This window comes from Calonectris borealis, chromosome 11 (genome assembly GCF_964195595.1).
Source record: "Calonectris borealis chromosome 11, bCalBor7.hap1.2, whole genome shotgun sequence".
NCBI classification, from domain to species: Eukaryota; Metazoa; Chordata; class Aves; order Procellariiformes; family Procellariidae; genus Calonectris; species Calonectris borealis.
The window spans coordinates 15373753-15517378 of record NC_134322.1 but is presented as its reverse complement, the minus strand read 5'-3'; the positions used below and the strand labels follow the sequence as shown (position 1 = coordinate 15517378).

Here is a 143626-nt window from a genome sequence, read left to right as displayed (position 1 = left end):
GTCTGAGAAATTCAAAATAAGCAAACCACTTGGAAATGTTTGGAAAACAAACTATTTGGAACCATTTGTGGGATTTGGGATGCCTTGTGTCACATTTTTGCTCCCTGAACTGGAGGATTCAGATGCCAGTTCACTAGGTGAATTCAGGTGTGCTGCCCCTGAAAGCACCTCCCTCGTGCTGTGTTCCAGATACCTTCTCTGACTGTGCAATATTGCCAGCCCCAATAACTGTAAAAATCTTAGCAGAGATTTTCAATGTGAAGAAAGAGAGAGGATGCTCATTTAATCAGTTGTGATAAAGCTGTTCCAGGTATAAAATTTATTTGCTTAGTCCCCAAACTGCAGGTTTGCCAGAACGATAAAGAAAGAAAGAAGAAAAAAAAAAAGGCATGAATGAGAGAGACTTTTGTAGCTAACAATCACACTTCTGGGTAGAAACCTTCTGAAAGAAATGTTTGCTGTGTCTATGTGGCAGTACTTTTGGTTTCATACTCGCTTTGAGTTATTCTTTGCAATACTATAGCAATTGGGTTTCAGAAGCAGCAGCGCTTACGTACTTGCAACGAAAAAGAAACAGTCAGAGCATGCACTTGCCTCGCTCCGATGCCCCTGCTAAAGCAGTGGGCCTGCTCCTATCGCACTAAAAGCCCCCACTTCTGGTGTGAGAAATGATATTTATGCTGAAATATCTATCAATATCCACGTTTGATCCCCAGTAAGTCAGAACTATGAAGCTGTAATGCCAGTGAGATGGAAAAGCAATCCGATAGTTTTTAAACTGCTCTTTCTTCCAGACGGTGCCTGGGGCACCAGCTGTTGTAGCTGGGAGTTTGCAAGCCCCAATTCTCTCCTTTCTCAAAAGGATCTCCTTAGACCTCTAAAAAGTGGTATCAAAAACCCACAGATGAGCAGCAGAGTTTAAAATGGACCTGACATAACTATGTCTTAGCTGCATCTTTATTTGAACAGAAGTATAAATCAAATTAAAGTTTTACAGTCAGTGTCTGAGGAAGTTGCAAATGCACCCACAGGCCTTCTCATTGCTGCACATAGCTGCTCAACTCACTAGTTGGAGTCTGGTTGCCCGTTTTTTTTCTTTTCTTTAGGGTTTTTTTTCATGCTATTATATCCTGACCTCTCATTCAGCAATTATTTTGAATCATGCTGAGGACACTTTTCCGCACTCCCTTTGGATTTTCACTTGCTAATGCAAATGCATCTCCAAATAACATCTTCCCAGGTTATTAGATCCAGGGCTTGATGATGCATACCGGGTTTAGTTGAAGTATCAAACCAGCAAAGAAAGACCAAGAAACAAAAGAGCACCATGTAAATATTGACAGATTGTTTTTATGACTAAGCTATGATTATTCTTTGTTAATTTGTCTATGCTTTCAGAAAGGAAGGGAGGAAATTTGAAAAGCAGGATAGTATTTTTTTACAACAGGCAACTATGTGCTGTGATTGTAGAATTTTCTATTCAAGAAATCTCTCAAAATGAAAAAAATTCAGAACAAAAAAAAAGAAAATATCTTACAGTGAGGCAAGTCTGGTATGTTTAAAAGTAACATCAGTGTGTTCTATGTCTGCATCTGTAATTTGAGATTAAATACACTGTGGATAAGGTTAAAGCCATAATCTTTTCTAACCACCTACCAGGCATTTCTGCAGTATATTGTTTCCTTTTTGACAGTTAAATTACTAGTAATAAAGCTCTGTATCTTTGCCATGACAGTGTTTGTCCTCTAACATGGTTGTGCAACTGCATCATCTGCTATAAGCTGCACCAGTACGGGGGCAGAATCTGGACCTGTAGCATTTAGTTAATCATTCTGCACACCACTAGCAGAGCTGACACCTTTCTGCCTCCTCCCCTACCTCAGTGCTGGAGGAATAAAGCGACTCAAACTAGTCAATTGCTGCAATTCTGAAAACAGATTTTCTGTGCAAGAAGTTGCCATCTGCACAATCATCCTTTTCCTCTTCGAGTAGCGAACAGCCAGAAGGTACCGAGCCCCCTCCGTGCGTTGCAGAGGGAAGAGTCTCAGACATGGCTTTGGTAACTCTGCCCTGCTGGTTTTTTAACCCATTGAGGTATTTTCTAAAGATGCTCTTATTTCCGTGCGCTTGGCTGGTGTTATGGTGACCATGAGTGAGTATATCAAGTTACTGGTATGGGAGTAGCCCTGCCAGGAAGCCAGAGGGCATGTTCAGTGCGAACTGTTTTTAGAAGTCTAAATAGGCACAGCTCTAAGTTGGGTGCCTGCTATGTTAATAAAAGGACTAAACATTACTTCTCCCACCTCCTGAACATGGACAGAACACAGCCTGTATCTGAGAAAAGGCTTACTCCTGGGTTGATGTCACACTTGGTTAATTGGCCCTTACAGCATTGTGTAAATAGCAATATTCTTCAACTGGGGTTAGACAGCCGGCTTTTTGAGCTTGGGATCTGCTAGAATTCAGGGGGAGGACTTTTTAAAATGGAAAAGGGAGAAATTAAGAAAAGAAGCAAACAAACAAACCAAACAAATGCCCCATCCCCCCCAACATGGGGAATTTTAATGAACAAAATGCGATCAACTCATTCTAGGGGTTAAAGCGAAAATGAAGAGCAGAGGGAAAGCTGCCCCTACTTCTTTTCTTCCTGATGTTGAAAGAGATCTGCTCCTTCCTTTGTGAAAGAAAGAAAATGATCTGCCTCAGGAAAATCAAGTTAGGAAGGTGACCTACTGATTTATTTATTTTACTCTTCTCATGGTGGTATAAAACATCCAGCTGCAAAGTGCACTGGTTTGTAAACTGAGCTGCTCCACTAGAGGTTGTTCAGATTAAAACTGCTGAAAAACTCTGAGCAGCATCCCAAACAGTAAAAAGTCCAGGATTTTATCAATTATAATCCCCACGCTTTCCTTCTATCCCCAGCTGGTATCAGTTGTAAAATGGCAGCTTTTATCTAAATTTCCATAATTTCACACATAATATTTATTAAAAAGCTATTTAAATACATCAATCATCTCTCAGGTTCACTTAAAAATAGCAGAGGACATGAAGTGCTCTCTTATACTGAAGTTTATACCTTAGTCTGGTTTTTTTTGAATCGTTAGAGAAATGTTAGAAGCCTGGTCATAAGGGAACAGCTGTTTTCTGGCTGTATGCGGTATTGATTTGTAAGAGTAGCGATATTGTAACTAATTTAAGTTTAACTAACTCAACTAATTAAGACATTGATAAAGCATCTTGATAAAGGATGCCATTCTTCTATCTGAACTGATTTGCTGTTGGGTTTTTTGCTAGGTTGAGCATCCAACCCAAACACGTTGGTTAAGACCACAAAGATCCCTGTGGGTACTGAGAAGACTACAACCACCACTGCTGACTCATTCACTGCCACACTCATCTGACATGGGAACCGCTACCCAGCCTTTCCCTCCCACCCCTGTTCACGTGTTGTTATCTGCCCACGGTCCGGGTTCCCTCAACAGTTCTCTGGCTTCATCCCCATCTCAGTGGTACCTTTCCTGATAGGCTAATTTTGGCTCTGAGCTAGATCCAGTGCCTAGATAGGATAAGTATAAGGTTTCAGTCAGATGGATTATGAACAACATTTTCTTTTCAATGTTCTTGGCTCCAACCCCACCAAAGATTGCTTCAGCCCAACAGAATAAAATCCCGTCCTGTAGGCAGCTGAGCCAGTTGCCTTACTTTAGCATGCAATGTAATTATCCTATATGTTTCTTATAACAGGTATTCCACTCAGAGCTTCTGTTTTGCACCTGAAATCTGGATATGCTGCTGACTTCAGGACCACACAGTCCAAACTTCCTTACAAAGGTAGATGAAGGCATTAAGAATCTGGATCTCTGTATAGTATCATAAATAAACAGTCTTTCATTTCTTACATTTCACCCTGATAAGAAAAAATGATGTCCATGCTCCACTGAGCTCTATGCCGGTAAGAAAAACTCCCTGTGAAGCTTATAACCTATTCAATGCAAATAGATAATATGACTTTTTTTCCCGACTTGATTCAGGTTATAAATGAATGAGATTTAGTCCACCAGTCCTTACCGAGTAATTCTGCAATCACATATTCATGCTGAGGAAGACCTTTCAGTGGGATTCTTTGCAGGACAAGTCTTCACCAGCTACGGGAAGTAGGATCATTGCAGAGATACTAACATTTTCCTGTTACTTATCAAGTGCAGCACAAATCTGCCTGGCATCTTTATTAATTATCTAGAGCATAGCAGACAAAGATAATATTCTTAGAATTATTATTGGAAGAATTTATGATCTATTATGAAGTGAAAGTGATTTTGATACATGAGCAGTATTGAGAGGAACTGCCGGTGTGAAAACTCAAACCGGATCTGTGTGCATAATATTCTTGTCTCACGGGAAGTAGTGGGAGTAAGATGTGAAAAAGAGTTGTTCACAAATCAGTATCCTTGGGAGCTCTCTAGATGACTCTTCCTGCATGTTGTGATATTCTGCGAAAAGAAAGATCCTTTTTCCCCTTCTGGAGCCTTTTAATGTCACAAACTGTGCACACAAAGCCACATGTGTAACAGCTCACACTGGTTCTTCAGCAAAGGATGCAGAGTAGGATCAGGTACAAAACATAGGTTCCAGTCCATGATGGTGGTTACAACTACAGATCTCAGTGCAAAATAATGTTAATCATTAAAACAAAGGTGTTCTTAAAAGTGTCTCCATTATTAAAGGCTGATTTATCTTTCCACATTATGGTGGGAGGAATACCGGAGAAGCCTTTGCCTTGCCTTTGCTCACAGCTTAACTGGAATCACGAACAGTTTTCATAATGAAGTCCACAGCCTGCAAAAGATTTGTATTCCAAGTGTATGCGTAGACCCTGTTGTTCCAGATTGTACTTCTTTCCTGAAGCATGCACTGACAAGCTCTTCAGTATGTTTATTACTGTACAAGATTGTAAGCCAACTAATGTTTATTACTGGCTGCACGTTAGGTCAATCCAGAGTTTCACCACAACAAGGTACATTTTAAATGGGTTGTGCCTGAAGGGCACTATCCCTTATGGATCAGCTCAGTGGGGAGAAGAACCTGCATCTTGATAAGGATGTGCTGAGCTCCCACCTCAGCCTCAGGGGAGAGTAGGTAGAGTGACAAGTCCTGTCCTTCTATTTCCCAAGCAGAGCCACTCTTGATTTGTACCTGGCCTTTTTCCAGGGCTCTGGGATGGAGGAAATCCTCCTCATGTCCTGCCTTACTCCATATAGCTGCACTAAGGCCAGCCGCAATTACTGGTATGTGTATTATGTTGAATAATTAAGTCTACGTAACATCATAAATACATGTGTATTACACCTAAGTTATGTTCATAGAGCAAAGATGCATCCATAAGTATATGTACCAGACTGCTCCGTACACAGAAGACAGATGGTATTTATTCTGTATTAATTAATATTGCATGCAGAATTTCCTCCCTCTTTAAATATCTTGAACATCCTTTTTTAGAATCTAAATGTACACATACAGATTCTTTTTGCTTTGACAGCTGACCATTGTATTTTATCTCCATTCAACATAGGTGGCCTTGGTTTGTTCTTAAAAGTACTATCTTGTGTATCTTCAATCTAAATGTCATTATTGTAATTCTACTTTCTACTCAAATCAAGTTAATCCATTGATTTAAAGATGGAAAGCAAACAATGGTGCTAGCCCTCCTGAAATTTGGAGAGTTAATAGGTCAAGTTTCACAGGATTTGGGTCTGCAAGTGTTGGCTTCACTGGCCATCACCTTTTTTTATAGTTTGTTTTTTTTTCAGTCACTTGTTTCAGAATAACACTACACATAAGGATGAAATGCGGCCACTGCTGAGATTTTACTGTTCAGTGTAACTTGTTCAGAAATACTGCTTGAGGCACGTGGTCTTTGCCATTGTAGTCTTACGCTGGAACATTTCTGCCTTACAACTAGAGCCACACATAGAAGTGGCTAAAAACAAAAAAGCAATGACACTACCATGGATATTCAAACCCCATTGCTTTAAGGGACACTCTAAAGGAAACTAGGCCAAAAACTTGACCTATTTTAAAAGACATGGCAATCTGTCCTTTTAAAAAATCATTCACACTTCATTGAGTCCTTCTCTCTCTCCTATACCATGAAAAATCCCGTACGGTAGCAAGATTCAGAGTTCTCTCTCTGTACAGTTTCCCATACCAATACTGCAAGCTGAAGTCTCCAGTTTGACGATTTAATTCTTCTCCATCACTGATCTTGAGAAAGAAATCATCCTAAAAATTAGCAAATGTGTAAATTGAACTAATTAGGTGTAGCTGACAAAATGGCTACGTCACTGCACTTTCTCCCTAGCGTTAGCTGCAGTGGACCCATTTGGCAACCAAAAGGTCTTAGGATCCATAGAGGATTTGTGCTTCTAGGGACTTCCATGTTTTGAATTTGAAAACCAGGAGCAGTGAGCCATATTTCTCCGTTATTTTGTTGTTTGGAATCTGGCTGTGAAACTCTATTTACTTTGCGTTGGACTCCCGCCAGAGGAGGCCTGGTTTTAGCAGATGGTCGCGGAGCGGAGGCCAGACGTTTCCTGCTGCGTCCTGACGAGGCACTGATAGCACCGCTCCCAGGCCCAGGCAGCGCTGCCTTCAGCAGCCGCCGACGCTGGAGGTGCAGTGACTGATGGCGGAAAGGTTGTGAAGAGTCCATGAAGCAGCCTGTGGGGCAAAAGCCTTCATGGACAAGAGGGTCCTGACGTGGTGCTCAGAGGTGGTGGAGCTGCCGGCCAGAAGATGAGCAGGGGGAGGGCTGGAGTTTTGACCAAGAAGAACTGAAGTGTTAAAACCAGATGGACATAAACCAGTGGCGATGAGATGTGATTGCTTTGATCTTTGACAGGACACCCCACTGTCTTGTCAGGGATAAAGAACTGAAAGAAGTACGACAAAATGGGAGGCTATGGCATCGTACTGTTGTGGGGGTTTGCCTGTCTGCTCTACAGGCACAATGTGCAGGTAGCATTTTCCTTTCTCCCCATTTCTGGGGGGCAACCTCTCTGAAAACAAAAATCCTTAAAGTGTCCTCAGGCTGGTGTTTGATCTTTCAAGACACTGCCTGCTTGCAAGATGGGGAATCAAAGGGCAATGCCATAATCGCACGCGCTTGTGTATCGCTGGATCACTGCCTTGCCGATTTGCATACAGGAGAAAATGCAAACAAATTTCTCAGGAGGCCGTAGGACTTGGAAATCCTCCAGGATTCCTTCAGGCAGCAGTAAGATTGAGGACATCCATAGTTTATCTGGGGATTCAGAGCTTGGACCAACGTAGCTGAAACTCATGGTTCCTCTGCCACGTGGCTCTGCGTTTCAGGATTTGGTGCTCTCCCATCCTCTGCTGTCAGATACCTGGAGCCGCTGTATTACCGTGTAAGGCTTATTTGGGTCATGATTTTGTGCAGGTGGCCCTCTCCTTGCACTCAAGCCGTTCTGCAGGTAGGCAATATTTAGTGCTGAATGCTTGTGCCTTTCCAGTTTACTACTGGATCTCAAAAGAAAAGAAACAAGGAAACGCTGAAGTATTGATTGTTTTGTTGCATGAAACTTGCATATATTTCTCTCTCCTTGGCCTTGATTCTGTCAGAATCTCCCTAAAACTGAGCCCCTGGGTCATCACGAGAGTCAACTGACAAGGTCAGGCATCTGCGTAGGGGTCTGACTGAAAATATTTTTCCCCTAACTTCTACCTGCAGAAGCATCAAATATTCAACAACACTAAAAATGGAAGGATGTCTCTGTTTAAAACCTCATTCAGTCAAGTATCAAACTTTGGTATTTCTTTCAGTGACAGCCCTTCCTTCCTACTCGTCAGCCTTGTACAGGACAGTCTAATCACCACTTTCATGACCCACTGTCCCCTCCTAAGTAGTTTTCTTAGGCTGTGGTAGTTGGTGCCTTTTTCTTCCTTACTGACTTCTTCCAGCTTGAAGACAAGCATGCAGTATATAGGAACACCATACTCGTAACTTTTTCAAGCTCAGCAGCTGAGCCCATTTCACATTACATTGAGACAAAAATTTATTGTACTGTACAGAGGAGGCAGTCTACAGAAATTAAAAGTTTCAAACTATCTGTATCATGAAAGAACCTGGATGGACCCTGGGAATTGAATCTGGTTATCATGACTTACAGGATGCAAGTGATCTGTGTATTACCCCAGCAAAATGCCATGCTCCTCATCTGACCGGCCACGGCAAGCTACAGCCAGGCTTGTGTGAGCCTGGGCCATCGCTGTCTTGTACCTGATGATCATCCACATCTGCACAGGGTAAGGGATGCATACACATTTCATCAGTGCCTTAAAATTGCCTTGCAGAGATGTAAATGACTAAACGGATGGCAAAGCAGAGAACTGGAGCTGTGGTTGCCAAGAACACTGTTTCCATAACTAGTCAGAGTGGTAGCTAATACTCTTTCTTTGCTGGAGAAGGACTCGTGATCACGGGGACTACCTCAGACTTCCCTAGCATTTTTTAATGTTTCCCGTTATTTGCCAGGTTGCGATACTGCCCACCACACACCACTTGCACCCGCTCCAAACAGATGCTGCAAGACCCAGCAAAGCTTGGCAAACTTCTGGTCAAGCAGGCTTTCATTATAATTAAAATAGCCCCGTTTTCACTGCCAGGTTTGAATACAGCCCAGTTTCTCCTGTCAGTTGGTATGATACGCGTTTGAAGGTTTCCTAGGTAAACTGGCTATTTTTTTTTTTTAAATAATTGAAACCATAAAAGCTGAAGTATTCATTAAAATTGGTTAGGTGAATTACTGGTTATTACACTTTCATTTTACAGGTGCTACACGTGAACAGAGATAAAAAAACAAAGAGAACCAGAGGGAGATGTCTTGGGCATAGCTCAGGATACACGGAGACAGACATCCCTAGGGAAGGAGAGTTGCAAAAAGGCATCAAAATTGAGTTCATTGAACCAGCCTTTAAAGCTGGAAAGTGTCTTTTTTTAGCAAGCCTTTAAAGTCAATTATCCTCACAGAATATGTTTTATATTTGTCTTGAGGATAAAGATAGCGAGATTGCATTATTTATCTGCCTCATGCCTCAGGTTAGTCTCTGAGCGTGCAGGTCCCTGGCCCTGTGCTAGACAAGAAGTGGCAGATCCCTCTCTGTTGACAGGAGAGCGGGAAAAGCGCCTTCCCCTCAGTGCTGGCTGCTAGCTGGAGAAAGGGCAGCGGGGCGCTCCTCCTTGAAAGCATGAGATGCTATGTTCCCCGACTGTCAGAGACAATTCGTAACAGGGAAGAAAAAACAAAACAAAGCCATGCTAAAGTACAGTAGAGTAAATCCTGGAAAGTAGGTTAGACAGTATTTAAGCACAACTTTTCCCTGCAGAGAGGGCTTGTGTTAGATCCTAAGCTCCAGAAACGGAGGAAAAATAAACACGGTTTTTGGAATTAACCTGGCAAAATGGAGTTAGCTCCTGCCTGTCACAGGGCCGCACGGTGGAAATGGTCTTTGTGCAGACGGCCGGCTCGCTCTTTCCCCAAAATGGCTCTTTCATTCTCTTTTGAAGGCCATCCTCTAACAAATATATCCGTCTGGCGCAGCAGGCTTCCAGCACTTTTGAGTTAGAAAACACAGGAATTTTAGCACTAATACAACAACATCAGTTTCTAGACGAGCAAAATCTGTCTGCAGAAAGGGAGAGGAGGACAGAAAGCCCCCAGCCTACCTGCTGCTGGGCTTAGACATTTGGAAAATGGGAAGGAACAAGTAAGATCCCGGTCCTGCAAATACTGGTCAGGTTTCTGACATGCTTGAACTTTCACACATGCCTTCGTCTACAGTAATAGTTAAAATTAACCCCTTTGTATTACTTTTTGTGTGTTTTTTATACAGAGCTGACCAGGAGCTCAACCTCTGCGTCAAACGAAGGTGTTTGGGGCCATTAGGTACAAGAACTCCAGCAGATGGTTGTAGTGGTCCTCGGTGGATATTCCCTGGAGGTCTCCAGTCAGTCCATCTGAGTTCAGGTTTGTGTCTTAGCTGTTAAATAATTCCCCTCAGTGTCTTCAAGTTAATTCGGTCAGCACAAGCTCTTTGTTTACACAATTATTCGGGATCTATTTGTTCTTTGCTTTAGTTGTATATAATCATGTAAACTGTGTATAAGATGCCACCATTTTTCTTTCACCCATTTTGCACAGGTGCAGAGACTGTACAAAACACAAGGCAAGTTCAGCTGGTTGTGTAGGAGTCAGCTAAAATGGCCTCCGTTTTTGGGCCTACCTACTGCGTAAAGGGAAAAATTCCTCACTCGGTATTAAAACAGGCTTAATTTTTGTGTTTCTGATGAGAGGTTCTATAAGGAGAAGAAAATCACCATCATTGTCGTAGCTATTAATGTTCTGATTTTGGAGCAGTGGAAACGTAAGCGAAGATTTATTTTTGAAAAGTCTCGCTTTGGTTGATGACATAGTAATTTACAAATACTCATCTCCTAAATTTAGCAATGCCATGTCTCCATGTGTGTATTTACATTATTAGTCGTCTTTAGGCCCACATTTTCTGTGACCAGCATTGGCTAGGAAGTCACCCCTTTATCCTTGCCTACCACCGTCAGAAAGGGTACCTGTGTGTCTGTGCCCCTGCCACATCCTGCCCCGGCCGGCTGAGTGCGAAAATCGTGAATTCCCGTCAGAACACTGCCAGAATTGGAGTAATTGGGAAAAGAGGGGCAGCACAGGGGCAGCTTGAGCAGTCTTTGCTGTTCACAGAAAGCTGGGGGTATAGGCCATGGGACTAATCTAACGGCCCCACGGCCCCACGTACGTCCAGGGGACACACGAGAAGGCTGAGGACAAGGGACGGCCCGGCCTGCCACCGCCCCGTGTCGACGGCTGGCTTCCTCGGGGAGGTGTGAGCAGTGAGGAATTTAATTTTTTTTTTAACAAACGAGCATTCCAGGAGCGCTGGCGGCGTTGGGAGGCAGGGAAGATGCAGGGAGCACCCCGAGCGGCCGTGGTGCAGCCAGCTGATGTAATGCTGCCGCCGCCGCAGGAGCGGGGTTCACGTGTCTCCAGTGCGCAGCTATGCGCTCGCTGCACCCTATATAAATCATGCACATCTACGTGTATTACATATATATCTCTATCTATAAAAAACGTACACACACGCATATGTGTTATTTCGCCGCCGGCGCGCGGTGGGGGCTGCCCCCGCAGAGCCGGGCCGCTGCCGGAGGAGCCCACCACCCCGCGGCGGGGGCCCGCAGGCCCCGGCCCGGGGCTATCGGAGCGGCCGCGCCCCCGCCCCGACTCGGGCTCGCCGCCGCCGGCCGCGCCCCCGGCCCCGGCCCCCTCCCCGGCGGCGGCGGCGGCGCGGGGCGGCCCGTCTGCTCGGGCAGCGCCGAGCCTGCGCACTCGGCGCCCGGGCGGGCACGGCGGCCGCGGGGCGAGGAGCGGCGGCGCGGGGCGGGCCGGGCCAGGTGCTGCGAGGCGGGGGAGCGCGGAGCGACCCTGCGCGGGGGTGGCGGCGGAGGCCGGGCCGCCATGCGCCGTGCCGCGGGCCGGGCTCGCCATCCTGCGGCGTAGCGGCGGGACGCGGCTCGGCTTTCCGCCCGTGATGTCCCCCGGGCAACAGGGGAAGGCAACTCACTCGAGGGCTGCGGCAGAGGCCTAGTGCGGCCAGCGCCGCTCCGCGTCCCCGCCGCCGCGCCCCCATGGCCGAGGAGCAGCAGCCGGAGGGGCAGCCGCCGCGGCGGCTCGCCGGCACCCCCGCGCCCGGCGGGGCCCTGCCGGCCCTGGTGCCGGGGCTGCAGGGCGGCGAGGCCAGCGCGCTGCAGCACAAGATCCGCAGCTCCATCTGGTAAGGGCCCGGCCCCGCCGCCGCCGCGCCGCCCGGGTCGGCTGCGCCCCAGGCCGGCGCTCGGGTGTGTGGGGGGGAGAGCGGGGGGCGCTGCGCGGGCGCGGGGGGGGGCGCGGCCCCTTTGTGCCAGGAAGCGCGGAGCCGCGCGCGGAGCCGCCTGCCGCCCCCCCGGCGCCCCCTCCCCCCCCCGGGGCTGCGCCCCCGGGCGCGCACGGCGGGCGGCCGTGCGGAAAACACGCGTGGTCGCGGGCAGGTGTGCCGGTCGGGCGGCTGGCGGCTGAGGCCGTGCCCGGTACTTGTTATTTTCCAGGAATGAGGCAGCCTCCCGCGTGCCGGGGTGGGTTGTGGTGCTGCCCGCTTCTGCTCAGCGGTAGCGGTCGTTACGGAGCGGCTCTGTGCGGGCGGACGGGTGCAGTCTCACCTGCTGAAGGCATTTTAGTCAGTCGGCACCTCATACGGCCCTCTGTTTTTACGGCTGTCTCTTTTAACGTTCACATGAGACCCCCAGCACAGAGCGTTGATGCCGCGGGGAACGCAGAGCGTTGCAGTAAGGGTGCATTTTTCCAGCCTCCCTGTAAACCTCTGTTCTTCTGAGTTTCCAGTCTGGCAATTGAAATGCAATTTTGGCTGAAACTTGTGATGATGGTTTGCAAGTTCCTGCACAGGAATCCAGGTGGTCTTTTCCTAAAAATTAAAACAAAAGTCGTAGTAAACCACCATTTTACTTAAGAATATTTATTTGGTGTGCATTTGGGGGGAAGAGATAAATTGAATTTAGCTTGCCCTGCAAATAAAATATTCTGCTTTTTAAAAAAAATATCCGCAAGAAGCTGTCACTTGCAGCATTTATATTTCGTGTATGTTTTTAAAAGCTGCTTTTGGCTGAGGGGGCTGATAAAGTATTGTGAAAGTTGGGACTTGTAAATATAGGTTACTCATATATAATATTTTCCTTTATATATACACACCATATATATTTATATATTTATATACATGTACTCATCCTAATAAAACCATACTGATCTATCTTGCATATTACTTCATATTACAGTTAGATTTTGTGGTTTGAATTGATGTAACTGGAAAAGAAAAAGAATCTAAATACAATTTTTCCTTCAGATTCTTTTATTGAATGGCATACTGAAATGGTATTTATTGTCTGCTTGTTGGTTGTTGTTTTTTTTTTTTTAATTTAAACAGTAGATAATAATTCAGTGTCCTTAATCCACACTTGCTACCTTTTGTTTTGGTTTTCTCTGCAATGTGACCTAGAGAAGGAATACGAACTGCAGAATTTCCTGTCTGCTTAGATCACAAAATCTTCACACCCTTCTAATTTATTATGGTATTTAGTGATGGCCTTTTTATATTTTCTTCTCTTTCCATGAACGTGCTGTTTGGAAATGAGCCTCAGAGAGCATGTTTACATTGCGTTCAGATTAGGTATCATGTCCAAGTTGAAGACAAAATGGCTACTAAGTAAAACCTCTGCTTTTATTATGGGTTTTCTTTTCAATGAAAAAGAGCGCATGTGTTAGCCTTTTAAATGAAAGCTGCTTATTTGATTCAGGTAAACTTGATGAATAGCCCGAGCCCACGTTTGGTACAAAGGAATGCAGCGTTTTGCCTGGTGTAAGTGGCTCGCCTGGTGCCAAGTGCCTGTGACCAGCAGAGGTTTTGCCAGCACCTTGCAGCCCTGTCTCCTGGTACTTTGACAGACGTTCCTCACCTCCGCGGGAGCCTTCCTCCCTGGCTACCTGCTTCCTGCTCCGGAGTGGGGCTTCCCTGCTGCTTTCAGGCAGTGTCCATGCCCTGCGGGTTGTACTGTGGAAATGCAGTATTTGAAGATAAGGTTATTTTTTATAATAAAACCTTTTCTTTGATATCTTCAAATCTTTTGTCTGGGACCACTAGAAATTCTGTGTTTCTGTATTGCAGTCAAGCAGTCTGAGGCTGGAGTTTAATGTTAATTTGCATCTTCATGTAGATGCGGTGGTTGTTTTTGAGCAGCAAGGATGAGGAGCATTGCCAGGGAGGTCGTGCACACCGCGCTCAGAGTAAACAGTGGAAAGTCTCCTCCTGTAGTTGCAGTCTGGGATCCGCTCTTCTGTTCAGCGGGTGCTGTGTGCTGGTGATGGATAAACAGTGGGAGAGGTTGTAGAGGGCTGCTTGTGAAAAAGGCAGTGCTCTGTTGTTAACAGGACTAGTGTAACGTGCAGAAGAGAGCTGCCTCTTTTCTGCCTTCCCTCCTCTTCCTCCCCTCTTCCCCTGCTGTGCCAGTGGTGTGTGCTGGCAGGTTGGCGTGTTCAATTCCTCCTTTGCTTCCCAAAGGGTTTAGCACACCTAGATTAGTTCTCTTCTGTATTGTTCCCCCCCGCGTCTTTTCTCCTACACACGTTTGTGCATAGTGGATGTTTTTCGTTGGTGGTTTGTTGTTTTTTTAAAAAAATAAAAAGGGTTTCAGTCTTCAAATTGTATTGTCAATGAAAATAGTAGTATAGCAAAATATAGCAGCTACTGAAATACTGGACTTGAGGATCACAAACAAGTCTGTGCTTGTCCTTCCACTGTACAGACAAATATAAATATAGTGTGTGATGTAGGCCTTGAGCGGGACAATGAGTTATTCATTATCTCAATTCATACTTAATTTATTCTGTTTATTAAATTAGAATGTTTGACAAAAGTAGCTCAAGTAATTGTGAACATGTGGAGTCCCTTAAAATGAAACAATAGGTTAAGTCCTGCTGGTTAAAATTGCAGACATGGTCAACATATGTACTGAAGACTTAAAAATGTGCTTTCTAGGAGTCCAGTCTGGGTTTTGGGGGTTTTTGGGTGGGTTTTTTTGTTGTTTTTTTGCGTGTAAAGTGACCATTAGTTTGGATTGAGGAGGGGAAGATAAGAGTTACTTAGCTGTGCTTAAAAACAAATCAGGAAGTATTTATTTGCATTACAACATCACATACAGGTATTTAACTGCTGTTTGGTTACAATAATTAAAGTTTATCACTGTCTAACTGTATTTTTTTTTTCCTGTCTGCCCCACTTGAACACATCCAGCAAAGCGGTGTCCGTTTTTGTTTCATGTTGCGTATGTGAGTTGCTGAGGCAGTCGGATGTATTCTTACGGCGTTGCTGAAATGGGCAGAAATAATATTAGGTGTCTTTTCCCATTGACGGATTAGAAGTCTAGACGGGGAGAACACGTCTTCGGGAGCCCAGCCTGGCTGATTAGTGTCAGGTTGGGCGGGTTGGTAAATTGCCCTGGTCTTCGCTGGACACTGGGCCTTAATCTGCCTGGTTTTGTTTCCCTTTAGATTCATTAAAGCTTTCATATTTATTAATAGCTTTTTGTCCAGACGTTAGAGCCCGCGGCGGGAAAACCTCCCTAGTCAGCTGTCTGAGCATATAGACTAATGGGGTTTCAGTTATTTTCTTCGAGTGAGGATACTGTATTACCAAATATGTGTTATTTGTATATGATGTTTCTGTACCCAAACATACGGTGGTGAAGATAGAGTCTACTCAATATTACATTAAGTTGCCAAAGAATATCCTATAGCTGGAGACAGCCAGCAATGTACGTATGGAAAAGCAGCGTGGCACGAGGATTGAGATGCGGAGATGACCGAGGGAGGAAGGTGTCGGCTGAGGGTCTGCTCTCGCTGCTGTGAAAGAAAAAGACCAACTGTTTTGGGCAATTTAATCCCTCCACTCACTGTATTAATCTAAAATCCGGTCCGTAGCTGCGAACGTTGGAGGAACGGACGGGTTTGTTTTCTTGTTCACTGTTGCGAATAACTGGTGATGATTCCTCAATGAGTACTTGTTTACTGTTGTAAATAGTAATCTGGTGCTTGCATCTGTGCATGGGTTGGCCCCAGCTTCTTTCACCTTGCCTGCATCTCGGCTCTTCTTGTCCTGAAGGCATCTGTTAGGATTTGAATATAATAATTCTGCTCGAGAGATTAATTTCTCTCCTCCCCCTCCCCAATACCTTGTGTGTGAACTGAGCTGAGGACCAGGCGGCGTGCCGTGGCGAACACAAAGCATTGCTTTTGCAGCCATTTCAGTTGGACGTGGGTGTGGGTTTCAGATCCATAATTTTTGTCCTAAAATCGCTCTTCTAGCTAGAAGTTGTATTGGAAAACCACATGAGCTAGGCTGGGCAGTGCCAAAATTATATGTCCTAAGGCCCAGTTTGTCTCATGTTGAAGGGGGAGTAGGAGTGAATTGTGCCCTTGTTAGTTTTGGGCTCCTGGTATCGTGCTAGAATACCAGATTAGCTGATCGGAACACCGATATTTTCTAATCTTTGGAAGGCTCCGTTCTTTCTTATGACTTATATCATTCCTGCTCCCTCCTGCAGTTGCATCCATCACTCCTCATTAGGCATTGTCAGCAAGTGTGGATCGTCACTTAGCTGTTGGCAGAGCAAATGTTCTGCAATTTGGGAAATGCCATTGAGATTTTTGATGATAGGAATTGCTACTTATTTGTATGGTTAGGTCAGCAGAAAAAATGATTGACGGTCTTGATATTTTTAATAAAATACCTGGCAATGAAGAGGGAAACTCAAGGGGTATGTGTTTCAGGCTCTTTGCGAATGCAGGTGCAAACACCTTTTTGGTAGTTTTCCTCTGCAGTTGAAATTCCTGTTACACCCTTTATGTATTTTTTTTTTTTAAACATGGATTTCTTGAGTCAGGTTGGATTAATCTGTAGACCAATCCATCTGCATTTACTCTTTTTACTCTTTTTTCAATTTTCTGTAGCTTGGGAGAGGGAGGCAGGGATTAAGAGGAAAAAAAAAAACAACCCTCTCTATTTTGTTAAATGGTCTGTCAAAATTGAGTGGAGAACTTTAAAATTTCCTGTAACTGGTTACAGACTCTTTGTGGTTATTCTGTGCCCCCAGCCCAAAATGCATCAGCCACCATTCCCTCCTTCGTCCTGGTTAATTCATTGTTGGAGGTGGGAAACAAAACTTACAATTCTTCAATGGAAGATTACTAACTATTGTGAGGAGGAGCTAATAATTATCGCTGACAGGCATACAGGCTGCACACATTTCACCAAATCTGTGTAACATCGCAAGTGTGTTCACCTCCTTTGAAAAAGTGCTTTGAGCCCCTCAGCTAAGAGATGCGGTGTAAAACTGCAAAAATTTCTTGTCGCTAACCCAGTTTTCCCTGGCTTTATGGTTCTGTTGTTTCCAGGTGATGGTGAGACCTTCCTATCCTGAATGTATTTCCCCATCTGGTGTATAAGCAGTCACAAATACATAGGTAAAAATTGAGCTGTGGACCATATTTTAGAGTGGTTCTTGATGATTTGAGGGAAGGTCAGCCTTCCTTGGGCAAAGCATTTAGCAGCATGTCATTCTCCTTCACACTCTGCTTCCCCAAATGGATCGGAACAGAAAGTGGAATTTGTTTCATTAGACTCCATCTGTTTCTGTACGAGTTGGTCCAGGTAGCTCCCTTGTAGCCGTTGTGGAGAAAAACGCACTTCTGAGGTGAGGGCCATCTCCTAGGGAAGACGTTTCCATAAAACAATCCATCTGATCACTTTATGTGCCTATTTCTCTTTGACTGTAAACAAATTTCAAACTGTGTGCCAGGGTGTAACCATCTGTGGTGCAGATCTCTTGAATTGGGCGAAATAAATCCTACACCATTTGTCACTTTTGCAACTCTACTTCTTTTCCTGGCGGATGGCCGCTCCATCCCCTCCGTGGGTTGTTTTGGAGATCTTCCATTCTCTTGAACAAGGTCCAGGTACACCCTTTATCTATTACTACACATTCCTCTAGGGACGAAGCCCTCCTTTTGGGGGGAAGTCCCCCTGGAAAAATTCCTTCTCACCAAAGCAGCTTAAAAAAGCATTTATGATTTTCTGCTGAAATGCATCCCCTTGCTGTTGGGAAAGCCTTCTTCCATGCTGCCGACCGCCGGGAGCGGGCAGGTCAGCAGCACGCAGCAGTCAGTGCCAGATCGGCGTGGGAGGAGAAGCAACTTTCCAAAACGGGGCACGGCCACCACGGTGGTGGAGTTTCTAGGTCAGCAGGTGTGGAAGCCAATTTGGTCTGCAGGCATTTTTACTAGGTTAGAAAATAAACCTGAATAAAATGAGTGCTGACCTTTACGTAACCTTTTGAGAATGGAGTTGAGGTTTTATTGAATATCCTGGCTCCGAGTTGGACGGAATAGCTTTGCAGAAAAAAGATCTTTGTAAATCTGCTTTTACGAAGAGTGGATTTTTCACTCTTGCTCGTGGGTTTTTTTGTCTTTGTTTCTTGAAACAATAGGATCTAATAAAGTATATGGGGGAAAAACAATATTCAAGTAATAAAATATCTGGCTAAGTTTTACTGCTGTTCATTTAAAATGCATAGGAGTGCATTAAATTGTTGACTTCACAGCATCAAACATATGCAATTCCTTGTTTCATAAACATTTTACTTTCCACCACAGGAGTTCCCTTCGTTGAAGCAAGTCAGATGGTGTGACACTGTGATTCAGAGCAGCATTTCTAATGAGTTCTTAATAAGCACAGAATTGCAGGATTGTCATCCCAGGCCTCTGTAGCTGGGTTGCTTGCCATTTGGGGCGGTTCGGTTTGATTTGCATGTGTCTGTATGCCGATGGTGAGTAGGAACCCAAATCTCTATCTGAAAAGAACACTTAGAACCCCCCCTAAAATTTTCTGGATGCCACATAAATTAATCAGAAAGAAATACTGTAACGGGGTGAGATGACAGTACTGCTCAGGTTTGGGTGATCAGATTTATACCGAAGCACTGATTAATCTTTTAATTAATTGGGGCTTGGAGTGCTTATGTTAGGTTTTTTTTGTGTGTGTTTGTGTAGTTTTGAGAGCAGGGGTTGAGCTTAATGTTTTTATACAGATCCCATAACTTATGTATGTTGCCTTCTCTTGTTACTCCACTCTGCCGCTTGCCAAACAGAAGTATTTGGAGAAGGGCCAGAGCTGCAAAATTCAGAGCAGGATCCAAACTTGGATTTTTGGTTCAAGCCTTTCTAATATCTAATATTACAAAGCCTCATATATAAATAAGAAACTCCTTATTTTTAAACTGCGAAGATGAGGAGATGGAGGTAGCTTTCTAGCTCGCCTCTGGAGCAGTCCAGGTAGAATGCTGGACTCTGAAAAGTTACCAGCAAGGTGCTTCAAAAGGTAAACTGAATAGATGAAAATGCAGTGCTCGGTCACCCAGAAAAAGCCCAACCAGAAGGCCAGCACAAATGGGTACTTTCACGCCAGCGAGAAGAGTCCCCTAAATACATCATAAGAATTCTGAAAGTGCTGGGGTGTTTTGTTGTGTTCCCTCAGATCTTTGGGAATTTTGAGGGTTTGTTTTGTTTAGTTCTAAATGGAGTTAGCCAGTATCTCAATTTTAATGCTTTCTTGATTTAATGGAAAAAGGATTATCTGTCATCAAGTAGGATGCTCGTTATCGGCTGCTGTGCCATCAACAGGCTTTCAGTAAGCTGCCAAGTGTTTTCTGTTGTTGAATGTTTAATCATTAAGAGAGTGGAAAAAACATTCAAAACTTCCCGAATATTTTCCCTGTTGCTTGTTTTTAATTGCTTGTGGTTGCTGCAGTGACATTGTACCAGTCAAAGGGTGGGGAGGCCGGGTGTTGCCGCAGGCGGACCGGGGATGGTCTCTCTGGGTGGGACCTGCACCCTGGGGGTCCTGGCGGAGGGGCCTCCCGTGGGTGGCAGACCTGCCAGGCTCTCCTTTTGGACCTGCTCCGTGCCGCACCCAGAGAGTGGTCTTGTCTTTACCTATTGCTCAGGCTACGTGAGCTGTTACCTTTTTCTAACATAACCTATAAACGCCGCATGGCGCAGCGCGGGGCGGTTGCGGAGGTGGGGGATGTGTCTACGGACATGGGTTTCTTGGGGCGTACCTGCGCTCCTCCAGAATGACGGGTGCTGCTTAGCTTTTCCCTGGAGCTGGCTGGGGATGGTATCGCCTACCGATTGTCAGGTACTTCAAGTTTGGGAAGAAAATCTTGTTCCTGGGAAGAACTCGTTTATCAAATGAGGCATATTCGTATCTCCCCCCGAGAGGAAATTTGTGGTTAAATGTCAAGGTCCGTGATTTATGGCTGTCCTTTTTGATGGATGGTCTCACAGGCGTGGAGGCAATCCGTATTTCTTAGTCAAAGATTCCTAAGTGCCATTATAAGGTTGTTGGGACTCCTGCCAGTGAAAAAGTTGGATTGCACTGGACAGCAGGAATTACAGTTCATTACTTTGGTTGCCTATAAAACAGTGAATTAAATTATTTTTAAAGCTGTCAGCAACACAGACTGTTGGAACTTTTTCTTAGTATGAGGTAGCCTGGAAGCCTCTGCCTCGAGCACTCCTCGGACAAACAAGAATTAGCTTGTGAGCAAAGTGTGCTGGATGGTAGGATGGGCAATTTGTTCTGCTGCATTTTCCTCCCCTTCTTCTTGCCCTTGTTTAGAAATCACCTGAAAATACTTGGAGTAGTCTTTGTGACTTCAGAGAAAATACTCCTGTGTGCTTTCTCCCTTCCTCTTCAGAACCATTGCCATATTAAAGTACAGACTTAAAAGACAGTTATTCAGTACCACAAGTGGTAACTGTTTGAAGGCCTGTAAATTGAAAAGTTTTAATGTTTATTTAATATTTTTTGTGGATGGAATTTTAAGTCCTTTTTTAATCTGCTTTGAAAAATACTGACAACTCCTTCCTCTAGAACCATGCTAGTTTTATTGCTAATTCAGTGGAGAAAAGTACTCGAGAGGCTTGGATGCTTATTAAGCCGGGGGAAGAACTGGGCGAGGTGGTTTTGGATGCCGTGTGAGTGCTGTGTCTGGAGGCAATCTGAAATTGGGACTCGAGGCTGCTACTTCGGGGCTGGACATCCTCTGGCAGGACTGGTTTTTGCTGGTGGTGCGCAGGCAGTGGTGTCTCCGGAAGAGCGCGCAGGCGGCAGGTGCCTGCCGGTGTCCCTGCCGTGCCCGCCAGGGAGGCTCCCTTGCAGGACGGGTGCCCCGCCGAAGCGAGCTGCGCTTGCTGGTACGTGCGCAGCATCGCCTGCCTACGACTACCATCTCCCACACTGTTCAGATTCAGGTGCTTTGTGCTTCTCCCCGTGTTTCTCAATGAAAGGTAAATGATCGCTCCGTGATCCGTGTGCTGGTGATGTGGAAGTCGGTAGCTGCAGGAGGGGCACCTGTGAGGCCGGCCGGCGCTCAGCCCTTGCGTGAAAGCTGCAGCTCTTTCTGCTGTGATGGGACTCTCTGGAGCAAAGGCCAAAAATTGTTTGGAAGTAATCTTGCAGGAGTCAGAGACTCTGCCACAGGAACCTTTTATCCGAGCTCTGACAAAGTATGGTGTTTCTTTCATTAAGGGTACGTAAAAAGTTTGCCTATTTTCTTTACGGTGTAATTTTTTTTTTTTTTATTGAGCCTGTTAGCGTTGTAAGTGATGAGCTGTGTTAGGGCCTACAGTTGCTATTAGTGGTCATGTAAACTAAATAAATTAGTTGATATTTAAAAGACAGTCAAATTACTCACTGGCAGTAATCGCAAGCTGCACACCTGGAACCACAGTGTGCTGAAGAGCTAAGCCAGCTTTTGGCTCCAGGAGCCTGCTCTGCAGAATTACCTTCATTATGCTTGATTCCAGCGGTATAGTTCAATGATTAACTCATAAAAAGTTGAGAAATGAATTGGCAGCTGAGAGAAAAGTGTATTTGCCTCTTCCATTCAACAAGTGAATGTAGTAGGATTGACAGATCTAGTTTAAAGAATATGGGAAGGGATATTTTGAATGGAAACCATCAGTTGTATTTAACAACTAGAGATAGCTTACTGAGTCAAATAAAAAAATCCCAAGTAATCGACAAATGAAGACGTAAGAAAAAGCACTTCTTATTCTTTTTACAGCAATTTGGAAATGCTGGTTTGTGTGTGTTTAATTACATCAGAAAAAAGTTTGTCTAAATGCAGTTTATAGTGACATTTCAGTTAAAAATTAATCTTGTAAATTATCATTTTATCGTGCAAAAATGCTGACCCTGAAGATCTGGTAACTTACATAATGAAGTCCCTGATCCATGAAGGTACTCAGACAACTGTCTCTTACTGATTACTTCCGAGTAGAAGCAAGGTGTCTGATTACCCTGTAAATGTATGCCTGAATGTGCACTATGAGTAGCCAATTTTCCTGGTTAATAACAGCTAAAAAAATGGTAATACTCTTGATCTCTCAGGTTGAGAATAAAAATGAAAACCAAGATAATTTTTTTCTTTTGTTTAGTACCAATAAGTTTAAGCAGTCCCCAGTTAGCTTTCACTGTACATATCCCCATGGACTGTATCTTTTTCTTGCTCGAAGCTTACTTCTCTTGGAGGGATTGAGAACGTGAGGTTCATGTGCCATCATGGTTTGTACGTTCAAGTTGGTGAAACCTGTAGTTTAATTGAAAAACAAAGTTTAGATTGTGTGTATAGTGGTTCAGTGTGCAGAAGCCCTCTCTCTGTGAACACTTAGACACGCATGTATGTACTGGGGTGTTGCCAATCAATAGCTCCAGATGTTCAGGGTGAAAATATTTATATTGGGTAAGTGTTTGCAGTGCAGAACCTAACAATTGTTATTTGTCACTTCACAGTGATTCTTGTCACTTTAGAAGAGTTCTTAGTTACCACTGAATACTTTAAATACCAGTAGCTTTGTGGCAAATTAGGCCCAATGTAGGATCAGGAGATGGCTCGAGTACATTGTATTCTTCTGGAGGAGGTGGTCCTTCCTAAATTCATCAGACTCAGAAGGGTGAGCTGCAGTTTTGGCTTGATTAGTTCAGCTGCTCAGTAAGGGAGTGGCAAAGCAGCATATAGTTCACCTTAAAAATTGAAATCAAGCGGTGTTAATAATCGGGAAAAGACCTTTTCATTCCCTTAATGCAGACATCTGCTCTCCCACTGGCATGTTTACACATGATGTGGTTCACAGGAATGAAAATCCATCAATTCTGTAGTGCTCTTGGACAGTATCTCCTTCTGCAAGGACCCATCAGACAAGTAATTGTGGGTAACATTAGTGTGAGACTTTTATGCAAGCATAGTTCAGTAAATTGTTAGATGCTGAAAGATGTTAGCCAGTTAGGTGCTGCAGCCTACAGGTGAATTTCAACAGTGCGGTTATCTCAGTGAATGTTGCTTTAGTAGCTTTCTGTCTACATCCGTCTTAAATATAATTCTCTGGTGCTATGATTTTTGGAAATGTTTAATGCAGCTTTTCTGAAATCTGTTCTAGGTTTAATGAAGGACACCCTTTTCTGTTTCTGACTATTTTACTAAGTAAGTTGTGGTGTAACTTTGCAGTTTCCTGGGATCTTGGAGATGGACATATTATGAATAATGAATCCATGCAGGTGTTCTGCAAATTGTCTTAATAGACTGCTAAAATCAGTGACCTGCATGGCTGTGGCTTCAGTACTTTCTACTAGGACAGGTCACATGCCCTCTGCTATGTTTTTAAAAGAAAACCATGACAATATGAAAACTTTTAAAATAGATATCAAAATGCTTATGGACAATGCTGTGCCTGCAAAGCAGCTGTGTTACTTGAGAAGAAAATGGCTAAGTTCTCAGTTTTTTGGGTCCCATCCCCTCCCAGTCGCCTACAGAAGTAGGACGGGGTGGCAGAGCTAGGCATAGCACAGTCTGCCTGCAACGAACTGGCTGCATACATCGTCCTCTGTTCCGAGGAGACAGAGTACTGAACCTTAAGGTTGTGGGGTATTAAGTACTGGTCAGATGCCTGCTGTTCATAATTTCCATTCATAAATTAGGTTTTAAAAGAAAGAAATAATCTAATAGAGTTGCTCGTTCATTCATCACGGCTGCAGAGGCAGCCTAGCAGTGAAGGAGGCAGTGGGTGGAGTGAAGGTGACTGAGTGAATGATGCTCGTCTGCCCTGCGCTTGTAGTTTATGCAGCGCTGGCAGTGGAGTTGTCTGTTCTGGCTGCTGTGAAGCTGTACAGGCCTGATGGATGCCTCAGCCCGAGAGCTGGTAAACACGACCTTGGCTTGGAGCAACCCGTCCTGCAGTGCAGGCTCAGGTAAGATGCTCGTTTGAGCTACCACCTAGGAGTGAGTGCAGTTGTGCTCAAACCCAGCTTTGTAGGCGCAGGCTGAAATAGATGCGTACAGGTATGAACTTACACTTTAACTTAATTAAATTTTGCGCAGCTTTAATTTTAAGCAAGTGCAGCTTACAGGTTTAGACAAGCTCGAGTCTGCAAGTAAACTAAAGTTCACCTGGGTTGCAGGCTAGGGGAACTCAAACTTTCCAAACTAAACCCTTGAGGACTGGAGTAGTAAGTGTTTGTAACTTTTCTGAAGATTCTAGTTTAGGGATTAAAACCATTTTAAAAGATGCTGTTAGGACTATTTTTTTTACCCCCAGAAATGGAGGGTGGAAAACTGATGGGTTATACTGCTTCAGTATTCGGTGAACTGACCTTTGAGGTAGGCAAGAGACTTTTGGCTACTTGGAACTTTTTATATGCAAAGACCAGACAGTTTCTGTGCTTGGAGTGGGTCGAAGCCGGTGAGCAGAGGTGAGTGAGAAATGCCCCAGGGTGCAAGTGCAAGGCTGAAGGATGGAGGCCTGAAAGAACCTGTGGCAGCTGAACAAAAAGGAGGGATTTTTTGAGATGGGAGGTTGTATGGCTGTCACCATCAGGCAGCAGCGCCATGTTCATTCTATGTACGTTCAGCTTTTAAATTTTCACCTCTACAAAAAAGACAAGGACGGGAGTAGGGTTATGGGATGTGCCAGTGAGCAGTGTGGCACAGGTCAGGGAGAGAAGTTGCCTTTGCTGTGTCAGCGAAGCCATGCCCACTTAGCACGAAAGAAGTGACCCTTTTAGTAGGCAGATGCTTGGAGAGTGTTGGTAGATACTCGGGGCATTACTCAGCAGAGGGAAACCTAAGAGGTTGCAAGGATTGCATTCCCTGGGAGTTACCAAGGTCAGCACTTGGGTACAGGTTCCTCAAGTGGAAAAAAGGGTGCAGAGGAGCTGTGTGGTGGACAGCCATGAGAGGAGAGGGAGTGAGGAGGAGGAGGAATGCGGACGTCCAGAGATCGGGGTGGAAGCGGAGGTAATAAGATATTGCAAGCAGCATCGGGAGGAGGGGGCTAGATAAAAGCTGGATTTGTTTGCAGAAAGGCGGGTTGATACCTATGGGTGAGCTGTTCAACGTGGAGGGGAGAGATGAATGTCTGCGGCACGGAGCGGGGACAAAGCATGTGTCAGACAAGCCCTGTGGGTCAAGCTGAACCTCCCCAGTGCAGTGTCTGTGAAGGGGTAACCAGCCCCACTGCAGCCCTCGAAATGCTTTTCTGCTTCCTAGCGTGTGTCAGGCCCCAGGCAGCACTGAGATGGTAGCGTGGTGTGAAGGCTGGCGCTCCGTTCCGGGCTGACAGCGGGGCACGTGCAGGTTTTGGAGAGGGGACGGCTGCGTGGGGTGTCTGAGTACTGGCTTGTCTTGGGACTTGGGCAGCGTGTGGGGCGCAGCGCTGGGCTTGGCAGTGCAGGAGGGTCTGGTCCGCTCCGCGGGCTGGCGTTCGCTCAGGGTAAAGCCACAAAAGAGCTTGGGTAGGACTGGGTTATGGCACTGCTAACTAGCTGATACCTCCCTGGGTACCAAACGAATCGGGTAATGAAGAGGTAAAACCGGTAGCAAACTGTTTGTTAACAGAAAGTAACTAGGGTAGCTGTGGATCATGGCAATGTTGAAAGAAATAACGAGAAATAAAGAAGAAACACGCCTTTTATCAGCAGGCTTAAATCTGCCATCCAGGCACCTGCGCCAGCGTTGGGAAATGCGTATGGTAGGAAAGCATTGCTGCTAACACTGGAAGCTTTTATATGGGATTCAGCTGAGCTTTGTGTTAACTATGTGCAATAAACATAGCCCTATACAGATTTGTGCATTTATGGGTGTGCATTAAATGTGAGCAGAGTGTAGAACCATTCCTGTTTTCTCGTGAGCATGTGTATTGTTTCACTTTGCCGTCAGCTGTCTGTAGCCACCATCTCTCAAGGGAGAGGCAGGGGAGGACCAGGTCTGTGCCCTGTGGCAGGCTGCGATGCACAGCGAGGCGCTGCCTTCCTCCTCCTCGTCTTGTTGGCTCTGCAGGCATGGAAGTGAAACAATTTTGTGGACATGTATTTTGTAGGTGTGCTTTTTTTTTCCTGTTTTTTTTCTTTTTTTTTTGTTTTTTTTTTTGTTCTTTTAAGTGCTGCTAAGGAGTATCACCCCTTTAGTTTCACTAGGCATCCTTTCTTAGAGCCATGTGGGACAAAGGCTTGAGAAAAATCTCATCATGCGTCATAGGATCTCCCGTTCAGACCCCTTAGAAATACTAGCCGTAAGGAACAATGTTGTGATTGACCATGGCTGAATATACCACAGCATGACCATGCTGACCATGGCTGAATATACCACAGCAGATTTTTTAGCTATCTATAGACTGAATTCAGAAGCAACCAAAGATTGTTTTTTCATAATTAGTTTTAAAAACAGAAGTTTTCATTGTGAAATATGTGAGCTGTTGCGGTGGATGATTTGCCATTTAGCCACAAACCTGCCTTTCTGGCGACTGTATCCATTCTTTCTGCTTTTAGTGGGACATACTTTAGATTAAGTTCCTACTCAAGTGGTCTTTTTTCATGTCGCTTTATTGAGATCACCTTTCTAGGCAATTGCAGACTGATCTTAGAACAACGCTCTGCAGTGCCCCATGTAGATTGTTAGTAATAAATATAGGATACAGCTCCTCTGAAGTCCTGTTACCTTCCCATATAAAGTACAGAGGGCATCGCATCCTTGGAAGAGTCCTGCCTGAATATAACAATATGCACTGATTTTAATTTAGAGCAATGCTGAAAGAACCAGGGTGAGAGCTATGTAAAAGCATTTTCTTTGTCTCTTCTAAGAGTTCATTAAAGTAACTTGTGGCAAAATACTGTATTTAAATAAATGTAAAAAAAACCCCAGGAACTTAAATGACTGTCTTGTTGCTGGAACCGAGCACCTGGCAGTGTGTGGTTGTTGCAAGTTCTTCCCAGTTATTTTAAGAATTGTGGAACAAGCCTTTAGCGTTGAATACAGCTAGATCTCTTCAGGGAGCTAAAAGAGATGTTTATAGGCCTAAATTTCAGACATAGGTATTCTGTCGGCTAATTATTTCTTGGTAGTTCATTACAATGGGCTACATTTGAGACTGGAGTGTTTCATCAGCAGCCTTATCTTCCTTCTTTGTTCAGCTGTTTGTATAGTTGGCATTATTTAATATTCATAAAATCACCATAGTGTCAGAAGTGGTGAAGGGATTACATTTTTACTCTGTATGAAATATTTTAATTGCATTTATTTTAATAACAAGTATTCAAGTCATGCGTTTGACCAATTTCAACCTGCACTAACTTAAAATGTCGTGGCATGCTGAACTACTACTTTTTTCAGCTGTGATGCAGCATTGCTCCTTCTTGTGTCTGGTGGAAAACCGGTCTTGCTTATTCTCTTCGGCAGTGGAAGGGGGTAGATTAGGTTATAGAGAAGATGAAATGGTTGCAGCTCGCCCTTGTTGCACTCTCTTATCGGCTTGTGCTGTGCTTGTTGCTTCCTTGTTTTGCTGAGAAGAGTGGTTTGACTTGGATTGAGGAGGAGTCTGCCTTCAAGCTGAAAGAGCCAATATTTACAAATTGCTGAATACTTGCTTTGTTTACTTTTTGAGGCGTGAGAGTTGGACACTTTTCTATGTTTCCAGTGGACACAACTCTGTGGCTATTTATATGCTTTAGGGAAATAACACCACTTCATGTGCTTCCAAGATGCAGTTACGGTCCCTGTAGCTTCTATCTGGAGTAAGAATGTATCTGCATTTGAATACTGGCAGATGTAATTTGTCTTGTATTAAATGTTTTGCTTCTGCTTGCTTGTGTTTGTGCTGGGTTCAAGTGCCCTGTCTCTAAGGCGTGACACTGGTTCTCCCCCGGGAGAGGGACGTGCAGGCAGGCAGGGAGCCCCTAGGTGGCATCAGAAGCCACCTGATTTTGGCTGCTGCGTGCCGGAGGGCGAGGGGTGCGGGTGGGAGGGGAGCCCTGCGCCCTGGGGTGCTGGGCCTGGCTTGCGGGCCTGCCCGGCCTGGGTGTGCTTTCCTTCCTCAGTAACCTGTGCTAGCAAAAGCTCTCCCTCCATTAGCTGAGCAGTGTACATAGTTGTCACTTCGCTAATTCAAACATGTTTCAACTTTTTGCAGCTCTGCTTTCTAAATATTTAATTGAAATGCTTTTACAGCCATTTTACTTCTTTATCAACGTGAGCCAAGCCAGACAATATAACATGGCATATGTTAAGATGTTAATTGAGTAGCAGCACACATAGGCGGCTGTTTCATAATTTTCTCCTTAGATGATCCTTGGCTCCAGTTTAACGTTTCTTTGTGCTTCTGAATGGAAGGTTATATAAAGATATATTTAGAGCTGTTAGTCTAAGAAAGAGAAGCATTAATTCAGTAAGATTAAGAATTAAGGGCTGAATCCTGCAGGCACTGCTGGGACACAGTGCTTGTTGTGGTAAGGATGTGATAATAGTACCTTTCTGATAGTACCACTTACTGTAATAGGGTTGGTAATCCTTTTATTGAGTGGTTCCTCACAGCGTGCAGAGTAAATAGGTATTTTTTTTAAAATGTCACCTGATGTCGCCAGAGTTGTGGAAGAGAGATCGAATCTTTCCAAAAGGATGTGTGGTCAGTTTAATAATGACCCTCTCTACTTTAACATGGCTTTCAGAAAGATGACTTTGGCAAAACTGTCACTGTTGGTATTTAGTAGTGAAGTCTAACTTGCTTTCCTTGGGAGCTAAGGGGCAAAGAGGCAGCAGGACACTGCACAGGAACAAGAGCTCCTGGGTGCTATCAACACCCAAATACCTCCTGTGCCTGGGGAGACGCAGCCCTGGCAAACGCTGCTCATGTGGTATGGCTCCCCGTAGAAGCAGCCTTTCAAGACTACCCGTAGACCCTCTTGTGAGATAGTTTGACAAACAGCCTTCGGAGATTGTGTGGGGGAATGACTGATGCAGTGGAAAATGGAGGCTTTTCAGAGCCGAGTAATTTTTAAAAGGCCATGTGGCAAAAATAATTCTTCCTTGGCAGACAGCTCTAACTGCTGTCTTGTTCTTCTCATACGGAAAGCTTGTTTTCAGATATCTGAGTAAAAATACTGGGCCAGCAGCGTGCCGCCATACAGCGTTAGGTCGTATGCGTGGGCTACGAGTGAGCAGTTGGGGGGTTTCGTGTGGCCCCGAACAGCCCCTGCTCCTGTTCCTCCGCTGGAGCTGCGCCGAGTTGTTGCTGGTCTTTGTGCTGAACTCTGAAGAGAAAAAACTTATGGGTTTTTTGGTTTGGTTTTGGTTTTTCCCCTTCTCCAAAGAAAGCTTATTTTAGAACTTTATAAACCTCCTCTTTCTCCTCCTTGATTGTCTGAGAGGGTAGGTGGTTTACCATCTGAGATGATAACTAGTTAACAGTGCCGATGATAAGTAACTATACACCGGGGTTTTCCTTTCTAGTTGCAACTTTTCTTACTGCGTCCTGTATATGGGGTAATAATGTAACGTAACGCATGAGTACTGGAAACTGGGAGCCCTGCAGTGGGGAACCCTCGCTGTCGGGTCAGGAGTCGAATCCTGTCTTCGTGATGTATGGCACAGCTATTAGCAGTGATGGAAAGTGGTTCCTTTTCATAAATTGCATTAGGGTTTGGCAGAAATAATGTTTTCCCTAGGCTGTCCAAAATGTACCAAGCACACGAAACACAGCTATAGAGGCTGTTTTTGGGAGTTCAAGTTTATGCAAATATTTGCAGTCTTGGGCTGAAGGGGATACAGAGTATCTGTGACAAATTCACTGATGGTATGAACCTTACAATGAAAAAATCACACTGGGCTTCCTGGGTTTGACCGCCTAGTCAAACCATTACGATATTTTGCACAATAAATTGTGGCTTCATTGTCCCCCGAATTTTGCTGAACTGGACTTGTTGCTGTTACTGATATCTTCCTCCATTCGAGCATTGAGTCCGCTGCTGGTGCCTGAGTGGTGAGAGATGCGTCCCGTGTCACTTTTGGGGCTGGGAGGTCCCCTGCCCGAGCAGAACCGCAGTGTCCTGGGGGTGCTGCTGTCCCACCCCTGCCGGGGGCACAACCGGGAACCCCTTCGCCAGCACCCTCCTCTGCACCGTGTGTCCCAGGACAGGAGTTGCGCTTCAGCGGTGGGCGTTCATACAGCGCGTCACTGCGCACGTGCTCCCCCGGTATTTGTTATGCTGCTGGCTTTCATAGGGGGTGAGTGGTCTGCAGTTGGGAAGCTGGTAAGGGTTAGTTTCAGTGGCTGTGCAGGCTTTGAGAAGGCTTAGAGTTAACAAGGCAGTTGCTAATAAGTTTGAGGGCTTTCTTTTACTCCTCCCAACCACCTTCCTCTTTCTGGTCTCACAGGCATAAGGCTTCTCATATCCCTGGTGGTTATATGGCTTCTGCTCTTTGCAGCACTAAGGAAATACTCGGTGTGCTCAGAGCAACTGAGTTCTGCCACCTCTGTAACACGATAGTCCCATATTGCTCAGCGTAGCTCAGCTACCTATTCCTGCAAGTAAAGTATAGCTTAATTAGAGGAAGGTTGGCAGCATCTGGTTTTATGCCACTTCGAAAAAAATTACGTCTCCTCGCCTTCTCCCCTTGCTTTTTCCCCTCCATCTCTCCCTTAGTGCAAAGTAAACCCCGCTGCACACCTGGGGAGAGAACACACTCCTCATTCTGCCCGTGCCAAGTCGGGGCTGTTAAAATGGGTCTGTTTTGAGTAGAAATACATAAATAGGTCAGGGAAAGCAGACATGCATACTTTGGCATAAGACAGAAGAGCAGTTTGAGGAAATGCTTTAGTCTGATTTCCCCCCGCCCCGTCCTCCCCAAGATGCTTTCAGGAGTTTGTCAACGTGGCTTCAGCATTTAGGAGCTTAAATTACTGCAGCCTTCGAAAGTTACCTTCAAGATTCTCTCAAAGGTCTTGGGCCTAAAGGTTAAGTCAAAAGCTGAGGCTGTTAAGATGAGCTGGAGGCTTTCCAGTAAGGTTGTCTGCTGCAGACCCAAAGCAGCCAACGCGTGTTCCCTGGCAGGACGTAGGACTGGGGATCTCCATGAAACCGTGGCTTTTGCAGGGAGCCACCCTGCTATGCTTCTCTAAACCACAGGCTAAGAAACCCCCTTTTCTCTGCTGTTTTACTAATTAGTAGAAGCTGGGCTCTTGTTTTTTGGTAGCTGATGGTAGTTCTTCAGAGGTGAGCCGGTTGATCCAGACTGGCGGTGTTTGGCGCAGAGTTGGCGTTTTTGAGGAGCATTGCTGTAGACGGTAGAACAGGACTACGTCCCACTTGAGTCGCTCAGTATGCCTTAACTTTCTAACCGTCTGCTCGGTGGTATCCACCGAGCAAAAGTTTCATCGTTGGTTGTGATAGTGTCACTGATTTTTTTTTTTTTGGGGGGGCAAAGTTTTGATATATAGTTTTATGCTCCCATAAAACTATATGTGGTGTGTCAGTATCTGGTGCAAGCTGATAAATCTAAGGCAGCTGTAAAGCAGCCACCTTTGTCATCACTCGTAAGAGACGGCTACCCCAGAATCGGAAAAGACACCTTCTTGTCCTGGATGAAACTGCTTGAAGTAGCCTGAATTAAGTTTTAGATCAAGTAAATGAACTAGTTTACCTTCAGGGAGACTGTCAGCATGAAGAGCTACGAAAGAGAGAGTAACGTCAACTCTGCTTCTAGGTGGGGGTGAGTCACAGTGACCCCCCGCGGCAGCTCTCCGGGAGGAGCAACGCTGGCTGTTGGCTTATGGTGCGGTTTCTAAGTTTAGCTTTCCGATGGGCTCAGGTCCCTAACAGATTCAAATGGTTATTTTCATTAGCAGGAACATCTATCACTCCCGCTGCTCTCCTGCAGCTGTTCCTAGATGAGTAGCAAAGCGTGTGGGTAGCAGCCTCCAAACGTTAGAGACGGCTCTGTGTAGGGCCCGATTCAGCCTTGCCCTTGGGAGTGCTGGTTGCAGTTAGTGTAATTGCAGTAGTAATTAGGTAAGGGATGCAGTTGACAGAGACAGAAGCAGACTTATTTATTTGTAACCAAATTTCAGCTTTCAAAACACATCTGTTCTGTTAGTGAAGAAAGAAGTGGGGTAAAAAAACCAAAAGTGGCAAATAGATTGTAACTGGGATGGCTGTTCCTTTGCCACCTTTGTCACTTGTCCTTTTATCTCCTGACGCGATGGAGATGTGTCCTGCAGTGTCACCAGATGGAGCTTTTCTGTGCGGTGCTCAGGACCATGAGAAGATCACTGTCCCAGCACCTTCCCAGTGAAAGGGCTGGTTCCTCAGGGTTGCTGTTGCTTGACTTTGACATGGATCAACTCCGCTGGAAGGTAAATAAGAAACATTTATGTCGTTAGGCGCAGGCTTTATAGAATCAGGCCATGTTAGCCTGTGCTTTGATTAGGGTGAAAGAAGCCTTAGTTTACCACTAACAAATTTTAATGATGTTCTCCTAATATCTAGGGAGCATGGAGCAGGAGATGAAAAAATTTGCTATTAAAATAGACATCACGCTTATCCCTGCTGAAGCCATAGGACCTTTGCCTTTAAAAAAGACCCTTGCCTTAAAAAATTGGCTTGCAGATTGGAACATGAACTTGACTGTCCTTTTTGTGCCACCAGTTGATGAAAAGGAAACACAGCGAAAGTGTATTTGCTGGCCTTATTGTTGCTGTAATGCTGCGTCTTCTCGACACTGTTGATCGGTGCTGTGGGAGCAGAGGTCACACTGGAAGAGCCTGAACTAAATTTGAGAGGTTACGTTTACTGACTCAGACTGTTATTTGGAGATAAAAGGACAGCTCTAGGGATCTCCCACCCAGCTGCCTCCTGGCAACTTGCCTCTTTCTCTTTGCAAGAAGAAAATATTAATGCAAATGGGCGTGCTTATGCGCAGTTTGGCAGAACCTAGCAGGACGGGAAACCGTGCTGGCTGAAGCATGTTCTCCTGAAAAGCCTCGTGCGCAACGTCATCTGCAAGTCTATAGAGTAGAGGCTGTATTTGGACTAAGTTTGATCTGCCTGTACCCTGCATCCCTTTATCCTCCATGTTCTGTTTCTGCATTAAGCTATCATGTGAAGCCATAGAAGAGGTTTAGGTACAAAAACGGGCACATGTGCTTGAGCCCTGTTGCCTCCTGCCACAAGCGCTGCTTTGTCGGAGAGGCTGTGGATCTGTAGCAGCAGAAGGATTGTGAGACCCTGCTAGGGGCAGGAGGCCGTGGGGCAAGGTGGAGTCCAGGGTGAAAGAAGTGCTGCTGGAGCAGCCATCTGTTTCAGCCTGGCTTTGGTCAGCTTTGGGTCAGATGCGGTGATAACTCTTAGCAGCAGCAGCAGGTTTCCATGCTTGGTGTCCTTTGACTTTTCTAGGAAGACGGTGGTTTTTGAAGAGTGAGACGACATTTGGGTTCCCTTCTTCAGTTGATATGGTACATATAAGCGCCTTCCCCAAGGCAAGCAAAAGCTCCCATTTTACTGTCCTTAGCATTCCCGTTCTCACAAATCCCCATCTGCTTTACTCCCGCCTTGGTGTTCCCGAGTGTCCACCCGTCTGGTTGCCTTCTCTTAGACAAAGTCAGCTGAAGTGGATGTCTGCTGATGTATCTACTTCAGTGGACTTGTCATATATTCTTATCTGTTGAAATTTTTTATTGTATTCTGTCACTATAGCATATGCAGTTCATGTATGGGAAGGGGCATCGGTGTTAGCAGCTCCTACAGAACAGATTTTCAGACCGTCTGGTTTCAAAATGAGGTGTTGTAACAAGATGCTCTTCGAGCATCTGATACAACAGTAGATGCTGGTTCAGTAGCTTTGGTTCCTATCCCCACCAGACACTAGAGCCGTTTGTTTTCCTTGTTTCTTACTTATGATTTTAGTATATCCATCAGAGACCTTACTTGGTCTTTCTTTGTATGTGGTAGCACCTGTACAAAAGTAAAATAACTGGAAATGAGATGTTTTGTTGTGTTAACAGGGGATTGAATTATGTTTTATTCTACTAGGAAAAGAATCGCTTCCTAAACTCCAAAAATGGTTGTTTAGTGCTTGTTCAGTAGGTGTCCAGCAGTAAAGACTATTGTTTTTTGCATGTTAAAGCTCCTGCTCCTTTTCAGAGCAATGATGAAAATGCCTTCAACTAATGCAGTCAGACCAAGCAAGTGAAACACGGCACCCTTAAGAAACACAAAAGCTGCTTATGGGTGTGTTTATATGAAGTATAATAAGTTCCATACTGTTTGCACTCCTTGGCACATGTACTGAGGTCATTTATGGCATACTTTAATTCAGTCCCCACCCAATGTCGTCTTAATAAGCCAACTGGGAGGTAGTGAGACTAACGTGGAAAACTCCTAAGTTGCCAGTGGGATACCAATTGTCTGCTTTGTAGCAGCTCTTTGGAAAGCTAGAAATAAATGCCTTGAAGTGATGGGATTTACTGAAGCGTGGGGAAAGGGGGGGTGTTAATTGTGTTTACAGATGAACAAGTAAAATGCATCTGAACTGTGGAAGAGCTTACAATAAAAGTAGTGACATCTATCCTGGCTGCTTTGCAACTTGGGATAATAGCTCCCAGTTGTAATGATACTTCATTAAAAAAAATACAGTTCTTACATATAAGAGCCAAACAGCAAGAATTCTAACAGTTAAGTTTGGGGTGACTTTCTACAAAAAAATGGCCGGATGAGTGTTCTTCCATAGACTAGCAGGATATTTCATAGCAAGAGATTAAGCCTGTAGTACAGTGATAGAAATTCTAATATGTAATATTTTTGTCATTGCTGTTTAGATTAATTCAAGATTTCTATTCTCTCTTTCTTCCCTCACGTCTAGCAAAACTGTACAATCTAAAGTGGACTGCATTTTGGTAAGTACACTCCAGAATGCTTTTTAATATTTAATAAACTGCAAGACCAAAATAGATGGCTCTGGAGACTGACAGCTATTATGAAGCCTTTCCTTAGCAGCGTGTGCTGGTTTTGGCTGGGATAGAGTTAATTTTCTTCACAGTAGCTGGTATGGGGCTGTGTTTTGGATTGTGCTGGAAACAGTGTTGATAACACAGGGATGTTTTAGTTCCTGCTGAGCAGGGCTTACACAGAGCCAAGGCCTTTTCTGCTCCTCACCCCACCCCACCAGCGAGTGGGCTGGGGGTGCACAAGAAGCTGGGAGGGGACAGGGCTGGGACAGCTGACCCCAGCTGACCAAAGGGATGCTCCATACCATATGACGTCATGCTCAGCATATAAAGCCAGGGGAAGAAGGAGGAGGGAGGGACGTTCGGAGTGATGGCATTTGTCTTCCCAAGTAGCAGGCGTGATGGAGCCCTGCTTCCCTGGAGATGGCTGAACACCTGCCTGCCGATGGGAAGCAGTGAATGAATTCCTTGTTTTGCTTTGCTTGCGTGCGCGGCTTTTGCTTTCCCTATTAAACTGTCTTTATCTCAACCCACGAGTTTTCTCACTTTTACCCTTCTGATTCTCCCCTCATCCCACTGGGGCGGGGAGTGAGCGAGCGGCTGTGTGGGGCTTAGTTGCCAGCTGGGGTTAAACCATGACATAGTGCTTTAAGGTACTACCGCTAAATATGATCAAAATTAGTTCCCATTGCCAAAAAAATACATGATTTGGGTTTTCCGTGGAATTACTGACTTCTCATTGCCGGCAGCAAGTGGCTATGATTGCCACTTGTAGAACTGTCAGTATAGATACAGCACAGTAAGGTGACTTACTGCTTTTGTAAGCATGATTTTATTAAATGCAAGATTATGTATTGCACAGATCAGAGTATGCAAGAAGCTAATTGTGCCTTCAAGTTCCATTGCTCTTCAGGCCTTTAATGACAATGATTATTGCTTTTGTTGTTGTTTCCTTGAAACAGTTAATTCGTGGCCGGTACTACATTTTAAGGAAGGAACTAGATTGATCTGCATGTTTGCACAAAACCTGGCAGACTAATGTCCTGGTCTGTGAAAATCTTGCAGGTGTCATAATTATCAGATTTTTGGTTTGTTTTTTTTTAAATCTTGCTGACTTCAAAAGTTGCACACCATCTCAGGTACCTTCCCAGAAACTGCAACACTACAGGTCCTGTTAGCTCTGCTGTACTACTTAGGACAGAGAGAGAATATTTTTTGAAGAAGAAAAGCCCTTGAAATGCATAAACATCATCTTCCTTTGTGCCTTAAAATAACATGATCTAGACAGTGATAAGAGATTATTTCTAGGAAGCAAATATCTAGCACTAACTCAGAAAGAGGTTTTATTTGTTTGGTTTTAATAGTGAGCAGGTTGTGAGTTTCTTTAAATCAGAGTCTGAGTTCATGAATCTTAAGACCGGAAGGGACAGCTTATTCTGACTTTCTACCTTTGGCATTTCATCCAGAAGTACCAGTGGGCAAGATAAAAAGATGACATAGACAACCATCTGGATACTATCAAATAGAATCTGTTCAGCTGTATGGCTGAGCTAAATAAGAATACTCCTTAAAGTCACATTATGAAAGGCTAATTCAGATGGCACCGAATTCTCTGCCCTTAAAATGTTGTCTTAATTTATTGTGGTAATAGTTTTAAAGTAAGCTGTATTGATGTATTGCAAACAAACTTTGGACCCAATTTTGCCTATGCTTAAATATTCTTGGATGCATCCAACTAAAATAGCAATGCAAAATGTCATTTTTGTCCACTTTATTCCTCATTGATGTTTGTGGACACAAAGCAGGTGTCTTAAGATCTTAATTTTTTTGCGTGAGTCTTCAGTGGCAAAAGGGCAAATTGCACTTGTAAAACTCTTTCAACATCAGGTTTTTCTGTGGTGAAAAATGGGAAGTGGGGTAGGTGTTCCTAAGTAGCATCGGAGAGGGAATAAATAAGTAGGAAGTTAACCGGTCATCTGCTCCTTGGAAATCCGTTTTAAGAAAAAGGAATTACACTAGGACTATTCTTACATTAAATTCCGCAGATTTGCAGATCTAGGGTAACGAGGTAGGGATTATCAGTTTGTATGAGCCCATTCATTTGTGTAGGTCTCATCCCTTGGATGGACAAGCTATTTTTCTGAATAGTGCTCTTGGACGCAAAGCAGGCTCCATAGCTTGGCTCGGAACCGAGCAGCAGTGTCCTGATGGTCTGATTTTCTGTTCCAGATGCCTCCTTGTCTGTCCTGCTGATGAGTTCAGAGGGGTCCTGTCAACAGCGGAAAGGCCACTCTAGGTTAGCAAAGGTAGATCTAATGCTGTTCAGGTAGTTTAAAAAAGAAAAATCCAAGATCAGAATAGTTTCAGGAAATAAAAATTATGCTGAATTCTGGCAAAATGGTTTCTGCATTTTTACATGCTTTTGGAAAGCTGTGAGCTGCAAGACAGAATCTAAAAGTATGTTAAACTAAAAGGCCGTGACTATATAGCTCTAAATAACTTGTTTGGAGCTTCCTTGCAGGCCTGTCTGGTTTGTCCTGCAGAAGGTAGATGAGCGGGTTGCCTCTTCCGTGGAGTGTGTGTGGGTTTGTCAGAGTGGTCCTGTCGTTGCGGTACCAGCTGCCTGCAGAGCCTCCGGCTCCAAGCTTATGGGCAGGTCAGAGCATTTCCTTTAAGTGCACGTTCTTACGTGTTTGGTTCGGATAGGAACCTTCTCAGGGCCTTTGAGTCAGTCTCGTGAAGCATAAAGGGACAACGTCTGTCCCTTGTTTCGCTTCTTACTGTAAGGAGGAGGTTTGGGACTAGCTTTCAGTTACGTTGGGAGGTGCTGATGATACCTTAAAGCATTTAAACTTGATCAGTTTGCTAGCAATCTTAAAAGAAAGAACACCCGTAGAGAAAAATCAGGCTATGCCTGTTGCCATTTGTGTTTGGTAGCGCCAGTCACAGCCGCAGTGCGCAGAGCCACGCACAAATGCTCTTCAGCGCATAGACTGCCTAGTTCAACCCAGGATAGCGAGAAAGGGAGAAATAGGAAGAGGAAGCGGAGGTGAGGCAATAGTCTCTGTTGTGGGTGTCGCTAGCAGCTGAGGACTGTGGAAAACAGCTAGTCTAAGGGCACTGGGTCTGCAGTTACTCAAACGAGACCAAAGTTACCTGCCTTTGACTTGTTATACTGCACCACTTAAGTTCTGACATACTGTCAGCTTCTGGAAGATCATAAGAAAATCGTTGTATGCTGTGCAACCAAAAAAAGATAATTAGCAAGAATTGTGGTGTAAACAGCCATTAAAAATTCATTATAACATCTTTTTAACTGTAGTAAACATGTCTAGCAGTAGATTCTCTTATGACTTTGCTTGTTATATTTGTTGCCGCATACTAAGTGAACTCTTGAACCTGATTTTTAAAACGGTATGCTCCATATAATCGCTCAGCAAGAAGCTTAAGGTTTCTTTCCTTAGTCCTATGAAAAGAGGTGGGTGCTGGTGAGAGAGTGCTGCATCGATGGTCATGAAAACCAAAGCTGCTGATGGCTGGAGCAGTTGCAGCGTGGGCTGCAGCAGTGGGCAAGGTCTGTTGAAGCGATGGGCCTCGGTCCTGCTGCGGAGAAGGTGGTAGGCTTGTCACTTGTCTTTTTGGCCCTAGAGGAGACAGGCAGAAGCTCTATGGAGCTTTGGCAGCTGTGCTTGGACACTGCCAGTACAAAGCTGCCCTTGGTTTTGGGGCTTGTTTGGAATATTTAGCACCTGAAATATGTTTCTGCTTCTGTTCAGATAAAGCATATCAAATGTATTTATTAGCAGCTTTTTAGAATAATAGGCTCTGTTTCAAGTATTAGCTATTTCCTGTCTTGATCATATTTCCAACAAACCATCTGACCTTGAACAAATTATTTTAACCTTTGCTTCTTGTTTCTCTATTCACAAAGTGGGGAGATGATTGCTTGACTACTTTGCTATTCTTAGTCTAGTTCTTAAATAATAGATGTTTGTTCTGCTGAAGTATGACAAGTTTTAGAACCAGTCTGCCAGGAGGTGCAAGTTACATTGGCATTGGCATAGCCTTTTTTGCTTCGATTATAGTTACCTATAAATACTCAAAATGTGGAAAGAAATATTAAGATCAGTCCATGCTCTCTAAAATAGTAGTCTTGCAAAAAGCTTGCAGCAGTGTCCCTGGCCTTCAACTCCTCTTCACCAGAACTCGAGGACAGAAATAACCTGTAATTCTGCCTTCCTTGTGGAAATATAAAATAGTTCAAATCTGAATGCCGTTTTTCACTGTGTTCATTAGAGAAGTTGTAACTCTGTTAATTGTTCCTTAGATTATTCTTCCTCTATCTTACTTAATGTTTGGCCTCACTAAATATTTCCTTCTTCAAAACAATCCAGAAAAAGCACTTTCCCTGGAGTTTTCCCATTTGACAACTTTAGGATGAAACTTCACCAACGTTTGTGACCTGACAGTAGATCAGCAATCAGAGAAAACCAGATAGAGAGGATCAATCCACCAAGATCAGGAAACCTGAAATGATACTCTGTGATTCTGGAGACTCACGTTCAAATCTCTAGGTCTCTGGTTCAAGCAGGAACGTGAATAAACTCATGTTTCCTATAACACAGATTAAGTTTTTAACCACATGCTGTGTTGAGCTGATCTTTGTCTCTTTGTGCTGTGAAAAGTTTCAGTGTCTAGTTAGTGTCTCTCAGAATGGAACCAGATGTCAAAACCTGCTATTTTCTTTAAAAAAAAACAACCCACAACATTTTGGCCGTTCTGGTTTATTTGACAGCTGTTTATTTGCTCAATCAAAATGCCTGTTAGAATGAAAAAGAAAGTTGCTTCTGTTCCTAAGAGATCCTTGTTCTGTGTCTTTCTTAGGCAGCAAAAGGACAGATTGCTCTGGAGCAGATCTATGTGGCTATTGATAACGCAAATATAAATGGATCTCTGGTTTAATTTGTTTGCTACATATTTTGTGCATTCCTTTAGTGAACTATCTATATTTGGTAACTGTCAAAACAAAAATATCAGAGATTTGTGCTCCTTTATATGTTACTGAAAGTCTTTGCTTAGTTGTGACTTGAGGTTTCTAATTCTTTGTCCTTAGTTTTTCTGTCTCACAATATAAGATCACTGAGATATTTTGAGTACTTGATATATTTTTTGGCTAAATTGAAGCCAAGTCGTGAAAATAAGTATGAACACTGCTTGCTCCCCTTCTTCACTGAATCTTCCTTTATTTAATGTGGTTCCGATTACAGGAGATAAATATAACGTGTGAAAACCGAGAGTAATAGAGGTGGTGCTTTGTGATGGCTTTACACCTCAGTCCTGCGAGCAGTTTAGCATGCTTATGCATTTTTCTAATGCAGCTTCAAGAAATACGGTTTATAAATAGCCTTTGGAGAATTACACAGTCTTCATCTGATTTGATAGAACCAGTCACTCAAGGTCAGGAAACTTCAAGCAAAATTTTTACTTAGATCCTTTTAAGTAGCGCAGAAGGATTCCCTTTAAAATGTTCCCAGACACTTTACATTCTGTATGGGTTGTAAAACTACTGTGGCATAAGCTTTAATGGGCTACACAAAGGGGAATTTGTCCAAGATGATGCCGGCATCAGACTCTTCCTTTTGATGCTGTGACTCTTTTCCACTCTATTGACTTATTTTTTCCACACTATTGACCTATTTGGGGGGTGGTGGTGGAGAAAATTTGTAGTATATTTTGTGTTCTTGTTTCTTTTCATTCATTTCCAGATGCATCCAACTTAGCACAAAGAAAAACTCAGGGTGAATGATCTCTTTCTACTGAGCTGGTCAGTAGTCAGTAGGCCAGCTAAAATGTTCCTCCACTTTCCCGAATTCTTTTCTGATTGCATTAAGAAATTTGAAAGTTTTGATACTTTGAACAGTTGCAGTAACAGAGTTATTACTGAATTCACCAGACCTTTAGCTCTGAGAACTGGTGGATGTCAGCTGAGGTTGAAGAAGAGGTTGTACTTACCGAGGTTGTAAACCAAGTTTTGAGAGTTTTCGAAACATTTAGAGAAAACAGCCTAAACAAAACATAATGTTTAACAATTTTTTAAACTAAACAAAACATGATGTTTCCTGAATCTCCTTGCACTGACTGTCACACTCCATCCCTTTGCTGCCACTTCTTCAGCGTTAAGATGATTTTCTCTAAATAGATTCAGTCGCATCTAATAAGCTTAGGTTTATCTAATTATCACCCAGGTAGGATTACCTCCGTGAACTGGCTGTGACTCCTGGCTGCCTGTTAAGTCTCCTGTTCCGAGGAGGTCCTGCCTCCCCGGGCTTCCCCGCAGCCCTCGCTGGAAGCTGGAGGAGTTGGGCAGAAAGTGCTGCCTGGGGCCAGGCGGGGAGGGGAGCGCGTCTTGAGTGAAAACAGTGGGATAACATCCCTGTCCAGCTGCTTCTGCTGAGGATGTGAGAAAACCGTAGTCCTCAGCTGCCTCAGCTCTAGGGATGCAGTTTTGCTGACGAGAGAGTCGCTGGCTCGCTTGCATCCTTTGGAAAGGCTCTGCTACATAATCCCAGTCAAATTTTTTCTCTACATATACATCGTTGGGTTTTTTTGTTGTGGTTTTTTTTTTTTAATGAGGGGGTTTGGCAAACAGGGCCTGTGTAGCAGAGCCTCCACGGCTCAGGCAGGGCCCTTCCACCCAGCCCCTTCCTTCTGCCAGGACACAGCAGAAGTTGCTTCAGCTGGAGTGGGCACTGAGACTACTTCAGTGTTTTTTGATGAAAGGTTTAATGTTTCTTCTAAAACCTTGCCCTTTATGTTGCACTCTGGCACATTAGATTTGGAAGTGAGAGGTTGTCTTCCGCCTCAGTGTCAGTGTCATCGGCAGTTTTTTTGTTTTGTTCTGCCTGGGACACTTTTGCCACATGGATTAGCGCTTACCACGCAAGGTAATCTCACCCAGACCGTGTCCTTTGGTGTGCTGCTTTGGCATTTGCCGTTTAAAACAAAAAACAGCTAAGTTCCTCGAAGAAAAGGAGGTCTAATAAATAAGCGCAAATTTTCTGGCAGCTGTTAAACTTCAATCTTTTCATAAGTAAATGATTAATTTTCCATAAACTCTTTCTTTGAAGAACATTGATCTTTTCAGTAATGGGTTTGTTAAAGGAAAACCCACCAGTCCAAATGCTGTGATTTATGCAGGAAAGGAAGGACAGAGAATTTGACAAAATGCACCCATTAAGAAATACCTCTTTGGATGTTTGGTGGTCTGAGCACCACTGCTGTGTAAGCTGCTGTAGGGCCACGCAGAAATCGGTGTCAGCAAATTTCAGGAGTTTGTGAGAGGAAAAAAAAACCTAAATGTTGTGGTTTGCTGCAGCTTATAAAAGCAACAAATCCAGTGTCTGTTACCTGGCTGCTGCTGGAAGTGTTTCTCTTGGCTCTGAGAGCGTCTGTCGCATCGCTGGTGGCCCAGTTCTGTGGGGCGGTTTTGCGGCGGGGATTAGCGAGCCCCCGCGCTCTCCCAGCACCCTTCCCCGGATGGCACGTCCCGCCGGTCCTCGCCCAGCGTCTGGGGTCAGGGAGGGGACCCCTGCCTTGGGTGCAAAGCCAGCGGAAGGGAGGTGGGAGCTCACCTCTCCCTAGTACTGCTGTTAATTTTGTGCCAGCTGAAGCGAGGTGGATCTGGACGTGACTGGGGCAGGTAGGGAGCTGGTTTGAAGTGAAGTTTAGGTTTTTAGTTTCCCCCTCTGTATTCTGCTCATTGCTGAAGTGAACAGCCAGGTCTCACTACCTGTCGGTCGCTCTCTCTTATTTTCTCTTCCTTTTGGAAAAGGTTACATTGGCAGTAAGACACCAGTAAAGGAGAAGAGAACCAACTGTAATCCAAAAGCTGTATTCTAACTTAAAAAGGGATCTGGGAGTCTTTGACTCGGTACTGGTGGTGCACCACCTCATGCATTGTTCTGCAGCACCTTGCAGAAGGAGAACCTGTTTGCTCCTTGCTGTGTGGCTTTACTCCTGCTGCTGCTGAGCAGCCTGAGCGTATTACCGCAACTGATTTTCCCAGTGTTTCTAAGTCTGTGTAGCTGGTTTCAGGTGACCAAAAGCTAGTTCGCATGTAGCAATCACTGTTTGCATACACCAGGTAAAACTCCCCCTGTGTCTGATCCTCAGGTGGTATCCCTTGGAGGAGGAGTCCGGCATCACTGAGATTCATGTTAACTGAATGGCTTGTCTTCAGTACCTGTTCAATAACTGATTTCCAAAGGAAACAAAAAAATACATGTGTATGTAGATAGATTTTAAAACGTCTTCATTGAAGTCTGTGACATTTAACTATTAATATATAGTGGATCACAGGATCAGGTCTGACATCCTGCATTACTACAGCATAGCTGTTTTTTGATGCTGCCTTCTCAGAGGTGCTTCATGTGTGCTCTGAGGAGATAAAGTTTTCATGTTACGCATCTGGTTACAGAAGTGATCTGTTACTGACATTTTTCCAGATTCTGCTTTTGTTGCGTGTGAATTTTGTAATGGTGACCAGTGCTTTCTAGTGTGTGGTGATGTGCAAATAAAATAGAAAATCATGTTTCTAGTCCCAGAGTGCTCACAGTCACATTCTTTCACATAAGTAAATACTGTCTTGTTTAAAATTATATTATTTAGGAATACACTGTCAGATGACAGTTTTTAGCTGTCAAGCTCAACTCTTACTGTTTGCTTTTTGTCCCCCTGCCTCTCCCCACCCTTTTTTTTTAACCAAAACACCTTTGTTATCTAGCAAGAAGTTGAGAAGTTTACAGACCTAGAGAAACTCTACCTCTACCTTCAGCTGCCTTCGGGTCCCAACAATGGAGACAAAAGGTATGTGTGTAAGCGTGTAAACGTGAGCAACTAGTACCGAAAACTTACTTTACTTCCCGTGGCACTTATCTGCTGAGGAACCATTCACATGATGTGTTTGGTAGCAGAAGCAGCCTTTATTAAATGTTAAGGACTCTTCTTTCCCTGCAGATTGGGGTTTTTTAACTTCTTAATCTTTAGTGCATGAATAACTTGTAAATATAAACCTCCTAAAATGCAAGAGTCATCAGAGAAAGTGTTTTGCATCCTAAGTGTGATTGTTCCTTCGCTTTTTATGTAGGAAGTGATAATATAGCAACACAAATGTGATGGTGGGGGAAAGAAGGAACTGCTGGTATTTCTAGTAACGTTTGTTTGACTAAAGGAAGATCTAGAAAACCAACCTGCAGATCACAACGTGACAAAATTAGTATATGTTCCCAGTAGGGTGGTTATAGGCAGACAGGTGCCTCTGAGCATCTGCTGGGAAAGTTGGGTGTTTCCAAAGGGCAGCTGGCAAACGGAGTGGGCAAAACTTAGAGGTGGTCAGTAAGGAACAATAAATTTAAGAGGGGAAGTAGGTGAACTCTCACCCGTCACTGTCTACTCGCTGCTGTATATCAGTCAGGAACTGGAGTGTGGAGTCCCTTTGTTAAACTGTAAATGAAAGAGGGAGATAACTGCTGCTCATGCCTCAAGGAATAGCTAAATGTGTGAGGTACTGGCCCTCGTTGTCTCTGGTGTCTCTCCACCTGTGTAGGCGGACAATTGCTAAGTCTTGTAACTCAGGAGGAGGTATGGAGCAAAGTCTTCATCAGCACTGCTTCTTCTTTCACTAGCGATCAGATCTCCATGTCGTCCAGCCGTGCCCAGCAGATGCACGCCTTCTCGTGGATACGGAACACCTTGGAAGAGCACCCTGAGACTTCCCTTCCCAAGCAGGAGGTTTATGACGAATACAAGTGAGTGCTCCCAAACTGGATCCATACATACGGCTTTAGCGAGTGTAGATGGTTCTGTGACGCTGGCTCTACAGGTACTCCACTGATGTACATGTACAAGTGCATATAGCAGAACAAGGCCTTATGTACTAATGTACCTGAGAATGTTCTAGCTACAGTGAGGCAAACTGTATGCATTATTTCTGCCACTGACGGTAAGACTGTGATGTTGAAATTGTGCATTACATATCCTGAAGGAAAGGTACAAGTATCTCTGAACAAGTAAATATCTGTATGAATATTGGTTTTGTTTTGTGGACAGAGCAGCACAGGTAAAAAGCACCAGTTGCTATCTTACACTACGTTTTGGTCTGCTTGTATGTACGTACGTATATGACTGCCTTAACAAGGATGAGGGGTTGAATTGTTCGTCCTGGAAATGCAGCTATTTTGCACATAAGATCTAGCCCATCACACCTTTCTTTCCAGAATAATGCATAAATATGGGACCTTCCTGCAGCAAACCTGATTTCTACAGAGGCACAATGTATCTGAATATGTATGAAACCAGTAACCAAGGCCACTGTGAGTCTGTGTTGTCAAGTCTCAAAGCTACCATGTCACGAGAAAGCGATTAGAAGCAAGGGAGAGGGAGCTGTCTGATGGAAGTTGGATTTGAATTCATTTACAGAACATTCCCCACGGGGTGGGGGGGAAATCATCCTTAGCCCAGTTGCCTGAAGATGAATAACAGATTTGTGATCTAGTATGAATATTTCCATAATCTGAACGATTACAGTAATTTGCAGAGAGCTGAGTCCCTTCACCTCCTAAGTGCCTTCAGGATTCAGCCCTTAGTAATTGTTATTGCAGGGGTGCCTTCTGCGAATACCTCCTTTTAATTAACTCTCTCTGGTCAAGTTTTTTACTGTGACTGAGCTGAAACATGATGGCATTCGCTTGCCTGGGGTTGATAAACATGCACACACCTATTTCTGAATTCTCGCCATCGACTGGAGCGGTGACGCAGCCTGGAAATAGAGCCAATGGCACAGACGTGCTGGGGTGGCCAATCCCCGAGCAGCAGCCGCTCGCGCAGACACAGCAACAGCGGCAGCTGCTGTGCGGGAGAGAGATGGGAGCGTTATTCTTAAATATATTTCTTATTTAATAATTTATGGCCTGCTTCAGCAACAAATCTGCTTGGCTTCCATGCTGTGCCAAGCTGCAGATGCCCAGAAAAATCATCATCTACAGATTGTGGAGTGTGAAATTTGGATGGCTTTTGTATGTAGCTGCATCAAGTATTTGTGTATTGTATTTTTTTTTCTAACAAAATAAGGGTGGTAAGCAAATATTCAGGAAAATATCAAATGTTTGGAATCTGTTCTCCTTTGAAAGCATCTGTTCTGTTTTTAAAACATTCAGTTTCTTTGAATATTTTCATGAGTTATTCTTGCACACCAAAGGAAGAGTAGTCTTGGAGTGGGAGGTGGGGAACAGGCATATAAATAGATAAGAGAGTTAGTTTTGATAAGTCAGTTTTCTTTACCTAAGGGTGTTAAGGCCTCTCAAAACTCATGTCTGCCATATTAGCAAGTTACCATTTCTCTCCTCTGTGTGCAAAGATAGATGTTGCATGAGCTCACAAGTACTGTGAGCAAGCTTAGGTACTCTGCACGTATAAATCAAAGTCACAAGGCACAGAAGAGTGCCGCATCATACCAGCATCTCAATTCCTGCTGTAAATTTTGGTCAATATAAATCTTGCAAAACTACTGGGCTTCTGCATCACCTTTCATGTGTGGGGTGTTTTTTTTTCTACGAAGAGGGAAAGACAGAAGCTTGCACTCCACACAAGTCCACCATTGGCGAGTGTTGATAGTGTTTCCAGCTCCTCCACGTTTCAGTAGCCTTTTCTCACTAAGCTTATTCAACACAGTGACTCTTCTTTCTGTTTTCTTACTCTTCCATTTAATTGTGAATTCATGTCTCTAACTGGATAAAAGTGAATGGATTCATCTCCCTTTCGAAAGGGATAAAATAAATGAAAAATGCATCATAATATAAGGCAGTAGCACTTGGGAAGGTTGAGAGCTTGCAGCTGAATTTCAGAAAGGAGGTAGGTGGGAGCTAGTAGGTGAACCTCTCTTTTTGATGCTGTGATGCCGCTTGCACTGACAGAATACGTTGGGCTGTAAGAAGCTGTCTTTCTGTTGGGCACACACGGTTCTTCTGCCAGCTTCCTCTGGGAGTTACGGGGGAATACAGTCTGGAAAATATGGGAACTCATGGGGAGCTGCCTAACATGTTGTCTAGCCTCCAGAGAATAGATGCTGCTTCCCATCAAATCCTTTCAGTGTTTTCTTGTAAGTCAGTTTTACTTGCGTATCTTCTCCCCATTAGTAAACACCCTTCTGGAGGCAGCCAGGTGAAGATTTAGCTGAGTTTAGAGAATTGGGAGTTCGAGTCTAAGTGCAGTCCTGCAATACTTAGGCAGACAAAATCCCTATTTGCCCACAAAATGATTTGTTGAGCCTTCAGTAAACACTTGGGTCCTCTTATCTTGCTTCTACTACAGTGACGCAAGGAAAGAAAGTCATTTAAGTTTGGTGCCCTGAAGATTCACTTGATACGCTTGATATAGATAAGGAGGTCTTTGAGTCAGCCCGTATCTCTTTCCTCTAGTCTGTAAATCATTAATCCTTGCTTTACTGGCTGCTGGGCCACTTGATGCCACCTGATGCATAGATTATGTGCACTAAGTGTTAAGGATATTAACCAACAAGTTAGAAGAAGAATATTCAGAAGCTAGCACAGAAGAGGGCAGTAGGTATAGCAATACCATGTCTGTTAAACAAGTAAAAGACACAAGATACATACTAATCTTGTTTGATAGCACTTAACCAGTACTTTTATATAAAACTACCTGATAGGAACAGGATGAGTCGTATTGTGTTGTAAAGTCCAGTCCTCTGTCATAAGCAACTACCTATATATTCCTTTTAAAAGCCGATCAAGCTCCATCTAAAGCAGTGTTTTCCCACCTCTGCTTCTGCTCTTGGGAGTCTGACATGCAATTTCATTTCTCTGATGGTTTTCAGACATCTGGTTTCCATCCTACCTGATTTTTAGGACTCATGTCTGGGCCAGCATTGCTCATCATCTTAATGAGAGCCTACCTTTTCCTAAGGTTCTTTGTTCTAAACTGGTCTCTATTTTTAGAGACCAGTTGTTTTGCTGGATTGGGTAAGCCAAAATCTTTGTGTCCTTCCATGCAATAGATTCTTTATCATAATGGTTTTTCTGCCCAGGAAGCTGTGTAAACTGGGCTGCATAGCCTGACCGTCTTCATTGGCTTTTTGGTTAATCTTTTTTGTGGTTTAATTCAGATGCGCTCCCAGCGTATTTTATGGCTCGAGTACATTTAATTCGAAGATCTTACCCCCCCAAAAAAAGGCTTTTTCTCCTTATCATGTAGGGGAGCTCTATACAAAGGAATGTAACCAACCGCGTGTCCATTGTCATTCCTGTCTCTGCGTAGACCTTCCCTCCCCCCATCTATTTCCCACCCACCCTTCAAATAAGCAAAACGGCTCCTGGGCTCAGCGATGTGCCAAGAGTGCAAGTAGCAGAGAGAAGAGCTTCAGGGAGGAGACTCCTGGTATGTGTTGTCAAGTCAATGAGAGACCGCAGATGGACATGGAGGGTTCTCGGCCGAGCCAGGAGGAGGAGGGGCCATATGGGATGATCTGTCTGGAAAACTGAAATTACGTGATAATAATAATAGCTCAGAAATCACAAGCTTGCAGGAGCTGCCAGCATGGATACGAAGGGACCATGTAACTCTGTGTTTTGCTGCTAGCAAGTAATTGTCTTGAAACAGATGTGCTAGACTTAAGGAACTGAATTTTTTTTTTTTCCTTCTTTCTTTATTTATTTTCTCCTAGAAGGGGGAATAATTTTTAACTTTAAAGTTTATTGATTGGTAGGTCCCTAATCCTGTTGTTGCTGGGTTATTTTTTTTATTTTGCTTTGCTGACGTTGTTGAGTTTCAGTCAAAGATACTGCTGACTGTGGCAGAGAAATTCAGAGCGCCCTCCTCTGCGTGGTAGTTGAGACTTAAAGTCCTGTAATCAGCATCAGTAAGTGACAAAGACCCACCTTTTAGGAACTTTCAGGGTAGAGTTAAAATCCATTGGAGCCTGGCAAGACGCAAGGGAAAAAAATGGCACAGAGATCTATTACACGTAAAGCAATGTCTGATTCCTAAGAGGGTGGAGCAAGGCAGGAGAAGCATTCCTTTGTATTAACTTCAAAGGGACATATCCAAAATCCAGATTGTGTGACTGACGTGCATTGAAATGAAATATGTTGGTATATAAATTGGATAAAAACCTTCTTGCTGTCCCATACAGAAGCTAGACTAATGGCTGACTGTATACCAGGTTGTAGGCGACGTCTCCTGGTTTGGACAGAGTGGCCCGGTAGCTGGGGGAAGTGGGTGCACACAAGCTCTGCAGGGAGATGTCAGAACCAAATAGCATAAAACTTGCTCTTTATCATCAAAATCACTACATTTGTGGTGGTGCTTTCCAGGTGGAGGATACCTACATACAGGCAAGGTAAAAGCAGCAGATACTTGCTCTGTAATAACGAGTATTTTTACAGAGAAAATAAATGCAGTGGAAGTATCTCAAGAAATACATACTGCTTTCTATAGAGCTACCGTTTTCAGAGAAGACATTTTGACTGGCCTACTTGGATGCAAGTGCCACCGCTAATTGTTACTGGTTTTACTAGGTGATGCTGGGAGTGAAATACCTGTTTTGGGAGTGCTGCTTTTTCTTTCTTTCTTTCTTCCTTCATGAGCAGAGATTTGTTTGCATGTATGTACCTGATTAGAGTAGCAGGCAACCTGGTGTATGAAATTATTGTTTTTTCTGCTCTCCTGCTGATGCCCACACAGGACCATGTACAGTCACCTCTTCTTTTCAGAGGCAGGTTGGTTTTGTGCGTTGCTGGTAGGACTTCTCACGGGAAAGGAGGTCATTGCTATCTGGTGCTGACTCTGTGACTGCAGGAAATCTGCATGAGAATGCTTTAACAGTATGCTTTGGGCCTTAGCGCATTAACATCTGTGAAATACCACAAGACTTGAACAAAAGGCAATATGGCATTCATATCTTTTGTGCAGCCTTAAGCACTTGCTGCGTAGGTGAACCTTCCAGAGCAGTTCCTGGTTTTCTCCTCTGCTTTCACATATTTGTGATTTTCCAGAACATGCACGTTTTGCAGCGAAATCAAAAATTGTTGTTCTCTGCCTCAAGGAGATATATTAAAAATATCTCAGATGTTGAAACATCTGAATAGATGTTGAAACAAAATTCCTTCTGCTGTTTTTGAGAACTGAAGACAGATAACAGTGCCCATTTTACTAGAATAAGTAAACTTAGCAAAATAATTACCTTTGTTGCTTTATTTCCCTAGATCATCAGGTTGTATACTCAGTCGCATGAAGATCTACATTTGCAGAGGCAGTTGAAATCTCTGTTAATTTAGGACTGTTAATGAATGTAAGGATGTCTATAATTAAGCAGCTCTCATAGTTCAGTAGTGGTACAGTGGCAAGAGGACTAGGTCCTCAGTACATCTCTATGTTACGCCTATAAAGGTGAAACTGGTTCCCTGGGAAGGTATGTTTTATTAAATTCAGTTCTGTTAAGCTCTATTAAATTGAGGTTGTGTAGGCAGAATCTTTCTCTGGACACTGACAAAGCTCTTACTGCTTTTCAAATATTCCTGCAGGACTTCAGGCCTTACCACACTCAAGCTATACTTCTGGCTAGAACAATGTCTCTGCTTTTATTATGTCCGAAAATAAGTGAATTGAAACATATGCTTCAAACTAAGTTGTGGAGTAAATCTTAACTATGCTCTAGATAATGCCACTACTTGTTATGTCTCCATATGACTTGTCTTTGAACTCAGTAGAGAACAAGGCAAAAACTATGGTATTAATAGTTCTGTTTATACATTTTTAATGCATTCAGTTCGTTGTGGATAGCTTCATTAATGTTAAATGTGGTTCTTAATATGGATGGGCGTAAGTGTTTTCCTTTGAAAACCTTAGATGGAGTCTAGCACGCAGGCTGGCCTCTTGCATTAACTTTGATTCCATTCACGCTTTCTTTCTCTTTGTTGCAGGAGCTATTGTGACAATCTTGGCTACCACCCATTAAGTGCTGCTGACTTTGGAAAGATCATGAAAAATGTCTTTCCAAATATGAAGGCCCGTCGTCTAGGCACAAGAGGCAAATCAAAATATCCTTTTCTAGAACGCTTCTCAGTAACTTCTTCTGCACTTGCCTGGAGAACATCTGTCGTTACAGCTTAACTACCAGCTAAATGTAGAAGTAATGTTAAATAAAAAATGCAGACACTTTCTCAACGTTCTTTAAAAATTATTAATTGCGGTAGTGTTAGGTTGCAAGATATAACTTCGGAAACAAGTACTTAAATTTAGGTTCTGACAGTTGTCACAGCCGCAAGGAATCAAAGAAGCTTTATCATTTAGTGCAAAGAGGGATATTGGAATAAAGGAACTTGCCTTATATATCTGCAATAACTAACACTTTATTGGTAGTACAGCTCAGAATTATCAGAACATTTCTTGCTTTTATATTACACTTGCGCACACCAATGATGTGAAAGTTAGTTGTAAAGCCAAAGATCCTTCTTAAGCAGGGCTACAGATATTTCATAGAACTGCCTCTCCTCAACTGTTAGTATTGCTTGGAAGAGAAGAGGGAACTGGGAAGTCGTCACAAAAGCTGACTTCAGACTTGGAAGGCACGATCCGAGGCTTGTCCTGCCGTCAGAGGAGGGGTGACGGCTTCCTTCACTGCATGGTGCAGACCTCCTGAGATAGGAAAGACAATGCAGAGCAAGAGCTTCTAGGAGGGTAGCGCTGTCTTTCTCTCTTGACTGCAGAGTCTTGTTGCCTGTGCCTAAAGTTGGAATCAGCTTCCTGCCCTCCTTCCCTGTGTTAGAGAAATAGTCCATCCCAGAGGGCGTGCAAAAACACTACCCCATTTAATTGCAACTTAGTACAAACCATAAAGTACTTATCTGATGTTGTCATAGTGTAACTACACATAATTGTTATAGGAAGAACTGTACACAGTAGGTCTTGGGACAGATGAGTTTATCAATTAACTTCGCCACCACGAAGAATTTGAGACAAATGCTGTGCAAAAGAGTCTGCTCGTACCGCTGGTGGTTCTCTGTAGGGGCAAGAAGCTCTGCTAGGAAAGAAATGTAGTAATCAAGTCTAATGGCTACAAGAATGTGAATTTTTCTCAGGCTTTTCTGAGACTGAGCTGTAGTTTGTCTAGTCTTTAGCATGCTGATGTGTTCCATTAAAAATACAAAAACTGTTAGTGATTTTCAAAGTAAGTAGTTTTTTCATCAGCAAGGATTTTGTCTTTTCCAAGTTGAGAATTACATCTTCCCTTGAGAATCCTTAGAAACCATCATGAAGTAATGTCGTACCTGCTGCATCCCCCACTCCTGCTCCGTTCTGACTCTAAGCCACTGCAGTAAGCAAGGGAGGGAGAGCATTAAAAGGCCGAAAGGCATCGAGGTGCTTGTAGGCTCTAATGAAAAAGACTGAAAAGAACTATCAGTAATGATATGGACTCACTGTAAGTGAGACCTGGCCTTTGCCAAGGTCTCACTTGAAGCATGCACTTACAGAGGGAATTGAGCACTAGCGGGCAGCCCAGAATTATTTGTCTTCCATAGAGAAAAAAACCTTCCATGTAGTAGTAAATGGAGAAGTTATGTGTCAGTTAAATTTTTTCATAAAATACAGTGCTGGATTATCTAGTGGAGTCCAAAACTTAGTAGTGATCTTCTGGATAGAGCTAGAGAAGTTTTAAGGAAGAAGTCATATGATGTAGTTGTAGCTTGACCCAGGGGATCTCTTTCAGTTCAGTTTCTAATTCAGAATTATTAAAATGTGACCTTATCTGACACTTACCTTAATACCTAGCCTCCTTACATTTATTTCACTGTAATTATGCTCCATCCAGGTTAATGCAAGCAAATGCAAACTCCATGGTCTAGGAAAAAGAAATACAGACATGTTTACAGAATGTGAAAAATTAGTGATCCTGAAAAGGATTTGTGTGTCACAGAGAAGAGACACTGTGTGTGAACTCCCAGAGTAATGCTGTGGAGAGGAAAAAAGGCTGATTTGATTTTTAGACCTATAAACAAGTGAGTAAGAGTAATGGAGGGAGTATATTTTTGTGTACTGATTTGATGAGATCAATATAAGAACAAATCTGGGTATTTGTGTCCATATTTTTACAGAAGAAGAGTTATCATGGATGGGGGGGGAGCCACAAAAATTGTGTGAAATCTTAGGAAGAAACGTCCTCATCGGTCACTTTATCTTGTCATGGAAAACTTCTTCAGTTTGTGGAAGTCCCTTAGGAGAAGGAGAAGGAAATGTTGGGAAATGTAGCAAAAAGAGGCAAAAAAGAACAACTCATAATAAAGCAAAACCAAAATTTGGGAACACATTTTTTAATAGTGATTAACTTTTGAAAATGCGTTCTGCATCTCATTTTAGGCCTGGTTTAGGAAGGGAGTTTAGTCCAAATTTGTGTTAATGATTTAAATACTGAGTAGCTAATTGAAACTACTTGGCATGGTTTAGTCGTTCTTTTAAGTCATCAAATGAAATTCATCACGGCCAGCATCACTTGCTCCTCTGCATAGACGGAGAAGCCCAACGACCTGCCCAAGAACACAACCACTTACAGGCTTTTGATTCTGGCTGGCTATGAGACTATGTCAATGACAGTAATTCTTGGATATGTTGTTGAATTTGCTTATAAAGCTTATGAGGGGGTATCAGAGGAATTACTGCCCTTCCCTTCTATCCCCCAACAAACAAGCAGAGATGGTTTAGACCTTAATTCTTGTTCACATATTGCTACAGTGGGCTGAGGAAGAAGGCTTTCGTGCATATGCCAACACTGCCCAACCTTGACTTTCATAAAACTGGAGATGGGGTATGATATATACTTGCTTATTTATATGTATTTCTGCAAATTAACATTTATTATGTTGTTTTTCTGTCTGTAGTTTTCAAAACAAAGTGAAGAGCTGTGTAGTTTTTAAGATTTTTCTTTACAATACTTATACTCTGAATCATTGTTTGATGTTTTTCTGTAAAGCTGAGAACGAATTGCAGTCCTATTAAAAAAACTAATTTAGGAGGTGAAGCAGACTTTCACAGTGTTGCCACCCACAAACTGTATCTTTTTATCTCTGATTCTGTTTTGGTTTTACTGTATTTTTTTTTTTAAAAAAAAGTCAATGCTAGGGAAGAGGAACCCCAATGAAAGAAGCAGTTCCTGGGTAACAGTGGCTGCTGAGTTGACAAGACTCCAGATGCAGGGAGCATCCACTGTTGGTGGTCCAGATATTAGGATTCTGTCTGCGATTTTCTTCCAGAAATGTCAGCTCCATATAATGCCTTTGGAAACAACCAGTAGATTAACGTGAAGACATTTCATTTTGAATGCTATTGATGATGTGATCTCATTCTCCCAATTTCATGAAAAACTGTGAACATACGTACTCAACTTTTTGTGTGTTTCTGATCATCATTTGCTCTCTGTTTTTGTTTTCATGCCTTAATGACCCTTAATAATTAAAGTAACCTTTCCTCCTTTGTTTGTTTGTTTTAGTTGGATGGGGCAGAGCCGTCTGGGCAGCTGCAAAGTGCTGATGAGGAAGTTGTCTCTGCGGCCTGCCGGCTTGTTTGTGAATGGGCCCAGAAAGTGCTGAGCCAGCCTTTTGATACAGTCTTGGAATTGGCTCGTTTCCTTGTAAAAAGTCACTATATCGGTACCAAGTCAATGGCAGCTTTAACAGTAATGGCAGGGGCACCAGCAGGTAATGAGATAACTTAATGCTGAATGGATGAAATAGGGGATCTTTTTTTAAAGAGTAATAACATCTTGGTTTGAGGAAGCACTGCTCTTCAGGGCAAACTTTAAACACTGACTCTGAGCGTTGAGCGTGCATTTACGTGATTTTAGTCCACATTGCTGCAAATTACTTTTCTTGCTGGTAGTCTGGGTAAAGAGATCTGAAAATAAGCAGTGGTTCTCAGGTTTAGTTTGTGATTCTCCCATTCCTCCGAAGAGGACCCTGGGCTTTTAAAGCACTTCAGGGCATGTGAGTAATTGTGCTGAATTTATGTACTTTGCTAGATCAGGAGTTTGGTGCTGGTACAGTGCTGTTTTGTAGACAGACTGCTGGTGTAGCTGTGTTTCTGTCTGATAACTTGCACTAATTTGGAAACAATTGTCTGAATTTTCTCTCAAGAGCAGATTTTCTTACAGGCGTTTCTGATATGTCAGATGCAAATTTTCTTGAGATGTTTGATCAGCGTCAGGTAGTACAAGCACATCAGCTGCTGCTGTTATTGATCACATTAGAAGTAAGGGCTTGAGGGGCATTGAGAGGGATACGAGAGCCTTCTCTGGGGGCAGTTGTGTGACTGAGATTCCAGCACTCGATTTCAAATCTTCGTTAAAGATCAAGGTAAAGAGAAGAGTTATTTTGTATTTTGCTACATTAGATGAATTCCTGTTCTATTCAGTCTGTGGGAAAGCTTACATTCGATGTGGTTGTTTGTACATCTACTTTTGTGTCCTTTGTTTCCTTCTTCATGCTCAAAATCAGTCAATCATTTTTTTTGTGGCTGTGGATGAAGTAAATTACAAAAATGAAGGATGAGGAGGGAAGTGCAGGTGCACAACATGCCCCCCAGACTTCCCTCTGGGAAGTTCTGCCCAGGCCTGTCGAGCAAAATGTGTTTGGATCAAGGCAGATCTCTTGACTTGAGACAGGTGATTTCAAATAGAAACTGGTGATCAGGGCTGTAGGTTGGAGTGATCCCCTTCTGGATCACATTCTTTCTCTCCTTCCAGCTCTCATTCCTTTATTGCAACTTGGAACTGACGGGTGGCAGTGGCAGGTTTTGCTGCCTCTATGCTCCTTTTTTACCTGTCGTTGCTTGGCTTCATTGGTTCTGCTTGCCATGCTGCTATAAGGAACGCTAGGTGTATGTACAGCTCTTCAACTCATGTAGCTTCTCCCCCTTACTTCCTTCAAGAGAAGATGGTTTCCTTCAAGAGAAGATGGTTTCCTTCAAGGAAAAGGGCAGTTATTTCCAATGCATGCCTCTGTGGCTTGGATAGTCATTTCAGGAGAGGTTCTTTCTAGAATGGCAAATGAAGTATTCCCATTCCTCTTTATCGCAAAAAGTTAGTGTCTCTGTGCATTAACTGAGGAAAAAGCAAACTTCTACCCTCAAGGAAAAAATTGTTGAGTTATTTTCTCATAAATGTTACTTGCCTTCAGTATTCAGCCCACATAGATGACTTGTTTTCCAGTAATTGCAATATATTTGGGCATTTCACTGCTCTGTGAAGAAGGAATTGTGAAAGTGGAGACGTTGCTTTGTTCAAGCTCTCATGGTATTACATGCTGCTGGGAGGGTGGGCTCCCAGACCACAGTTCCTAAGCATGTACTGGGTACCTAAAAAAAAATACTTGCCCTAAAATGGTGTAGATTAATTTATAATTAAGAGGTTTTTTAAAAAACTATGAAACCTGCGAAGTGTAAATGAAATGGTGTTAAAGCATTTTTAGAGGGACAGTTCAACAGGATTAGTTGGTCACTGAGAGAACATACTAATCCTCTTGACTGTTAATAAACAAAAGATCATAAATGTGATGTGATTTTATAACGGAAATTGGTACCAGCTGCACGGATGAGACTAACTCCCTGTTGTTCTCCCTGGAAGCACCACTTGCTTGCTTGTGATCAGCAAAGGCATTGTCTCTAGAAAAAATGTTCTCCCATTCTAATTTCCGTAGTTTTTTCACCTTTTCCTTCTTTTTTTCTTTTTTCCCTGGACGCTTCTCTTGCCCTTCTTTCACCTGATCACACAGGTTGTGATCCATTCTGATATTAATATGCATTGTGTTTAATGCCTTGGCCATTAGATAATATAATCTGCTCAGAGCTGCTCCTCTGTGACACAGACCCACAGCTTTCTGGAAAGATTTTTCATTTTTTAAAGGTGCCTTAGATATTGATAACAAAACAAAAACGTAGTAGATTGCTGAATTTTCAAGGTTCATCTAAAACATATCTGCTGCCCTCTACTGTCAGTTAAATGAAATGCATGGGTTTTTCGATTTTGCTGACACAGAAGTTGCAGTTTGGGATTGCTAGACACGAGATGCCAATACATAATATTTTAGCAGCTAATGCCCAGCTTGTCTAACAGATAGAGGTTTTGCCACAAATGTGGAAATAAACTGAAACACTGAATAGATTTGAGCATGAAGTGGATGGGAGTACGTCATGGAGGAGGTGTTCCCAGAATGGTTGTGGAGATGCCTGCCCTGTATTCTGTGTGGTTAGATGCAGAAGTGGGACTATAGCAGACATGGTATATGTGGTTATAATTAATTCTTCTTCTTTTGTATTCAGGAGTAAAAGGGATCCCCCAGCCCTCAGCTTTTATACCTACTGCTGAAAGTAATTCCTTTCAACCGCAAGTGAAAACTCTGCCATCTCCTGTTGATGCCAAGCAGCAGCTGCAGCGTAAGATCCAGAAGAAGCAGCAAGAACAGAAACTGCAGTCTCCTTTGCCAGGAGAGTCTCCAGCAAAGAAAACGGAAGGCACCACAACCAACGGCGTCACCGGTATATCTAATGGAAGTCCTGCGATTCTGTCTCCTCCGCCTATTGGCATTGTTGTGGCAGCTGTCCCCAGCCCGATACCGGTAATGTTCTCCTGCAATTCTCTAGAGAAACCACCTTATGAAAGGGTTGTAAATTGCCAGTAACTAAGCAGCGGTGTCAGTGGGATAGAAAAACGGTTTCCTTTCAGAGGCTTGGGTCCCTTGATGCTTTTCTGTCCCAATGATTGTGTTATACCACGGGTTATGGGATCGATACAGAGGCAGAATTCTGATCACATAGGATAGGCCAAGTTCCTCTTTGAAGTCGTTGACAGTGGAATTTCAGCTAGCAATAATTAAGGTTATATGTGGGAATAATTGCCCTTGAGATGAAGTTTAACCAGACGAGAGAGCTGATGCCAGTTGTGTGGGTCGCTGAGCCCCTAATATGGAATCTAAATTGCCTTTCATTGGCCTGGCGCATTTAGTGACAACAAACAATTTTATTTTTGCATGAATGTCTGTAGTATGGAACATTTTTGTCTTTCAGCCATACAAAACTGGGTGGCAGGAGGAAGGTTATTTGTTTTTAAGATGTTAATTGTGTTGTCGATTTTAATAGGTAAGCCAATTTTTCTGCCTGATAGTGGGTTTGTATTTAACTCGCTTTTGAAACCTTAAGAGTGAGCAGTGTTTTGAACACATCCTCTCCTCTTTAACCTTTGTATGTCTGTCTCTTTGTTCCATGTGAAGGATTGTATGAGAACGACCCTTTCATTAGCAGAAGAGCAGACTAGTGTGCAGACCAGTGCCTCATGCCTTAAAAATTGAGGCCACATACCTGTCTACCAATCCATAGGGCAGACAAATAGAAATTATCTTGTATATAGTTGGAGAGCTTGTTTTGTTTCAAACTGACAATCACGAGCTTTGGTGTATTGAGCTGTGTTGTCCTTCACCTTTGAAATGCTTGGGGATGAGGTGGTCTGTGGGGGACTTTCTTGCTTCATCGCTACACCTTTTCTTTTTCTTTCTCTACAGGTGCCAAGGACCAGGCAGTTGGTGACGTCCCCAAGTCCTATGGGATCGTCTGATAGCAAGGTCCTGCCGCTCAACGTTCAGGTGGTCACTCAGCACATGCAATCAGTCAAGCAGTCACCAAAGACTCCCCAGAACGTTCCCGCCAGCCCAGTTGGTGACCGCTCTGCCCGGCATCGCTACCCGCAGATCTTACCGAAGCCAGCAAATACCAGTGCTCTCACCATCCGCTCTCCCACGACGGTGCTCTTTACCAGTAGCCCAATCAAGACTGTTGTGCCAGCTCCACATGTGAATTCCTTAAATGTGGTAAAAATGACAGCAATATCTCTTGCCCCAAGCAGCAGTAGTGTGCCCGTCAAACAGACGCCTTCAGTTAGCAGTAGTGCAGGAGCAGTGGAAGAAGGGAGGACTGGTCCTCAGATCAAAAATGGATCTGTTGTTTCGCTTCAGTCTCCGGGATCCAAGTCTAGCACTGTTGTAGCTGCGCCTGCAGTCAAGATCAAAATGGAACCAGAAGCATTGCTGGATGAGAACTCAGTACAGGGCCAAGAGAGCTCTGACGTGTCTAAATCCATAAAGGGAACCCCTGACCTGCCTCCTGCTCAACTAATTAATTTTGAGGTTGCAACCTTGAAGCTTTCGGTTGATGATGTCGTGGAGGCAAAACCAGTTAAGGGCTGTGATCAGGGAGCTGAAGAAGCAGGGACCAAATATAAAACACAATCTAATGAGATCACACCAGCTTCTTCAGCAGGCAATAATCAAAGCATTCTAAAGCTCTCCGTTGCCAGTCAAAACTTGTCCAGCACCAGCATCGGTTCACCTCCTACTGGTGAGTCTACGATTAAAGACAAAACATGCGCTAAAAGTCCAAGAAAGCGACAACCTTCTACACTTCAGGATTCCCAGGTACCACCTGTAAAGAAACCACTGGTGGAGCAGCTTTCAGCTGGTAATGCTGTGGAGGGTCAAAAAGCAAACAGTGTTAAGAAGTCTCCAAAGGTTGGATCGTTAGCTAACAGTGACAATACAGCAACACTTGCTCAAGTTCCCAGCAAGGTACCTGTGAAGGTACCTATACCTTCTGCAGCTGCGGCAAACTTAGCAACAGACCTTTCTTTGAGCACCAATTTAAATACCAGTGATTCTACTTTAGGACAGCAGCTTGCATCAGCATCATCTCCAGATATAAAAGTAAAATTGGAAGGAAACATGTTTATCATAGAAAATGATTCAAAATCTGACGGCAGCTTTAACCCAAATATGTGGCACCATATCACCAAAACCTCCGACTTTGCATCTGTGAATTGTGAACAGCAGCAAGATATCAGTGTTATGACTGTTGCAGGGCACTCTGGCTCTAGTGACTTACAGGAGTCGGCATGGGAGCCAGTGCACTGCGAAGGTATACAGCAGGATGCATACAACCAGCAGTTGCAGAACCAGATCCAGGACTCCTCCTTGGGTCAAATACAAGCACAGTCTTCAAATCAGTTACCTCTGCAGTCTGAGCTGAAAGAGTTTGAACATACAGTCCCTCAGTCAAATGAAAACTTCTTTTCATTTGATGATGACCTTACCCAGGACAGCATTGTGGAGGAGCTAGTGCTCATGGAGGAGCAAATGTCCATGAATAATTCTCATCCTTACGGTGGTTGTCTAGGAATGGCACTTCAGAGTCAGACTGCAGCTCAAGGAGCTCCCGTGTCATCTCATCCAAGCAGCGCGCACTTTTACCATTCAATCCATAACAACAGCACTCCGATTCACACTCCCACCCCCACCCCTACCCCAACTCCCACCCCTACCCCGACTCCAACACCCACCTCCGAAATGATCGCTGGATCTCAGAACATGTCCCGAGAGAGCCCTTGTTCGAGGCTGGCTCAGACGACTCCCGTAGACAGTGCTCTAGGAAGCAGCCGGCATACGCCCATCGGCACACCGCATTCGAACTGCAGCAGCAGTGTCCCTCCAAGTCCTGTGGAATGCCGAAACCCATTTGCATTTACTCCCATCAGCTCTAGCATGGCTTACCACGATGCCAGCATTATATCAAGTAGTCCCGTGAAGCCAATGCAGCGGCCTATGGCTACCCATCCCGACAAAACCAAGCTTGAGTGGATGAATAATGGCTACAGTGGTGTTAGCAATTCATCGGTTGCAAACCATGGCATCCTCACGAGCTATCAGGAGCTGGTGGAAGACCGCTTCAGGAAACCTCACGCTTTTGCCGTTCCTGGCCAGTCATACCAATCTCAGCCGCGCCACCACGATACTCACTTCGGTCGCGTGACTCCCGTTTCACCTGTGCAGCACCAGGCAGCCCCTGTCAGTAGCACCACCAAGCAAGAGGGCTTCGCTGTTCCTGCTCCTTTGGACAACAAAGGAACCGGTTCCTCTCTCAACAACAGTCTGAGATGCCGGAGCGTGAGCCCTGCTGTCCATCGCCAGCGTAATCTCAGTGGAAGCACTGTTTACCCTGTTTCAAATATACCACGCTCTAACCTGACACCTTTTGGAAGTCCGGTGACTCCTGAAGTTCACAATGTATTTGCTAATATCCATGCAGACACCAGTGCCAATAACATAGCGCAAAGAAGCCAGTCAGTCCCATTGACTGTGATGATGCAGACGGCCTTCCCGTCTCTTCAGAAACAAACAAACACTAAAAAAATAACCAATGTGTTGTTAAACAAACTTGATTCTGATAGTGACGATGCAGTGAGAGGTTTGGGAGTGAACAACATGCCCTCAAATTACACAGCCCGGATGAATCTCACTCAGATTTTAGAGACATCCGCCGCTTTTCCTAGTGCCAACCCACAAAATATGATCAATTCCAGCACTTCAGTTTATGAATTCCAAACACCAAATTACCTCACAAAAAACAGCAGCACCGATCAGATCAGTTTTTCTTCTGGAGATAACCAAGCACAATCAGACATCGGAGAGCAGCAATTAGATTTTAGCAGCACTGTAAAAGACCTTTTAGGGGAGGACAGTCTGCCCGCAAACCAGCAGCTGGTGAATCAGGTGGCATCAGATCTCAATAACGTTGCATCTGTCTTTCCCAGCGACATCAGGTTGTCTTCCGAGCTCTCAGGCAGCATTAACGATCTGAACACTTTAGACACAAATCTACTGTTTGATCCAGGTCGTCAGCAGGGACAAGATGATGATGCTACACTGGAGGAATTAAAAAATGACCCCTTGTTTCAACAAATCTGCAATGAATCCATTAACTCAATGACTACATCAGGTTTTGAGTGGATGGAGAGTAAGGATCATCCTGCTGTTGAAATGTTGGGTTAATCTTGTTTTATAATATGTATGTAGCACACTGTATCTAAAAGACAGACGTATTGTATTTGTCTTAATGGAAGTGCCTCCCGCAGCAGAAACACTTGCTATGTATTGTGGCATTTTTAAAAAAGTTTGCTGTACCCATTGCTCGTTCTTCAGCAGGGAAAAGGCAGTCTTAACAATTTTAAACAAATCTCTGAAGGTGATGGGCTATCGAAGAGCCAGTATTAAAATTTGAATTTTATAGTGTTTCCCATTCAACATTTCTTATTGTAGCAAATAAAGAAGTGGTTAATAGCCAGCCAGCAGTGACAGCTATGGTTGAGGCTTTGGGAGGGTTTTAAGTTGAGCTCGTTAGTAGGCTTTCCACACTTTGTACTGCTTGTTACGTCTTAGTAGATGATCCTTACTGACCTTTGTTGTTCAGGTCTGAAATGCAGATAGGTAGGTGGTGGGGAGTGGGTACAAGTGAACCAGGTGACATGCAGGTGCCTGATCATTGTGTAGCTGTCTTGAGCGCTGCTCAGTGGTGAACTGTGGGAAATCTCTGTAGCACTGGTGCCATTGACATCTCTAGTAAAACACAGAGATAGGAAAAACTAACAGGAATGATCAAGGAAAAAGAAGGATGCACTAATTTTTTTATTTAAGAGAAATAAATCTATGTAGTTATTTTATCCATTGATATTCATGACATACTTGATATTTTAGTTCTCACTTCAATGTTTTTATATTAGGTAAAATTCATGCGAAAAGATTTTTGAGCACTGAGATTTAATCTAGTCTTAACACCCTATTTTAAAGTGATAGGTACTGTTGAATTATTTATCAATGCTAGAGAAGGAACGTGATATTTCCCCTCTTTTTTTTAAATAAAAGAGCTGCTGGAGCTCATTAAAAGACTATTTTTAAAGATTCATTTTTTTACGTTTGCTCTTTCCTAACCTAGTGGAGGTTGTAGGAAGATGTTATTTTCTCTGTGTTTCAGTAGGTTGAGCCTTTCTGTTTTTCTTGCTCGCTCTCTTTCTCTCAAACAAAAGATGATTAAAATATTAGAAAATGTGGTTGGTCTAAAAATATTTCATACAGAGCCATAATACTGCCAGGCACTTTACAGATACACAGTAAGACATGTGATCTTTCTTTTGGTAAAACTTCTTTTAAAAGTACTTACTGTTTTAGAAGCCTGAATTCCAGTTTCGTAAGTGATTTGACAGGACTGCTGAATCTAATTATTTTCAGAAGTCCTTAGCTGCCCCTCTGGAAAATGAGATTTAGACTTCTGCCTCACTAGTTCACTTGAACCAAAAAAGACCTTTTGTTTTATCAGCATGACATGGGTCTCTGTCATGGTGAAAAGAGAGAGGTACTTAACCGGCCACAGCCCTGGTGCTAGAAGGAGGACTTGCAGAGGCAAGCTTTTACAAAAGAAGTGGTGCACTGAGGATGCTACAGTACCATCCCTTGAGCTTAGTATACAATTGATTATTTCTCCTGTGAACTGACACTTACAAAACAGAAAACAGAGCAGAAGACGTTTTCCTCTCTTGCATTACTTATTTGAATGAGTGGTCATGAATTTATGAGGGGGGAGGCACAATAAGCCCCCCTAGATTTACATAAGGGGAAGATGCTCAGATTTTTCGGGTGATTAGTGTTTTTTGTTTAAGTGTCTTGGTGGTCTTCTGTTTCTTCAATTTTTGCTAATGACTTGAGATCCCAGTACTGGTCAGTTTTTTTGGTGGTGCTGATTCGGCTTGTGCTGCTGCATTGGCACTGGCGGTGCTGGTGTACCACGGCTTCTCTTGCTCTTGCCCCAGTTCATCACCAGTCTGTGGCCTCTTCTGCAGGGACAAACAGTTGTGCCAAGTTAAAGCACCTTATGGGGGCCTGATTTCACTGTGCTTGCATCAGAAGTTTTGCTGCTTCATCAGGAACAAGCTTGGGAAGTTCAGATCTCTCCTTGAAGCACATGGATGTGCAGTGGTGTGCTTTGCTTCGTTTAAGACCAAGTGACCCTTTTAAGTTTTGTTAAGGAAATGGGGAGGAGACTAAAAACTGCATGGTAGCCTTCTGCTTGTTATCTTGCCAGGTGTCTGTCAGTAAGGCTTGAACCGTTTTTCTTGTAGGCTGAAGGCAGGGCTTGAGTTCTGTACTTGCCCGTGGCCTTTTGCCAGAGATGTGCTGAACATCCTCGCACCTTCTTGGCTTCGCTGGGTCTGAGAGACCCTCAGCACCTCTTTCCCCTGCCCCCCCGACCCTGTGTGAAGTGCCAGCACTACTGTGAATAGGTGAAACCTACCTTCCGATGGAGAGTGATGGGGGAGGACGCGAGCGCCGGTGCTGCGAGGAGAAGCTGCACACGTGCTGCAGCGGCCCGTGCGTTTGCATGACGTGCTGGCCTCACCTCCAGGTCACTAAGACCAAGATTGACGTGGGCGTGGGGGAAATAAGATTTTGCCTAACTCCACTAGTTTTTTAAGAGCATTTCTCAGAAAAGCAAGAGTAGATTTAAAGCTGATGCGTTCTAAATTATGCAGCCGTCACCAAAGGTTTTTAAAAATGTGTTTAAAATTATTTTTAAATACAAGCATTACATTGGGCCTAACATGTGACTTAATTAGTGGAAATATTCTATAATCAGTGGATTTAAAGCAAATATATGTTTAATTTAAGAAGTGTTAAATTCGATAAGGATTGTTTCAAGTAAAATCCAAGGCACAGGCACAGCTTTGTACGTTAGTATGTATTATTTTAGAGGTGTTTGTGTGTTGGTGTTATAATTAATAATGTTAGGTCCCTGTACTTAGTGCTAGTTAGTTCTTTACTATACATTGAGACAGAGCACTACTGCACACCAAAGTATGCAATACCCAAAGGAAAATTCTGTGATTCTAACAAATGGAAGCCTGTCTGTGTCAGATACTCCAAAACTAAGAATTTGAGACAGTTCTGACCCCTTGTTTACATTATTGGCTTCCTACTAACATGAGAAATAAATTATTTTGATAGCAGTTTTTGCTAAAGTATACAAACTAGTGAATTTGTACCCTGTGTACAGTCTTGCAGCAAACACTTTAAATTTGGTTGGTTGGTTAGTCCAGCAAACTTTCTGGGTTCATATATTGCACTAAAATTCTGTTGAACCTGTGGCAGGCACATTCCTTAGGATAAATGCAACAAATACAGCCCACAGATTAAAAAAAGAAAAAGCAAAACAAACAAAAAAAACCCCTTTTTAATGTGTTTCATTATTAAAAGGCAAAATGTCATTAAAAGTGACAGGTGAAATTGTCTTATGTAGCAATGTGCATTGATCTCAATGAGATATTTCTATTTCTTATTCTCTTACATGAGAATATTACAGCAGGAAAAATTAAGTTTAGTTTGCTTCACCATGTTAATACATGATCACAAAACGTGCATGAGTGTTAATGACTTAATCTTGTACAGTACTAGATATATTCCTGTAACCACTTTTATTTTTTTTATTCTTTTGCTGTATTGAAACTGGTTCAGTGTTAACCAGGTGAGCATAGTTATTCACAAGTTATTTACTTTTTTATGTTAACTAATTCAGCTTAGTTATTGTTGAATATGTTCCTTTCTTGGATTATTTTTTATTGTTCTGGTGTTGAAAAACATTTTTGCATCACTTTATCATGATAAGAATTCATGAAGTAAATAATTTGCAAATAATTGCAATAAGCACTGACTTCTGAACTGAAAAGAAGGAAACCGTTTCTTGTGCAGTGCATCTGAGGTTCATATAATAGTCTTGTACTATACTGTGCTTTATTTACTGCACCATAAGGAAAGAAAAAATCTCTGTTCCACGTTTTCATTTAGTGCAGGAAATCCAGTTTCTCCCCTCCTCCCCAGTGTTTTGTTGTCTGTTGTACTGCTGAAACTACAGTAGTTGAATATTGCAGTAGCATTTCAGTTATTTTTTTTATTGAAAGTGCTCAAAAATTGTTTTTTAAATGTTTTCAAAAACAATAAAAACATTTTATATTAAAATGACTTCTGGAGTTTTTTCTTTACATGGAAAATATGCGTTAAGGTTGACCTAAAATACAGAGCTTTCTAGTTTGTGCGAAGACAGATCGCAGCTGCCCAGCTGTACCTGTAGTTGCTGAGCGCAGTCATACGCTTAAAGCTGAGCATGAAGGTGAATCTTCCTAGCTGGGACGCCTTGATCAGTCTGTGCTCTCAGAGTAATCTCTTGAGAGAAGTTGGTGGTAATGGGCTTCTGACCAGTCACTTTATATTCCATTTCTGTAGGAATATAAGGTACCTTCCTTTTAAGGGGAAGGTACCTGTGTGGCGATACTATTACATTTTGGGATAAAAACAGCTGCAGCTTACAGTTGAACCTGAAAGTTCAAATTTACCATCAAACATTGAAGTAATATTTTGGCTGAGGCCGTACTTCAGAACGTGGTGGTGATAGTCATGCTGGTTAGAGTTGTCCCGTGCAGCTTCTCTGCTGCATTCATCCCGGTGTGGGTGCTGGTCAAAGTGTTCGTTTTGTGTCTGGGTGGTGGCTCTTGCTGTTGTGGCATACAAACATCCCATTGCTGGTATAGCCGTCCACGGTGGCGGTGCTTGGCTGGTGTTACTTTTCGACGCTAGCAAAGCACTCTCACAAGATAGCAAGCCAACCTGCACCATAACAGTGCTATAAAGGGGGAAAAAAAAGCTGTTTTGATCTATGGAGTCCTTTATTTGGGTTGTAAAACTGTATGTAAACCCAGCAGTGTTCCCAACACGATGAAAAAGTATTGCCACAGAGCAGAAACTGGCTATGAGAAAATGAGGGTGAGGATAAATATTCAGGCTTTCATGCCAAAAAGATAGCGCTGGTTAACAGTTAGACTCCATCCAAGACTACAGAGGTGCTGAGATGAGCTGGCAGGTGGCAGATTTGATGGTGGCACAAAACACTTCAGGTTCGTCAACAAAGAAAAAGAATCATCAGGGAGACATAAATGAGGCAGCATGAATGAACCAGCATCAGAAAGACAGATTAATTTTAACATGACATTGGAGGGTATGCTATTAATATATCTCACTGGATTCTAAATTAACGTGCTCTAAAAAGAGTTCTCAATAAACAATTCACAGACATGCTTTCTCCATGTTCCACAGTCATAAAAAATGCAAATTAAAAATTCCCAAGGAATGAGATGGAATATAATGTAAGAGATATAAAAGGCTATTTTAGAAATTAATAGTTTATCTGACGTAATAATGGGTTTTAATTGGAACCTCTCAGCTGTAGACTGGAAAGAATTGGCCTTCGTGGTTAATAAAAAGGGTCGTAAGAGCAAACAAATCTGTGACTGTGAATGGAAATGGCCCGACAGGAAAGACTTAAGAAGGTAGAAATGTCAAACTAAATGCATGATCAAAATAACTACCTCAAAACGTTGACGTCGCGAGCTTTAAAGGTTTCAGAAAGATAAGATGTTTGTATGTTTAATAAAGACATCCAGAATAAATTCTAAAGAACTGCTTAGAAATATTTTTACATCTCCGGAAATAGAAATCTGCATGTGTGAATGCAGCTGGTATTCTGGTAAACAGAATTCCCCCCCAGGGTCATAAGGATGGCTGTGTTGAGTTAGCGGGTGGTTCATGTAGTCGGTACAGCGTCTCTGGCAATTGATACCACCATCTTCTCCAGAGGAAGAAGCCCTGCGTTAATAGGTGGTCGCAGAACAAATTGCCTCTGCAAAAGCTCTTCTCCTATACCCAAGAGCTAGAAGCTCAACCCGAACCCAATGTGTTAGAGCTGGGAGGGGATGGACTAGGTGACCTCCAGAGCTTCCTTCCAACCTCACTTCGTCAGCGTGTGCATCAAGGCTGGCAGGTTGAATAAACCTAACAGGATCTGGCTGTGTGGCATGGCTGCTCTCACTCAGGTAAAGTTTAAGCATAATATTTGATGATCAACAAATTCATTTGACAGCAAAATTTAGTTGTCTAGGCCTCCTCTGGTGCATAAGTCGGAGATAACCAATACTTGGATCTTGCTGCCCTTCTCTGCCTCTTACAAATGGCGTGAGTTAAGCTTGGATAAGGAGAGGAAATACAAGAAAAATGTATAGAGAGGCTTACAAATTGTGGAATAACTCTGGAAAGCAATTCCAAACATAAGAAATGAGCAGTGACCTGCGTGTACGCTTAAGATGTTTCTGAATAATGCTTATAAGGGAGTGCAATAAAACTTGCAAACTTTGTAGTTCATGTAAAACTTATAATCTGCATAGTGTTTCTAATAGTTACCTGTAATCATCCAGACCAGAAGACCGTTGCACATCAAGCAGTTAGTGATCCACATAACAATTAACAATTAACCTGAATATGCCCAGGCCTGTGCTGTGCTGTGCTGTTCCTGTGTTGTGCTGTGCTTATCCCCTGGCTGCAGGGTAAACTTGGCCAGGTAACCATAACAGAGGAGCCTGCAGGCAGCTCCCACTCGTGCTGGCAATTACACCACTGATGTGTCCTTGCCTTTATCTAAAAGCGCAGCAAGATGTTCTCATGTGAACATCCTTTCTGCTTGACAGTAGAAATGATGAACAGTTGTTTCTTGTAAGAAAATCCCATAATAGCTCAAATGAGCAAAATGGGGTGACCCTTCCACAGGCAGGATCTGCATGTGGATCAGAAGCTCGTTCAGTGCCACATAGCTCGGGGATCTGAAGGGATGTAAGACTCTACTGTCCTCTCTTTCTTTATAGTGCTAGCTCTAGCAAATGGCATTTTAAGCAATGCTTCACAGAATCTGAGCGCCTTTTTTACTGCTATCATAACAAACCACACGTCCTAGTGCATAATTAACATTACCTAATGAAATTGCAAATCATAGAATGGTTTGGGTTGGAAAGGACCTTAAAGATCATCTAGCTCCAATCTTTCCGTCTCTTTGGCTTTTCCTGCTCAACTTGTTAAAAAAGGAAAAAAGGGTAAAATATAAACTAAGCAAGGCCAGATCAATTAAGTCAAAAGTGAACTGAGGACATGGAGAAATTTGCTTAGAAAACATACAGTGCTAAAAAGACAGCAGTTTCATTCTGCAGATTGCAGTGTTTAAGTACCCAAAATACAAGGCCATCTTGATATAATGCAGAATATATAACCAACTGATTTTAGTTCCTGATAGATCATAACATTTCTGCTATGTGCTTTGAATATGCAGGAGATACCCTACTAGGATGTACATATTCGAGATGTGTTGCCTTGGAACATTTGCATATCTATTCTCCAACGGCTTTGCTGTGGCTCCTCCTGAGTCTCTTCTTCCTGGGCCTGCCTACCCATTTTCTATATCTGGTAATGCCTCAGCTCTGCAATCGTTAAAAAAGTCCATTTTTGTCCCTGTGGCTCATCTTTCCTCTGTTGTCAGCTTCCTTTTAATAAACTGGATAGGGATAATATATGGATTATGATAAGTTATGTATCATTGGAACTTTGCCTATCCACACTAGCTAATCAGATGATGCCCATTAGAATCAAATTTTCAGTAGAATTCAAGCTGCTGTTTCAAATAACGTTCAAATAACGTTAACAGTATGCTACTGATCTGGAGCATATTCTATTGCATACGTGGGGTTTTTTGACACAAATGTTAAAATTGTACTTGAAAAATTGGCCCTAGGATGGAAATGGGTCTCAGGAACTTGTGAGAAGGTTCCATTTTAACCTACCTATGCATACAAATAGCCACTTTTGGTAGAAATATTTTCAGAGTAGTATAGAAATTATACCAAATAATGTAAACTTGTTTTTAAAGCCTTCATGTATCTTAAAGGAAAGAAAAAGGAGATGCATAGGAAGCTGAAAATACATCTCCATTTATTCAGGAGTTGATAGCCTTATGTCCAGCTATTAACTTGGTGCTAATGGGTTTTTGTGAAGACTAAATGGAACAGGGTGCTACCTGACTGCTGCTGGGGCTGAGTCCATCTGTAGCCTCAGGTTTTCTGAGAGCCATGTGGAGGAGGATGGCTAGTAGGAATCAAGAGAAGTGACTGTCCCTGCAGCCTTCCTCTGGTAGATGACCTTCCCATCACTACAAATCTGTGCTTCTCAACACCCTTACTTTAGAGAGCTATTGGGCTCCCTCCTCTCAAATATCCTTCTTTGTTTTTTAGTATGGATGGGAAAACACAGCTGTATAACTGTATTACATTATAAACTGATTAGGACTCACTCATCTTCTTTCTCTATCAAAAATACCCGAGTGTTCAATTTGCCTGCTCTGTATCAGTACTTCAGTAGGACACTTGTTCCAAGGGCTGTGATAATCAGTCCCCAAAGAGATCAAGCCCAATTCCTCCTTGCTCTGAGACAAGAAGAGGCATTTTGAAATGTGCTGTTTAAAAGGCTGTGTATTAGCAATAGAATCATAAAATCATAGAATCATAGAATCATACAGGTTGGAAAAGACCTCTAAGATCATCGTGTCCAACCGTCAACCCAACACCACCATGCCCACTACACCATGTTCCTAAGCGCCTCATCTCCACGTCTTTTAAATACCTCCAGGGATGGTGACTCCACCACTTCCCTGGGCAGCCTGTTCCAAGGCCTGACCGCTCTTTCAGTAAAGAAATTTCTCCTAATGTTCAATCTAAACCTCCCTTGGCGCAACTTGAGGCCATTTCCTCTTGATTGCTGTTTAAAAGGCTGTGTATTAGCAATGATTATTTCTGACTGGAACAAAATGCTATTTGATTCTATTTCAAACTGCTTTGAAAATCAGAACAATCTCTCCTGCTACGTATGTATAGATGAGAGGGGAGACGAAGCACCCATGTCCAAGAGGCCCCGCTCAGAGGTTCTTGTGCCAATGGCATAACTAAAATCTGCTCTGACAAGGATTACTTCTGGAAAGCAAAACTAATGCTGGGGCCTAAAATGGCTGCCTCTGCAAGAGCAAAATACGAGACCTCAGTGCTTACTAATAAGGAATTGCTGAAGACCTGTTATGCTGCACATAACTTTAGAATTATTTTTCTGCTTTAGGAATTATCTGAAGTTGCATTTTTTAATAAATAGCTTTTACAAAAGGTAGCTATGTAATGCAGGAGGATATTTGCATTTCCCTTTGGCAGAGGTAATAGTATTCTCACTAATAGGTATCCTTTTACAGCATGCACAAAGCCCTACAACCTTGTTAGATATCCTGGTTTTTAGGAGTACTTTCTTGTGGGATTACTTTCTATGCCAGCCAGACCTGAAGATGTGTGGACACTTCTTGGATGGTGTGCTATTATGTCTTGTTTGGCCTTATCGGTAATTAATTCCCAGTGGCAATACTTTGAAGTTCATTGGAAGTCAATCAGTGGACCAATGACAACACATTGAAAATCCTTGTACTCAAAAGTAATTGAACTCTAGAAAAAACTCAGAAGTAATTAAAACCAACTTAAAATGGCCATTACTTACTATTCCCATTTTCCTAATGGAATAAGGGAGAAACATGCAAAGGAGCATCTTGTATGAAAATGAGAGAGGAGTAAAGATGGGAATGCATGAGTGCTGCCCAGTCACATGCCCAGTCAAAACAGTAGGTTCCTCTGGTCTTAGCGATGTTTCAGGCACTGGCAAAGAGCATATAGCACGTGCTACTTCATACACATATAGAGAACTATAACCGCAAGGTATTTGAAGAAGAAAAGCCCAAATACGTCATCCCTGGAAAGATCTTACTTTTGTAACATTGTGATGGGTTGAGCTGTTAGCAGTAATATCCACAATGACTGTGTTAATCATGGGATCACTGGTGGTGAATTAAGCTGGGAACAGCGTGACAGCAGTTGACTGGAGCTCAGCACCTCTGGATTTCTTTCTGGCAGCTCTCCTCCCTCTCAAGCTGAAAATAGGGAGAAAAAGATGACATCTGAGTGGTGGTGATTCAGACAAGTGTTTACCACTCCATTCAAATGCATACGCACAAAATGAGTGTGACTTTCCACCTCCACCACAGTTGCTCTTACTATGCAGGTTTGCTCATCAAGCCAGAGAGATTTCCAAAAGAAATTGCTTGTAAACTGTTGTACTAGTCACAGAAATTAGGAAAAACATTTCTTACATCTTCCCCTTTTCACAGCCTCCCCCTGTGAGAGCTGGAGATGTCAGCAGCTTTCCTGGGGGACAGGGATCTCCGCGGGGAGGGACGGAGGGAGCCGGCCCAGGGCAGGTGTTAGTGCCTTGGGAACACAGACCCACGCTTCAAGAACAGTGTTAAATTTTGTCTGCAGGCTGCCCTGAAAAGGAGCTATTTGAGTGGAGAATTTCTGGTTCACATCTGGTCTCTCCCTGGGTGACAGTCACGCCTTGCTGTCATCCCACAGGAACAAGTAAGGCTGCAGGGTTTGAGACAGCTGGAGGCAGTGGCTTGGCAGCAGGCAATGCAGAAAGCGTGTCCAAACAGAAGATATGTTGCTTTTAAGGGAAAGAAGAAAAGTTGAGGAAAACAGAACCAGTGGCTTTGGAGAACTGAGAATGAAAAGGAGCAGTAAGGGGCTGGTGAAAACCTAAGCGTGAGTTAATGGCAGTCTAGTTGCAATGCAACGCAACGCAGAGACAACCGTCAGTCTGGGGTGACTTTTACCAGACTGAAGTTCTTGCTTACAAAATTTAAGCTTTCACCTTTGTATCAATTTTGCATCTCGTTATCATGGTGTTTGAAATCTAGCGTTAAGCACCAGGATCTAGCGCGTATTTGCACGTAACTGTAGAGCCAAGAAGAGTGTTGAGTCTTGAGCTCTTAACTGTATCTCTGGCATTAGTCTCATTAGTGAGTCACTGCCATGTTAGTAGAGAAATTGAGATTACTAGGCTATCAATAGGTATTTACTTCTCTTAGTCATAGCAATGACTCACTAGCAATATAATTTTTTTATATTAATTCCCTCTTGTATGTAGTTTTCCATTTATCTGCCACTGTGACATTGTGAGTGGTTCATCATAACATTTTCTACTGTATGACTCAGTAGAACAAAAGACAATAGGACAAAAATCTGTATGTGTCATTTGCATTCAGATTTTTTGTTTAATTTGTTCAAAATGACTTCTGATTCCTTTGGTTTAAAGGAAGAACAGTGAAGATAATTTATCCAATTCAATTTAAAATCCTCTGTAGCGAAAGTGTATCCTATATTCAATAAGATAAAACATACTTTGATGTCACTTGATGTCCTAGCTTTTGTAACTCGACCATGACTATAGTTAATATATATTCTTAAGCTAAAGATTATTTTATTAAGATAACCCTTTGGAATTCTGAAACAAATCTCTTTTTCCCACATTATTTCCTCCTTTAAGAACAGGGCTTTGTTTTTTTCAAAGCAGTTCTGTGTTAGAGTGTATGGAGTCTCTTCAGCTTATAAAAACATTTACGATAAAGAAAGACGCAAACCAAATATTGTAAATGTATATAAAATTCAGACCACAAATTGGGTCTATCAGGCTGAACGCCATCATCTAAGAGATGGAAAATATTTTTGAAGTTTGTAATTTTTTGATCTTTCATGGGACTAAAGGTTAATTTAGATGGCAAGAGAAGTCAAACTTCTTTGTTACGAAATGAGAACTCACTATTGGGATGCAGTAATGAGATAAAATATTAATATGTTTTTAATGGTCTTGATATACCGTTAAAGCGTTCCATTGCACTCAGACGACCCAAATGCAGGTTATTCTCTGCAACTGAAAATCAATTCTTTGCAGAAAGACAATTACACTATTTGTCTGTAATTGCGTAAGACCATAAAATATTAAATGCTGAAGATATATATCTTACATAAGAACTGAATGTTTGTTAAAAAAAGATTGTGGTTTATTTTCCCCTGTTTTTAAGCAAAAGGATACTTTAATTTAAAATTCTTCTATTTTGAGTGAACTGCGAGATATCTTGCTGGAATATTGAAGATAACTATTGATCCCACTGAAAATACACATAGACCTTATCTTAGGATATGGATGCCTCTGGGTAACAAACCCAGAAACACAAGCCATGTTGATAGCAGGTCATTTACTTATGGATTTGGGATTTGACTGTGTTGTAACTCCTGTTCTGGACAATCAGTGGTCTTTCCACACAAAAAATGAATCAGTGAGATCTTATTTGGGGCTGTGTTACACTCTGCTACTTAAAAAATGTAATATAACAAATTGAGTATGCTAATGCCCTGTTGTAAATTTCAAAAGGGCATTATTTCAAATTTCAAAGTTATTGAGATAACACATTACTCAGAATTTAATGTTTGAGTTTTGTTGTCTTACAAAAAAGTCCAATAACTAATGTGCTAATAAAATATTCACAAACAAAACCTTTGTTAAACAGGACTTCAGGGAGCTTGAGAGAGTGCTACTTCTTGTAGCCTTCTAGCGTACAGAAAAGCTGAGACTGAGACTGCGGAAAAACACATGAGCAGAGTTCAGTGACAGTGATGTTGTAGTAGGAGCTTTATAGGGAGAAATAAACCGGTATCTTTTATTAGATTAACCAATACAATTTTGAAAAAAACCATAAGCTTTTGGGGGTCTGATGCTTTCTGTCTGACGTGGTTTGTACACTCCAGCATAGTGTAAGAGGCAGCACTGCAAAACCAGGTATTCATGCTCGACAGCCACAAACCCACATGCTTTTTCTAGCAAGCTGTAAGAACAATTTACTAATCAACTTTAGGCTCAATCACAGAAACAAGTGCTTCGCAGAGTAACTGGACCTGGAAATTGTGCCTGTTGTAACTTAGGCAGGTTTTCCTTGCTTGGCTGTCACCCAGGAACCTCCCACTTAAATTTGGACAAACCTCTAAACTCGTGCTGGGAGAGTGCTGTAGGCAAGGCTGAGTGAAGGGAACTGGAAAGAAACTTTGGGTGTCCAGAGGCTCAATTCAGAAGCAGAAGGGGACTGTTTCTTTTGAATTACCCAAAAGCTTATCTGGGTCTTTATGCCAAACTTTATCAGTTGGTCTAATAAAAGATGTTGTTTCCCCATGTAAATCTACCTGTTCATATTCATAGACGATCATGACTATGAAGACACTTGCCCAAATGGCACTTTGTCTGTTTCTCAGACACTCACCTGATCTTTCATAGATAATACCTGTCGTGGTTTAACCCCAGCCGGCAACTAAGCCCCACACAGCCGCTTACTCACTCCCCCCACAGTGGGATGGGGGAGAGAATCAGAAGAGTAAAAGTGAGAAAACTCGTGGGTTGAGATAAAGACAGTTTAATAGGGAAAGCAAAAGCCGCGCACGCAAGCAAAGCAAAACAAGGAATTCATTCACTGCTTCCCATCGGCAGGCGGGTGTTCAGCCATCTCCAGGAAAGCAGGGCTCCGTCACACGTAACGGTTACTTGGGAAGACACACGGCATCACTTCAAACGTCCCCCCCTTCCTCCTTCTTCCCCCGGCTTTACATGCTGAGCATGACGTCATATGGTATGGAATATCCCTTTGGTCAGTTGGGGTCAGCTGTCCCAGCTGTGTCCTCTCCCAGCTTCTTGTGCACCCCCAGCCCACTCACGGGTGGGGTGGGGTGAGAGGCAGAAAAGGCCTCGGCTCTGTGTAAGCCCTGCTCAGCAGGAACTAAAACGTCCCTGTGTTATCAACACTGTTTCCAGCACAAATCCCGATAGCCCCATACCAGCTACTGTGAAGAAAATTAACTCTCTCCCAGCGAAAACCAGCACAATACCCTACATTGATTTTGCAACATGCACAAACTGATGTTGCTGTTGAGATTGCCTTTCCTTGGAGCCCCCTGCTAGCCCTGGGAGGAGAGCGCAAGTGTGTGTGATAACGGGCACAGGCTTGCCTGAGCCCTTCCGTGGAGGTGTTAGTTACCTGGGTGTTTCGTGATCTGCCTGGGGCACAGTCCAAAGAGCTGAGCCTGGGGTCTGTGTTTGTTTTGGAAAGGGTAGAGCTTCTCATCGGATGATGAGAGAAGTAGGTCACCCAGGTCATGAGGGGCCAGGTTGGATGAGTTGAAAGATGACAAAAGACACTGGTTCCCTGCCGGTACAGGTGCTGCTACATTTGGTCGTTGTTAGCGACACACGTGATTTTCCACGTGTTCATCCTAAGATGAAGGTATGTTCTCTACACTTGCAGGCTGTGCAGCGCCTGGAGGAGGTTGGCTCAGGCTTGTAGAAAGTCAGGCTACAAAGCTCAGACTAAAACACCCGACTTTATTTACAGTTTTTTTAGCACAGCTCTTCCTATTGTCCTCTGCTGGCTGGGAAGGCCGGTGGGCAGGGAGGGACTGCGGAGTGATTCACGGCCAGCTGTTGGAGGCAGCGTGAATTCAAGCCAAAACTGTCATGGAACCAGGTCCTTCCAACGGGAGTGTGGGTGACGGCTGGGAAGCACGACTGAACGGCGATTTGGGAATGACCTCAGGCATTCAGCCGAAATGTTGTCACACTCCCTTACTAACGTGTTGCTATACAGCTTGTAAGCTTGAGCGGGGGCGGGGGGGGTAGATTTTTCTTTTGAGAAAACGGAAAGTCTTTACAACATTGTTGCTTTGATTTCAGACAAAGCTTTTACAGTTTATCTTTCTCTCTCCTCTGGCATTCTCCCTGCTGGGGTGTTATGTCAGGTCAGCTCCTTACACAGCAGGGACTTCCTTCCTCCTCCCAGCACCCTGGAAGGCAGCACTACCTCGTCCTGGCGGGCAAGGTCCTTTCTGCACGTTGACAATGATTATTTTTTCCTCTCAGTTTTCTCCAAATTTTTGCAATTCCAGAAGGTTCCCTGGATGCGAGGGGTTTAGGCAAGAGCTCCCACAGCTTGCGCCTGGCTCTCAGAGATGCGGAAAAGACCCCGACGATGTAAACTACAGGGAGAATTTTTAGAAAAACGATTTTATTCACCCCATGACCTAGCTAAGGGGTGCCCCTCCAGCAGGGTAGGGGGGAGGCACGGTGCTGGCCCCCTGCCCGCCCCGGGGCGGGCGGCAGGCCGGCCAGAGGCACGGGGCGCCCTCAGGGGCGGCGGAGCTGAGGGAGGCGGGCCCGCCCCGCCGCCTGGGGCCGCGCGCCCCCTCGGGCTGCCCGCGCGGCGCGTGTCTCCGGGCGGGGCGCGGAGCGAGAACTAATCGGGAGGCTCTGCCACCTCCCGGGTGGGCGGTGGCGCGGGCTGCTGCACCAATCAGACGAGGCGGGGGGCCGAGAGAGGAGGGGGGCGCGCGCCCGCGCTCTCGGTGCTGGGGGGCGGCTGCCGCTCGCGGGCTCGGCGGGCTGTGGGCGGGGCTGTGGGCGGGGCGGCGGCGGGCCGCGCGGCGGGGCGGTGGCGGCGGGTAAACACGGTGGCGGGGCTGCGGGGAGTGCGCGCCGCTCGGCCATGGCGGCTTCTCCTGTTGAGGTGTTCGGGCTGCCGGGCGAGGAGGTGAGGCCTGTGACCGCCCCCCGCGCTGCCCCGCTTCCTTTCTCCGCGGAGGGCGGGCGGCGGCTTCCCCGCGGGGCCGGGCCGGGCCAGGCGGGTCTCCCCTCAGGGCGGGGGTTTCCTGCGGGCCCGCCGCGGACTGGCGTGGCGGCGGGGTGGGGCAGCGGGGCTGAGGGGCGGGCTGAGGTGAGGCGAGGTGGGGGCCCCGGCGGGCCCGCCCGGGAGCGGGGCAGCGCGGGGCCGGCGCCCCCCGTGCCAGCTCCCCTCCGCACCGGCTGCGGGGCCGCCCCGCCAGCCCCGGCCGGCCGCGGGGACCGCGGTAAGCTGGCGGCTGCGTGTCTCCTAGCACCGGCATTCCTGTCTCTAGGCTGCTTTTTGAAAGCTGTGCGAGCCTCCCCCTATAGCCGGAGAAATTCGCGTGCGTTGGGCAACTTCCTCGTGACGGTGCTGGATGGGTGAAGCGGGATTTCTTCTCCCCCCGCTCCCTCCCCCAGTACTGAAGAATAAAGTCTTTGTTTCAGGCTTTGTCACAGACAGTGTTTGAACCACTGCAGCGGTGCGTGGATTAAAATTGTACAAAAGGTAGTTTGGGGCCTGAGCGATGATGCTTTTCTCTGCATTGCCATTAGCGAGAGTATGCAATCTTGTGTGCCTTTCGGTGTTTTTTGCAATAAACTCGTGGGTAACTGACAGTGACTTCGACAGCGACTTCTGTCATGAGGTCGTAGTTCCTGAGCACGTGGATCTTTGGAAGGTGGCTGATAAGGATGTACCTGTTACTGTGCTTAAGTGGTAGACAGGTGGGGTGGGCTTTTGCATCGTAAGTGTGGCTTGTGCATAGGGCAGAATATTAATGGAATAGTTAACTTTATCAAGGAGAAAGAAGGTAACATTTTTTTAATTGCGGGTACAGGAAGACTAAAAGCTGTACCCATCTGAAAGCTGTTTGGTGACCTGTGTGAAATGTCTGTAATGTTGTCTTTGAGCCAACAGGATATTTTACGAAGACTGTTTTTGATCAGCTCTTTTTGTGTCCAGGCGGTGATGATCTCTGTGTCAATGCACGCTTGTTGAGTCCTCAGCAGGAATTCACTTTATTAAAGCTATGAAATATTATTCCTGGTCTGTTAGCATGGCTCTCTTTCTGCTTTACTTCTGGAGAAGTAACTATAAAGCTCTCAAATGATTTTTTTTTTTTCCTTAATATTTGAATTGCAGAGGAGTTCTAACAGAAAATTAGCACAGCATGCTGCAGGGGTTGCATAGCACTTCCCATTGCAAGATCGTATTTTCAGTTGCTAGTGACTTTTTGAAGCTATCTAGTTGGACTAAAACATTCCATGCCTCAGGCTCTCTGTTTTAACTTTATTAAACTTTGGTCAGTTTCGTTGTTTCTTAGCCTCCTTGCTATGGGGAAAATATTTTGAAATCTGGTCAAAATGGAACAATTCTGATCTTCCCTCCATCCTTTTGAACATGAACATGTTCCTTTGGAACAGCTGGGGGAGGGGAGAGAAAGTTTGAGTATGTAACAAATCTATCAAATCCAACTTTTTCCATAATTCAAAAGCTTAGGCAAACTTTTTCAATTTACAAATGTGAAAAATGCAGTTTGTTTATGACCAGAGACTTTGATATTCAGCTGGTGCTTATTGATTCACATGTAAAGAACTTGCTCTGTTTTCTTCATAGTTTTCATTTGTGATTCTGCATGCACAAATGACAAAACAAATGATCTTAGAGTCATAGGAAAACTACTGCCAGGTGCTTTTGCCTAGGGTACTAGAATGGAAACTACAGTTCTACCTCTCTAGATTGTGTTTTTGCTGTGATTCTGGGTATGCAGTTTTTCAGATTTGAACTCTGGGAAGACAAAAAAAGATAAAGTTGGAAACCCAGATCATATAGAAAGTAGCATCAAGGAGTTTTCTGTAAAAGCCTCCCCTGCCCTCATTTTGCAGGCTTTTCATAATTTATGTCCATACACTGCTACTTCCCCAGGGCTGCTCTGTGACCCATTCTGCAAAACGGATTTGCCTGGGATATGATTCAAAATTGTCTGGTAGAAGAAAGCAGTCTTATCTGCAAAACCTCTATACTTGTTGCAGCTATTGCATACGATTATATGATAAATATAATAATTGTAAATAAATGGTAAATAAAAGCTGAGAAGTTGGTCTAATTGTTGAGGCAGTTGAATGCAGCATTAGAGTGTGGATTTCCACCCCCCAAGATATGCATTTATTCCAGATTTCTTGGTTAATGGTGTATTAGTCACGTGGACTTAATAAAGGATTGCTAATATGATGTTGCTGACACAAACAAACTGATGAAGAAGCTGGGATGAAAAGGAAGCTGTAGCTGAGGTTATTGTGAATACAGTGGGTTATTATATATGCTGTATTTAGGTATCTGAATTTCAGTGCCTGAATGTAGCAGATGCAGTTGTCCTTAATTTCTCTGGTTCAGTTTTTCTTCTATAAAATGGATATAGTATCCTTCTGTCACCCACAGGACTTCTTATGATTTATTTGGATATTGAAATAATGAGTGCTAGAAAAGTCAATGGGGAAAACTAATAATTCTGTATTCAGAGCAGGGTCTTAGCACTGTGTGGAAAATGAGGTCTGGGGTCACATGCTGAAAAATGACAGGAGAAAATAAAAAATAGTAGTTTGTGAGCAATACCAGTTTTGTTTACTTAGTAAGGTGTCTTGTCTCTTAGAAAGAAATAGTTTATGATCCTACCATCAAAAGTTCTAACAGGATGAATATGCAATAACAGGCTAAAATGAATATAATCTAGGGACAATATTAGACTAAAACTGAATGCTGATCACATTTCTGAATTCTTTTTTTATTGTGAATTATTTTACATTGCAGGATACTATATAGAAAAAAGGCAAATGAACAGATTATACACTTTGCTACAGCTAATCTCAATGTAGACAAATAAAGAGCTCTAATAATATTTTTTTAAATTACTTTTTATCCTCTCCTTGATTTTTTTTTTTTTTTTTTTTAAAAGAGGAAAGAAATGCCTTAAAGTATACTTCCCACCTCCAGGTCAGACTTTCTCTCACAGTGCTTTTTGCCTTGGGCTGCTTGAAAACGTCAGTTGGGAGCATTAACTGCTGCAGACTTTGTCTTGACCTGTAAAGTGGGTGACTGTGCCTGTTGTTGCATACTCGGGATACGTCTACGTTGGAATATAGTTGCAAGTGTTCGTTCAGATCCGCAGGAGCGGACTGACACAACTGCTGCTTTTCTTTGTCATAGCAGTGGTAACTTTGCTCTTAAATGTGCTTGTTGAGGTAGGGTGTCCTTAGCTACAGGGTTTTTGATTGAGGGACTTTCTAATACAAAACTTTCAGGTTGCTAGGACTTAGATTTCTGTAGATTAAACATTTTGATCGAGCATTTTCTGACACTGAGCTATTCATTTCCAGTTACTGTGTTTTTGTGACAATTTACTGCAATACTAAATACAGCATTTTCTAACAGTAATTGTGGAATGATCTTTCAAAGACTGAAGGAAGAATCGTTGATATCTCAGCTAATGCTGTGTTATTTCTTTGGTTACAGAAGGAATTATATTTTTCAGTGGTTTCCTGGGTTAAAAATACAATTGTTAAAGAACTGTCCAGAATGACAATGTATTTATTTCTGTTTTCTATTAAAATACCTGCTTGCACTGCAGGGCTTTGGAATGGCATTTAACAAAATGGCGCCGCTTGCCTATATACATGTGTTTCATAGCCAGTTTAATTTAAAAATTTCTATATGTCAGAGTTCTTACACTCCCAGCCTGAATTAAGGACTTTCTTATTTTGCTTAGCTCTTTTTATATTGCCTAAGTAATGTAAATTAGCTATCTCTTTTGGTCTGTTGTGTCTATTATGTTTGATTTGTTTCAGGGATCAAACTAGTAATGCGAACTTCTCATAGGCAAAAATACACTTGCATTTGAAATTTTAGATTTCTCAGTCACTAGAGAGCTGTCCTATGTAGAAAAAGAGTTCTTGTTTTCTGCAGGTCACATAAGATTTCTCATAAGCATATGGTACTTCATTCTGGAAAGCTATAGATATATTTTTATGTTCCTTTAGGATATACTACTGGAGTAGGTTGTTCATGGTTGTTTAGCTTGCTGCTGGTGAGCTGGATGTCTTGGATACATGGTTTGTCTTCTCTACTTCTGCACGTCTTACCCCACAACTCTTTTCATATTGCTGTATTTTGGAGATGATGCTGATGACCAGAAATCTTTCAGACATTAGTTCCGAGACTGACATGGACTAGTCTTCCTCTGGATTGCTTCTGATGAAAACAGCAATTTTGTTTGCCTTGTTTGTGCCTGAGCTTGAGGCAGCTCAGTGCTTCTGTTCCTGTTCAAACCCTATGGCCTGCCCAGCACCTCTGTACTGGGTATCTGCTCCATCTGACTCTGTTCTTACATGGGGCACTCTAATAGAAAAAAACAGACATGCATGCCTCTGTGCTTCAGAAATGCTCTGAATTTATTCTAGGCTGTGAAGGACTTTCCCATTGCAAGGCGTGATCTGGAATCCAGTGGAATAGTTTAGACGCTTGTAAAAATGGTGCTGCTTGCTTGTTTGGGGTTTTGGGAGGTTTTTTGGTTTTGTTTTGGGGTTGTTGGTGGGTTGGTTTTTTTGGTTTGTTTTGGGTTTGTTTTTTTTTTTTTTGAACAGCAATATAATTTGTGTAGATCTTATGGTTTCCAGAAGCTATCTGGAACCTGTGTTTGGTTTGGTTTGTTTTTAAAAGCCTTTCTTTCACACTGAAGTAACAAACACTAACTGTGACTGTTGTGGATATTGGGTTGCACATGTTGAAAGGTGGTTTTCTTGTTGTTGTTTTTTGGTTTGGAGGGTTTTTTGGGTTTTTTTTTTTGTGTGTTTGTTTTGTTTTTTAAAGTGAAATTCTGTTGACAAACGGATAACTCCATTAGTGGACTCTTCTTGAATCTTTTCCTTAATTTGCAATCAAACGGTGGTGTTAAGTACAATCTATAGCAACATCCAGCATTTCTTGAAGGATGAGACTGCCTTATTTATGAACACAAAATGCTCCTATGGTACAATTAATGTTTAAGTTCCTTTAGTGGGTTAGTAAGACTGGACTGTAACCAGCAGGTGGAAGTTAATGCCTTTCATTATGTTTACAAGATTGATTAATGTAGTTCTATAATAGGAATCTTTCTGAATGTAAAACTTGCTTTGTTTGCTTTGAGAGAATTTCTTCAAAGAAAAATGGTTCAACTCTGTTGGTCACCGTGGAGGGGGGGGAGAGTGCTCTCTGGGTTGTGAAGGAATGGTCAAGACGACAAAGTCTTCTTCCCACTTTCCACCTCCTGGTGAAATGAACTGATAATGCTAACAAAACTTACTATCATTTAGAGGTCACCTAACATGTATATCTGCCTCACTTGCAAGGTCTGAATATTGCAGGAACTACCTTCCTTCAGCTAAGGCTCACCATTTTGTGGGAAATGCTTTCTTTCAAATGAGATGGTAGGTTTTAACAGTAACTTCATTGGGCCTATTTCTCATGCTGTCAACTTTGTATCTGTGTCCTGCTGGAATTGCTCAAGCTGAATATAGCATATGTAAGTGCTCTTAGCTAGCCTGATTTTATAATTATGTGTTGGAGTGTTTTGTTTAAGATCTAAAGAACTTTATTTAAAATTCTCAGTACCTCTTTCTCTATAATATATGCGGAAAGCCTGTTCTTAAATGTTGTTTTTAAGGTTAGACAGGTGAATGTCAGTATCTTCTGGACTGCTTAAGGGAAAACATTCTGTGCTAACCTCAGTGTAGGTAATGGAAGAGCCAAATCCTTAATTATTCAGACTCTTAAAGGTTTATTTGAGATAAAAAGACTGCTTATTGCTCCAGTAAATGCCATTAAGGAATTTGTTTTTGTTGTGAAACACTCAAATGTAACTTTATGGTCACTAATGATCTCAAGGTGTAAAACAAAACCAAAACCAAACTTTTAATGCAATTTAAAATAAGTAAAGTGCTCTTGGATGGGAGATACTGGCTAGGAAACTTGCTAAGATACGGGTTTTTTAACAGAGCAGTTTCAACTACTAAAATTGGCAGATGCAAGAAGCTGTCTATTCAACTGAAGTATGTAGTCACTTTTTAGCTGTAAGTAGCTTTCAGCATGGTTTCCAAGCTGCTCCTAGGCTTCAGAGCCTTCTATGTGATGATGTTGGTCTTCAACGATTTGTGCTTGAAATACAAGCTACTAGTAGGGTAAAGCTGGGTACCTTGAGTAAGATGTCTCACAGATTTGAGAAACACGCTGTAAAAGAAACTGTACGTTCATGGTGTGTATCTCTTACGCTAGTACTTCAACAGCGTCTTGGCTTTAGTGCACTTCTACCCGTGCAAGTGTCCTAACTTTTCTTGCTGTTTATAGCTGTTCCTTAATGAGGTCAGCAGTCTGTGTAGATGTGCATTGCAGAACACTCTATAATAGTTGATAATCTTTTTTTTTTTTTTTCCCTCTTCCCCTCTACTGACCGTCTGGACCTCAGTACATGGGATGGGAAGGATTGCTCTACATGGGACGTAGAACATCCCTTCCTTTTTATGCTCTTTCACTGGGCCAGGCTATTTACTCGTTTCACTTTTGAACTTCCTAACTATTGGTATGTTTATTTCAGCTTGCCCTATCGGCACATACCCGAAGCTGAATTTTCTGTTTTCTTTTTATCTGTATACTATACGCAGATGTGGTATGGAACTTAAGAAAGCCTTAATATATAATTGCTGATATTACCAGAATCTTAAAAGGTGATGCTGCTGTACTGTTTTATCGTTGCAATATCCTTTGATGCTCTTTTCTTGGCTTGATTTAGTGGTAGTTGATTCTTGACCTGTCTAGCTGGAACAAAAGAATAACAGGATGTTATTGCTTAGAGCAATTGTTTACTAAAAAGTGTGCTCTCTGTTAGACTACTCAGACATTTTTATATTGGCTTCCTTAAAAAAAGGTGTCTAGTAGTCCAGCACATACTACCATTTTATGTTTTACGTTAAATTAACCATCCTGTTTTTGGTGTTTCCTTACATGCTGTGTGAATCTTTTCTGTAGAAGTATATTGAAAAAGCAAAACCAAAACTTGAACCAAAGAATAAAATAGGAAAGCCAGTAAAATTAATTTTTCAATACTAATCAAATATGTACTCTGAAGAACCCTACTTCCTAATTAAAATCTTTCTCTTCTGATGCTATACAATTATTTTAATTTATCTGAATTTTATATGTATCTTAAGCATGTCAGACCGCTTTTTCTGTATGGTAGTTGCTTTTCTGAGCCTGACTCCAGTCAATCACCTGCTGGAGGTTTGGGATGTGTCAGGAATCATTGTTCAACCTGAGAAACAGATTGCAACTTGCTGAAAACTCCTGTAAAATTGTTCAGACTTGAAGTCTTTACATTAACATCAGAGAGTGCCTTTATAGCCACTGAATTAGATAATAGCATGTTCTGTGTTTTGTCTTACTGCTTCAAGCGAGGGAGAACAGTTAGTAACGTAATACGTTCATAGTTGAATTATTGGATGTTGCAGACATTAATGGTTGGCAAAGGTAAATGCTTCTTGCTGGTGTAACATTACAGTGTTTCAATGCACAAAATGAAAAATTTTGAGCTTTTTTCGCCCACTCCCCTGACTCAGGTATAGGCAGCAGCTAAAACTTGTAAGGTGACAAGTTACAACTCTTTGTTGTAATCTTGTCGTGAATCTTACCACATTTAATTTGTGTAGGAGATATTTTATCATGTACAGTCCGTGGAACTGGCAACGCACTCAGACTGCACGCACATACACGCGTATGTACGCACACATGTGCGCATGCTCACAGTCTGGAGTCTGCCTTTGGGGACTCGGATGAGGATCACACTTTATCATCATTCTCTGGTTTGTTCAGTGTTTTATACTATAGCCACTACCATGTCACCATTTCTTTATTTATGCCTTCTTTCTCACGCTTTCTTTCTGCATGTGCCTTTTCCTCTTCCACCACTAAAGTAGGGGTCACTCTCCCAGTTGTCATTAGCATTGTTTTCCTACCGTGTGAATTTGGGAAGGATGTGGGTGAGAACGGACAGTGTTAATACCTGTCCTTTATAGTCATTGATTATAAACAGCTGCAACCCAGGCAAGACTATTCTATTCTGATAAAGTTGTGAGCAAGTTTTAAACTCCTTAAAAGCTTGAAATTTCTTTCCAAATGCTATTTTCTTGCCCAAAATGAACAGTTTAAGAACTTCTCACCTTAATACATATATTCATTGAATCTAGATAGATTCATAGTGACTTTTGTGAAAATGAAACATTATCCACTTCTGGAAGCGCCACTTTATTAGTTTGACTCTTGCTTTGCGTGTAGAGAACACATTTTAAAACTATTTTAGTAGGCATACATAAAAAGGATTTCTGTGTTACAATCAGTTCAAAGTGTCACAGGCTGGCAGGCATTGCCTGTAAAGCTTTAAGTTATTGATTGTCTACATATCAGCTCAGAAACCTTCTATTTCATCATCTTGTTACATACTACCTGTTAGTAAATAGATTCATTATTGGAGATTGTGAAAATGGCACGTGTTAGCAGACCCAGCTATTTTGACCAGTTAATCTTGAACATGTACTTTAGAATATACTAATATGATTAACAATAGAATAATGAGAAAACTGGAGTTCATAATAAGATAACTAATTTGCTGATTCAGCTTTGTAGAGGATGTTTTGTCTGACTTAATCAGACCAAGAATTTTTGGACAGTTCAGTCTCTGTAATATGCAGTAGCCTTATCCCCCGCACATACCCCACCCCTCAGCTTTAAAAATATTATATAACCCCTAAAAATAATTTATCCTTGAATTTTTTAAGAGCAGACTAACTGATATAAACACTCAGTGTCATTTGGACTTCATTTGTATGCAGCCACTCCCTGGCAGATTCAGTAGTTTAATAAATACTTCTTTTTCCACACTGTTTTTGCCTGATTTATATTGGAGTACTTGCATTCTCAGAGGGAACAGCTTAACAGGTCACAGTTTTAATTGTGAAGTGATCTGCTTGTATTTTGCATATGATGCTGTGCTGTGGGCCATTACTGTGTTCCCTTCTTTTTCCCCACCCTCCCTCCCCCCCCCCAGCCTCCAAAGTGGCTGGCAGTCAAATGTTGCCAAAAGAAGCTGAACATCCTTGCTCCATCTATACAAACACCCCCTATGCAACTCTGTGCCCAGAGCTGCTGCCTTTGAGGGCCTGTCGTGTGTGCATGTCCCTCAGAAGTGCATCTCTGTGTTGCAGAGCAGCTGAGGGCTAGGGCATTAAACCGGTGAGACTCCTGGTGTGTTCAAAGCAGCAGATACTCTGTCTTTTCAGCTGTACAGATGGAATAAATTCAGACTGTTAACACCAGGACTGCAAAAGCATGGGTAGGCATTTATGGCCAGGAAGAGACTCTTGGGGAGATAAATTGGTCTGAGAGAGCAGTTTCCCAGACCGGCTGCAGTGCTACTAGACATAGCTGGCATGTTCCCGGTTACTGACTAGGTGCCTGTCCCTTCCTATGCCACCAGAACCACTGGAAGCACGGCAGTGGTGGAAAAGAGTAGCAAGGCGAGCTTGAGAGTGTCTGCAGTCAATACAGAAGAGGTCCAGGCTGCAGCCTGTGCGGGTCTTGGACCACAAAAACGCTCTCGGGCTGCAGCTGCCTGTGGATCTGCAGAAGCAGTTACCGATCCACCATTTCTTGTGCAAGTGGCTACAAAGGGGCAAATAAGGATATCCTGAGCAAGGTGAATAAAGAAGAAAAGGTTCAAAATTGCCTTTGAAACCATGGAATTTTGGTTTTGAACCTATTCCCTGTAGATGCCAGAATCAAGTATCTGATGCTTTGTCTTTGTGCAGAGCTTGCATCGCCTAATCTTTGGCTGCATGAAATTAGCTTCAAACAGTCCTGGAATTTTTTAGCTGTTCATTGCTTTCTGAGATGTTTGGGGCAGCTTTTGTGATCTGTAGCAGCAGTTCCGTAGCAATTCTGCCTGTCGTCAGTGAGTGGGGAGAAAAGGTCATATGGTCACAGTGCAGACTGGTATCCTGTCAGCAGGCCTCTCTGCCTCTTCAGGATGTGCGGGGTCGTAGCGTAATGGGTTCTACCAGTGTAAGGCACTTCTGACTGCATTTGGATTGAGCTGTCTGAATTTGTCCTGCTCTGCTTTGCACGCTAGTGTGACCAGAGAATGGGGAACCTAATCTCTCGTGATTATTGCCCTTGCACGTTAGTGTGAGTTTTTTCCTGAAGTTTCTGGTCTTTATAGCTTGGAAAAGGAAGAAGTGGACCCTTCAGTATCGCCTGTCATTCAAAAAATACACAAAAAGGTGTGTGGTGGGTTTTTTTGGGGTGAGAGCGGTTAGTGGAAAAAGTGAAAGTGAAAAAGGAGATCTGTGGGGAAGATTGTTGTGAACAATTCCGAATTTTTTTTAAATTGCTTTTGTTAATCTAGAAGGATATTTCTACATGGCAGTTCATAAGCAGATGTCAGCTTGCTTGGTTGTTCTGCTGGGCTAACTAAAATCCTGTAGCTGTCCTAGTTTGGCACTGACCCCAAACAAATAATACTCTCTCTTTCAGCAAGGCATGTTTAAATCAACCTTCAGCATGCCAGCCTCAGGTTTGCGGCTTCTAGTTTCCTGAGGTCACATACAAAGCAACTTGTCTTTTTGTAAAATAGCATTCAGATAAATTCAGATCTGTATTATGATAGAAGTAAACAAACCGTGTGATTAAGCCAACTTTAAAATCTGAGGAGTGTGGATCCTATTTCTGGGATCTCCCCCATGTAGACTGTGTTGATGCCCTGGTAAGCCTGACTCCGAGATGCCCGTGCCCCCTCCCCAAAGTATCTAATTGTCTTTACTTTTCTCATGCTTGAATAACTGAGAAAAGCTTGTCGTCTAAGGAACTAAACGCAGATGGAAGAGAAGGTATTTGTCTTTTAGGGCAGCGTGTCCTACAGCAATGTCTGCTCTTGGCCTTTTTCTGAGAAGGAGACTGTGAGATTGTTTCTCGAGCTGCATTCTGTCAGTTGGGTTCCATGGGCTGTGACTGAGGACCCTGCTCTTGTTGGGAGAGGGTGGTGGTGCGCTGAGTGAAGTGCAGAAGAGCTCAGCGAAAGCGGAGATGCACCCATGATACTCTTCAGCTTGAGTAGTCTCTGAAACTCGCTGGTGTTGAATGTCACTGAAGCCAGGTAATTGACAGAAGATAAATCGGACGCTGTTTTGGAATGTAAGACAAGGATGGATATTTTAGGATATTTGTGATATACAAAAATATTAACAAATGGCACTTCTTAACTTGATGCCAACATAGTTTTATACTTATTTTTTCTTAAATCTGGTCAGTTCTGTTGCTGTCATAAAACATATTGGTAATGTTATGTGCCTTAAAGCCTGATCATGACTAAGAATTTTGAAAGCTTAGGACACCTACTAGTGGTCAATGCTGGGTGAGGCTGGTTGTTAGGTCTTTCTTTTCTGAACTATTAGATTTCCTAGTAGGAGACAATTTTCTTTGAGGTGAAGGTGGAAGATAGACTTGTGATTTGGCTGGAATTGTCTTGGCCAATTGACTGTTTTGTCAGTAAGTGGATATTGTGGATGTTCATCTCAGTCACCTGGCAATCATCTCTAACTATAGAGGGTGGGAGAAACTTGCTTACTTTTAAAAAAAAAAAAAAAAAAAATTATTTAGTGGTTTGTTTTCAGCATTACCTTGTTAGCCGGTAGTCTGTGCCTCAGGATTAGCATGCAATTCTCTCTGCTAGCTTTACGAATCCCTCCAATTGGTATTGGTTAAGGAGTCCAGCCCTGTGGTTATATAGGAGACCAATGATAAAGCAAACTTTGAGTGCTTCCTACGTGTCTCCTTTTGAAAGCACTTTCAAATGTGGAATTCAGGAAGGCCCCAGGGACAACATCTGCTGCTTCACCCATTGCTCTTGGTATCTGTTTAACTCCTTAACCACCTAGATTGGATCAGCTTTCCTCACAAGCGTCTCTGACTAGCCATTGCCTACAGACGGTCCTTCATCTGCAAAGCTTTTTGCTTTCCAGAGAAACAGTGCTCATTTGTCTTCTTCCTCTGACATGGTCACAGCTGTTGGGATTTTTTTCCCTTCTTGAATTCAGTAGCTTATCAGATGAGCCATGTAAGACTCTGCACAGCTATGTTAATTAACAGGAGGAGTGCAATCACTTACGTCACTCTTGTGAAGCTGTAATTTGAATAATGTGTAACTGAAATAGTTTTTCGGTTTTTAAAAATCTCATACCCTGCTGACACATCATTTCAGAAATCCCAATATTTTGACCGTGGCCTCTCTGTGCTTTAAAATAAAAATAGATGTAAGAATTCTTTATTCTTGCCTTTTTCCAGAGTTCTTTACTTTTTTATTGATCTGTTCTGATAAAGTTGATATTCTTTTAATTCCCCTCAGGAAATAAATTTATGGTCAGAGTCTATTTTCCATCCTCTGATGAATGCCGAGATACCATTAGGTGAAAACTTGCTCGCTCCATATGCATTTGTCTGAGTGTTTAATGCAACTCGCTTGAACGGCTAGTGAGATGTAAATAGCAACCCATTCCTTGCATTCTAACAGATCATGCCCATGTGCACCAAAAATTGTTATGCTGTTCAGAGCATGTTCTCACAAAGGTCCTTGCCTTTCTACTCTGTAGAAAAGATGGCTAAGAATTGCCTGCTGAGAAACACAGGAACTGCTCGTGGAAACTGCTCCCAGATGCTCTCCTTCCTGCGAGCAGTTGGGAGCAGTAGAAATCACTGGGCTATATGAATTGTGGCAATAGCAGCTTGCTCTTACCATTGCCCTAGGAGAAGATCTTCATGTGTGTGCTATGGAGTATGTGGATACTGCATCCGATCTGGTACAAGTGCATGGCAAGGCTCGCTGGGGAAAATGGTGACTGCCGCTGGCAGAACAATTCGGAATTTTGGAAAGGCAGCTGGCAGGAACAGTGGTATGCTAGGTAAACAATCCTGTCCTGTGGAATTAAGCACCCTAACTCAAATAAAAATCCCACTCCTTTAGAATGACGAGAAACAAAATAAAATTAATTTTAAAAACCCCAAACCCTACTGTATTGACTTATCCAGTTTTTTGGATTCTGTGTCTACTGTCATATGTGGATACGATGGTGATAAGACTTTAAAATGGGTAAAGGTAGAATGGATTTGCTACTGAAACTTGAAGCTGTTTATATCAGACAAAGTAACTGCATTACTTAGTCTATAGTTTTCAGTGCAAATTCAAAATTATGCCAATAATTGCTTTAGCTTTATAAATTAAAAATAGATCTGAAAAATAAATCTGAATGCATCTTGATTATGTTATTTTGTATTTTAGGAGAACACGCGAATTGTCAGGGTGAAGGTTATAGCTGGAATTGGCCTGGCCAAGAAGGATATCTTAGGAGCCAGGTAAGAATATATGTTGTTAATGTATTAAGGGATAGCTGCTTCTTTATTTTCTTTCCACAGCTGTTTAGATCTTAGTAAATCCTTCTGTGCCTCTTTCCAAAAAAAATCAGAACTGTTTTTACTGGTAACCTTATAAAATGATCAGAGACTATGTAAACATGAAGATATCTGTTTTCTTGCCCAAGAGTCACTTGGGCAGATCTTATGCATTGGCAAAACAATGTGTGGGAAGGTTTAGTTCTCTGCATGGTAAAATAGTTCTGCCATCGAGGATAGATACAGGTATATATTTTACCTCAGGCAGACTGCAGCTAAAATAACGAGGTCAGTTATAATCAAAATTGTCTCATCTGTGCTTTAAAGACTTGGAATGAACACAACACTAAACACTGGTAGCAACAAGACTATTTCAACTCAAATTATATGCAGAGGAACCAATTCTATAGATGTGGTAAACCCATGCCAGTGGCTGCAGGCTCTGGGTATGTACAAATTTAAAAGTTAACAATCAAAGTGGCTTAACACTTACCACAGGAAAGATCAGACTTTGTAATTGAAATGCTTTGTAGGATCTTGTAGAATTGGCAAGTGGCAGCATGCAGCTTTTACTAAAGCTGCTTTTTCTTCTGGCCTGTGTACAGAGAGTCTAGAAAAGTACTGATGGGTTTAGTACTAGTTCTGCTGTCAGCTGCTTTGGCATATGTACAGGAATGCTGTTACTTTAGCACTAGCAAAATTGTTACGTGTGACATCAGTTTAGCATTAGAAAAATTTCTCTTGTGATATTCATATTTTCCCTGAAGCCAGACAGTCTCTCTTCAATTTTTTTTTCACGTGCAATTGTTTTTACTTCAAACAAAAATAGGGCAGCTTTTCTCATCATAACTTAAATATGTGAAAAACGTATGCTCTTTTGCTGTATGGCAGACAGTCTTGGTCATCTTTTGTTAATAGTCTGTTTGAGCAATTGAATGCCTTGACTCTGTTCATGAAAAGTGGATATTCATATAATCTGTTGTTTATTGTACCACAGGAAGGAGAAGAAAAATCTGAGGCAGTAGGCCATTTTAAGCAACCATATTAGGACACCTTCATTAACAGAAAAATTCAGGTTAAACTCAAAGTCTGTGAAACTGATAGAACATTTAGTAAAAATATTGCATGTTCAAGGAAGTACCTCAAATTCCAGGTGTTTTAAATTGTTAAAAACAAGAGATTTAATACTTTAAGCTTTATCAATCACAACTGATTTTTTTCATGTGTGTATTGTTGAAATGCATGAGGATTTATTTAATCTGTTCTCATGAAGTAACAACTGTGAAAGAGGAGAGAGAATCAAGTTGTGGTGATATACAGAATACAAAATGGCATAGCTAGTATGGTCATAATCAGTAACGATATTTAGATTAGTTTTATCCCTAAAACTATTTAGAAAATGATTGTAGGTACAAATGCATATGCTGTTCATAAAGTAATTGTAACTCCTAGTTTCACAGCTTCTATTAATTTAAACCTTTTAAAACTCAACTGCTAATAATGCTGACAAAAAAGGATATATAGCAGCATGCTTATCTTTTTCTTTCCCCCTCCCAGTGACCCATATGTGAAACTGACAGTGTATGATCCAGTGAATGGAGTCCTTACCAGTGTTCAGACAAAAACTATTAAAAAGGTTAGTTGTCTTATCTTTGTGGGTGTGGTGGTTTTGATTGTTTTTTGATCAGACTCTAGAGGAAAGGTTAATGCTACAGGAAATATGACAATTAATGTACTTGAGTGAACAGACATAGAGAAAGGAATATTCCATGGCCTACTCTATTTCTCTGTTCATGGCATTATTTTTGTATTTTCCCTTCGATAATTTTAGTGAAAGGTAGAGAAACACTAAGGAATATAAGGTGAGAACTGATTCAAAACTACATCATTCATGGAAATACTGGATTGTTCTGATATTCTGAGATCTTTAATGATCAGCAGAATCTCTCTTGCTGTACGACTTCTTACTCTCTTTCTTGCTGTACGACTTCTTACGCTCCTTCTGGCTGTATGATTTTTATCTTTTTTTATGTTTGAAACAAAAATACAATTTATTGTGTTTCAACATCAGATTGCACAGTTCACCTGGATCATTATACTACTCGTTTCTCTAGAATACCTGCAGGAAAAAGTCAGTGTTAGTACTGGTAACTTACATTACATCAACTAAAAATGAAAAATTGTATACATGAGAGAGAAAGTACTCTTCCAAATCGTTGTTCTCAGATAGTGGCTGTGATTTGTATTATGAGATCACTCATGCATTTTCCCTTCACGTTGGTAACTGTTAGTTTAGCTATGATGAGAGTTCAAAGTATCTCTAGTATTTTTAAAAATCGCCACAATTGAAAGATGTGTCTAGTTGAGCAGGTTATATTGTGTTTGGCCCACCTGTGCCTGGTCTGTCTGGATTACCTTGTTGAGAGATTTTGCATTTGCAAAGAGTTCCTAATGTCAGGATTAATATAAGTTTGCATGTAAGATATGTGGATAGTGGACTGAGGAGAAGGCAGTGATTATTACTGAAGACATACCATAAATTAACTCATTTGGACTGTATAATGGGCCCTCCTCTGCATCCACGGTGTTAGCCAAAATCTGAGAATACTTGCATAAATTGTCTCCATTCTGCACTGTGTTAAACAGTGTAAGACTCCTATGACTTATACCTGCAATAGCAAGGTTAAAGCTTTTGTACTTTCTTCTTAACTGGTTTGTAACATGGAATAAAACAGATGTAAAACATCAAAAAAGACACCGATACAGAATTGTCGCTATAACCAATGCTGTCTTCCTTTTTTTTTTTTTTTTTTTTTTATTTATTCCCCCACCCCCATATAGTCCTTAAACCCGAAGTGGAATGAAGAACTCTTATTTAGGGTAAGTGTGTTTTACAGCCTTATTACCTATGTTGAATATTATATTAACATATTAGGAAAAACATTTTCTCACTACTTCAGCTTAAAATCAGAAATACATCTATAATTAATGTTCAAAAAGGCTCACAAACTGCTTTCCTTAGAAATACATTTGTTAACATTTTTATTTGTGCCAGAGTTAAATTTTCAGTCTTGATGTTATCTTCTGTATTCCATGAATGTTTAAAAACATGAACATGGATTTAAAAACAGTTTGGGATAGCACCAGTCTTGGCTCATTGGTTCTGGTAGAAATGTGTTGCATAGTGAAATGGCAGCAAGGTATAGATTTGCTGTTTAATTTAGGTCTTATGTATTTCTTTCCTCCTGCATAAACATAGAGATTTTGCTGAAGACAAATGTTGGAATTCAGCATATATTTTAACTATTAATGTATTTCTTCTTCCTAGGTTAATCCTCAAAAACACAGACTCCTTTTTGAAGTATTTGATGAAAACCGTTTGGTAGGTCCTTTCGTGTTAATATCGCAATGTATTAAAGACTTGAATGAAAGTAAGTTCATCTGGATTCAACATGGATAAAAAAACCACACCAAACAATCTTAACTTCTATAATGAAACCTAAAGCTAAAGGCAGACCTGATTCGTTTACTTATCTGACATTACCACACTTTGTGATGCTCTGAAGCAGTTATATTATTATTCTTAACTTCTGATGTGCTTTAACTCATAAAAGCGTCGTTCTTTTATAGTGCTTTTCAAATGATATGGCCAAATTCTTCAGTGATATTGAAAGCTCCTCATTGAATGTTTATTTTTCCCACAAAGTAGTATTGACAACGTAATTATCTCTGTACACAGTGTGAGAAGCTTCTTCAATGTGTGAGGAGTAGCATGAAACGAAGCATGTGTCCATTTTCTTTGGAAATCTTAACAAGTGGACAGTGGATTGTGATCTTGTAGATAGGTATCACTCTCTGAATGGCAGGGCATAAGTAAGATAGGGATAGCTTGTGCATTTATTTCCTCAGTGAAATCAAAACTCCTCCTCTGACCATGCTCTCATTTTACGTGTGAAGATGTCTACTTGTCTATCTTTATGTCTGTTTTATTGTAAATGAATAAGGCTGGTAGCAGTACAATCATGACACTTGCATCCTAGGGCCACTTCACAGACATTCCTTCTCACTGGAATACATACCTTTTCCTTCTGCAATAGTTTGAAACTTATAGGAGGGATTGTGTGCTCTTTAGTTTGTACTTCAAACACAGGTTCATTCTGATAGCCATTATAAAGGATCTCTTTGTGCTTGAATAGTGTGTTGGCTATGAAAAATTTACTATTTTTTCCTAATGCTTTCTGCATATATTCAGTAATCTATTGTATCTTTTGTGGAGGTGCTGCTCTGCTAAAGTTGGGAAGAGTGAAAATGTTTGTAAATATAAGTACAAACTGTTTAAAATATTAGATTTAAGAAAGAAGCAGCTTGTTTCTTGGTTATAGACATGACACAGTCCCCAAACCATTTACTTTTTCACTGGTGGTATTACCTGTCCCAAGTATTTCAAATATGGTGTCTCTTTTTTTTTTTTTTTTTTTTAAATAATTTTAAAAGGAATCACCAGCATTTGTGGCTTACATGGCGTGTTAAATATGATTTTTCAGGATGCTCAGATGTTCATTTCAACATGATGCTATGGGCTACAATGTATTCTTCATGAAGTCAAAGTACTTTGTCTGTTAGTCATTGGAACATTACTGCCACCCCCTGGAAACCAGAAGGCATGATTACAAAGTCAGATTCCTGATTTTTTTGGGAGAAGGCCAATGCTTTCTCTGTGGTTTCCACAAGAGAATTCCTTAGCATTCTTTCTCTAATCTAGAGTAGATAAGTTGTTTGGCCTGTTTGCTTATGGGAGAGGAACCGATAAAACATTTTATTGGTATCAACTTTGAAATGGTGCTTTGTTTCCTATGTATGATTATATTTAGAGCTCAAAGCATCACGACCTCATCAGTCACTATAGTTCTACAATAACCCCAATATTTTTTATCTTTTCCATCTCCTCATTTGGTGAATGGAAAAGGCTGTCTCCCCATTTCTCTTTAGCTTGCTCTCAGAAACACTAAGTTTCTATCCCAGATGTCTTGAGCTGCTTTAAGTCAGTCAAATTGTTGCCTTAGCTGTGATTGTTGTTTAGCGTTGACAAGCTCCCCCACTTCTATTAATTCATCTTCACATGTCAAAACTCATAGGTACCTTGCAGTCTTTCACTAGGATACACAGCTATGACCAGAAGGTGTTTCATCTTTCATTATTTTAGTGGGCTTCAGTGTTAGCCTTTCTTTCTTCTACCTATTGGATGACTGTTTAAACTCTAGATGTGAGCAAGCTGATAAAACTGAAATTCTCTTACATTTGTGAGACCGTCCTTCCAACGAATAATTTCCTCTGTATTTGTCCCAAGTGCTTTTACTCCCTTTTGGGGAATAACTTTTGGGGATAAACTGAAGCCTGAAGTCTCTGCTTTTTGTTTTTAAGAAATGTTGCTTTCTTGAAAACCAGGCTCAAAACATATCTTCTTCAATGTTAGGCTTAAATTCAAAGTCCTGCTGCATTGGTTATATCACCAACAGTTGGAGTTTTAAAATCTTTCTGTAATAGCTTTAAAACTTTTCAAAGATAGCCTGTCTTGGATTTGGTAAGGGAACACTAAATCTGTTTTGTTCTGCTGACTTGTTGCAAACCATTAGTAGAATAAAGGGCTTGAGCAGTTTGTGGAGTCAATTATGGTTGTCTTTAAAAACACATTAGAAAAATCTGTCAAGAAGGACGAGATCGTTTATGAGATGGACCAGTGAAGGGTCCATAGACTTTTGGCTATCTCTTCCTGTCTTAAAATAACTTGTCACAATTATGTATGTTTCAAATGAAGTGCCAAAATCTGTTACTGATACTGAAGAAGTCGATGATTTTAAGATTTGAATGGAGCTATTGGTACTTTTAAAAAATTATTATTTTTTATTTATTTTTATGTCAACTCTAATTCACCAAGACAGAATTTTGCATTTTAAAAGCCATTTTATGCTGACTAAGGAAGCTGTAGTTGGCTGCTATACCTGTACAGTATACCTAAGGAAGAGTGACATTTTGAGAAATTTCACTTAAATCTTAAGCCTGAGTTACCAAAATATGTCAGCTTATCATTTTCTTAGAGGTTTCTTTAGTAAAATTGGAAAAACATTTCAGATCATCTATTGGGGGAGAAAGTGTGCTTTCTTTCACTAAGCTAGCGGTATCTCTCATAAAGTGGTTGCAATTTGTTGTGTATCACACTAACATGTTACAAATTGTGCTGTTCGTAATTTTTTATTGGGGAGAAAAGGAGCTTTAAGACATGCATTTTTTACTCTTCACTCACATATCTTAGGGAGGGGGTTTTGCTGGTTTTTTGTTTTTGTTTTTTTTTAGTGTATTGCTTGAAGTTCAAATGTAACTTTTTGAAACTGTGACCAAAAGAATCTTTAATGGTATTTTCCTTTCCTCTTCTCCCCCCGCCCCCCCCATCCCAGTCCCCCTCCAACATATAACATTAGAAGAAGTCCAGTTGGTAAAGCATAATGAAATAAATGAACTATTGTATTTTTTGGCTTTTTATGAATAAGCCTGTATTCATTTATTGCTGCATTCTAATCATGGAATTCAGGTAACGGAGGTTAAGTAAGCCCTGAAGTATAATTAGAAAACAAATTTGTTGCTTGCAAACAGGGTGCTGTGAATTTGATTCTTGGCTCTTTTTTGGGAAGGAGGTATAAATGTTAATTTTACTGCCTTCTAGCTTAAAATACAGTAAAGGTTAAATAAACATGGAGCAGAAAAAAAACCTAGTAGTATGACCTATAAAAGTATAAATGGCCTAGTGTTCTCTTCTGTTTGCACTTTTTCAGCAGCACTAAGTAATTTTGTGTTAGTGTGGTAGCGTTTAGTACTGCATCATATACGGCTTCTGTATTCAAAAGTACATTCATAGCCAAATGTTTGTTTTTTAAAAAAAACAAACACCAAAACAAAAAAAAAACACACCAAAAAACCAAAAACCCCACTTAACAGCGAGATTCAAGATTGCCTTTTTTCAAAAGTCCCACTAGGTGCCAGCAAAGGACCTTTTCAGACTATGTGAGCCAGTGAAACATTTTGTAGGAATTCTCAATCCCATTACTCTTGTAAGAGTTGACAGTATATTAACTTCTTGACATGCTGCTCATTTTATCTAAAAAAATAAAAATAAATTAGTAATTAGCTATGAATGTATGAGACAGTTTGTATATAATTATACAGAACAGCTTTCTTCTGTAATTGTGCTTGGTAATCATATTTATCTCTGTGCATACTTAGCTCAGTGTTCTAAAGTTTGCATAGCTGGTCATATATTTGCATGCCATATTGAATTCTAATAAATGTCCCCTTATTGTGGGCTTCCAGCAAACAAGATGAGGTGGTTAAATTTGTAAGAATACTTTTGTTTCTTTCTACCTTTAACAGCTGTAATTTGGAAAGGTTAAAATATAAAATAAAAGGTTAACATGGTCGGCTGAAAATAAATGCCAAATTATTAATCAGAATAACTTGTGGTTCTAATTCCGTTGCACCTCACTAAAAATTACGAATTAATTGGCAGGAGAGGTTTCTAATATGTCCAAATCTTTAGAAAGTGTGATTGCTTAACAGCGTGTAGATTGCAAAATAATGCCAGGTTTCTTTCAAGTTTTATTTAAATAGTGCAGAAAGATTTTCTTTTTTTTTTAAGGGGAAGGAGGCTTATTTCACTGGTTTATGCATAATTCAGACCTCAGCAGTTTGCTAGCATGGTTACTATTTGGAAATTCAATCCTAGACTTGATACTCAATTATATGGGACTTCATTCCTACCAACTTCCTGTAATTCTAAACCTATGGGTAAAAATATTAGTAGTCATACGCTGCTGAGGAAAGTACGGACACATTGACTCAGCTAGTGCAGCTGCAGCAGGAGTTGCTGTTTTAAACTTGGAAGTACTGGAAGTTTATTATTGTATTCATTTATGCAAATTACAGAAGGTATAATTGAAACAAGGTCAGCAGTGCTTGTCAGTGTGTTGCAACTGAGGTCGTTGGAACGTAAGTGCTTTGTAAATGAATGCTTTCTGACTGCAAGCAATCAAAGACGGTCCAGAAACTGCAGTTCAACGAATGGCTGACTTATTTCAAGAGGTACAGTTTTTTTTTTAACACTAGTATCTTGTAGAAAGTAGGACAAAGACTGCAACTTTTATGGGCTTTTACTGTTGTGATGTACTAGCTCTAGGTTCTGTGCAGCTGCCTGTAGCCTTTCTGCTGAAGGATCTTTGTGGTTTTCATTTGCTAACATGTGTGGAAATGAGAACAAATGGCACGACGGTTAAGATTGCATTTTGCTACCCAAAGAAGCAACACAGATCCATTATCGGAAACCTCTGAAGATGCTTTGGATAGTAACAATTGTATGTATTTCAAAAAATCGCAGAATTCTGCACCTAATGTTACACAAATGAAACTGACTCCTAGACAAGTTGCTTATGCACCTGTAATGCAACAAGTTATTAATCAAGAGGAAAATGCAACTGTTTCTTCATTGCAAATAAAAAAGAGCACCTCACTGCACATTTCTCTACAGTCTAGAAAGTATAGTGGATGTTTTCGGTCTGGTGATCCTGTAGCTACTGGTGAAGACACTTCATTCATTGGCATTAGCAATGAAGGAAATTGTGGTGCTAGAATTGTCGTTGATCATCGATCTAATGATGGCCTTCTGAGCAATACTGCTCTGTGCAATGGCAGTCTTGGCAGTATTGCAGCCAGTGACAGTGGATCGTTCAGCAGTGCTGGCAGTGACTACGGATCATGTGCAAGTACCACAAGTGATGGAGGTTCATATAGTAACAGTGTCATCAGCGACAGTGGTAGTGGCACTCTTTCGACAAGTGATGGTACTTTCTGTAGTAGTGTTGTACATGGTGATTCTTCATATAGAAGCACTATAAACAAATGTAATCCCTATAGGAACAACTCATCTCAGGAAACTCTGTGTAGAAGTAATACTACTTTTGACCAAGATGCTTTGTCAGTGAGGAAGAAAACTAAAATTCCACTGCGACGTTGTTCGTCACTGGTTATTTTCCCTAGGAGTCCTTCCAGTACTCCTCCAGCTTCTCCAGTAGGCTCAGGTCAACTACCACGTAGAGGCGCCTATCAAACATCCCATAAACTAATTATTTCTCCTAGTGAGCTGGCACAAAAAGAAGATCAAACCATTTCCAAGGGATTCCTTTCAACAGCAGTCAGTGGACTTCGACTGTCTAAAACCGTTTGCTCTTCTGGCGAAGTCAGAGACATTCGACCGCTTTACTTGAATACATCGTTACAGGACAAAAGTCAAATTTTGAATAGTTCCGAGCAGGCAACTTGTGAAGAAGTATCTGATGGCTTCTCATGTATTTCAGTTCATCTCACTCAAAGAGCATTTGCATCGAGCAGCGAAATGGTTAACAGCTGTTGCAGTCCAGAGTTAAATCTGAACTCCAGTGCAAAATACCCTCATTTAAAACTGGCACGTAGCACATCTGCATGTTTACCCTCAAAAATAGATTCAGAATATCAGACTAATATAAATGAACTAGAAAGACCGAATGCACAGATGAGCAAAACCCACCACGTTTTGCAAAGAAGTGTTTCGCTGGAAGGATCACGTCAAAAAGTTTCTTGCTGTTTATCCAGCCTTAAATACAAGTGTCATAGTGCAAGGACGTCTCAGTTGCACATACAGTTCAAACCTGGGAATGAAGGAAAAACAACTGGTGTTAAGAAAAGATATGGAACCTCTAAAAGGGAAATGTCTAGCACTTCTTTGTGGAGGCCCCATAAGGTGAGTGTCCTGGTTTATAGAAAAATTTGACAGTGTTTTACAGCTGAAATTTAACTGGAAAATAATAAAATTTACAGTCAAGACTTAAACGCAACGATATCAGAATTTCCTAATGGTGTCAATCGGTCACCATTAGGAAGTTAATTTTTCTAGCATCTTTGGTTTTTAGATTTGCTTCTTAGAATATGGTACATACAATAGCATAGATGAATAGGTCTTACAGTGAAGTACCTGTATTTAATATATTATAAACAATAATTTCCTGTTTACATGAACTCAAAGGGATTTTCTTGTCTAGTTATCTAGACATGGGAATTATTTAAACTTCAGATGAAGTTTTGTAGTTTTAAATACATAACTTTACTTCTCAATAAATTAATAGTAATTACTAAAATTGTTTGCATATAAAAAGGGTAAAAATGACTGGATTGTTGTAGAGCCTTTTAGGTTTACCTCATATAGGCTTTATTTTACAGAACAGTTTGGTGTATGTAGAATTAAAGATAAGTAATATTTGAACAGAGGAACTGTAAATACCATTTGTTTCTGTATACACCCTGAACCACAGGAATTTTCAGAGTTTCCTCTCCTTTTTTTTTTTTTTTTTCCTTCTTCCTTCCAACCACTACTTCAGCCTGAGCAGTACACTGTAACTTAATACCTCTCCCAACAACATTGCTGTTCAAATTATAGTACTTGGGTCTAGAAGGCTTATATCAAATATATTTTTTTGGTAATGAAACTCAATGTTCAGCTAAACTGCAGAAGTGTGTTTGCTCTTATTAACTCTTAAGGCAGCTTATATTGTTAGTAAGGCATAAAACACATGAAATGTGGATTTTAAGACTTGTTTGAATAACATTGTGAAGACTTGAACGATCTGAATTTTATATATTAGTTTTAATTGTGAATGCTGATAAAAGTGCAACAATTAATGTTTACCAAAATTGTTTTAAAATCTCATTCTCTACAAATTGACACTACTACCATTTAACTAACATGCTTGTTTAAGCAAAAGGCTTTCTGCCAAAGATCTATAGTTATGACAGTCCCTTTCTAAACTAGTAATAGAACTACCTTGGAGGTATTTGCCTGTAATTTTCAGTCTGTTGTTGCCCTTAGAGTAGTGCCTGCTGATTCTACATTTTTTTATTTCTTTGGAATTTTGTATTGCTTTTTGGTTAAAAAGAGTTTGAAGAAAAATGCACTTTCCTTCTTGTAAAACTGTGATCTATGTTTAAGCTTCATTATAAAGCTCACAGTGGATCACAGGTAATCACTATGCGTCTTGTTTGGTGATTCCTCATCCCAAAATCAAACTGTAAAGTTGATGGTAAATTCCACAATAAGCACAAACAGATTATGACATATTTTAAGTAGTCTGGATCTAGTTATTTTTAAAAAGTATATTGTAAAAAGGAAAACATCTTGAGACGTGCACTTCAAGTACATTTCTCGTCAACTTGCACTGCTAGCCTCTGTGTTTAATGGCAGTTGATATGTAAGATATTTTATATTTTAATACTGAGTGAATTTTAATAAATTCAATTTAGATAGAATCCAAGTTCAGGATTAGATTGTTAGCAAACATTTCCAGAAAACCTCGTAGGACACTGGACTGACAGTAGTTTGTTTCAGTTCCCACGAGCGGTGTTTACAGTGGATTGACATAAAATCTAAGGAAACTTAACTTTTTAAAGCACTGGATAGCATGCTTCTGTGGTAGTTGAGCATTTTTACTATGTTAATGTGGCAGCCTATTTTAAGCTTCCTGAATTCTTAAGATTTCATCTTCTGACTAGACGATGAGAGAGACAAGTTTAAAAATTAAAAATAATAGAAAAAAGGAGTCTGAATCCCAGATTGTTGTCGTTATCTTGTACTTTTCACGTATTTGCAAATATTTAGATTTGTGCCATATCTACATACAAATTAAAAAGATCTCTGACATCAGAAAACTAGACACTAAAGGTTTTATAGCAGTATACTTGTTTCAGATTCGTTTATGCAACAACAGGCACAGGACCCTTTCAGTCCTGAAATGGCCCTTTCAGTCTTTACGTAAAATCGGTTCTTATAGAATATCCTATAAAACATGTTATCAAAAAATTTAAAAGCTTCCCCCACCAAACCAAGCAAAACCCATAGTTGACTTAATAGCAGTTCAGCAATTCACTGGAATAAAATAGATAAATACTATTGTATTTGCTGTTACAGTCTTTGTGACAAATAGATTCTATGGCAATCATTTAATTATATAGTCCAGTTAATTATCATGGTGTATTGTGACTTATTTAAAAATAGACAACTCCCAAAATATTTCTCTTGACTCCAGTTAGTCTGGCCTAGTATATTGATATGCTGAGTCTGGGTTCAAATTTAACAAGTTGATACTGGAGTAGCATTTAGTAATGTCAGCTATCTGTACAGAGCAGTCATGAAATCAAATCAGCCAGAGACTCCAGAGTCTGAAGCAGCAAAAGGTCTATGCATTCTTTTCTTACGTGCCTAGCTACTAGCCTTCAGCCACCTCGTGTCAGATTTCCTGCTTTCTATAATCAACAGCTTGTTAAAGGCTGACTTTTAAAAAAACAAAAAAACCAAACAAAACCCAACATCAAAACACCATTTCTTTGACAACTGGCCTTGGATTATTTTTAATTAAGTTGAAAAATGTGTAATGGTGATGGCCCACATACTACTGCTGATCTTTACTGGAAACATATTGAATAGGTTCTGCAGTAGATAGTGGAATTTCATTTATGCCAAGCAGGAGGAAGAGGTAGTCCATGGTTGTAGCATTGGAGGTTGTCCTTGACTTTGTAATTCTGTTTTTAATGTTTTTTCCATGCATCTATCTCTTGCTTAGGGTAGAAATAAATCTGCAACTAAAGCACTTTGACATCACAGGTATGAATTGGGAGGGTAGGAGTGAGTAAGGGAACAGTTTACATGTCATCTTACATATGTAAACTTCAAGAGGTACAGAGAAAGGCAGAAGCAGTGACTACAGTTCCACTTCCTGTAGACCATAAACACAATTTTAAAAAAAAAAAAAAAAGCTGTGCTAATCTCTTCCACCAGCATAATATTATGCTGACATCCCTGTTGACGTTAGCCATTCCTTCCCCATCAGTATCACTGCTGGTTAGATAATGTGAATATTGTAAATGTACTTGCAAATCTGTTTCAGCAACTGTGTACCTTTAAAATAATTTCTTAAACAATTAAGGGAATCATTGTGTTACTGTCCTTTTGTTTACAAGTAATTTTACTCAAGTTTTGTCTCTAGTGAATGAAATACATGTTTTGAAGCAAAAAAAGGTCAGAGGTGGTGTAAAATAACCAAAACATTTTTCTACTGTCAAGGTTCATGTGAAGAAAACCTTTAGTTGGAACTCTTGAGTTTTTTTCACCAGGTTCTGGAACTCTGCCTTTTGTATTTGTAAAAGGAGATGCTATTTGAATCTTTCAGTACTAAATTTAAATTTTGGACAAACAGTAATTTGAGGGGGCTCTGTGTGAGAATGTCTCTCTTCACTAACTTACTTCCCAGCTGATCTCAACATGCTGAGGGGACCAGAACCTGTGCCTGGAAGATCTTGATTCCCTTGATAAATGCTGCACCACAAGTTAGCACTGAGTAGTCTGAGGTTGTCTTCTCTCTTGCATCCTCTTTAAGTATAGAGCTTCTGTCTTAGCAGAAGCTTCTATCTTCACAGAAGATAATGGTCCAACCAGGGAAGAGTGCCAAGAGAAGGGGAAGGCAACTGTGGCTTATATCCAGTCATCTCCATCTTTGTGTATTGAGCAAAGGGCCTGCACGGATATTGGTGTCCCAAATCTGTGAGGTGGAAAAAGGGCAGGTGAAGCAAGAGATTATAGAGGCAATACAAGGCAAAGCACAAACTGACATCTCTTTATGCTATTGTGCTATGATAACTTCATCACCTAGTAATTTTCATATTGTTCAGTATTGCGTATCTTGAAGGATCATGTTACAGGACTGTCTATGGCACACTGCTGTGTCATGGTATATCAGTTCAGCCGAGGAGAATTGGGGTTGACAGGAACGTGGTGTGTTTCTGAGGAATCATGGTGACAACTATGTTAGACTTAAATCACATAATACTATTCATGTTGTCTCAGACAAATTTTAGAAGTTGAAGTATACATCAAAGCATTAAAGGGAAGACAGTGGAAACTGTCTGTTAATCACAATAATTAACAATTTGTAATTAGTTGTAGGTGATCTCCTACTTTAATCCTTTATATAACAATGACCTGTAGTGCTTTGGTAATTTGTACTGTTTTCTCCTATTTTCCATCTTGCTTAAATGCAGAGTTTTGTTACAGTTTCTTCTCCACCTTTCTTCATGCCTTTAGCTTTTGATTAGCAATCTTCTTCAGGGGGGAAAAAAGATTACACACAAAGGATGTGATAAACCTTACAGCCAAGACTAGCTGTGAACGGTTGCTACGTGGAAGCATTAGCAAAGGAAGCAATTTGGTATCAGCTCCGTCCCTAAAATTGTTCTTTGTTAGTTTTAGCAAGTTGTATTTGGCAACAGTGAACCATATGTAACTTTCAGAATATGATTATGCTGTAAGGAACAGTGTCTGAGCTGTAGCAGAATACTTGAATATATATATCAAGTGTTCTGTATATCAGAATATATTTCATATACAACCCTGTATATCAAAGGTCTAGCACTTTGTAGTCACCAGCAAACACTACATATACATATTAAGGAGGAGTTTTATTTGATTGTGCTCTGCACAAATTATGATTAACCTCATTCTGTTTATAGTCTGCAGCTGAACTGAGTTTGGGCAAGTTTCTCATGCCAACAAAAGGGGAAACTAAAGCTGCAAAACCATGCAGAGCAGAGCTCCTGAAACAGCTTGTATAAATATTTAATTATCCAGCCTTCAGGTTGATTCATGTCCTTTTAATCTACCATGAGAGAGTGGGAAGCATTGATGGTGTGGCTTCTTTGATATAGCCACAAGCTATAGTTATTCTGTCTCTTAAGGCTTAGTATACATTTAAGAATGTGTTAAAGTAAAACTTGTTCCCAAGGCAAGATAGAGACCTTCTTCCCTTGACTCCTGACTAGCTGAATAACTTGGAGGCTTTCAGATATGAGACCATGAAAATTACTTTTTTTTTTTTGAATGGTACATCCTTTTTGCTTTCTGTGAGAAATTACATCAACACTTTGGGTTAAACAAAAACATTTCTTGGAAAATGTTATGGTGATGTAGAAATCATAGTCTTTGTAAGCATTATAGCATAAGACAGAAGCCCTTAACAAAACTAATAGTACCTGCAGGTATTCTCCCAAGAATTGTGAAGAAGCTCAGCTATAAAATTGTTGAAATACTAACTATAATGAATAATCTTTTAATCTATTACATTGCCTTACTGAAGGAAGATGGTAAGTAGTATGCCGATATTTTAAAATGACCAAAAGGGGTACTACAGACTACTGCAACAGGCTGGTCTGGAAGAGAGAGTACATGGAATAGAATTAGTAGCCATATGACACGTTTTGTGTTTATAAGGAGGGAGACTAAGCACTGCTTTCATAAAAGAAAGTTTTGTCTTACAAATCAAACTAAGCAATGACATGCGAAGATGGGCGAGATGGTTAATGCAGGACGCTGAGCTTTTCAAAATATTTGACAAGAACCCTTAGCAAAAGTTCTGAAAAATACTCTCAAGACGTAAGTGCAGAAAAAAGCTTCCTCATTGATGACAACTAATTAAAAGATAAGAAACAAAAGTGAGAATTAAATTGTCACCTCTGAAGTTGCAGAAAGTCTCACGGAAGTGAGTGACTAGACAGTAGAATGGACAATTTGAAAATCAGTGGTGATAAATGCCAAGTACTGCACATAGGGGAAAACCAGCTAATGATGCGTGTGTGGTAGTGGTCTCCCATACTGGTCAGGAAATAGTTTATGTCATGGTGAGTGAATTGCTGAAAATGTCAGCCCAAATCTTGTTGACAGTTGAAAGGCAAATAGAAGGTTAGGGTTTATTAGGAAAGGAATAAACTAACAAAAATAAAAACACCGTTATGGAGTTGTACAAATCCACATATGTGCATGGCATGTATATTTCTGGTCATCCTTTTTCAGAAAGCATGTATAATAGAACTAGAAAAATACCAAGAAGGGTCACAAGATTGGGATAAGTTTTAAGTGAGGAGACACTAAATATACCAAGGGCTTTTTTCAGCTTTGGGGGGAAAAAAAAAGTGGTATAAAGGGAATTTTATAAAACTATAGTTCAGGGGAGGTGAATTTAAATGGAGAATCCATTCTTATAAAACAAATATATTTTCTTACATGTTGCTGAGCACACTGTTGCAAGATGTTGTGCATACCAAAAGTAGAAATGGATTTCAAGAAGAGGTTAGATAAGTTGAAGAAAGTCCATCAAAGGGTATTACATTCTCAATATGTACTTTAACATCAGGATCAAAAAGTCCATGACCACTGATTCATTAGAAACTAGGGTATGTATCAGAGGAAGTATTAATCTTAACTGTTGCTTTTATTATTACCTTAAGCATCTGCTTTTGGCCATTACTAGGGAGAAGTTACAAAGCTACGCAAGCGTTAATCTGCCTACTCGGCTCTTTGGTGCCTGCTCAGCCCATGCAGCCACCTAGGGTCAAATGGTAGAAATGCTCTTTCAAGTTGTCCCCTCACCCTGGGCTGAGAGTGTTCTTCTGTGTTCCAACACATGTTTTCTTGTCTTCCAGAAGTGGATGTATTTCACAGGTTGAGCAAGGAAGCAAAACTGACTGGCCTTTTCAGGCGAGTCGTTTGCTTACCACTGGCTTTCACCCCTGTCTGAAGGGACTGCCCTGCATTTCTGTTAAGTGTCTCTGTTTCAAGTGAACTTTCTTCCTCACTCCCTGTGACGAACAGAACATGCTGATTTGGGAATGCAGCCAGCAGAATGTTTGTAGCTCATTTAGTGTTAGTTTATGGATCTATAATCATCTCTGTTTCAAGAGAGTACCTCAGAGTTTTTTTCCGTCGTAGCAGTTTATGGTAAACTGAAAAGTCTACAGATAGATGCAATTATTGTTTGAGACCTCGGGCCGCTTTCAGCTGTATCAACCGTAACATAAGCAAACAGAATTTAAGAAGGACATCAGCAAGTTCCTGGCTGAAATTACATACAAACTTGAATTGAAGTCATTGAAGTTGGGGCGTATTAAAATGCAAATGGGACACTCCAGTTACTCAGTAAGAGGAATGTGGGAGGAAATATAGAACTGGATTCTTTCAGACCTAGATGATTTCTCTGGCAACCTGTGATTTTCCTAGCATAAGGGAGAAGGCCTTGTTCAGTAATGTGAACGCACAAGGGCTTTTCCAAGAAAAAGGTTTCCAGAATTTATTATGAACGTTACTTATTTTTTAATAGAGTTTCTACCTTAGCCAGTTGTTGTAGTAATCATTGTTTCTAGTAAGTTTGATTTGGGACAAATATTTAACTTGTAAAGAATAAATCCAAAGTGGTTAACATCTGGCAAATTATAGGCCAATAAACCCTGTGTCTAATGTGGGAAGTGTAATGTAATTTTAGTAAGAAATGTTGTTGAGCTTATCTGAAATAGATTGTAATACTGCTTTTGTTGTAAAATTTATCATGGGTGGATTATTTGTGTTGTAGTTGCCTTGTGTCATAGAGGTTGAGGCATCCAAGGTCAGTTCGTGCAGACTGGTTTTGGACAGATAGGATTTATAACTTGAGCAAAGCACAGCTTAAGACAAACCAGTAAGTTCTGCTGTAGCCAGGTCGTCTGTGCCTACATTTAGGACTGGCAGCAGTATGTTTAGGCTTGGAGCTGGGAGAGGTCAAGAGGTAGGGCTTGGGGCTCCCGTTCAGATCAGTGGCGGCTGAAGACTAAGGCGGAGTGCAGAAGAGCACGGAAAACTGCAGCGTGGCTGGCAGCGGCCGCTAGCCGTGCGCTGGTGCAAAGGCGCTGGGAATTCCTGAGTTAGTACTGATGTTGAATTTGGATCAACAGTAGCTGAGAACAGTAGACTTAAGAATGCTTTTAAAAATGCTGGACTAACTTTGGAGTAGGCTGAGGCCATTCAGCATGCATCCAGCCCTGCTGTAGGTCCGTGTTCACAGAAATTTCTTAGAAGGGGTCAGTTACTTGCACAGCCTGGGCCGACTCTTCAAGATTATATTTAGGGCTGGAAAAAGCAGCTTCCAGGCTCAACTTGATTTTGTGCATCTGTGTGGCACTGTACTGGACCTAATAAACTTCCCAGGAGTGAGACCATGATGCAGAGATGTTCCAATTGCCTATCTGCCTTTTGGAGGCAAAACGTTTGTCTTTTTTTTTTTTTTTTTAAATTCTGTTTGTTCCCTCTTGCTATGAATGACAAAAAGTTGACTGTGTATTGAGTCCTTCAGCTGAGTCTATGAATTAGCCAGGGTGGTTAATATCTGTCGTATCTGGTTTATCTGTTGCTCATTTCAGGGAGCAAATTACACATGCAGTTTAACATTTGATAGAGTTTTACATTTTCTGAGTGTTTTAAGCTTTCTAGTGTTAATTGATGAAGGTAGAAGTGCACCTGGAATTGTTACTACAAGAGTTTGTTTTTCAAACTTTATCTGAAGTCTTAAGATTTGGCACAAAAGCTTTCACAAATAGATGCAAAAGTTTTAGATTTTTTTATACTGCTATGAAGTTAACTGACTTCATGACAGGAATGGCTTGTCGAAATTGTACCTAATTAAATATTTGGTACTGTTTTCTGATTTTTTTTTTTTTTGAGTGTTGGCTGGTTTAACATAGGAGGCCAAATCTGGATTAGCTCTTGACTTTTCATAAAATGTAATATTCCTGCTTTTTATATGGTAGCTTATTTGGCACATCTGTCCATAAAACCAAAGGAACTCAAATTCCTGATGAATAAAACATACGCGTTACTAACTTTTGACTTGTTCCCTGTTTATGTTGTGCTTAAGTATGCTTTGGTTATATTAGATGACTCCTTGTCTTCCTGTGACCTATGTGAAAATGAATTCTCATATGCAAAAAAACCCCGCTATCTTAAATTGCTTTGTTAATGAACTTTTAAGCACAAGTTCTCAAAGTAGCAAACATTGAGTGGAGTAATATACGAATGTTGTTATAAAATTACTGTAGACTAAACATGAACTTTTAAGGAAGCTATCTATAAGATATTGGTTCTATATAAAAAGTATAAGCTATAAATGGAGAAACAGATGACACTTTTGCTCTGGTCTTTTCAGAGAAGCAGTTCTCTGAAAATATCTTGGGAAGTGAGGGAGAATTAGTGAAAATAACTTAGTGTCATTTCTAAATGCTGTCTGTTAAACAGATGGTAAAACTGCTGAGGCATGTTATGCTGACACCTTGCTGTTGAAGCAGCCAGCAGGGCTGAAGGTCCTGCAGAAACATATGTTGCGTAATAACCATTGATCTAACAGCATGTATTTTCTCTGTTTTGAAAATGCTGATAGGTTCTTACATCTCAGTATCACAGATAGTTGATCATACATTCCAACTACATGTCATGGTTGGATTCCATAGATTCCAACTACATGTCATTAAAAAAAAATCTCCTCACCATCTACCTCTCCCCCTTAAAAATACAGGAGGCTGGGACTTCCATGAATTCCATGCGACAAAGTATTTATCTCTTTGCAAGATAGAGAAAACATTATTTTTATTATTTTTTGAAACTCTTATTTTCCCATGATGAATAGCATATGCTGGCAGTATTTTATGGAAGAAAAAAAGCTCACTTTTCTTGATTTAGAGTTCAAGAGAACCAAATAATATACTCAGTGCAGCATGAAAAGAAAAATACTTGAAGTTGCTAGTGTGGCTCAGGAAAGATTTTTTTCATTCTCATCAAGCTTGTAACTAATGTTGATGTTTGGGTGTTTAAGCAAGAAGAATGTTGGTTTTATAAGGGATCTATTGAGCTCTTGTTTTCTTAAGCAGCGATAGTCCAGATCGCTGTTTGTTTTTTCAATTTGAATTGATACTTTATATTCCCTCCAATAAAAGCTGCATGCTTTCTCATTTTGCCATACAGCTGTAGACTTCTGTGCGAAGACCTTATGCAGAACTAGCTGTCTGTTTAGTCAGAGAAAGACTGGGAATATACTTAGGTTCTAATTCATGCACTAACAACAACAAAAATTAGTCACAAAAATTGGTAGAGAAAATACCTGTTATTTCAATACCGTGGTCTATGCAAGAGCTGTTTAAAAAGTCACTGTGATGAATCCAGCAATTAAGAAAGGCATTAAATTTAGTTAACTCTCTTCAAACCTGATAAATTATGAGTAATGTTCTCAGTACTGCTCTTAAGTGTGTGACTCAGATAAGCATGTCTGTTTAAAATCTACTTCTATCAATTTCTGATGGGAATTGCAGAAAAAAATCCAAAATCTTAACTGTTAAGGCTTATTAAGTACATATTCATAAAATAGATGAAAATGAGTTTTAGACGGGATTACTTTCTTTCGGTGCTTTTCCTCTTTGAGCACTGGCTTTGGCATTGTACTACAGTTCTTTAAATGTGTTGTATACAGCAGCTGTCTGTCCTCACATGTTTTTAATAACTTTCTATAGACTAAACCAATGAATCAGTAAAATAAAAGGCCTCTTTGTTAGTGTACTAGATCATTAATTGAGGTTTATGCACTTACGGTTTGGCAAGCAGAAAGTTTGAGTTCTCTGGCTGTTAAGAAATTAGAAGTTGACAAGAACAACTGACCTACTTGTCTGTCTTGAAAAAACTGGGAAGCCTGCTCTCATGAAACAGAGATCCAAACTGTTTCAACTCCATTGACATTTAATTGTTAATGTGTGTGATGTCTGTTTCAAAGCTTCTCTGGCACTTCTTTGAAGGCAGTTAGTCAGCTTGTCATAGTGAGGCACATTGCTAAAGAGCATTCCTGCTATCTGATCTATGTATTAGTTGTTTGGAGGTCAACAAAAATCTCCACTGGAGGATTTTACTCTCTGGCTGGAGGAGAAAGTACTGTTAAAGGTTGGTTATTGAGGCTGGCTCTGCTAAAAATAGGAGAGACAGCAGAATAATAAAGTGAATAACAGGAGCCCGTACTAAAATAATGGTGGTAACAAACACAATGTTCTGAGGTTTTCTAAAATACAGCAGACTTTTGTCCCAGATTCCAGTAATTTATTTGAAAGGCATGTTCCACTTGAGGATTGCCAAGAACTTTACAAATACTAAGCCTTTTAACATGTCTAAGGTATGTGCCGAGCCATTTTAAAAAAACCTCATAGGCAAAAATGATAGCTATATTTTTCCAGAAGCTTGTGGTCTATAATAATACAGAAAGTTTTCCTTCAGTAGTTCAGGGAAGCTTCAGACTCTTCAGGTCTGAAAACCTGTTACAGCTTTCTATTTCAAACAAGTTTGTGAACTGAAAAGGTAGGTGTTTTGTTTTTTATTTCCATTCCCCCTCCTTCAAATCTGAATATAAGACATACACACTACAAATTCAGTTTAAAGTTATGTATCTCTAGATTTCTAGCATGTTGTCATCTCTGACAAGCTCTGTAGTCTAGTTGTGCTTTTTGGAGGTGTAAAAATGAAAGCTTATACAAATGTGAGGCACTGGTTCTCCATATACGTGTATGATTTAAAGATGACATGGACAAACTTAGGACAATAGAGCTAAAGAAAAAAAGTACCAGGATTATTAAAGAAGAAAGAACTGCTTCAAGAAATACCTATAGCCTTTAATGTCAGAACTGTTTGAATGGAGAATGCTGTCAATGGGACAAAAAAATGAGTAGAATTGGACTGGAGTTTTAATACTGTAAAACATTGGCATTGAAAATTAAAAACATAGTCGTGCTACAAGAAAGGTGAAACACACAGCTTTGCCCTGAGGTGACGGGAATAGATGTCAGCAAGGTGCAGAGCCTCATAGTGGAAAGTTTTGTGGAAGAAGGCTGTCAAAACCCTTGGGTGATGAGCTTGAATAAAAGCTTGTGGTACACCAACAGATTTAGGAAAGAATAGGCACCAAATCTTTTGTTAGCTGGAAAAATCAGGAAGACTAGAAATCCAGAGGCTGTAGAGGCTACGCTGTTGAAGACTTTCACAGTTCCTTACTCTGTCTATGCAAAAACGCATAGTCTTGTTATAGTGTCGATTTTTAAAAAATGCCATAGGCTTATACATACCTTTTAAAAATTTCATGCCCTCTTGATTTTTAGCACACAGGCAGTGATATGTCTTCATGTTAAATGACCCATATAATGCATTTTCCTGCTTTTGTGGAGGTTCGCAAAGGCTTTCAAATCACAAATGAACTTGAAACAACTCAGCATATGCTCCAGTAACCCACTAAGGAGTCAAGTAAAGTACTTTGACTGTTGGTGGTGACTGTTGGTGAATACTGAAATTACCTACGTAAACTACTAAAATCTAGTTTCTTTGGCAGGCAAAAATCAATGATCAAAAGTAAACTGTACAATGATACCATGTATTGTCAGTCCCTCCCCTGGTACTACAGCGTAGGCTGGAGGGAATCCAGCTGCAAAGTTGCTGCATTTTCATAGTCTGGTCGTAGTTGGACATTTAAGACATCCAAGTCAGGGCAGAATCTTTCAGATTTTAGTTGTTAAAACTAAACTCCGCAGTGTCGTAGGAAAACGGTATTTTTCATAGGCAGTTTTCAAACAGCTGCCTAGGCTTATAGAAATTGTCAGGCGCTCCTAGGAGGAAGGTCTCTAGTTCTGTGTTAATCTGTGATAAATGTTTAGTTGCTTAAGCATGTACCAAGACAATTATTTTACTGAAAAAAATAAGGGAAAAAGTGTCTTTACTCCTTGCCTTTAAGACGATGTTTCTACTGGAGATGCTGCCAATCTCAGTCGTGATGCTGAACAACTCTCTCCTGATTGATTAGCGTTAGTCCACATGATTTAAAAAACAATCTAAATCTCTACCCCCAGCTCCCTCAAACTTCATTTATTTTGAGGAAGGCAGAACAGTCCAAGGCTCTGAGTGTTGGGTCAATCAGAACTCATTCTATACAGAACAAGTTTGATTGTCTATAATTCAAGAGTGTCTTCAAATTCTTAGAAAGCATTACTATGTTATCAGGGGGTTTTTAAAAACACTTTGCAACTTTAAACTTTCTGTGTTTTTTGTTTGTTTTTATTTTCCATAGACTCGAGATGATTTTCTGGGGCAAGTGGATATTCCTCTTTATCAGTTACCGGTTTGTATTTTTTGTTTGTTTTTGTTTTAAGACTGTGAAAGGGAAATATGATTCTGTATGCAACTGTATTAGTTATCTAAGGAAGTTAACCGAACTGATAATTTAAGTGATTAAATTCTCCTGCTCTGTGGGTTTTTTGTTTGGTTTTCTTTTATGGATTTGTTAGGGTTTTTTTAGTGCTGATATTTATCAAAAAATGTAGATTACCTTGTGTTTAGATATTACCTTGTGTTTCTGCTGCTATGAGAGTTAGGAGTGCTTTTAGCTTTTTCAAGAATAAAAATACAAGGTTTGAAACAGTCTTAAGTACAAGAAGAGATTGTAATTACTGTTATATTTCTTAAAATACTTTCTTCAAGGTCTACAAATTTACTTTTAATATTCCTTAGTCCCATAAACAGATACAGGAGAGGCTAAGTGGGAAATAGAAAAGCTAATGTTGCTTTGTACATATTTTTTGGTTTTGTATTCCTTTTGCAAAGCACATTGTTAGTTTTAAAGAAATATCACCAAGAACATTGAAATAAGTGAGCCTTTTCATTTTCCTCTGAGGTCTCAAAACATTAGCAAATACTAACAGATTTATCAGCAACTGTTCTAAAGACAGTGTAACAACCGTGGCAAAACCTTTCCAAGAGCAGTTGTTCTTTCATTCTGGTAAGAACCGTGTCAGGAGTAGTTACAGATATGTCCCGTTTCCCACTGTAACTGGGATGTGAGATCACACTAACTCCTCCCCCTCAGTCAGGTGGGTTGGAAAGACTGGCCGTGATGTCCTTCTGCAGAAGACTGACTGTGTTTTCACTTCCCACTAATAAGCTGGACAGCAATATCTGGAGTCTTTTGGAGATATTGGTGCATTTCCTTTCTTTTTTTTTTTTTTTAGCATGAACTAATTTATAGAGCCTCACTGGAGTATTTTCATGGCTATTTTCTTACCTTCTTCAAACGTCAACTTTTCCCTGTCTCCTCTTTGTTTCCGTCTTCCTGGTTCCTTGTTCTTAATTACTTCGTCTTGCCATCTAAATCGATTGTACTTTATTGGCCCAAATATAGGTGGATCTTTTTGAAACATTTTCATTTACATAAGTAAATACACCTTGGATACATAAAATCAGGTTATAAATTCTTTATTACATGCAGTTTTGGTTTTGTTTGATACTATGCAAATACAGACTGTTCATAAATAAAAAGAACTGGTAATCAGGAACATGTAAAAAGGGCAAATCATCTACAAGGTAAGATAGTTGGCAGATATGAATTTGCTCTTTCCAAAACCAAAATGTATGAATCCAAGTGTAATCTAGCATTGAATCTAAGGCAACTCTTGTTTTTGGAAAGTCAGAAAAATAATTATAAAATTTCAGTTAAGATGATAATCTTTTTCTTTTTCTCTCCTCTGTGATATATTTCCACAGTGTCTTAGTGTGTGTGTTGGAAGAAAGAATGTAATGTTGGGGGGGGGGAAACCCCAAAACCCAAGCTTAATTCCATTTTAATTTCAAAGTATTTACCTTGGTTGTAAGACAATTCATTTTATAAGTATAGAACCTGATCTTGCAGATAACACCAGTGTAACACATATATCATTACAGGATTGAAGATCTGCATTTTAATTCGGTGAAGGTGGAACACTTCAACTTGAGTGTAGTATTTCTAAATTGTATTAATAAGAGGTTACACTGAATGTCTGAAATACAAGAGAGCATTTTTCTTTCTGAGGTTTGGCGTAATAGTTATCACATTCAGTAAAATTTAGTCAGCTTAATCTTAGGACTGTTTCATAACAAAGCTCAGCCATTCCAAATAAAATTCTAAAACCTCTAACTTAATAGTGTCTAACGTTTTAGATTCTGGATTTTTTTTGTTTGTTTGTTTCTTTCCAATCAAATGTTGACACACATTAGACTTTTTTTTAAAATACTATTATGGAATTAGTTCAACCTTCAAGGATTGCATCAGATACCATTGTTCTTAATTAAAAGGCCTACAAATATAACAATTGCAGGGTTTTTTTCTCATATTATACAGTACTTCTTGAAACGGTTAAAATCTATTGATTAACGAGAGCTTAGAGTTACTCCTCAGAATTTACAAAGAGCTGAAAAAGGGGAAAAAAAAAAGATTCAAAAAAGAGATTTACAAATGTTCCTAAACATATGGTATTGTAAAAATCAAATGTTTTTGTAAGAATTGCAGAACTTCAGATGGATTATTAATATTAACCAGAAAAATAAATATCTTTATTTTCTTTAATGATCCCTCATGTATATTTCTCTACCTGTACCTGGGATGTATATTTATAAAATGATGTCTGTTTACCGCTGTGCTTCTTTCTGTTGAGCAACTTCAGTTTTGTGAATGAGAACAGAGATGTTCTCAGAATGGATTCTTCTGTGATTTTTTTTTTATGCCCAAGTCCTAAAGCTAGAAAGGGCTTTTTATGCATGTTCTGTGTAAAAATATTTGAAAAACACTGATGGAGGAAAAAGAACTATGGTAGATCTTTTAAATGTGAAAATTGAGAATCTATTTCTTGATTTCAGGCTAAACATTTTTTTTTTTCCTGTGCTTTAGAAACTGTAATATATGTATACACTGAAAGGTAATTTTTTTTTTTTCTTGAACCAGGGAATTAGTCTTACTACTAAGATTAAAGCTGGTATTGTATTACTGTACCTAAACCTATAATTTAAATTTTAAAATGTTATAAGGCCTTTAGAGAAACTCATTGTAAACTTCTGATAATTTTCTTTAACTCCAAGTGTTTGGTACAGATTTTTTTTGAAAAAACTTGTCTTATTCCAGACAGAAAATCCAAGTATGGAGAGACCATATACGTTTAAGGATTTTGTTCTTCATCCAAGAAGGTTAGTAAATACCACATGTTTTTATATCTAAACAATGCTGTTAAGTAATTGTACATATGTAAATATTGTCTAAATTTTTATATTTTTGTCAAAGAAATTTGAGCATCAATTGAGTAAGATATTTGTGATTCTACTAAAAAGTCAGCATTTGTTTATGTACTTACAGATTATTTGGTAAGAATAAACCATTTTTCTTCAAGCCATGACATAATTCACATTATAACTTCGTCTGAACAATTTACTGTTTTGCTGAACAGTGAAATCAGTGACCAATGTTACGCCATAACTCATTTATCCCTTTTCAACTTGAAATTGTTTCCTGCCTTCCTGTCTCTCTTGTTTGCCTGTTTCATGTAAGCAGTTTCATGTGACCTTAATTATAAACATAACAAAACTTAAACTGAAAAGCTGCTTAACATTTAGGAAGGCCTGTGGTAAAAAAACAAGGAATTTTAAAATTATTTTGACACTGATAGTAGCGTTACGCATTTCGTGTTTGTTTTTAAAATGTAGATTCTTAACCTAAATCTGAGCAGTTTTTAGCAACTTTTATTAGAAATAAAATACATGTCAACATTTTTCAGATAATAGGTTCCAATTTAGAAATAATATCAGAACATGTGGGATCTATAGATCTTTCTCAGCCACGTTGGTAGCAGAAGTATTTTTTAAGTATTTTACAGTTCTTGATTTTTAGCAAATCAATTATTTTAACAGACTTAATGACTGTCAAATTTCATTTTGATCTCCTATTTTTCTGAATTTAACATTTCCTATCCTATAAATGAATGAAGAATAATATTTATTGTCTCTACATAAATTAACTTCAGTTGTTTGTTAGTCAAGGATCTGACCTCTTCTTGTAGTGGCTACCATATGAATTTGGCAATGCTTTCTAGTAAGAGATACTGCCACAGGTTCAGGCACTTTTCTGCCTTGAAATCTTTCACTAACTTTTAGATGCTTTAGTATTGTTAATGTATGTTCTTCAATTTTGCTCATATTTGCATTTACTTAGATGGGAATATTAATAATAAGGTTACTACCTTCCCAATATCTCAAGCTGAGTAAGAATTATTAACATTATTAACATTTCAGAGTTAATACTCTGAAATAAATTACTTTAACTACTGTATTGGAAAATAAGAAAGTAGGTTACTTCCTCTTTCAAAGGGATGTGGGCTTTTCTGAAACCAAAATATGATCTGAATGAACATGTTTATAATCCAACATGAAATGTTTTTCTGGATATCGGAAAATCTAATTCACTTTTTCTGCATGGCAAAAAAAAAAAAAAAAGGCAAAGCATTAGACCTCAGTCTTGTGAGGGTTTTGGTTTTTTTTTTCTTTATTTTAATAAGATGATGTGCAGGTATCCAGTTGACTCACTAACGATATTTTCTTTTTTTTATACCAATAGTCAAACAGATGAGATAATTTGGCAGATTTCTTTACCAAGTGAAAATATTAAATAAAATCAATATGGGGAAATCCTATTTTCAGGCTTCTAATGATGCATTAAGCTAAATACAGAGAGGCAGATGCTGAAGTATATGAGCTTGCTTAGGGAAGTTTTCAGAAGAGTGAGTGGGAAAGAAAAGTTTCCAGTTGTGGTACATAATATCAAGGTGTATTCAGAAGTCTAAAAACTCAATAACATTATAGAGCTTCATTAATTTAAATATAAAAAGCCAAGTTTGTGTTGAGAAACTTAAGAATAATCCTCTAGCTGTGCTTTTTCAGCTATTTTACTTCCAGGTAACAATTTCACAAGTGCACAATAAGAACATTTTATTTTCTCTTCTGCAGCCATAAATCAAGAGTTAAAGGCCACCTTAGATTAAAAATGACTTACTTACCTAAAAGCAATGGGTCTGAAGAAGAAACCACAGAACAGGCTGAAGAATTAGAGGTGGGAAAAGATGTATTTATTGCTGAAAAACCTAGCAAATGTCTTCAGCTATTAAGGGTAGTTACAGTAAAAATGAATGTTAGGAATCACTAAGCTATAAATAGTGTTTTGGAAACAAACCAGTTAAAAGTGATTGCTTGTATCTTACATAAAAGTTGTAAGTCTGCGTAAAAATTCTGGAGCAGTTTTTCTAACTAAAGGAAGTGATTTGTTAGTATATGTAAAAAAGAAAACATACATTAGGCTTTTGGTTTTGTTCTGGTACTGACTTGTCATATGTCTACGTAACTTTTCTTATTTTAGAATTAATGTAAGTATCATTGCCCAGCATTTTTACTGCGTTTAATGTTGTTTGACCCCAGCCAGCCAGCCACTGACGTCTTGCTGGTTTTAGAATTTCAACTCTCTCCAATTTATAGGGATGTTTTGATCTTAACTACTTTACATTTGTAATCTTTTGTAAGCACATCCGATTTAGATCAATGGATTTCTTTTCAAGACTTAAACAACTCTCATCAGCATTACCACCTTCGCTGTAATTAAACTTTCTGTTACAAAATGGTATGCTCATCTGACTACTAGCATATGTACGAAATGAAATTTATTTACTTTTTTTAATCTATTCTATGAATGCTGTTTATTTTCCTGGAATAAACAACTTCTGATGCTAACATGTTTAAGGAACTTGAGTTAAAAATAAGATTTCTGCATGCATAATTTGTCCTATCTCTTGAGAAATATCCACGATAAAACTCAGAGCCAATCTTGCTGGCCTAAGATGTAGTAGAACTGCACCTTAAAAGGGGGGTGGTTTAATAAATTGAGATACTTTTTCAGCTTTGGTCATATTAAAGGTAGTTAATATTATATCTCTTAGCCTGGGTGGATTATATTGGACCAACCAGATGCTGCTAGCCAGCCACAACAGCAGCAGCAGGAATCTCCTCCGCTGCCTTCAGGCTGGGAAGAAAGGCAAGACATCCTCGGCAGGACCTACTATGTCAATCATGAATTCAGAAGAACACAGTGGAAAAGACCAACTGCTCAGTATGTCTTTTGGCCTGAAAATTCAAGTCGTATATTAAGTAGTGTAACTAGTTCATTCTAGTTGCTTTGAAAGCAAGGAGAACTAGAAAGTGAACAGCCTGAGAATTAGTAGAGAGCTTTCCATAGCTTAACATTCAAGCCCCCATGTAATGGTCACTGGCTAGTGGTCATTTTAACTGCACAGTATTCTTCCTGTTCTCTGGAAGTATGCATTCAGATAGAAACTGTTGCAATTGTAAGAGTAATAACTGTAGTAATGGAAAGGAAATTATTTTCCAGCTCTAAGCCTGGTTCCTCCTTCCCAGCAGGGTCTGCATTAAATTATTTACCTTGGTTTTTTCAGATTTTTTTTTTTCCCCCTTAGCATGTGAATTACAAAAATAATACCTGGAATGCTATCTGGTTCTTTAGTTTAACTTACGCTTCATGTTGACATGAATGCTTATGATTTTTAAACAGTTTACATTGATTTTTGTAGCTCATGACTGTTTCTTTTTCGTCTGCCAAAATGACTATAATGTATGTTTTTGCTGTTAGCCTAGTTTACTGTTGAAAGATAAAATATGGCTACTGTATGCTGACTTCCCCCCCACCCCTCGCCCAGGGACAATGTAGCTGTTGCAGATATTGGTAGTGTGCAGTTGGAGGCCCAGCACGTGTTCACTCATCGGCGACAGATATCAGAGGATACAGAAAATCTAGACAACAGAGATTCCCCCGAGGTAAAAACAATCTCTGAATGTTTCTGAAATGCAAATAACTTTTAAATCTAGTCAAAAAGCTTGTCTTAACTATTTGCAACTATTTGGAACTATTTCTTTAAAATCTTTTTTTCTTTATTTTCTTTTTAAAGAGCTGGGAAATCATAACTGAAGATGAGGCAACAATGTATAGCAATCAGAACCTTCAAATACCTCTCTCACAGAGTAATTGTGATATACAGACTCATCTTGCAGAAGAATTGAATACCCGACTTACTACCTCTGGAAGCTCAGCTACTGGCCAGTCAGCAGCCTACACTGTAGATGATTTTTCTCATTGTTCTAATGTACAGAAATAGCTATAATATTTTGCACAAAATGTCACTACTGATAGAATTAGATCCATAAATACTTCATATTAATAATTATATTTTTAATTTCATCTCAAATGCAGAGAATTTAAGAGTAATCTTTTTACTGTAGAATCCCATCTAAGCAAACATTTTATTCTTCCCCACTTTACTTATATGAATTTCTGCCTGAGATCAAAACAGACTTGCGTGAACTATTTTTCAGTCTATAAATTTACCTCTTATTCTAGTATCATAGTGAGTGCTGCTGAAAACTACAGATGAAGGAAGCTGTCTGTATACTGAAAGCTTATTTCTGAGGGAGTTGTGCTATATTGGTTACTTTTTCCATTAGAACAAGTTTTAAGATAACTCATTTTTCATTGTGAATATTGGGATAAGGTTTTATGATTGGGCTGAGTAAACCTGGTGACTCCATAGTGGTGAAAAAGGGACCTCGCTCATTGTCGTGGTTTAATGTGCAGTTCTACAGCCCTTGCGCCAGTTATGAAACTTGTCTGACCTCTCAGTGAGTCTGTTCAGCTTGCTAACCCAGCAGAAAACTATTCTCTTTTTCCCCAAACTCTGTTTTTTTGCAGTTTTAGCAAGCTGAAACAGCATGCTAGGTTGTTTGACAAATAGTTCGGTGGCAAAGGGGAAGCAGCGGGAGTACATAGCCAGGAGTGAGACTTGTCTTTTTGGTGGTAGCAAGCAATTAAATAAGCTCAGCTGTCTTGTGAAACCCGAGCTCCATAAACAGCCTTGTAACCTGATACGTGACTTGAGAAATCCACTGTCCATTGAGGAAAGCCTATAGAGGTGACCCAGACCATCTAGGCTGTAAGATTTTGGTATTTAAATAAAATCATTAGCTTTTGTGATGCTGAAATACCATTCCAAATGTAAATTTGGAATTGACTGTTTTTCTAAGCTTGTACAAAGGCATCACTAGTGTTGCTGGAAATAGCAAAGTGAGAGTAACAAGACTTTACTTATCTCTGCTATTCAGAATCCTATGGATAGCAAGAAAACTGTTATTTCAGCTTGCTTGGGTGGCCTAAGCAAAGGAAGAGGCAAATGTTCAAATTATTTGCAAGAGCCAGCTAGAATGACAGTCTTGCCTTCCTTCACCTCCATCACCCCCAAAAAAATAAATTTAAAAACTTAATCATGCTTTTTCTTTGAAGTATTCTAAAAGGGTATGTAGATAGGGAAAAATTCTTCAAATAATTGGGGAAATTCTGGAGCAAGATGAAATACAGTTTCTTAATTGTAGTAAATGAGATCTAAATACGGCTCTAGGCGGAAAGGTGGATGCTTATGCAAAGTCCAGGGATTGAATTACTCTTCTCAAACTGGATGTCTCAGACTCTCATATCTTGTCATTATTAACTTAATCTACTCTCTGAAAAGTTGTGTTAGCTCTGATATATCACAGGCTTTAATCTACTGGCAAGATAATGCAGTAAGTTCTGTACTGTAAATTCAATTGTAATGTAACTGGTTGCAATTAACTCTAATGTTTTACGTGCCAAAACATCTATTGTTAGGGTTTTCAGAACTTTCACAAGCCCCTGTATTACTCTGTTTTAAGGTTGTAATAGGCACTGTGAACTTAATGTTTCTAGCAGTGTTAGAACAGTAGTTTCAAAAATACTATATTAAATTGATGTTTCAAAACAAGTAAGACACTTTGTTCAAAATGAAAACTGTAATAGTTTGAAGTGTGATAACCATTGTTGACTGTTTGCTGCCATCCTTAAAGCTGCATTAATAGCTAACAATATAATTCCTTTTCACTACTTCAAGAACCATTCCAGCAGAAGAGGTAGTCTGCAAACATACAGAGTTGAAGAGCAGCCTGCACATCCAGTGGTACGTCTTTTTCCAAAAAACACAGGCTTGTGTAGCAGAGAGGCTGAAGGATTTTCTTAATGTAAAAGTTGGGGGTTTTTTTAACTATTTATTATGTGCTGGCATTTTAAATGAGATTTGGCCTTCTGCTTCTGGCAGCTGTCCTAACAAAATTGCAGTTATGAGTCTAGCAAGATTGGAGTTCAGTTGTAAAGCTTTCATGTTCCAACTTCGTGTTTTTGGTTTAACATTAACTTAATGCATGGATAGAGCCTGCAGAAGGAAGTAGTCTTCCCATGAAGATATGAGTTTTGTTTTTCAAATTGTTTGCTTTATAATTAAAAGCTGTGCCACCATCCTTATATTATGTTCTCATGGTGACACTGCAAACTATGAGCTCATAGCCAGAAGTACTAGGCTGGATCAGCCATGCCTAAGCCAGGTATATAAATGAATCCTTTTTGATGAGGAGCTTCAATTTAAAAAAACTAAAAAATAAAAAAAAAGAAAATTAAAAAAAATTCTGTCACTTCATACTATTCAGTAAGGACTTAAATACTGCTTTTCTATTTTATCCAGTTTGCAAAATCATAAACCTTCTGGATTATGGTTTTGTTGTTTTAATTTGACAGAGGAAAGCCTTTTCACAGTCAGTTTCCTAGTTTTCTTAACTGTTTTTCTTCTGTTATCACTAATATTTAGTTACTGCCTACTTCATCTGGATTACCCCCAGGCTGGGAAGAAAGACAAGATGAAAAAGGGAGGTCATACTATATAGATCACAATTCTAGAACCACTACCTGGATAAAGCCAGTTGTGCAGGTACTGTCTGTCTTCTAATTATTAATGTTTTTATTCATTTAACCTTTTAAAATCTCACATAATAGAAGTGAAGTTTAGAGACCTCTTCGAAATAGAACATGCAAAAAGCATAAACTGCTAAAGCATTACATAAAATATCTGAGAATGCAATGAGAGTTAGGAACAGTAATATTTGTGGCAAGTCACCGTACTATTAATGCACCGAGAAAGCCTTCTGGAGAGTGATAGCTGATTGAGAAGCCTGAAAGACTTCTTTTAACCTTGGTAGTATAATCAGTGATTGTTAGTCAATGTTGTTGATATTAGACTAAACAAATCTATGTACTGTCTGGCACTTGCTTTATGAAACTGCTTTCATGAGTCAAAAATATATGTTAATAGAAGAAATATATTGCTCTGCAGGGCTTTGATTTTTTTTTTCCTTCTTTCACTTACCATAGATTGCTATGGAAACAAGTCAGTTGTCAGCTGCGCAAAGTATTTCTATAGGAAGACAACCACAAGCAACATCAAGTGATTCATCACAACAGTCTTCTCAGCAGCAGCCTGAAATGGAGCAAGGATTTCTCCCTAAAGGCTGGGAAGTCCGACATGCACCCAATGGGAGACCATTCTTTATTGACCACAATACCAAAACTACAACATGGGTAATGGAAAACTGCTCTCATGGACTGAAATTCTAGTTACTCTTTAGTCAAAGCTTTGCTGCTTTCAGCAAGCTTCTGTAGATAGTACCAAGATAGCTGTGTCATGTCTGTTAAGGAGCATACATAATAAAAATGCAAAGTCATTTAAAGTATCTATCATGAATAGAAAATTATAAATTTTACAAACTGTATTGGTCTTGAAAGTTTAGCTTAGAAGGAGGAAAATACTGATGTATATAGGAATCTGTTTCGCAGATGTAAAGTATCTCCTAAATGACACTCCTGTCGTAACTGTAAAACTGTGATAGCTTATATGCGCTGTTAACAGAAACCAATTTTGTAAACTTAACTTCAACAGGAAATCCATTACCTTGAATTTGTCACGTGGTACAGTGCACAACACAAATTTCTGTGAATTCTTAAGAAAGCAGGCCAGGTGCAGCTACAATATGGATGAGGGAGTTATACAGCTACAGTTCCACAGAGTGGCACTGCACACCACTAGGCAGTACTAATAGATGGACTTAAGCATTTAAAGATTAGGTCAGTATTACTGTTAGGAAGGAGAAACAGAGAAATGCATTAAATTGATTCAAAATGAATATTCATTTCTTCAAGATTATGGAAAGACCTTATTTAACACAAACACCTTCCCCCTACCCCCCAAAAAACCCCAAACCAACCAACCAAACAAACAACAAAAAAAACCCAACCATGTGGAAAGATTAATTTAACTTAATTACACTAAAACTGAGTTGAATGAGGGATTTTTTTATTTATCTATAAAGATCATTAGAAGATGATTGTAAACTACTGGAGGACTGAGAATCCCCAAGGAACCTGGTTGCAGAACATACAACAATTATCTAGTTGATACTAGGCATATTCTTTACACAATCAGTAATAAAGAGGAAAAAATTAAAAGCAAAACAAAAAAGGATTTTAACATGCTGTTTGTTTTGTTTTCAAAGGAAGATCCAAGACTGAAAATTTCTGCTCATCTGAGGAGAAAAACTTCCCTAGATCCAGTAGACCTGGGCCCGTTACCAGTAAGTAAACCGTTTTATGTTTGTTTTGCATATACAACAATTTAAATACTTAAATTAGCACTATCAAAACTTGCACATGAGAAAATGCAGCGTGCTTTTTTCATACAAAAAATACTCTGTTTTGAATTCCAGTGCTGAGAGTAGATGGAGGGGGGGAATGCCCCCACCTGCAGATCATGTTGAGTTCTATGCAAACTATATGGTCAGAAGTTTATAATAAAAGTGTCTCCTTCTTACAGCCAGGGTGGGAAGAGAGAACTCACACAGATGGGAGAATATTCTTCATAAACCACAGTATGTACAATGTAGTATTCTCCCCCCACTCACCATTTTATTTCTGAACATTATCTAAATTAATGGAACTAATTAAGGAATGTCTTGCAGATACAAAGAAAACACAATGGGAGGATCCTCGACTGCAGAATGTGGCAATAACTGGACCAGTAAGCTTTCCTTATTTAGCTTTACATATTTTTCAAGAATATTGTTAATATAATCCAAACAAACGCTTGTCATTTATCAGGTACTCGGTCTAGAAGATGAAACTTCCAGGGTGTTTAACAAGGCATTTTTATTTCTTTTTAAAGACCGTTTAAAAAGCTTTCTGTGGAAATGGTCTTTAAACGCCAGAAAGAAAAATCAGTTCCCATAGTACTAAGAAAGTTTCCTGATAGACTGGGGGCAGGGGGATTTGAAGTGGGTAAGAAACTTTATCTATTTTTTATCTACAGTGTCCAAAATAAAACTAGCTCAATTCATGAAGTAAACTTGGAAAAAAAAAGGAGGGGGGGAGGGGAGAAAATTGCTTTAAAAGGAATGAAATTCATTTCCAACTGAAAAATAATTATTTAGCCTTGATATTTAATCTGAAGTGCAAAATTACCAGGACTAATTGCAAAGACGGCACACATTATAATTATAGATGGGGTTTAGTGTTCAGCTGATATCTGTGTTTATTAATAGCCCACATATGTAAACAACCTTCTCTGTCCATGGAAAATAGAGGTGTTTGTAGCCAGGTCTCTCATGATACAGCAAGGAAAGACTATGCGTTATGTAAGTCACCGCAGGCATTTTGGTCACTTTGATCTGGGCCAGTCAGTGAGCTTAGTCAGTCACATCAGCTCATAGTAAAGTACAGGATAAATTCTATGGAACTGATCAGAACAAATGATCTGAACAAAGACGTACTTTTCATTCCAGATGTTTTGAACTGTCCATATATTTATAAATTGAAAGTCTTCCCTGATGCTTAGTAAAACATAAAACATTTAAGTTTTCTCAGAACTTAAATGCATTGTCTGTTTCACAAATATAGACTAGTCTATATTACATTAATTGTTAGAGTATCTCAAGCACTTTTTCTTCTTTTTTTTTTTCTTCTTTTTTTTTTTCTTCTTTTTTTTTTTCTTCTTTTTTTTTTTCCCCCAAAGGCTGTGCCTTACTCCAGGGACTATAAGCGGAAGTACGAGTTCTTCAGAAAGAAATTGAAGAAACAGGTTAGTAATCAATAGGAATCCAGCAAAAGGTTAAGAAACTTATGCCCCTAAACAAAGGAAAGCTTAGGTTTCAGTGAATGGAAATTGAACTTTGTAACCTGCTTAGGGAAGGTAGATTTACTGTCTGATCACAAATACATTTGTGAAGCAGCGGCTTGGTAACAATTAGCATTTAATCTAACAGTAGGGTTTGTGACTTTATGCAGTGATGAGACTGCAAGTAATCTAATTGAAACAGTAGAAATTCTAAAAGGTTAAAACAGTTGTGAACCTGGAAGTAGGCTGGCAACGGAAAAGTTTGGAAATCACTGATCTTGCATATAATAGTTTTTGGAACTCAGACTATGGGAATAGAAGTTCTCAGAATATATTTTAGACTGTTCAGACAGAAATCTATACTGTCATCTTGATCAGGCTATATGACTGTAATAAATTGTTACAGCCTTAAAATCTTAAATTTATGACTCTCATTTGCAAGTTCTAGTTTGAAGTGGCAGTGCCAGATATATTTATAACGCAACGCATATAACTGTAAATATCATCTGGATATCCAGATAACAATGAGTCTTTGCACAACTGCAATCAAATTTGGTATCCTTGGGAGACATTTTACAGATATATAATAATAGCCTTTGAGTGTAGACCCATACTTCATCTTTTACCTACCAAGTCTGTCTCTAGCCTTTCTGAAACCTATGCATTTTGGGCTGCTGTGTAAATTGCACACAATTATATACGCAGCTCATTTTTTTGTGTTCCTAGTCAAACAAGCTTGGCATTCATTCAAATGTTATTATCCTGATGTGAGAAGTAATAGACAGCTCAGCCACACAATATAATCGTAGTAATTTAAGAATTAAATACACGGGTAGATTTTAAAGCATACATTACTATTGCCTTTTAAGCATTCACAGATACCTAAATGACAATTAGGGTAATGGATTGATTTATATTGAGATTTAATTATTGAATACTGTTTTAATCAGCAAGTTTGGTTTTAGTAATTGATTTTATTATTGCTTGAACTTTTTTTCTGAAAAGTTGATTTGCAACTAAAAACAGGATTTTTTTTTTTTTTTTTTAAATTTAGGGGTATTTACTGCTTTCTGAAATGATGAAAAAGACCTATATATTTCAGCCACCATGTAAACTAGAGATAATATTGTACAGTATTTTGCAACTCGGAAAATGCTCCCCCACCCCAAGTAATTAATTTTTGTTTGTAGTTTGGATCAAGCTGTTGTTGGATATAAATAGGTATTACATTTAAATGCAGCTTTTTTTTTTTTTTTTAGGATAGATTATTTAAGGAGTATAAGAAAATTAAAAGGAAGCATATCTGAACATGTGCTCTTCAGATTGATTTATTAAATATTTCTGCATTCAAAAATTCATTATTTCTACTCAGTGTGTGACTAGTTCTTTGAAATTTGAAATATATTGAGTTTCATTGCATCATCCTAATCTAGTCATAGAGCAACACGATTTGAAATTTCCTGTTCCCACTTTCACTGAATTTCTCAATTTTGCCTGAAGTAATTGCTGAAATAAACTGGCTGAAAACAAACGAAGTGAAATCAAGAAAACGCTGTGTTCTCATATAGTGGTTTAATGATTCAGCAGAGTTTTATTCCTGGTTTATTAGGGGCTTATTCTGAAAGCTCAGCAGCAAATATGAGCTCCTTGGATATTTTTATTTAAATATTTTCCTATATGATAGTAAATATAAACCTTATTATTTGTTCCTGTAACTTAAATTTTAAGTGGAATGATTTTTATTTTAATATTGTAGGAATACTTGTTTGTCATGTATGTCTTAAGTAAGAGTATGAGACACCTAGCCTTATAGTTAGAATATTGAACTAGAAGGTGAAGTAAGTCAGGTAAAGTTGTTCCAAAATAATTTCATTTATAAACTCTGAGCTTTTTTTTTTAATCAAGCTTATAATACGATGAATTTTCAGTGTTAAAAAAATTCCATGCCTTGCTGCATGCAGAACAACTGAGCATATGCTGTTACTAGTAGGAAGTTATTTTAACCCTATTTTGTTGGTATGAAATAGAACTTAGTCTCTGAAACTCTCCATGCTAGTTGAATTGTATGTAAATAGAACCTCTTGTCAATCATATTGTGCTATGTTTACAGATTATTTAAGAAAAGGATTTATGTGCCATTTGTTGTCTATTTACAGAATTTGCATACTCTGCAAGACTAAAAGATGCTGGGGTTTGTTCTATTATTCTGTTTTTATATTCTTTTCCTTTTTTTTTTTTTAGAGTGATATTCCAAATAGATTTGAAATGAAAATTCATCGCACAACAATCCTTGAAGATTCTTATAGAAGAATTATAGCTGTAAAGAGAGCAGATTTCCTTAAAGCAAGACTTTGGATTGAATTCGATGGTGAAAAAGGTTTAGACTATGGAGGAGTGGCCAGGGAATGGTTCTTCCTTCTCTCTAAAGAAATGTTTAATCCTTACTATGGATTGTTTGAATATTCAGCTACGTAAGTAATACAGGTCTGGAAGACATGAAGACTAATTAGGGAAAGCAGATCAATTGTATTTCTCATACCTACTTTAAGAATGGAATTACTTCCACCGCCCCCCCCATCCCCCCCCAAATGTATAGGAGGGTTTAGTTGTTAATAACTGCAATATTCTGCACCTAGTTCTTTGTTTGACAGAAGAATAATGTGGAGACAGTACCTGTATTTTTTTTTTCAGCAGTCTAACATAAGCCATGTCATCTTTGCATGTACAAGCATACGCTTGCAACCATCTACTACTTCCAGAAAAGGCAATATTTAACAAATAATGTGGAGAATGTTATTCTGACTACTCTAAAATTAATAGGAGTTAAGCCCTTCTCTTTGGTATATCCCTAACTTAAAAAGGGAGTTTGTGGTGTTTCAAAACGGTTATTTCTGCTATGCTAATAGAATCTTCTATTGAGTATTGTTTAATATTTGATTAGTCATTTATTAATCCAAATATGATTGTTTTTTCAACTTCATGAGAAGTATTACCTGATTTAACCAGTGATGTCTTTCAGATCTTCGAATGTGGGAACGTTCCAATAGTACAACATTTTGTTTTTCTTTCTCTTCCCTGCTCCCTCCCTCAACTTCAGAGATAACTATACTCTGCAGATCAATCCAAACTCTGGACTTTGCAATGAAGATCATCTTTCTTATTTCAAGTTTATAGGTCGTGTAGCTGGAATGGCTGTTTACCATGGCAAACTTTTGGATGGTTAGTATTTATTTTGTGTAATATGATATTTAGATTAATATTGTGCATATTTTGAATTTTAAGTTACATACTATTCAATTTATTTGTTCTTCTTTAAAGCCTTTTTTATTCGTCCTTTTTACAAGATGATGCTCCAAAAACCAATAACGCTTCATGATATGGAGTCTGTGGTATGTAATTTGCTTTATCATCTATGTTAGGATTTCGTGTTCATATTAAATTTTCTTTAATATGTCTGTAATGATATTGTGAAGGTTGAAAATGCATGATTCAAAGAAATTTTAGGCTACATCTTTTATAAGTCTGTAAGTTGTATAGGAATTAAAACTTCCAATGAAAATCACAAAGACCTAGACTGTGGTTTAAGTCAGTTAAGCTGTATTGAAAACTTGACTCCAAACTTTCTATGATGTTTTCTTAAAATATTTTTAGACACTAAGGTTATGAAAATTAAATATAAACATCTTTGGGATCCCTGTCTCAACCTGTTTTTAAAATTAGTTTGTGTCTTTTCATTATTAAAAGAAATGTTTTCTTACCCTTTCAGAGGCTGAAAATATTAATGAGTGATACAATGTAACATTTTTAGAGGAAAACATGGTCCTTACAATTGTCTTATTTGTTTGTTTTTCCCCGATAATGGTTCTTATCTAGACTAGTCGTGGGCAGAGTGATTTTTTTTTTTGTTCAATCTCTTTAATCTATTACTGGTTTTGCTGTCCTATAAGAATACAGAATGTAGTTCCTATCTGTTTCTGAGTAAGATTTATAGATGTGTCCTGATTTGTTTGTTTGTTTGTTTCAGTACTACAGAATCATAGAATGGTTTGGGTTGGAAGGGATCTTAAAGATCACCTAGTTCCAACCCCCCTGCCATGGGCAGGGACACCTTCCACTAGATCAGGTTGCTCAGGGCCTCATCCAGCCTGGCCTTGGACACTTCTAAGGATGGGGCATCCACAACTTCTCTGGGCAACCTGTTCCAGTGTCTCACCAGCCTCATAGTAAAGAATTTCTTCCTAATATCTAAGCTAAATCTACCCTCTTTCAGTTTAAAACTGTTACCCCTTGTCCTATCACTATACTCCCTGATAAAGAGTCCCTCCCCATCTTTGCTGCAGGCCCTCTTTAAGTACTGGAAGCCTGCTATAAGATCTCCCCAGAGCCTTCTCTTCTCTAGGCTAAACAACCCCAATTCTCTCAGCCTGTCCTCATAGGGGAGGTGCTCCAGCCCCCTGATCATCGTTGTGGCCCTCCTCTGGACCTGCTCGAGCAGGTCCGTGTCTTTCTTGTGCTGGGCACCCCAGAGCTGAACACAGTACTGCAGGTGGGGTCTCATGAGAGTGGAGTAGGGGAAAGAATCACCTCCCTCGACCTGCTGGCCACGCTTCTTTTGATGCAGCCCAGGATGCGATTGGCTTTATCTCAGTTTTCATTTCCTAAGGCTCTTTGTTGTAATGCCTAATAATAAAGGGAAGATAAATACAGGATGAGAGACAGAGAAGAGTCCAAAATACATTACTTCAGATAATGCTGTGACATCTTATCACCATTTTGCTACGTGAGAGGTTTTTAGTCCTGAGATCGCTGAGTCTTCAGGTTTCAGACGTCTTTAAAGGTCTTTGTAGCTTTGTACAATTGCAGAGTCTCTGTATCCAATACACGATTATCCTAGGTAGCAGCATTCACTGGGCTGTAATGGAGCTTCTTGTAGCTTAAAAGGTGGCTACTGTATTTTGTATTTACTATTTTGTAATTCACTCTCTTAGGATAGTGAATATTACAATTCTCTGAGGTGGATTCTTGAAAATGATCCAACAGAACTGGACCTCAGATTTGTAGTTGATGAAGAACTTTTTGGTCAGGTTAGTATGTTTATGTACATTTGACCTGTGAAATTAGCTGATTTTATCTGTATGGTATTAAGAAAAACCCTTCACTCACAGTCATGTTGGTTTGTTCACTCAGCTGCTTCTTTTAGCTGGCACATGCTCATGCAGTGCTCTGTTAGCCTGGCTGTGATGTGATGTGATGAAGGGCTTGGAAATAAGCAGAGCTTTAAAAAATAGCTAGTGCTTTTTTCTCAAATAATACTTGTATTGAAATGTAGCTGTTGCTGTGAATGCAACTGAGACTAAGATATCCATAGTCCCATTACTTAATCTGGAGTAGACGTTCGTGTTATGTGATTGGCTGGAAAGGATGAGCTCTTTTGGAAATGGTTGGAATCATAAATTTCAGTGGGAAATAATAATAGGCGTTTTTTCCTAAGATGTACTAGAAAACTGTGGAATAAACAAGTTTGTTGTTGTGTAGAAAGCTATCCAAGATAAGTCATGTAGAAATACCACAGGTCTTGAATAAAAATTCCAAATTACAGGTGCCAACTAGATCTAAGTAGGATAATAGCCTTTGTGGTCTTGTGTAACTAAAGTGATCCTAAGTAGGAGTGTGAAAATGTACATCCGTAATTGAACTGAAAATCAGATATTTGTCTACTGAGGTTCTAGTAGTATAAATCATTATGTAACAGATCTGCATATTGATTCACTTATTTACTGGGACCATTGCTAAAATTGTTCTGTAAGTGCTTTTTCTTGACATTTGGAAAAAGCGCTAGGTCGTTGAATATGCAGTTAGTTAAGACCACATTACTGAGAACTTGTATGCAAACTTAGGTGATTTATTGTAGCAGGTCAGAAAAAATGGAGGTTGCCCCATTGCAGTCTGGCATCCCTCAAGAATACACTTTTTTAAAACAATCAACCAAATTCTATTTATTCAGGTGACCTGTGAAACTGGTTCTATTTCTCATAGTTTTCAAACTCTGCAGTCTTCAAGAATTAACTATATTACTAATATTAACGTATGAATTCTGTTACATACGTATCTCATTTAAGACCGATTCTATGTATCGCATTTAGACCCATCAACATGAACTGAAAAGCGGTGGATCAGAAATAGTTGTCACCAACAAGAACAAGAGAGACTACATTCAGTAAGTAGTGGTCACTATTGTGCAATGTATCTCTGGACTGCGCCTCTAGTAATGGGGGCTGTGTGTTAGCTATATTAACAAAAGGAAGTTGTTGCTTTGTATATGAATTGCTTTTATTTTAAATGTTTTGTTTTGGTTTGGTTTTTTACAGTCTTGTAATTCAGTGGAGATTTGTGAGCAGAGTACAGAAACAAATGGCAGCCTTTAAAGAGGTATAGTTTTAATTACAAAAGAAATTCTAAGAATTTGTTGCATCTAATCTTAAGACAAGCTTTTTTGGACATCCTGAAGACTCACAGATAATGTTGTTGGAGGTATAAAAAAGGCATAAATAAAATAAAAACTTTTACTGAGGTGTTTAATTCGTGTTGAAAAATTTGCTTATTTCTTAATCCTGGCTGACAGCTTTAGCTGTAGTGCAAACTATTTAATGAACTCTGCAGAAATGAAAATTAAATCAAACTAATAGAATTAAATTAAACTAGCTGGTTTATCCTTATTTGTATAAATGATATTACATATGTGATATTCAGACTTATATATTCACCATTCAGTGTAGCACAATAAAGACGTGAGATAAGTCAGAATTAAAAGTACTATAACCAAACTGGGGACTGCTGGTGTCCAAAAATCTGTATTTGAGGCTTTGGCTCTGTTTACTAAAGCATCTAAATATCGTTCTCAGTGAACAAAAATGCTTAAATAATGTTGACTTGATTTTTAAAATAATTCCCTCTTTTTTTAGGGCTTTTTTGAACTAATACCGCAGGATCTGATTAAAATTTTTGATGAAAATGAGCTAGAGGTAAGTGTATCATGGAAAAGAAAAAAAAACTATGTTGAAACTTAATGTTACTGACTTAAACTTTGGTGTTTTTTTTTAATCTGTGTAGTTATTAATGTGTGGACTGGGAGATGTGGATGTGGCTGATTGGAAACTACATACAAAATACAAAAATGGCTACAACATAAACCATCAAGTAATACAGTGGTTCTGGAAGGTATTGTGAAGTTGTACGATTTTTTACTTAAAACCTATTCAAAAGCTGCTGCCTTTCAGCTATGCTAGTATATTGTGTGATTCATCAATAGGTAGGTAAATATTTGACCATTAAAACTCCTGAGAAAGATAGTAAGAAAACTAAAGATGAGATGCACAGTAAGAATGTAAATACACTACTGATACTTGCTTTTACAAAAAAAATCCATGTCTGACTGGGGTTAAAAATATTTCTGTGTAGGTTTTTCTGGCGTGGTTACACTAAAGAGGTGTTAAACTCTTTTGTTTAATAAATCACAGGAATTTGGCTGCTAGTTCATAACATCAGGAAACTTCAAAGAAAGTAGGGGCCAAATCTTCAAGGGAAGTATTTTAACAGCCTGCTAAGCCAGTAACCATACTCTTGTTACAGTGCCATTAAAAAAATTGTTGACTTCATAGCTTTTAGCAATAGGCAGAGTAGTAGACTGTGTGTGTCACTAAAATAAACACATATATATAAAGGATAATGATTTTGAGATAGAAACTATGTTGCATAAATCTGCTAGCTTAAAACCTTAATTTAAAAACAAATCTGTAATTGTAATCATTATCATACGTAGGCAGTCTTAATGATGGATTCTGAAAAGAGAATAAGATTACTTCAGTTTGTTACTGGCACATCACGCGTACCTATGAATGGGTTTGCTGAGCTGTATGGTGAGTACTTACGATTATGTTCACAATTAAGTAACAGAGAACATGACACCGACATTGTTGTGATATTTGACTTCAAACATAGGCACATTATTTTTCAAATTTTGCTTTAAAAATGAGTGTATATTGGCAGTTATAAGAAGCAAAGGTAGAGAAGAGTCACTTAAATCACATATATTTCCCATGTTCTTCATTTTAATTCTGTCTTTGGAAGTTTTTAAATGTATAGGACTTCTCAAATGAATGTGGATTTTAAATTTGTAAAGAGCTGCAAAAATCCTTGTTTAACATGTGATTGAGCTTGAGGAAAACTCTCAGTTATCTAAGATCTGATTACAAAGACACGCTGGCATCAGCAGTTAACTTCAGATTCTTGTAAGTTCCCCAACTGCTTTTATCTGCTTACAAGCCACAGTTGTACAGATACAGTTGTTTGTAAGAATATACTGTAAAGAGGACCACTGAAATGACACAAGTTAAATATAATGCCAAAAGAAAAGCAGTGAACCCACAATGCAGAGACTGAAACAAGCAGATGGCAGCAGGGAGCAGAAATACTAAAGCCAGAAAACCAACTGTGGAAAAACCATGGGCAAGCGGGTAGAACAGCCCAGAAAGGGTGGGGGTGTTACGCTTATGGGAAGTCTGTTTTCAGCTGCCATCAGCTATTATGTTTTCTGCTAGACTACTTTATTAAGGCTAAAAGTGCTTAAGATCCTATGCAAATGACTGAATAGCCTAACTTGTGTATTTGAATAAACATTTCCTTCTTTGTAAACAAAACAGTCATTTGTTTATAAAACACTAGAATTGTGAACAAATACCACCCACCATGTGTCCCCATTTCTCCCTCTCTTCATTTTCATCGTAAATACTCAGTTTATTTTTTCCGTTCCATCAGTGAGTTCCAATGGGAAGGACAGTGCACGCAGCGGACTTGAGCCATGTGTCTGCTGTTGCACCTGAACCTTGGTACTGTTGGAGTTACAGCACATGCTCATTACAGTGGAACCTGATCAGAATTCTGCTGCCTCCGGGTTTTTGTTTATTTATCTAAAAACACTACCAGAGGTAGAACTAAGGAATGATACAGGGAAAGAAACTGTTGAAGCTCTTGGCTCCCTTCTGCCCAGGGATTAGGATATCCTTGGGCAGTCTTCTGGCCAAATCCCAGTTTCTGTAGTTCTATTCACTCATTAACGAAAAATTCAATTAGCAGTTGTCTTGCAGAGTGCTTTGTTTCTTTCTCTTACAGTTATTTCAGCTTTACTGTGGCCAGCATGCAGCCTCACTAAACCTCAGTAATGATCACAATCACATTTCCAGTACCTGCTTGTATTTGAAGAACTGTAGGTGGTTCTTCAGTGCTTCATGTTGGTACGTGGCTTTTTGCTGCTGCCGGGCTGCCCCTGTGGTTGTTCCCTTCCACCTTCGGGCTGCAGCCCCAGAGCTGGCTTTCTGGCGGGAGATCTCCCTCTTGTGGCCCGGAGAGGCATTTCTGCTCGTAAAAAGGGAGTTCTTGGTGTCCGGGGACAAATCCACCCAAGTTTGAGAACTAGGACACTGAACAGACGTGGCTTTCTTGTATTTCTTGTCTTCCCCCCACCCTGCTTTGTCAGCTTTTAGTTAATTAGTTGGATAGATAAAATGAAGACTTATTCTTACCTAGCTATTAAAGGGAGTTTTATCTTCTTGTCACATGGTAGAATGCACTGTGTCAGTCATAGAGCTGCTTCTCTGCTTCGTCCTTATTCCAGGCATTCTTACTAGTTACTTTTTCTAACCAGCCTTCTCCGTTGAAGAAACATGTAACCCAAAGAAGAAAGTAAAGAAGAGGAGCTGGAAGTATTTCCACAACTACTGACATACCTGTCTGACTGATAATATTTTAGGATGAAGTGCTCCATGTCTGCTCTCATCTCGTTCATTCACTAGACTTGTATGAAGTATAGTTTCTGTTCATTGATTGGTATTTCCTACCTTTTTGTGTATGTTAGTAGTTGTGAAAGGGTTTTATCCTCCTCTTGGTTTATTTTCAACTTTGGGATGAATTGTCTTGGGTTTTTTGTTGGTTGGGGTTCTTTTTTTTCTGTATATAAGTTGGCTAACATCTTCTTCCCAATCCACTTCTACAATGTACATTATTACATGTTCTCATAATATCTTTTCATTTTGTTATTAATATGTATACATTTCTTTTTTCATGTCTCCATTAAACCACAAATGAAACCTTTTTGAATTGACAATTAGTTTTACTTATATAGTTAAAAAAAAAAGAAATTTGGAGGCATCATAAGAAAAAAAAGGGAAGGTGTCTGTCTGCGTTATAAAACCAAATTAATTTCATAGGTCTAAAGGTATGCTACACAGCACTTATACCTCAGCTGTATTCATAGATCAACCTGTTCTCATTACTGCTGCTCATCTTTAATCTGAAACAAGTTTCACATCTTCTATTTCGGAAGCAGGCGGCTATTAATTCTTGGGTAGCCGTCTGCCTTGGAATACAGTTCTCTAACTGTATTGATGGTCTCCTTGTAGAATAGTCAGAGGACACCCACTATCAGAGATAATCTCCTGCTCTCTGACAAGATAGTGTTGTGTTTTGTTTTGTTTTGTTTAAAAACTACACAGTCTTCTCCAGACATACACAAACACTTTCAACAGCTTAAGGAAACGGTTACAAAATGCTCTTTGCCACCCACTTGGTGAGAGTTGAGAGGTCCAAGAAACTTTCAGATATGACATGCTGTAAGATAGTTGCTGAAGGCACAGGCATAGCTGGAGCTGCACTTGTTAGCCAAAAAGGTTCTCTCAGGTGCATATGTACATCCCTGGAGTACACATATGGTCACCATGATTCAAAAAGTTCTCAGTTACTCTATTCTGTTGTTGCGTAGGTAAACGTGGACATTGAATACTTTCTGCCAGGTTATATAACTCGGCACATTGTGATAAACGTGTCTAAATTTTTACATGCAAAATTTATACAGTATAAAACTGTCTTCTGCATAAAATTTTCAATGCCAACTACTATGCATATGCATTTAGGTCTTAGACTGCTGAGCCTAAACTGTAAAAGTCTCTTGAAATTAAGATATAGCAAGAAATAACTAAAAATACAAGTGAATTGGGATTATTGACCATTACTGAGTATAGACTGTATTTGATTCATATAGATAGCTCCTACTAATGTCAGAATTGGATTACAAAAAACCCAAAATATTTCATAATTTGAATTTCTGATGATAAAAACCTCATAATTGAGTGAAAATTGATGTATTCTTTTCTGCAGGTTCAAATGGACCACAGTTGTTTACAGTTGAACAGTGGGGTACCCCTGAAAAACTGCCAAGAGCTCATACCTGGTGAGTATTTAATTTAGGTAAATTATGACCTTTAGTAAGAGTGATAAAAATACTTAAGAGTTTTCATCTGTTTTTCAGCTTTAATCGCTTGGATTTGCCTCCCTATGACTCATTTGAAGATTTATGGGATAAACTACTTCTAGCGATTGAAAATACTCAGGGTTTTGATGGGGTTGATTAAGACACAGACATCAATTATATTGGTCCAGTGCTGCAATTTCATTTTAAGGGTTTACAAACAAATCTGAATTTTCCAGGGACTACCATTCTATTTAGTCACATGGCTATTGAATCTTCATAGTATCACCTGTAAAATAAGTAAGTATTAAAAATTCACTAACTTTTGAAAATGTATTTTGCCATTTCCACAGTTTTGTGTACTTTGCTTATAACTACAATATACACATTGGATGGGCCAGTGCCAAGTAAGTCAAAAACTAAAATGTTTTTAAGCAGTTGCCTCTTCTACAGTATTTGACAGACTGTCTTGCAGTAAACTACTGAAGTAAAACTGTGAAGAAATCTTTGCAGAAGGTGTAAATTTGAATTGCTGCTTTAAGAGGAACAACTGAAATGGTTAAACTGTTTTTAAAAAACAAAACCAAACCCAACAAACTTCATGTAATGCAATATCATAATCTGTACTGCTTCAGGCTGTTTGCTACAGATCTGCCCAAAGCACCTTATAATTCAGCATATTAGGTAAAACATTGGAAAGCATTTGTTTGCATTATGAGCCATCAGTTTGCAGAACATTGACTTGCTGACACATTTTATTTGTTAGATTTCTGTTTCTAACTTGCTTTTGTTAAAACAGTGTAACAAACCCAGGATTTTTCTATAAAACAGACAAGCAGCATAATTCTGAATTGTAATGAGAAATTATATCCTTTTTTTGTCTGAATTTGTATACTGTCATTGGTTTATTGAATGTTCATCACTTTTTTTGATAAATTTGTATTTTAATGATGGATAATATTTTCAATTCAGCCTTTTGCAACAAATTAATCTTAAAATGAAATTTGTATGGATATCACTCAGTATTAGTTACTGCTAGTTAGAGGCCTTTATTATCCATTCTTGCAGTATTGCACTACGTAACAATAAAGAACATGTTTACAGGGTTTTCTGGGCCAAATTCAGCAGTCTGATGTGTGCAAACTTCTCTGAACTGCGTGGAGGTTATGCACATGTAACCGGGTGCAGAATTTGGTTCTGTAATATGTTTACAGGTTATGCTAGTTTCTATAGCTGCATTTTTATATTTTTTTTCTCCACTGTTAGTCTAGAAACCAAATTTGTTAATACAGTATAACCAAAGTCATAACCAACAATGTGCAATTTATTGTAGATCAACTTGTCATATAAATATTAGTTTGATTTCTTTTGTAAATGTGTGTATTTTTTTTATTAATGTTAACACTTTTTTTGAGCAAGTGCTGGTTAAAATGATTAGCAAACTTGGTTCTAAAAGAAAAAATCAGTTTATGTACCTGGCTTGCTCTAATTTTAACATTTTATTACCAATATGATCTGAGGAAATGACAGTACCTAGCTTTGGCCAGCAAATTTCTGTTTATAAATATGCAAGAAGGAAGTGTAGCACATCTCTTTATAAAGATTGTAAATTATGTAACAAATGTAATGGGTCTTAAGGGACATTTAAAATCCCACTTTGTTTTATTCTTCGACTAGATCATTAGGCCTGAGAATATTACATGTAAATAAAGGTAACTTATACAAATTTGCCAAATCTATATGCAGTTTTGTAAAACAATAATGATATATCAGTAAATCTGTATAGATTTGAATGTAGCAGGTTTTGTTGCATACTTTAAAGTATAAAATAAGGATCCTGAGAGCAGTAAATAAAAGTTTATTCTAATAAGTTCTGACTCAGTTCTTTGAAGTGCAAATCGGTAGTCTTGAAATAGCAAGAATTCAGTAATTTTAGTACTCCTAGGTAGACCAGGGCAGCAGTTCATAGAATCATAGAATCACAGAATAGTTTGGGTTGGAAGGGACCTTTAAAGGTCATCTAGTCCAACCCCCCTGCCGTGGGCAGGAACATCTTCAACCAGATCAGGTTGCTCAGAGCCCCGTCCAACCTGACCTTGAATGTTTCCAGGGATGGGGCATGTACCACCTCTCTGGGCAACCTGTGCCAGTGTGTCACCACCTCATTGTTTACAATTTCTTCCTTATATCTAGTCTAAATCTATCCTCTTTTAGTTTAAAACCATTCCCCCTTGTCCTGTCGCAACAGGCCCTGCTAAAAAGTTTGTCCCCATCTTTCCTATAAGCCCCCTTTAAGTTCTGAAAGGCTGCAATAAGGCCTCCCTGAAGCCTTCTCTTCTCCAGGCTGAACAACCCCAGCTCTCTCAGCCTTTCCTCATAGGAGAGGCGCTCCACCCCCCTGACCATTTTCGTGGCCTCCTCTGGACCCGCTCCAGCAGGACCATGTCTTTCCTGTGCTGAGGGCTCCAGAGCTGGACACAGCACTCCAGGTGAGGTCTCACCAGAGCAGAGCGACCATCCAACCAATTCCTCACCCACTGGACAGTCCACCCATCAAATCCGTATCTCTCCAGTTTAGAGGGAAGGATGTTGTGGGGGACCGTGTCAAAGGCCTTACAGAGGTCCAGATAGACGACATCTGTAGCCCTTCCCATGGCCACTGATGTAGTCACTCCATCATAGAAGGCCCCTAGGTTGGTCAGGCAGGACTTGCCCTTGGTGAAGCCATGCTGGTTGTCTCCAATCTCCTCCCTGTCCTCCATGTGCCTTAGCATAGCTTCCAGGAGGATCTGCTCCGTGACCTTCCCAGGCACAGAGGTGAGACTGACTGGCCTGTAGTTCCCCGGGTCTTCCTTTTTTCCCTTTTTAAAAGTGGCGGTTATGTTTCCCCTTTTCCCGTCAGTGGGAACTTCACCGGACTGCCACAACTTCTCAAATACTATGGATTTGAAGCTTAGCAACTTCATCCGCCAGTTCCCTCAGGACGCGCAGATGGATCTCATCGGGTCCCATGGACTTGTGCACCTTCAGGTTCCTTAGATGGTCTCAGACCTGATCTTCTCCTACAGTGGGCGGCTCTTCATTCTCCCAGTCCCCTCCTTTGCCTTGGGCGGCTTGGGTGGTGAGGCTTGAGCGGTGAGGCTTGAGCACTTGCTGGTGAAGACCGAGGCAAAAAAGTCATTGAGTGTCTCAGCCTTCTCCATATCCTGGGTAACCAGGTCTCCCATTTGGTGCCGGAGAGGACCCACATTTTCCCTAGTCTTCTTTTTTTTTTATCCCCAACGTACCTGTAGAAGCTTTTCTTGTTGCCCTTGACGTCCCTGGCCAGATTTAACTCTATCAGGGCTTTAGCTTTCCTAACCTGATCCCTGGCTGCTCGGACAGTTTCTCTGCATTCCTCCCAGGCTACCTGTCCTTGCTTCCACCCTCTGTAGGCTTCCTTTTTGGGTTTGAGTGGGCCCAGGAGCTCCTTGTTCATCCACGCAGGCCTCCTGGCGTTTTTGCCTGATTTCTTCTTTGCTGGGGTGCATCGCTCCTGAGCTTGAATACTAACCAGCTTTCCTGGATCCCTCTTCCCTCCAGGGCCTTGTCCCACGGCACTCTACCAAGCAGATCCCTGAAAAGGCCAAAGTCTGCTCTCCTGAAGTCCAGGGTAGTGAGCTTGCTGTGCGCCCTCCTTGGTGCCCTAAGGATCTTGAACTCCTCCATTTCATGGTCACTGCAGCCAAGGCTGCCCTTGAGCTTCACATTCCCCACCAGCCCCTCCTTATTGGTTCCACCACAATATGCTGTTACTTTTGTATGGGTGTTGAGGTGCAACAGCGTGGTTTCCTAGTGTTCTGCTCCCAAGACATGCAGTCTTTGAAAAATTAATACCATGTTTTTATAAAAGCTCTAGGTCGCTGTGAGCCTTCATTGCATGGCCAGCCTACAAACGCTACACGGCAGACAGGCAAAGGTGGAGGCCCCACAGAAATGCCAGCTGACTGCTGCTGAGGGAGTGTCAGCCTCCTCTCTCCTGCTGTAGGAACACCCTTCTCAGCTGGTCAGCAGGCGCGCAGCCAACCCTCGGTGGTGAGTGCGACGGGTGCGAAAGGGGCCCCGAAACTCTGCTCCAGGCAGCATGGACTGCCCAGCAGTGATGGGGATGCACCACAGGGCTTGGTCCCCAGTGTCAGCTGGGGGAAGCAGCCCTGGCGCATGGGTGGAAGCTCCTGGAGAAGGATGCTGCTGCCAGGTCTCGGGCCTGCCTGTTGCCGCTCCCCGGAGCCGGGGCAGGGCTGGCCTTGCCTGCAGGAGCTCTGCTGTGGGCAAGGCACTGAGTTGCCCCTTGAAAGAGCTACAGAAGAAGTGAGCAGACTTGTAGCATCGGGGAGGGTGAACAGCAAGAGGTCATAAGGGTCTTCACAGAGACTTTGTAGAGGCAAAAGACCAAACCATGCAGTGGGAGTAAGAAGGGGCAGCTGGAGGCCCTACTTGGGCAGGTGGTGGATGGTGATTCCCAAGATGGGTGAAGCTGGAAACTTGTGACTTCTGCTATCAGAAGAAAGGCTGCTTCTCCACCCTTGGGTATGAATTTACAAAATTGCTGTGGTGCTGTAATAGACAAAGAAAGGAACAAAGTGCATTAAGGGAAGGGTTCAGAGCCAGATGGGCCTGGACCAAGCGTTCGCACTTGAGAAGTGGTGGGTGATAGAGGGCAGAGAGTCCATTAAACTAGGTTTGTTGAGGAATGGTGATAACAGGTTGTGGTCAAGCTCTTACTTAAGAGAAGAGAGGTCAATGGTGCTAAGTACTGGGGCGGGGTGATGGGAGCGAGGCAGCCCTTGTGGAGGATGCCGCAGGCTGAAGGGGGGCTGCCTCATGTGCCTGAACGCACAAGCGGCCCGGGAAAGACCAGGAGGAGCAAAAGACATGGCTCGTTTGGCTGGAGCCACTTGGATGTGGAGAGATCTGTGGAAGGGGTGACAGGCTGGTACAGAGCTTTGTGGGTCTGGGTCAGAGGAGACCACAGTATGGGAAGCATCCTGCTGAGGACTTGTCCTAGGCCACCTGTTTGTTGTAAGGAAGTGGGCAGAGTGGTCTTGAAGCATCTCAAAGAATCCTGAAATTGCAAACCCTGGCTCTTACAGAAGACTAAATGCCCTGACGTCTGCGAGAAGGGCAGTGCGAGAGGATGCAATCCAGATTTCTGGAGGGAGTCACGAAGAACTAAACAAGGGTGCTGGCTTGCCCAACCAGGGCGATGCTCTCCTGGATCTGCTGCATGTCCCTTTCTGCACATCACACCTCTGTATTCCCCGAGACATATACACTTAGATTTTGGGGGGCAACTCCAAAGATGCTACTACGAATGCTTATCTATTTTTTTCACGAGGAACACTGTTCCTAGTATGGCTCTGAGTGCCAGCTGCAGACCACTTACTGTGGCATTACTGATGAGAATTTCACAGCTGCCTCCTTGTGTGTT

At 40.6% G+C, this 143626-nt stretch overlaps 2 protein-coding genes and 1 long non-coding RNA gene across 8 annotated transcripts; all 3 read left to right on the top strand.

Moving 5' to 3' along the window:
• Positions 1-3139: 3139 nt before the first annotated feature.
• Positions 3140-10583, top strand: LOC142086750 (uncharacterized). The gene is made up of 5 exons (XR_012675235.1): positions 3140-3834; positions 5212-5288; positions 8193-8328; positions 9916-10049; positions 10224-10583. It is a non-coding gene; the product is annotated as an uncharacterized LOC142086750 (long non-coding RNA).
• A 900-nt stretch (positions 10584-11483) lies between these two features.
• Positions 11484-65977, top strand: RFX7 (regulatory factor X7). 4 transcript variants are annotated; one of them, XM_075160144.1, is made up of 9 exons: positions 11484-11503; positions 34952-34985; positions 43819-43901; positions 44720-44842; positions 51029-51149; positions 53827-53907; positions 54589-54796; positions 57414-57709; positions 58649-65977. In XM_075160144.1, exons 4-9 carry the CDS (start codon positions 44733-44735, stop codon positions 61961-61963), a joined length of 4131 nt encoding a protein of 1376 aa, XP_075016245.1. In that variant the 5' UTR covers positions 11484-11503; positions 34952-34985; positions 43819-43901; positions 44720-44732; the 3' UTR covers positions 61964-65977. The 4 variants fall into 4 exon arrangements, with proteins under 4 accessions (XP_075016245.1, XP_075016244.1, XP_075016248.1 ...); XM_075160143.1 differs by lacking the exon at positions 11484-11503 and adding an exon at positions 11519-11883; XM_075160146.1 differs by lacking the exon at positions 11484-11503 and adding an exon at positions 32399-32447.
• An 11289-nt stretch (positions 65978-77266) lies between these two features.
• Positions 77267-140021, top strand: NEDD4 (NEDD4 E3 ubiquitin protein ligase). 3 transcript variants are annotated; one of them, XM_075160142.1, is made up of 29 exons: positions 77267-77372; positions 90850-90923; positions 92517-92595; positions 93801-93839; positions 94288-94341; positions 114020-114070; positions 116879-116940; positions 118750-118852; positions 119730-119899; positions 120504-120621; positions 120753-120920; positions 122760-122825; positions 123507-123626; positions 124067-124273; positions 125245-125322; positions 125562-125616; positions 125707-125765; positions 126756-126821; positions 129099-129328; positions 129955-130076; positions 130176-130246; positions 131846-131941; positions 133001-133074; positions 133226-133286; positions 133820-133879; positions 133968-134075; positions 134677-134773; positions 138066-138138; positions 138217-140021. In XM_075160142.1, exons 1-29 carry the CDS (start codon positions 77328-77330, stop codon positions 138317-138319), a joined length of 2709 nt encoding a protein of 902 aa, XP_075016243.1. In that variant the 5' UTR covers positions 77267-77327; the 3' UTR covers positions 138320-140021. The 3 variants fall into 3 exon arrangements, with proteins under 3 accessions (XP_075016243.1, XP_075016240.1, XP_075016242.1); XM_075160139.1 differs by lacking the exons at positions 77267-77372; positions 90850-90923; positions 92517-92595; positions 93801-93839; positions 94288-94341 and adding an exon at positions 99177-100779 and having other exon boundaries at positions 138217-138467; XM_075160141.1 differs by lacking the exons at positions 77267-77372; positions 90850-90923; positions 92517-92595; ... (10 more) ...; positions 138066-138138; positions 138217-140021 and adding an exon at positions 99177-100779 and having other exon boundaries at positions 125694-125765.
• The last annotated feature ends 3605 nt before the right edge of the window (positions 140022-143626 follow it).

Coding starts and splice junctions, on each gene's coding strand:
- NEDD4 (XM_075160139.1), top strand. CDS start 99,265: ATGGCACGACGGTTAAGATTGCATTTTGCTACCCAAAGAAGCAACACA. Junction 119,900..120,503: donor TGGAAAAGACCAACTGCTCA/GTATGTCTTTTG, acceptor CCCCTCGCCCAG/GGACAATGTAGCTGTTGCAG. Junction 133,075..133,225: donor AACAAGAGAGACTACATTCA/GTAAGTAGTGGT, acceptor GGTTTTTTACAG/TCTTGTAATTCAGTGGAGAT.
- RFX7 (XM_075160143.1), top strand. CDS start 11,738: ATGGCCGAGGAGCAGCAGCCGGAGGGGCAGCCGCCGCGGCGGCTCGCC. Junction 44,843..51,028: donor GAGGTTTATGACGAATACAA/GTGAGTGCTCCC, acceptor TCTTTGTTGCAG/GAGCTATTGTGACAATCTTG. Junction 54,797..57,413: donor AATGGCAGGGGCACCAGCAG/GTAATGAGATAA, acceptor TTTTGTATTCAG/GAGTAAAAGGGATCCCCCAG.